The 128,918-nt window shown below is 35.2% G+C and overlaps 1 long non-coding RNA gene and 1 pseudogene across 2 annotated transcripts; both read left to right on the top strand.

The window, feature by feature from the left end:
* The first annotated feature begins 12,394 nt into the window (after positions 1–12,394).
* LOC140603141 (uncharacterized) lies at positions 12,395–69,742 on the top strand. 2 transcript variants are annotated; one of them, XR_012006189.1, is made up of 6 exons: positions 12,395–12,500; positions 18,786–18,924; positions 25,692–25,843; positions 27,109–27,167; positions 56,177–56,408; positions 68,346–69,742. It is a non-coding gene; the product is annotated as an uncharacterized lncRNA (long non-coding RNA). The 2 variants fall into 2 exon arrangements; XR_012006188.1 differs by lacking the exons at positions 12,395–12,500; positions 18,786–18,924; positions 25,692–25,843; positions 27,109–27,167 and adding an exon at positions 54,432–54,836.
* Positions 69,743–76,686: 6,944 nt separating this feature from the next.
* Positions 76,687–105,457, top strand: LOC140602299 (cell cycle progression protein 1-like; annotated as a pseudogene).
* The last annotated feature ends 23,461 nt before the right edge of the window (positions 105,458–128,918 follow it).

The following is a 128,918-nucleotide window of genomic DNA, read 5'->3' as shown; positions in this document are numbered from 1 at the left end:
CAGGAGTGATAGACAGCTTGGAGTTGGGGGATCAGGAGAAAGGAACTATCTTCAGGTTGCCTGTATCTGAGAACCCTCACCTCTTTTACCGGTTTTTAATGGGTGTTCCTGGGTCCTCACTTATCTGTGTTTCAAAGGCAATGATTAATAATGCCACAAGGAAAAATGTATATGATTAATAACTTTAATAATTTTTGACCCATCTTTATTGTAAATGAAAATGGAATCAGTTGTGAGACCAATGAACTTGCAAATGGAACATGGAGCTTGAAGACATCTTAAGGGATTACAGGGTCAGATTCAATGCCCAGATGTATTTATGCATCTTGAGTAAAAATCAAGAAGTCATCATTTAAACATACGTTGCTTTGTTTCCATTTTTAGCTTTCATTGGCAGGCCTTTTTAAATTTATTTTCTCTTTTGTAGACCTATATTTTTCCTTCTACTTCTTAAAAGATAGGTCATGCAGATTTGATCACTGAGAAAAACCACTTCAATAAGTTACTTCTTTTCTTTTCTTTTTTTTTTTAAGTTACTTATTTTCAGAAACAATCTGCTTTTAAAAACTTATTTTCAGAAACAGGTTTTTATTATCCATGAGAGTTATCTAACAAAGACTCTATATCAACTAATGCCTATTTATTTTATTTTTATTCACATATATTTTGGAAACTTAAAAAAATATTCAATATTTCCAGTAAATCAAACTCTATATCAGACTCCTTTTGTAACTTTGACATAAAAAAACTAACCAAAGACTCAAGATTTCCAAAACTACATTTCTAAGCGCCTTCAAAGCAAAATTTAAATAGAATTCAGTTTTCTGACATCCATAACTTTCTTTGGCCTCACTACATCTTATCGCCTCTTTCAGACTGCAAATTTAGTGGAGGCAGGTTCCATCATTTTTTATAATTTTTTAGAGTCATACAGAAGGACAGGTTTTTGATATCTGTCTTTATGATGTTAGAGTTGTGCCCTCTGCCCTGTCAACTAGGGCAAGGAATGTAACCTTTTGAAGTGCAGGACACGGATAAGAATAAGTGGATTGTACAATTGCTGTGAAAATCAAAGAAAATATACAATATTTGGCGTTAATATGGTCTATTATTACTTATATCAACTCACATGTTAAGTACTGCCAATGATAGAATGAATTAATACTTGCCTGGCATCTAAAGTGCTATGAATATTTGAAGCTTTATTGTTCCTTGTCTTCAGTTCTCATTAGAGTAACTCAGAGGCACATCAGCTTGAAATCATTTCAAGTACAAAGCACTTGTGACTAGTCATCTGGGTCAATATAAATGACACACTGTTGCTTATGAGTAGTTTAGACATTTATGCCACTACACTGATTGGGCTCCACAATTTTAAAGCCTTATTTATGATTAAATAATCTACAACATTGTATCTCCATGTGATTACAAAACTGAGAAAATCAACAATTTCTAGGTTATTGATTGAAATAATCTTTCTTATGCAATTTTAAATGTCCCATATGAAATTTCTTTTGGAAACATTAAGACTTCATTTGGCTTATATAGTCTACACTACCAGTCACATACTCAATCTCCTTTGCCCCTACTTTTTAACAGAAACCAGATTTACTCTGTGTAGTAATATACAGAATTTAAAAAGGTAAGAAAGTCACTTTCACTAAATATCAGTAATCTGTCACTAAAACAAAACATTCTGTGTAAAATGTACTACATTTTAAAACCCAACCAGTATCTTAACTGTAATCAAGACACAGGGGGCAGCCCTGGTGGCTCAGCGGTTTAGCCTGCCTTCAGCCCAGGTGTGATCCTGGAGACCCAGGATCAAGTCCCACGTCGGGTTCCCTGCATGGAGCCTGCTTCTCCCTCTGCCTGGGTCTCTGCCTTTCCCGCTCTCTCTCTCTCTCTGTGTGTGTCTCTCATGAATAAATAAATAAAATCTTTTTTTAAAAAAAGACACAAGAAAATGCCTATATATATATATGTATGTATATATGACTATGTCAGTGCACATCACAAACTACTATGTTAGGATGTAAAAATATTGGAACATCACATCCTATTTAAAAGTGCTGCTAAGAAACAGCTTTTTAAAAAATGCATTAACATGGGATCTTTAGGATCAACAATATATGAGTTACATCTTTTAAATTATGGGTTCCATTTATTAATTTTCAGAGTGTTTATTATAATGTCTGCACATGATCTCCATAATTCCCAAATTGTGTTTGGATTCTAATTCAAAATTACTTCCATATTTACACATTATCACCTATACATTTTTGGTATATAAATTTTAAAAAATATATACTTTAGTTTAAAGAATATTTGGAGAGATGCATATATTCAATAGAGCTTGTGTATTAAAGTCCTTCTTTTTAAGAACTTTGGGATGTAAGTGATACACGTGAAAATGCTAACAAAGCTAATATTCTCTAGAACATCACTGTCATTGTTTCTGTAGTCTCTTTTGCAGCTAGAAGTAGGTTGGTGACTCAGTCCTACCTAATATGATTTAAGCAGAAGTTTACCAGGTAAATTTCCAGGAGAGTTATTGTTGTCATCATAATAAAGCCATAAAGTCAGCGGGGATATATCTTTTGGCTCTCACCTTTGTTCTTCTTTTTCTTCGGAATGCCCTGGTATCTGTCTGTGGGACAATCATACGACAATCTCAAGACAAAGCTGGCAAAGCAGATGGAGAGAAGTTCTTTGGCCTATGGTGACTTCCTTGAAAAACTATACTATTTTGACATATAGCTCTGAATGTCTTTATACATGAGATCACAATAATTGTCTTTGTTTATGGTACGATTTTTAGACTATTAACATAGCCAAATGAAGTTCCAGGTAAAAGGATTGCTTTCTCCCATTCCATACCATTATTTCACGTGCTTTATAGCCTTGGAAGTTCTAACGGGGGATCTTAATTCTTTCTATATTCTTCACCAACTGTTTTCGCTTATAGGGAAACATTTTCAACAAAATAAGTGTATAGAGGGAAGTTTGGAGTAGTCAGCACACAGAGAGAGATTTCCACATCTGAAGACAGAACAGTCAAATCAATTCTGGTGACAAATGTTAGAACCAGGTTAATCTCTGGAAATTGGTTGAATTCTGGAAATGAGCTGGTGACAAGTGTTAGAGCCAGGTTGATCTCTCATTCCATTGAAAATCTTCCTGCAGACTATCTCTTTTGCCTAAAAGACAGCAAATTGACATCGCGCTTCAATGTCTTCAACTATGAAAATGATTAGGACTGTTATTATTTGGGGTAAGTCTAGTTGCTGTAACAAATAGCTTGAGACTATAATAAGAATAGTGCTTCCTGATCTTAACAATAAAGAAATTTATTTATTGCTTATCCAGTTGTCTCAAACAGAGATTCCTGGTTAAGGGGATTTGCCTCCATTTAGTGATTTATACATATACTTCTTTCATCTCATGGCTTGACTTTTCCATACACCCTTGATGTCACTTGATGTCATTTGTCTCCAGAGCCAAACAAAAACAAAAACAAAAACAAAAACAAAAACAAAACAAAACAAAAAACAAAACAAAGAAAGAAAGAAAGAAGAAGAAGAAAGAAAGAAAGAGAAAGAAAGAAAGAAAGAAAGAAAGAAAGAAAGAAAAGAAAGAAAAAGAAAGAAGAAAGAAGAAAAAGAGTATGAAGAAAGAACACTTGTTTCAAGCTTGGGAAAGGAAGTGATAATATCATTTCCATTCATATTGCATTGCAAACAATAAGTCACATGTGAGAACACATAGAAGTAGGGGTGCTGAGAAGTGTAGTTCCTAGTTTGATAGCTAATTTTCAAGCAAAACTTCTTTTTGTTTCTTTAAAGATTCATTTATTTATTGAGAGAGAGAGAGAGAGCAAGTGAATGCAAGCAGGAGGAAAGGCAGCAGGGCAGGGATAGACAATCTCAAGCAGAGTCTCCATTGAGCACAGAGCCAGATGCCAGTCTCAAACTCACAAATATGGAGTCTCAGGTCGACCTGACCCGAAATCAAGAGTCAAATGCTTAGGTGACAGAGCCACCCAGGCTCCCTTCCCAACAAAACTTCTGTACCACAGAAGGGAGGAGTAAGTGGTAGTAGACAGCTAGATTATAATACAGCCAAAATTAATTGTTGTCAACAATTTTATTTTTATTTTTATTTTTTAAAAGATTTTATTTGTTTACTCATGAGAGACAGAAAGAGAAAGAGGTGGAGACATAGGCAGAGGGAGAAGCAGGCCACATGGGGAGCCAGATGAGGGACTGATCCTGGACTCCGGGATTATGCCCTGAGCTGAAGACAGACGCTCAACCACTGAGCCACCCAGGCATCCCATGATTAATAATTTTAGACTAAAATTTCCCTTATAGTGGTCCTTTAAATTATGGTTATCCAATTTTCAGGTAAAAATAAGTGCCAACAATGAGAAAGGCTTCCATGTATATGACATAAGTTTCTACTCTAAGTTCATAACACATGACTGATCTCCAGAATGATTTTTTCATTTCTCAATACATGATGTTTTCCTCATAATTTTATGCAACAAAAACACAAAGGTTCACTGTCAAACTGGTAAATAAATGATAGAAATCATGCCATTTCCTAACTAATTTTATATATAAGCAACTTTGGTTTTATTCCGTGGGTGGCTGAGTATATGGATCTAAAAACAGAATCAAACCTCAGATTCATTTTCTAAAAGTGAGCTTTTTACGTAGGGGTCAAGGAGACCCTAGAAGTGGAAATATTCAATGTTTGTTGGTTTCTATTGATGGTAATTTTCATGGGCAGTTATTATGATTTTAACAAATTTCTCAATATTGCATGTAAAGCACCATGCGTTAATTCTTGGCAATTTTTATGTAAATAAAATTTTGATTTTGTTAGTCTACATAATTCTTATTTAATGAATAGCTCTTTTCAGGATCACAAAAGATATGTCTTTTTAAGATGTCAATTCTTCTAGCCTTGATGGAATTGTAAAATGCTGTGGAAATTGAAACATTGTATTTGGAACAAGTGCATCCATTTAAAACTCTAAAACACAGATAAGAACACATTTCTTTTTTCACTCTATGATCCTTTTTCTTTAAATGCTTTAAATCTATTATTAAATTCTACTTTGTGTTCTTATAAATTTTATGATAATATTGTCTTTAGATACTCAACTTCTTATCTTCTATTGTGTCAATCAATTAATTGCAAGAATTCGATAGGGAAATGCATTATTTTATACATAAGAAATGAAGAGCAATGTTGATTTTTAACAGAGTTTTAAATCTCCCTTAATATGCTAATCTTCCTGTCCATCTCTAATAACAGAGGAATTTTTGTCCAGCAGAGATGTTTTGTTGTTCTAGTAAAGGACATGCTTATGTTGTGATTATTGAACTTGTGTCAAACAGTAAACTGAAAAATATATGCAATTGAGATTTTAAAACAGTTGGGGATTTGTAGCAGGCTATCCTTTGAGCACTGCTGAATTTAAGGACCTTAAATTTATACGTAAAGAAGGATGACAACAGAATAATCCTCAAAATATGTTGTTCTCAGTGAAATCCGTACATGAGGAAATATAAAACAACAACATGAAGGTTGTATGAATGCTTTTGAGGCCCTTGATATTTTGCCAAATACCAAGAGGATCAAGAACATTAGAACAAATGCTGCTCTTGTTTTGGGAGTTTAACAATATAATTGAAGAAACAGAGTGACTCGGAAGTTGAGACTACAGACCATTTTTTTTTTCCCAAGTAAACTCTTCATTAACAGAAATCTACCAGATAGGGCCATGAATTTTGCGAGAAGTTCCCTTCAATCTGAAGTCACAAATACTACCTTGGATCTCTTAGGACCTACAAAAAATATATATGCCCTTGAATTAATGGTACTTTAAAGTAGCATTTTGGGGGGTGTAGTACAGTAAAGGGAATATATTGACAAAGTATATGAAACATCAGTTTCACTGTGTGCTCTGTGAGGTATCAGGCTTTTGCAATATTTCTGATCACTTGAAATATGCATACAGTTTCAGCCCAGATTTTTCTTCATGTGAGGATACTCGGCCTCTTAGAATCCTGTGTAGTATTAGTTTAAGAAGTGTGTTGAAGGTATAGATGAACAGTTTTTTTGTTTTGTTTTGTTTTGTTTTATACTTATCCTCTAAAAGAGAAAGCCTTCATTAGTCTATGTTTTACAAATGAAAGAATTAGGGAGGTTTTTGTAAATTGCTAGTCGGTGATAGATCTTTAGATGAGTCTACCTAAAGCCCAAATCCTAATCTGCCTCTTTGAGGTGAGGCTACATGTTTCACTACCTGGAAGATAAATTCAGGGACTATAGGAACTGATCAATACTCTCTTTTCCACCTATCATGCCAAATAAACATTTTTTTAAATTGATACCTTGTAAAAATTCAGATCACCTGTTCTCAAGTTATATTAGTGCTTCAATTGGATATTAGTGCATCAAATGTGTGTGATTTGAATACATAATTATAGAATCTTAGAGATTAATCTTCATCCAATATATTTTATTTAGTATAACACTACTGTCTATTACTTCCTTGATTATTCTAGTCCTTCTAGAAACTTCCAGAAATGTTGACCATATTCAGTAGTCCTTCTTGGTCTCGTTTTAGAAAACAATTTATTTACCCAGAGACAGTTCTGCTTTTTTTTTTTTTTTTAATAAATTTTCCCTCTTGTTTTTAGGTAAATCAATTAAATGAGTAATTTAAAGAACAAAACTTTTGGGTCAGATGGCCATGGACTCCCTTTCTAACTTACAAACTACTTGCAGAAAATTAAAATGAATATTTGTGGAAACAAATTATCCAAATGGTTTTCCTTCAAGGAATCCAGACGGAGGAAAACTAATCATATTTTTCCTGCATGGCATATCTAATACCACTCTGAGGGTTATCATTCTTCCTGTCAGCCAGAAATTAAGAAAATCATGTTTATAAAAGAGCATGTGTGGGACATTTTTACTGGCCATGACCAGGATTAAGATGTAAAACTTTCAGTAAAAGTTCATTGGCTAGAACTTCATCATACAACTATTCTAATAACAGAAGAAGCTGGGAAATAGCTGGGAAATATCTAAGTATTTGAACAGAAAAGAAGAGAAAACTATAGAGTTTGGCAGTCAGTTAGCAATATCTACCTAAGGAAATATTGTTGCTTTTTTAAAAAGCATTTCTAGTTGTACATTTAACAAAAAAATTTAGCCTTCTTGTGAATAATCAAAGCATTACAGATAAATGTTGAAGTTCTCTGTGATCATTACCACAATTTCTTCTAGTTGTCCCTCAGGCATAACTGCAGTATGAAGTTTATTGTCAATTCTTGCAGATTCAATTCTCTTTAATATGAGAGACAATCATTTTGGGAATCTAGGTCAAAGGATGTATGGAGTAGCTTGTGTAATAAAAGTGATTACATAAGTGCTTACTACATGCATCTGCTCTTCTAAAAGCTTGGCACATATGGACTCATTTAATCATAGCAATGAATCATGAGGTAGACACCATTATTACCATCCTTATTTTACAGATGAACAAATTGAGGTACAGAAAATTTAATAAATTGGTCATGCTCACATAATTAATACCATATAGATCTGTTATTGAACTATGTGCCATTTTCTTCCAGAATCTATGTGTTTTACCAGTATACCCCACTACCTCTAACTGAAGTGATTCAGGATGAACTCCAGTCAGGAAGTAGTAAAGACTGGACTGATCCTTGTGTTGTCAACAAACAGAAAACTGGAGAAATGTGGAATAATGGTTTTCAGACATGGGACAATAGGTGTTGTACACCTGTGACCCTTAGGAGAAGGGAAATGATTGAGCTATTTTTTAAAAAAAGATTTTATTTATTTATTTGAGACAGAGAAAGAGGGAACAAGCCGGGGGGTGGGTTGGGGGGCAAAAGGGAGAGGCAGAAGCAGACCAAAGCAGGGCAACAATTGAGTTAGTAAATCTTATAATTGCCTTAGCTTACCAGCTGGAAGAAAATTTTTTTTTATTGTGACACAGAGAAAGGAACCCAGATGGAGCCCACCTTTATCATGAATTGTATGAGACATAGATCAGAGTTCTAGGAGGTTGAAACAGCTAGAATTTGTGGAAACAGAGTACCAAGAAAAGTAATCTTTCAACAAAAGTGTTCCAAAAATCTCCATAGAAATTTCTGTTGAGTCTTTGAATATCATTCTACATGTATATACAGTACAGCTTCAAAAAGTTGTTCCAGGTAAAGAACAATTACCACAGACCACTGAAGAGAAAATTATCCAGAGCTCTCACAGGAACAAGAATCATTCCTGTTTTCACCAGCCAGAGTAAAAGACATTGCTGGTGACAAAAGCCTTTCAGCATAGACCTCAAAAAGAACCTGCAGTAGTGGGGCTTAACAAACCAAAAAGAATACTGAAGATCTGCCCTTTGAAAACCTTAAAAAATTGATTCAAAGAGAAAATGAAAAGTAACATATTGAATATAAACTCAATGACAGAAGATCTTACATTAAATCTGAATAAATACTCCAATAAAAGAACAAAAGAAATCTGACAAAAAAAAGCAAACCTCCAAAAAAATAAAAACAAATCTGTAAGCTACTTTATCACCTGCTAGAGCAAATCCAAAATGCTTTAAAAGAATAAGCCAGATCTAGCACTCAGTAATATAAATTTATGAGGTCAAACATGCAATCTGAAAATTACTGGACATGTAAAGAAGAAAGAAATGTGACCCATAATTATAAGAAAATATCCAGTTTGGAGAAACAGACACAGAATTGACAGAGATGATGTATTTATAAATAATAACATCATAACTGGTGTTTTCAGTATACTTAATATGCTCAAAGAAAAAAATGAACAGTGGGAAGAAAAATGAAAAAATCAAAAAGAAACAAGTAGAATTTTTGAGTTAAAATCAGTATCTGAAATAAAAATTTGGATTAAATTAACAGCTAATTGAATACTGCAGAAGAGATGATTCTTGAACTTGAAGGCATAGCAGTGGAAACTATCCAAAGTGAAGAGATCAGAAATAAATACAGACTGATAGTAAATTGATAGAGTCTTAGAACTTTCTGGGAAAATATAAAAAAGGTAATATAAATATAATGTGAATCCCAGAAGGAAAAGGGGTAGGAAAAATTACTTGAATAAATTGATAACAAATGATACCCAAAGGTTATGAAAATTATAAACTTACTGATACAAAAGCTTATTGAATTATAAGCAGGATAAATACAAATAAAACAATACCAAAGAATAAAAAATCAACTTGCTAAATACAAATGACAAAAAAAACCTTAAAAGTGGCCAGAGAAAAAATGTTATTCTACTGTAAAAGAGTAAAATAGGAACCCACTAGAAACAATGCAACCCAGAAAACAAGAGAGGTGGATTTTTAAAGTCCTCATATACCCCCATCAATTTAGAGCAAAAACATCTTCCAGAAAATTATAAAGGAATAAAGGTTTTTTCAGAGAAATTTGTCAGAGAAATAAAAGCTAAAAGTATTCTTTATTAGCACATCCTCACTACAAGAAATGCTAAGGCAAGTACTTCTGTCATAAAGAATATTATACCAGACAGAAATTTTGATCTGTATAGAGAAACGCAGAGCTCCAAAAATAGTTAAATTACAGATGAATATCAAATACATTTTTATTATTTTTATATGCTTATAAAGATAATTGAATGCCAAAAGCAAAAATAGTACCCATGAATTTTCAAGTTATAATGGACATAAAGTAAAATCTATAACACAAAATAACATAAAATGTAAGTTAAAACCACATTATTATGCTATTTCACACCCACTCGAATGGCTAACTTTAAGAATGCTACTTGAGAATACATCAAAGATGATAGCATGTATAGGATTATCTTTACAGAGTTACATGATTATATTATACAAAATTGTAGAGCCCAAAGACCAGTCTAAACCATGCTTGGACTCCTAACTCCCAGAAAGAAAGAAAATAAAGGTGTGCTGTGTTAAAGATGCTAAATTTGTAGACGTATTGTTACATGGCAATGGGGAGTTAATACAAACCTGTGACCAAGAAGCAAGTGACAGATCATGTCCACACTCAACTGGAATTCTCACACATTGTTTGTGAGGATATAAAGTGATACAGCTTGGGAAATTTTTAGTCTTTTCTCAAGAGGAATGAAAGAAAAATATCCATACAGAGTCATATACATAATCAAACATCCATTAACAAAAAGTTGCATGTTGGGTAAACAAACTATGGCATATCCTGTGGAATACTGCCCAGCCTTGAAATGGAATAAACTACTGATGAATGATGTAAAGGCATTATCCTGAGTGAAAGAAGCCAGTCACAAAACAGCACATAGTGAATCATTCCACTTACATAAAGCTCTAGAAAAAAAATTAATCTTTTAAACCAGAAAATAGGTCAGTGGCTGCCTAGAGCCCGGAGTGGAGAGCGTAGACTAGAAAGGAACAACAACAACAATCTGAGGTAATAAAATATTCTATAATCTCCATAGGCTATGGTGACTAAACCATATAACCATTTGTTAAAATTTATCATACCACACCCTAAAAGTAGATTCCTTTCATATGTCTAACTAACAGTAGTTGCCCTCTCTCCATGATTTCACTCCATGTGGTTTCAAGTTATCCAAGGTCAACCATGGGCCCATCCAAAAGGAATAATCCTCCTTGTGATGTATGGTCAGAAGGTCAATGGTAGCCTCACTCTATGTCACAATGTCTATGTCATTCTCACTTCATCTAATCATGTGGGCATTTTATCATCTTACATCATCACAAGAAGAAGGGTGAGCACAACAGTACAATAGTACAATAAGACATTTTGAAGGAGAGAGGCCACATTTACACAACTTTTATTACAGTATACTATTATAGGTGTTCTATTTTATTATTAATTATTGTATCTTTTACTGTGCCTAATGTTATAAGTCAAATTTCATCATATGTATGAATGTACAGGAAAAAACACAGTATATATAGGGGTTGGTACTATCCACGGTTTCAGGCATCCACTGGGCATTTTGGAACATATTCCCTGTGAATAAAGGAAGACTACTGTGTACATAAATAAATTTTGTAATAAAAAGAAAGAAAGATGAGGAGTCAGAAGGCTTCTGTGATAATTTTTTGTGTTGCAAAATTACAAAGAGAATAACTTCGGGAAATATCTTGGCTAAACCACAGGTTCCTTGTCGATAGAATGAGAGTAATAAGAGCTTTCTTTCCCAGCACATAGAATTAATTAATATGAATTATCTAAGTAATTTAAATTATAAATCTTGTGAAAATATAATTTTTTAAAAATATTTTATTTATGTATTCATGAGAGAGAGACAGAGAGAGAGAGAGAGAGGAGCAGAGATGCAGGCAGAGAGACAAGCAGGCTCCATGCAGGGACCCTGACGTGGGACTCCATCCTGGGTCTCCAGGATCAGGCCCTGGGCCAAAGGTGGCACTAAACCACTAAGCCCCCTGGGCTGCCCGAAAATATAGTTTTTAAAATTATTTCTTCTATTTTCCTGGCCCAAAAGCCATTCTAACAACCGAGTCAAGAATGCATTCTATGAGAAGAAAAACAAATTTGGTATCTCTATACTTAGCAGCATCCTCCAAAACCAATTTTACTATACAAACTGGTGGAATTTGAGATTTATAAAAGTCAAATATATGTCTTGAGAATCAGAAACATGGACTTTAAGGTCAGTCGATTCGTTCAACTTTTGAACTCTAACATTTATATGCTGCAGTGATTTACAATGGATTTAGCAGAAAGAGAATGTTTAACATTATACCTGAGTATTTCTTTTCTCTTTTATTATGTAATACAAGTTAAGAATTGCTAATCATTTTTTTTTAAAAGATATAAATATCATGTTCAGAGGTGCTAAAGGAAAAAAAGTGAACATAAAGCCATAGCTGACAAAATATAAAATGCAATCAGAGGCAAATGTGAAACTATTTCTATTGCTTTGTTTTGTTTTAAATTTATTCAAGTGGTACGCAATGTGCTTTTCATTATCTGAAACTTGAGGGAGGAAGTAGCAGCCAGATATGTGCCTCTCTATAGAAATGAGTGAGGTTCCTTCACAGCAGTCCTAACATTTTATTGCCAAAGGTCAGCTAATATATCATTTAGAAAGGGTCAGGATAGCCTTTTTATAGTTAAAAAAGGTAACATTTGGTCAAAGACCTCTGGAACGTCTATTAAGTTTCCAGATGTCTTGGCAATAACTTTCAAATAACCACATTTTTTTTGCTAACCATAACCTAATTTTATTAGTCTAGACATTGAGATAAAATAGTATTCATAGACTCTTCTAAACCGGTTCCTCTGTTCTATCAGGTGTGAGCACACTGTCTCTTCTTTGCCAGTTTTTGCATGTGATGGTTTCCAGGAACTGCTCTCCAAGAGTGAGATCATGCCTGGAACAGCAACTGCCAGAGGAAGGTGAGAGACAGATGGTGGCCTGACAGTTATTCCTTCCAATTCTATATTAGGAAATTGCATAGAATAAGTCTGCATTTCTAAATATATGTCTAGTAAAATGAAGTTCGTGAACCTCTTTTATTCTCTCAGATGACCCATAATTAGGATTTTGTCAGAAGATCAATAAATCTAAAAATAAATATGGAACTCTTAACTAATTGCATCCTTTAATATTACAAGAAAATTAGCAAGAAATTGTGAGTTATAGAGACAAAAAAAGTAGAATTTCTTGTATAGGATTCAAAATCATGGATATTTCACAGCCTTTCCTATGACCAAAAGGCAGGACTTAAAGAGTTCAGGCATCTCTGGGGTTGAATATCTTTAATCTGTGTTCTTCCTGCATTTTATCCATTTCTTCTCTTAATCTTTCACACCTTTTGTCTTCTGAATAAAAAAGCCATGAGTGAGGACAATTAGAAGTTCTATTATGGAGGAAGCAAATGAGAAAAATGTGTGAAATAAATTAGTTTGCAAGTTAATAGAAGCAAAAACCCATGGTAGAAGGGAAAACATCTGGTTTCTAATTTTAAATGTACACTAACTAGCTCATTGGCTTTTGGTTTGGGTTGACTTCTACCCCCCAGAGTAAGTAAGGATGATACAGCTTTGAAACCTGTATCATAAGGGTTTGTTAGCGACAAGTCCCCTGTCTTTAGATCTATCTTGAAGAGATAGGAGGTACATATAATTTATATCAGGGAACTGCCAATGGTTCCTCAAAGCAAATATTTTTAAAAATCTTGTCAAATATATGCCTTTATTGCCTCTTTGGTGAATGAGTCTATCATCCATCTAGTCATCCATGTTAAAAATATGAAAATCCTACTCAATTCCCCACCCATTTTTTAAATCCACGTTAATAATATTTTAACAGGGTCACATAATCTGATAGGCCAGCATGTGAAGTTAGGCAACATTGCCTTTTTTAGAGGTTCTCAAGCTATTCTGGACCAATCCGTCTTTTATTATTTTGTAGCTTATGAACTTACATGACATGAAAAGTAAAACATAAACTCAGTCCATTCATTAATGTATTTGGGACTCAGAGCCTAATGAAAATAATTTGAACATGGTATGCTTTGGATTTTGGACCTGTTTGATAAATTGGGTTCTAATGGAAGCTGGATTGAAGGGAGAAACAAGATCTCTTAAAAAACAAACAAACATGAATAAGCTAAAATCTTGGTAATGTCTGCTGTAGGAAGAGGCTCAACCAGAATATTGCCAGGAAAGGTAGTCTCAGGTATAATGTGAAATATGCTTAATATACTTCCTGGTCACTCAACCTTCTTACTTCTTATAGGAGCCAGGATGTAAACTGGGTTTAATAACATGTTTAATAATGCTGAAGGAAGTGACAACAAAAGACAGAAGCTTTGGTTTAAATGAGATGCTGTTCTCTTTATATCTCAACAGGAAAAGTAGCTTCTACCTAAGGCTCTAAAATTAACAGTTACACTTAATTTACATATTTAATCACCATATGCGCTTCTCATAAATCTTTGGATTTGAGTACAGTCAATTTGGGAACACTACTGCGGGTAAGCCAAAAGAATCCCACATATTGGTACTTACTAGGATACAGCAATCATATTTAAGTAACTCTTGAATACTGGCTATTTTTTTTTTATCTCTACTGGCATTGCTGTAGTTTAGACACTTATCTCAAATGGATTCTTTTCAAGACTTGTAACTGATAGAACGTCCTTCAGTCTTATCCATTCCAAGACATTCTCTACTCTGCTACCAGAGTAATCTTTATAACTTAAAAATCTGATCATGCTGCTCTAGTGCTTTAATGATTACTTCAATGGTGGTCCCAGACTTATAAAATAAAATGAGGTTCCTTTCCAAAAGCCATAAAAACATGTCTAGCTGTGATTTCTGCATTTTTTTCTCATAAATTGAACGTGTATGTATAACATATACAAGTGGGTGTATACAGTATATACACATACTTACATAGATACATACAGTCATCATTTTTCAAATACTTTGAGTACCCATTATTTGCATTTTTTGTTAAAGGAGCTTACATTTCCATAGGCAGAGATGAGTAATAAACAAACCCTCCCCTAAAAAGCAAACCATAAAATAAGTAAAGATAGTGATATGTTCTGAGAAAAAAAGAGGGCATGAGATACAGTGACTAAACCGGGGAGAGGGAATGAGGGCTACTCCAGGTAGGATGGTGAGGAGAGAGCCACCAGTGGAAGTGATGCCTGAGTTAAGACTTGAAATAATCCATTTATACAAATAGCTGGAGTAGGAAACATCAGGAAAGAACAACTATAAAGAGCCCCTGCAAAACTGCAAAGGCCAAAGTAGATGGCATATAGTTGAGAGGGGCTGGAGAAGATAGGTTTAAAGTTACATTGAAAAAGTCAGCAGGTCCAAATGGAGTCTAATAATTATTCGATTAACAAGAAGAGGAGTAATGATAATAATCCCATGTAACGCACATAATATGCCAAATATTATCTCAGAGAAACATTAACTCATCATCTAATGAGATTTTAATCCAAACAATATCTCATTGGAAAGGCACTGTTATTAATCTCTACTTTGCTAATAAGGAAACTGAGCAAAAAGTAAACAAATGGCTTGCCCCAGATAACTTAGAAAAAGTCATAGCTAGTGAGTGGTGGAATCTGTTACATAAGCAGTCAAGCTTTAAAATCTAATCACCATTCTATAGCATATGTTGGCATTTGTCAGAGCAAATAAGTATTTTAATTGCAGTTTAACATTAAATTAAATTGTTAAGTTGTACTTTAACTTCTAAGTGCAATGAGAAGCTAATGAAAAATATTAAGCGAGGAAGATAAGAGTTACCCTTTAAAAAGCTTCCTCTGGCCACATCGGTGTTTGTTTAGGAGGGGGTATTTGCAAAAATGGAAGCAGAAAATATCAGCTAAAGAACAAATACAGTCAGTCATTCAGCCAACAGAGGACCATGTTTTGTACTAACTGGTAGCAAGAGAGCTCATGAGAATTCATCAAATTCCAATGTATCTTGCAGGTGGAAGTAAAAGATTTGCTGATCGATGAGAAGTAGAGATTCTGAAATAAGACTCTCTGGGAAGACTCTTAATTTTGGCTCATTGAATGTGTAGATGGTGAGCCAATTAACACGGGAGGAGTGGGAAGTAAATTGGAAAGAATAGGAACTAGAGGATTTTTGCTTTGGAAATGCTACGTGTGGCATGGCTATTGGATATCCAAGTGAAGACTTTAAGGAGAGAGTTGTAAATAAGTCTATGGTGCTCAGATGAAGGTTGAGACTGAAGATACAGATTTGGTATCATTAGTGTATGGATAAAATGCAAAGCTAAGAGGCCAAATGAGTTTGTCACCTGGAAAGAAAATGCACTTGTCATTCTTATTTATTTGCTATATCTCAAACATCCCATGATCTCTCATACCTTTGGATCTTTGCAGGCAAGTAGGTAATAATTTTCTCTGAAAAATATATCTAATGTTACATATCTTACCTTAGGATTTCCCTTTCCAGTAAAATTTTTCCTGATTACTTATGAAGAATTAGGGACTGATGAAAACATTTATTTTATCCATCCGTCCATCCATTCATCCCTCCCCCCACCCACCCATCCATGCATTAATCCATCTATCCATCCACCCAACAGGCTTATGCTGGGTTATGTTAGCTAACGTATGCCTGAGAATTCGCTCATCATTTGGGGATGCCATAGTGAATGCAAAGTACTAAGTCCCCAGCTTTTGGATTTTTAAAAATCTATATATATTACTAGAACCACATTTTTTAAAACTTTGAATTGTAACATGGTGGATCACTAAAAAAATTAATAGGTCTTGATCAGCATGAAAAATAAGAAATAGAACAAACAAAATAAAAACTATCAGAATGTATCATGCACAACAATAATATTGCTTTGTGAATCATCCCTCCCACCTCAACATATGTATCTACTAGATTGAAACAGAGTGTTTATTTCTTTTATTATGGATGATGTTTTAAAAAGCTTGAAAGACATTGTCTTAGACTACTCATCACCTTGCTTACATATCTTTGCCTCATTTGACTGGACTCTGTGAGGAAGGGACCAGATCATTTTATAAAACCTTTCTACATTTGAATTATCAGAACCTAGCTTCTGATGTAGAACAGGTGGGTAATAATGTCTGTGGAAAGATGATTGGATGGAGATAAGTCAGAGAAAATGGGGTGTTTGAAGAAGCAGCACAAAATCATCAGTGAAAGTCAGCTTCTGCAGTCCTGAGTGCTTAGCTAAACCCTGAGAGTTCCTGCATTATGATGGGATGGTAAGTACAGAGTAACTCCGGAAATAGATATATCAAGTAACTGTACCACAGAATGAAAGAGCACCAGGGTATGTCTAATAAAATGAGTCTTTTAAGTGTTTTGTCCTGTATTGGCTGTTATAAAAGACTGAGTTTTTGTCCTATAATGCCAATTCCATTTCTGTTCTGAAAAATAAATAAACATTAAATAGTTGTTGCTTGCTTGGTCCCTAAATAATTGATTGAAATGTTATCTTTGGGGCCAGTGTGCATCTATGATTTGTAGAGAACTTCTACATCCTTAGTAATAATTAACATTCTTAGGAGAAAGAAGTCTACTTTAAATAGAATGTATGAACTCAAAAAAAATAGAAAAGAATTCAATCTATGGTTACTTTATGACAAAGACATTCCATTGCCAGGAAGAATGGTAACAGTTTTTATCTTGATTTAGTTCTTGTTTTCAATTCTTTCATTAAATCCAAATTTCAAGTGATAGGCCATAAATATGCATTTTTAAAATTTAATCTTTTCCTGCATAAAATATTTATTTCTTATGTCTTTTGGACTGGAACACTATTTGTTCGTGTGCGTTTATATTTGAAACACCGTCTTGACCACAGTATGAAGGTATAGGAAAATATTTGTAGGCCACTTTATTTTGCCAAGTGACTATTTTCTTGAGAGTTTTTTTATAACAAAACTTACTTGTTATTTTCATAGTATTCCTAGAAAAGAAAGCTAGTGTAAAAAAAAAAAAAAAAGCTCTGAATACATGAGGGGCTTGATAATGGGAAGAAGGAAAGAAGGGGAGGGAGAAAAAGAGGATGAGATAGAAAGAAAACCAAAGAAGTAGAAGTTCTGGGAGGGAGCAGTGAAAAGCATGTTTAATATCTACATCTTGCCTCTTCCCACTTCTTCCAAGACAGTAGCAATAGCAATAAAGTTTTATCTAGAAACAAAAATAGGAAACATCCTTAAAAAATTATCATCCTGCTTTAACGCAGTTCATTCCTAAGAAAGTATTCATATGAAATTGCAGCATGTTAAGACTTTTTCTGATTATAGAGCAAAATAATTATTCTTTAAAGATTGAATCATAGAAGGTGACTCAGTTAAGGATTTACCTTTGGCTCAGGTCATGTTCTCAGGGTCCTGGGATACAGCCCCGTGCTCAGCTCTATGCTCAGTGAGGAGTCTGCTTCTCCTTCTCTTGCTGTGCTCTGCTCTCTCTCTCTCTCTCTTTCTCTCTCTCTCAAGCAAATAAATAAAATCTTTAGAAAAATAAAATTAAAAATAAGATTGGATTTAGGTATCAGCAAGCACAGCAACGGTGACAATGAAGCATATACACACAATGGGGGTATGGATGGGCTGGGGAAAGAAAATTATGTTCCTATGTGTTCTTTTTACCAGAAGAGTACGATTTTCTTTTGGCTAAAAGTCCATAGGGCTGGGAAGGAAACTAAGTGAACTGCATACTTGAGATGAAGCAGGAGTGGGGGTTTTCAGGTATACAAAGCTAAAGTGACTGTCCCCTTCCCTATTCCCGACCCACATATATTTGTTTACATAGTTACATAACATGTTTGGCACATTGATTGGTATATAGGTAGCACTCAATGAATGTTAAATATTCCATTAAATGGATTAAAATTGAGGGACTTGATGCAACTCCCTAGAAGGTGGAGAGAGGTACAAGAGTAGGGTAGGCAGAGTCATGGGCTCCTAAAGATGTCCACACCCTAATACCCAGGACCTGAGATGTGTTTTGTTATACAGCAAAGGGGAATTAAGGTTGCATTCGGAGTTATGGTTGCTAATTAGTTTATTTTAAAATATAGAGATTATTCTAGATTAACTGGTGGGCCCAATGTAATCAGAAGGATCTTTAAAGCGGAAGAAGGAGAGTCAGACTAATGTGCTTAGAGACTCAACGGACTTTTACTTGTTTTGCAGATCTACGAAGGCGAGAGGATTCAAGGAATGGGGGTAGCTTCTAGAAGCTGGAAAAGCAAGCAGATGGATTTTCCCTTAGAGACCCCAAAAGGGAACACAGCTCTGCCGACATCTGGATGTTAGCCCAGTGAGACTTGTGGTAGGCTTTTGACTGGCAGAACTAGAAGATAAGACATTTTTTGTAGATCTAAGCCACCAAATCTCTGTGTTAAATTATCACAGAAATAGTAGAAAACTATACAATGAGTAAGTAAGCTTATAGAGATCTGCAGAAATGATTTTGCTAGTGATGTTCAGGTAAAGTGCAAACAGATCTCGGAGGGGATGGTTGACCTCTCATTTAAAGTTTTATATTCATTTAAAAAAATTCATTCGAGTATAGTTGATGTACAGTGTCATATTGTTTTAGGTGTATAATATAGTGATTCAACAGTTTTGACATTACTCAGTGCTGATCACGACACAGGTACTCTTAATCCCTTCCGTCTAGTTCGCTCATCACCCCACCTCCCTCCCCTCTGGTAGCCATCCTTTGTTCTCTATAGTTAGGAGTCTGTTTTTTGGGATCCCTGGACGGCTCAGTGGTTGAGCATCCACCTTCGGCCCAGGGTGTGATCCTGAAGACCCGAGATCGAGTCCCACAACAGGTTTCCTGCACGGAGTCTGCTTCTCCCTCTGTCTGTGTCTCTGCTTCTCTCTGTCTCTGTCTCTGTCTCTCATGAGTAAATAAATAAAATCTTTTAAAAAAAAGTCTGTTTCATGATTTATTTTTCTTTTTATTTGTTCATTTTTTTGTTTCTTAAATTCCACATATGACTGAAATCAAATGGTATTAATCTTTTTCTGACAACTTATTTTGCTGAACACTAAACTCTAGATCCATCCATGTTGCTGCAAATGGCAATATTTCATTCTTTTTTATGACTGAGTGAAATTCTATTGTGTGTGTGTGTGTGTGTGTGTGTGTGTATCACGTCCTCTTTATCCATTCATCTATCAATGGATACTTGGGCTGCTTCCATAATTTGAATATTGTAAACAATGCTGCAATAAGCATAGCGGTGCATATATCTTTTTGAATTACTGTTTTTGTGTTTTGAGGGTAAATACCCAGTGGTGGGGTTCCTGGATCATATGGCAATTTTATTTTTTAATTTTTTCTCTCATTTCTCCTTCTGGGATCCCTATAATGAAAATATTACTTCAATTGATGGTGTCACTGAGTTCCCTAAATTTATTTTCATTTATTATTTTTTCTCTTCTATTCAATTTGGTTGTTTTCCATTACTCTGTTCTTCAGGATGCTGATCCATTTTTCTGCTTCTTCACGTCTATTATTTATTCCATCCATATTTTTAATTTCAGTTATTAAGCTCTTCATCTCTGATTGCTTATTATTATTATTGTTTCTATCTCTTTGTTAAGGATTAAACTGAGGTCCTCCACCCTTTTCCTAAATCCAATGAGTATCTTTATGGTCAGTGCTTAAAATTCTCCATCAGACACAACTTATCTCCATTTATTCAGTTCTCTTGATGCGATTTTGTCTTGTTCTTTCATATGGGGCATTTTCTTCTATCGCCTCATTTTGTCCAGCTCTGTATATCTGTTTCCATGTGTTAGGAAAGTCAATTATGGCTCCTGCTCTTGAAAGCAGTGGCCTTATAAAGTTTTATATTCCTAAAGGTATGGTAAAATTTTAAAATATTTAATTCATTTGTATTCTATCTGTTGTAAGGGTTAAAAATTGCATTTAAACTTATTGCAATCTGTCATCAACTCCTACTCTGCCCCCTCCTTCACTATTTCTGCCCTCACTACCAGCACCATAGCTATGTATACATATGCACATATATACATATTCACCCCCGACACATATACACTTTACTTTTTTTCATATTTGATGACACTTATATGTTTCTTTTCCTCTTTCCCCACTCCTTATTTATTAGTTTATCTTTCTTAATATTTTTATTGTTCCCAGGAACAGAGACTCACTCACAGTAATTCAAACACTATGGGCAGAGTGTACTTTAAGTATGTAGGAGGCAATAAGAGAGATAGGAAATCATAAAAACTCTAGAGCAGCAAATGTAGGAACTCCAGGTCTAATGGACACTGAAACTAAATGATCTAGAACCTCAGAAGTAGATATGTGAATCTTTATTTTAAAATTTCACCATTTACAAAGCAGATACTCCCCGTCTCTAATTCTTTTGGTATATCTTCTAACTTCTCTCATGACCAGTTTTTTTTTTAATAGACTTTATTTTTTAAAGCAGTTTTTAGATCTTAGCAACATTGAGCTGAACATACAGATTTCCCATAGACCTTCTGCCTCCACATATGCATAGTCTTCCCACTGTCAACAGCCCCCACCATGGTGTTACATTTGTCACAACTAATGAACTTACATACATTATTATTTTTACCCAGACATTGAGGTTTGCAACTGGTGTTCTACATTCTATGGATTTGGACAAATGTATAATGACATATATCCACCAGTATAACATCATATTGTGCTTTTTGTAGAAAAGAAAATTTTAATTTTAATGAAGTCTAGCAAGAAGTTACTGTGGCCGAGTTCAAAAAGGGTGTTGCCTGTGTTCTTCTCTAGGACTTTGATGGAATCTTGTCTCACATTTAGATCTTTCATCCATTTTGAGTTTATCTTTGTGTATGGTGCAAGAGAGTGGTCTAGTTTCATTCTTCTGCATGTGGATGTCCAATTTTCCCAGCACCATTTATTGAAGAGACTGTCTTTCTTCCAATGGATAGTCTTTCCTCCTTTATCGAATATTAGTTGACCATAAAGTTCAGGGTCCACTTCTGGGTTCTCTGTTCCATTGATCTATGTGTCTGTTTTTGTGCCAGTACCACACTGTCTTGATGACCACAGCTTTGTAGTACAACCTGAAATCTGGCATTGTGATGCCCCCAGATATGGTTTTCTTTTTTAAAATTCCCCTGGCTATTCGGGGTCTTTTCTGATTCCACACAAATCTTAATATAATTTGTTCTAACTCTCTGAAGAAAGTCCATGGTATTTTGATAGGGATTGCATTAAACGTCTATATTGCCCTGGGTAATATTGACATTTTCACAATATTAATTCTGCCAATCCATGAGCATGGAATATTTTTCCATCTCTTTGTGTCTTCCTCAATTTCTTTCAAAAGTGTTCTATAGTTTCGAGGGTATAGATCCTTTACATCTTTGGTTAGGTTTATTCCTAGGTATCTTATGCTTTTGGGTGCAATTGTAAATGGGATTGACTCCTTAATTTCTCTTTCTTCAGTCTCATTGTTAGTGTATAGAAATGCCACTGATTTCTGGGCATTGATTTTGTATCCTGCCACGCTACCGAATTGCTGTATGAGTTCTAACTTCTTGCAAGATACATCCACGAAGGCAAAAGAAACAAAAGCAAAAATGAACTATTGGGACTTCATCAAGATAAGAAGCTTTTGCACAGCAAAGGATACAGTCAACAAAACTAAAAGACAACCTACAGAATGGGAGAAGATATTTGCAAATGACATATCAGATAAAGGGCTAGTTTCCAAGATTTATAAAGAACTTATTAAACTCAACACCAAAGAAACAAACAATCCAATCATGAAATGGGCAAAAGACATGAACAGAAATCTCACAGAGGAAGACATAGACATGGCCAACATGCACATGAGAAAATGCTCTGCATCACTTGCCATCAGGGAAATACAAATCAAAACCACAATGAGATACCACCTCACACCAGTGAGAATGGGGCAAATTAACAAGGCAGGAAACCACAAAAGTTGGAGAGATTGCGGAGAAAATTACACTGTTGGTGGGAATGTGAACTGGTGCAGCCACTCTGGAAAACTGTGTGGAGGTTCCTCAAAGAGTTAAAAATAGACCTGCCCTACGACCCAGCAATTGCACTGTTGGGGATTTACCCCAAAGATACAGATGCAATGAAACGCCGGGACACCTGCACCCCGATGTTTATAGCAGCAATGTCCACAATAGCCAAACTGTGGAAGGAGCCTCGGTGTCCATCGAAAGATGAGTGGATAAAGAAGATGTGGTCTATGTATACAATGGAATATTCCTCAGCCATTAGAAACGACAAATACCCACCATTTGCTTCAACGTGGATGGAACTGGAGGGTATTATGCTGAGTGAAGTAAGTCAGTCGGAGAAGGACAAACATTATATGTTCTCATTCATGTGGGGAATATAAATAATAGTGAAAGGAAATATAAGGGAAGGGAGAAGAAATGTGTGGGAAATATCAGAAAGGGAGACAGAACGTAAAGACTGCTAACTCTGGGAAACGAACTAGGGGTGGTGGAAGGGGAGGAGGATGGGGGGTGGGAGTGATTGGGTGACGGGCACGGGGGGTTATTCTGTATGTTGGTAAATTGAACACCAATAAAAAAAATTTTTAATCAAGTCTAGCTTATCAATTCTTTCTTTCATGAATTGTGCTTTTGCTATTATGTCTCAAAAGTTATCCCAAACCTAAGGTCATCTAGGCTGTTTTCTCTGTAACTTTCCAGTTTTATAGTTTTGCATTTTACATTTATATCTGCAATCTATTTGCGTTAACTTTTGTGAATGGTGTACAGTCTGAGTCCAGGTTCCTTCCTTCCTTCTTTCCTTCCTTCCTCTTTCTCTCTCTCTTTCGCTTTTTTTTTTTTTAATATGTCTATTCAATTGTTCCAGCACCATTTGTTAAAAAGACTGTCTTTGCTCCATTGTCTTGCCATTGCTCCTTTGTCAAAGTAGGTTAACTATATAGGTGTATTTCTGGGCTCTCTTTCGTTCTATTCATTTATTGATCTATTCTTTCACCAGTACCGTACTATATTGGTTACTGTGGCTTTATAGTAAGTCACCAAGTCCAGTTGTCTTCAGTCTTCCAACTTTGCTCTTCTCTTTCAATATTATTGTCTCTTCTGGAACTTTCCAATTTTAGGATCAGTTTGTCAATATCTACAAAATAGCTTACTATAACTTTGATTGGGATTGCACTGAATCTATAGATCAATTTGGGAAGAACTGGTATCTTAACAGTATTGAGTCTTCCTACCCAAGAACATGGAATTTCTCTCCATGTATTTTGGGTTTTGTTTTTGTTCATCAGAGCTTGTTTTCCTTATATAGATCTTATACATATAGTTTTCCTTATATAGATCTTATAGATATTTTGTTAGATTTACACCTAAATATCTCATTTTGGAGGGTACTGATATAAATAATACCATTTTTTTAAATTTCAATATCCATATGTGTATTTCCAGTATATAGGAAAATAATTGACTTTTGTGTATCAACATTGGATCCTGTCATCCTGCTATAACCACTTTTTAGTTCCAGAAGATCTTTTGTCTATTTTTTTCAGTTTTCTACATAGATGATTATGCCATTTGCAGACAGTTTTATTTCTTCCTCTTCAATGTATGTGCCTTTGTATATATCCTTTTATTAGCTAGGAGCATGAGCATTGCTTTCATTGCATCACACAAATTTTGATAAGTTGTGTTTTCCTTTCCATTTAGCACAAGTATTTAAAAATTTCTGAGTGCTTCTTTCACTCATGTGTTATTTAGAAACATACTGCTTAATTTCCAGCTATTTTGGGATTTTTCAGCTATTGCTCTGTTATTGATTTCTATTTTAATTCTACTGAGGACTGACAGTAGACATTGCATAATTTCTATCTTTTTAGGTTAGTTTATGCCCCAGAAAGTGGTCTAGTTTGATAAATGTTCCATGTGAGCTAGGGAAAAATGTGTATTCTGCTATTGTCGGATAGGTAGTCTATACTTGCCCATTATATCCAGTTGATTGATTGTGTTATTGGGTTCAACTATATCCTTACTGATTTTCTGCTTGTTGGCTGTATCCACTTCTGATAGAGGTGTTGAAGTCTCCAACTATAATAATGGATTTATTGATTTCAACTTGCATTTCTATCAGTTTTGTCTCATCTTTTTATCCTTTGTTAAGTGAATACATGTCAAATATTATTGTGTCTTCTCACAGAATTGACCCCTTTATCATCATGAGATGCCACTCTTTATCCCCAATAACTTTCTTTGGTGTGAATTCGGCTATGTCTGAAATTAATATAGCTACTCCTTCTTTCTTATGATTGACGTTAATATGGTTTATCATTCTCCACCCATTGACTTTTAATATTTATATGTCTTTATATTTAAGATAAGTTTCTTGCAGACAATCAAATGGGTCTTGCTTTTTGATCCACTCTGACAATCTCTTTTAATGGGTGTATTTAGACTATTGAGCTCCTAATGATTATTGATATATTGGATTAATACCAGTCAGATTTGCTACTCTTTTCTATTTGTTGTCCTTGTGCTTTGATTCTGTTCTTGCCTTCCATTCTTCTGCTTTTATTGGAAGTTTTAATTGAATATTTTATATGATTTTATTTTCTCCCCTTCCTTAGGGTATCACTTGCAGGTTTTTTTTAACTATTTTAGTAGCTACCCTAGAATTTGCAATATACATTTACAACTAATACAAATCCACTTTCAAATAACATTATGCTATTTCATGAGTTATATGTGAGTATCTTAAAATAACAAAATAATGTTAATTCTTCCCTCCTATCCCTTATACCATTGCTGTCATTCATTTCATATAAGTATACATATATACATAAGCATATATAATTGAATATATAATTAAATGTATACTATATTGTTCTTTAATCATTTTGAACACATTGTTATCTATTAGATCAATTAATAATAAAAAAGATAAAAGTTTTTATTTTACCTTCACCTATTCCTTCTTGGATGCTTGTCCTACTTTTTGTAGATGTGAGTTTCTTATCCATATCATTTTCTTTCTCTCTAAAGACCTTCTTTTTTTTTTTTTTAAAGATTTTATGTATTTATTCATGAGAGACACAGAAAGAGAGGCAGAGACATAGGCTACAGGACTCCATCCCAGGACCTCTGGATCATGACCTGAGCCAAAGGCAGATGCTCAGCTACTCAGGTGTCCTTAAAGACCTTTTAACATGACTTATAAGGTGAGTTTACTGGCAACAAATCTTTTCAATTTTTGTTTGTCTGAGAAAGTCTTTATTTCTCCTTCCCTTTTAAAGGATAATTACATTGGATTCCAAATTCTGTGTTGCTGGGCTTTTTCTCCCAATACTTTAAATATTTCACTCCACCCTCTCCTTGCTTGATGGTTCCTGATAAAAAGTTGAATGTAATTGGTATCTTTGCTTCTCTACAAGTAAAGTATTTCCTCCCTCCCAGACATCTTCTATTTTTCTCTATGTTTGTTTTTTTGTAGTTTAAAATGATACATATTTTTGGGAGAGTGGTGGTGCTATTTTCCTGCTTGTTATTCTCTGAGTTTTCTAGATCTGTGGTTTGGTGTCTGATTTCATTATGGGGAAATTCTCAGTTATTATTGTTTCAAATATTTATTCTCTACCTTTCTCTTTCTTCTTCTGGAATTGCCATTATGTATATATTACATCTTTTGTAGTTGTCCCACCATTCTTGGATATTCAAGGGTTTTTCTTTTTTTTTTTTTTTCAGTCTTTTTTGTCTTTATTAGTTTTATCAGCTTTTACTAAGAGATCATCAAATCAGAGTTTCTTTTCACAGTTGTGTCCAGTGTCCAAATGAACTCATTAAAGGCATTCTTCTTTCCTATTACCGTGGTTTTGGTCTCTCGCATTTGTTTTTTGTTCTTTCTTAGGAATTTCATCCCTCTTCTTACATTGTCCATCTGTTGTTTTGTTTTGTTTTGTGATTTTGTTTGTTTGCTTTTTTGCATGTTGTCTGCTCTTTGCATCCTAAAAATAGTTGCTTTAATTCCTGGTCTGATATTGCCAACATCTCTGCCTTATCCAGGTCTGGTTCTGATAGTTGCTTTGTCTTTTCAAATTGTGTTTTTTTTTTTCCCTTTTACTTTGTCTTTGATTTCCAGACTTGAAATACTGGAAAAAGGAACTGGTATAAACAGTCCTTTAGTAATGTGGTGGTAAGATATAGGGGAGAAAAAATGCTCTCTAGTCCTATGATTGGGTCTGTCTTTTACTGGGTCTGCACCTCTGGGCTGTAAACCTCACACATTAGTATTCCTTGGTCTCACTTAGATCAGGCTGGATAGCTAGAGCCACATTGAGCTTGGATCCTCCCCTCCCCATCAGGTCAGTTATGTTCTGATAAAACCCTAGCAGGTTAGGATCTGGTTAGTTTCTCCTGAGGGCTGATTTTAGGAGGAACAAGTACTCTGGCATACTTCAAAATGGTTCTTTTTCTCTTCCCCCTGCAGGAAGCCCAAGAAGGTTTTTCTCTAATATATACTGTGAGGATCTGGTTCAGCTCCTGAAGGTAAAATTCACTGAAGTATGGAGACCTTTCCTCCTACCATGAATAGGTATCCCTGGAGTTTTTATCTCTTAGACTTGTCCATGTTGATCCTTCCAGTATTTTATCAGTTATATTTCAGGTTTCCCTACTTTAAGCACTGGTTCCCATGGAGATTTTTGCTCAACGGTTTCTACTCTACTAAGTTGCAATACTCTCTATTCTCTTGTTGATATCTGCAATTTTACAGGCAGCAAATTGCCTGTGACCTCACTTCTCTGATAGATCTAAGAAGAGTTGTTGACCTTTCAGTTTGTTTAACTTTTTAATTGTTAGGACAGAAGAGTGACTTCTTCCAATAGTGATGAATGAGAAACTAGAAATCCTCATGAGCACTTTGTCTAGTCTACTTTCTATTGTCTAGCTTCTTATTACTGATAAGTTTGACCCATTCTACTCATAAGATCAGTCATGGCCTCTTATTAATTTGAGTTATTTATCTACCATCTACTTTGTGCCAAGCATATTAGGAGCTGAGGTAAAATGATTATTAATAAGACAGAAAACATATCAAGCCTCTTAGAACTTAATTTTTTGAAAGGATAATTCCAAAATAAAAACTAGGTATGCATATTTAATGGCAATGATTTTGTTGATGGTTCCATTTGCTGAGCTAACAGAGATTATTGGAGTAAGAAGTTTGAGGAGATGAAGAGTTTCATTTTTGACACATTACTTCTGAAATACCTATTTGTTGCAAGAGGCCAGATCAAATAGGGTGTTGGATGCATGGATACTACTGCTTATGTACTCCATATTTCTCAATTCAAATTTCCAAGCAAGAAATTTTTTTAAAAAATTTCTTAACAGTGCCCTTATCAGTGTATAACCTAGCTTCCTTTGGGTCATTTCCACAACCATGACTAACATTGTCCTCGCATTTCTTGATTTCATGACCCAAGGTATAATATAACCTTTATAAGCAGACATATTTGGGTTCCAGTGCTGCTACCCTCAGGAATTTAAAAGTATTTTTGATCTCTACTCTCAGTTTTCTCACCTTCAAATATGCCTAGTAATACCCATTAGATTTTGTGGGCATTAATGTGGTGAGTATATGGAACTATCTAACCCAAATAGAATTTGGCTCACATTAGAATATTAATTCAATCATACACATTATCATTTTCATTTTTCTAATCTTTATATCTGTAATAAGAATCTCTTATTCTAGCTGTAAGATTTTTGGACTTTGCTTAGCTAGAATGTATATGAATTTGGGGCATTAAATGGGTTCTAAAAGCCTAAAAGAACTGTATTTCTAACACAGAAGAAACAGTTCACTGACATGATTTTAAGATCGTATTATATGAGCTAAAATTTTACTTTATTCTCTTGTATCTGTTAGGTAAAGCTAGATATTTCTTTCATGCTGGTTTATCTATAGATATATTCTCTCTCCCCTACGCCTTTATCCTTGGAGATTCTTTGCTTAAAGACAAGTTGATTTTACTTGTTCTTTATCTTATGACAATCCTACCTTCCCTTTGCCCCAAGGTATATATTTTGAGTTTTTATGCATATTTCACTTCATTTTAATTGATGTTATAGTGCTTTTCAAAGCATGACCCCAGTTATCAGTGGTACTTAGTTACAACTGTATTATTTCAATATCTAGCTATAATGTTTTTGACCAAAGAATATTTCCTTTTTAATACTAAAAATTTTTCTTTACCACATTTATAAGGTAAATAGGGTATAATAGAGTGCCATGACAATGTATGTTTAGTTTCAAAGAAACTTTCAATTAAATTTTAAGAGTTACTATTTAGGTTTTTTTTTCCTTTCCCTCCCTGAAGATGTGTTTTATTTATTTATGAGACTGGGGGACTGATAGACCTTCTCCATAATGTAGGTGGTATAAAAATTTACAGTAAAGTTTAAGGTTATTTTTCTTCTGGGACATTTGAAAATAAATATGGTTCTTTCTGAGAACTTCTAGACAGTTTGATATTAATAGCATATTTTATGATATTTTGCACTGTACAATACAAGACTCTAAAGCTTAACAAATGGCACCAGGATCCATTTCCTTCATACTTAGCAAGGAGAGTTTTCCAAATTTCTCCTCACATTCACTGGCAGCAAATAAAACAGAATGTTAGCTATGATCGTGTATTGCCAGACACCCTAAGTCTATATGCAATTTAACTACAAATGCGTATATTTGGCATAAAATCTCTTTTTTTGAATATAACAGGATCTAGAAAAATCCAGCATTTAATGTAATTATGCATATGGATTTTTGAATGCTATTCTTTCAAAAAAGAATTATATAAATGGAAACTGACACAGGAACTCTTAAAAATCTATGTTAGCTGCTACAATTCCATATAGAGCTTTCTGAAGCCTGTATTGCACCTCTTTTTTTTTTTTTATAATACATAAGTAAATTTAAGCCACTTGGAGCTTATAGAGATTATATCAGAAGTCATCTGCAGAGTGTCAGCAGTTTTGAAATAGGTAGGATATGAATTGTATTTAGAAAGAAAAGCTTGATAGAGATCTTTTGCACTGCTGTATAGGATTGTTTCAGAGAACTATCATCTTGTTTGCTATTAGGTTTTGTCAGACTTGAATCCAAAAAGCATATTGATTTGTTGTCAGTAAGTTGCATACGCTGGATGGATCTGTTTATCCCACTATTGTATAAAGCTTATTTCATTGCACTTGCTTGAGGGCAGATAGTACTAGAGAAGAAGCTGAAATCCACCTCCACCCCACCTCTACCAAGCAATTCTTTCATTCATTTTGAATTTGGTTCATAAATAAAGGACAGAAGAAATAATCTCATAAATCTGGGTACTGGCTTGCACAATTCTGTTGTGATAAATCCTGAAAATTACTTTTTTCCTTCACTTTCACTATTAATGCTAAGCTGTTAGTATATATATCATTGGTCTGTCTTAAGACATGAGGTATTAATTATGTTTAATTTATTAGCTGCTAATTTTACTTCTTTTACTCCATATTTGATTACCTTAAGAACTCAGAATGGAAGCAGACATATGGTATCTCTGCAGTACTGATTGAACATCTGCCACTCATGCAATATTTCAAATATATCGAGTAAATTGCATACATAAGAAAGATAATGTTTTATCTCTGTTCCATCAGGTTGAGTTAAATATTTATTCTTTTATAGTATAAGATGCACAGTATGTTCTGTTGTATGTGAAACAAGAACCAGTCAGCAAAGCAAAAAAAAAATTTTCTTTAGTTTTGAGCTCAGATGGAAATACTTATAGTGAAATCATGGTTCTAATTACAATACTACAGAAGGAAAGAAATATTCCAGTGGAGAGATAAAAAAAATGAGGAACAGATTCAGTGTTGCAACCCTGGGTTCACTAAAAATATGCCTACTAGCAGAGCAGCAACAGTGTTCTCCCCTTTTCTCTCTCTGTCTCTCCCTGTCCTCCTCCTTCTCTCACTCTCTCCTCAAGTTTTCCTTACCCTATCTTCTTTCCTCACCCTCTTCTAGGCAGCGCAGAAAGTGTCTTTGACCATCTTTACTGGGTACCTAATAAGACATGTACAAGGATGCCTATTTAATTCAGTAATTGTATGTAGGTATAAATAGCAAGAAAAGTTTACCTGGAATTGTATGACTTTCCTCTATGTCACACATTGTGAGCTTCTCCAGGGATTTGGGTTCTTCATTTAGATCTCTCCTTTGCAAAAATACATTTGACTCTGATTCTCCTCATTGACAGTCTGAAATTCTTCATGTTTTGAATATTTCTAATTGTTTTTCCTCATCACAGTTTTCCTATGATTACCTTTACAGATACAGTGAGTTCTAACAAGTGATACACTTGAATAAAATTCTAGACTATTGTGCTCATGCTTGAGAGTTTTGGGGCTTCAAAATAGCCATCTACAAAAATGATGGCACTATTATCCCAGTTCTTCTGAGTTATGCCACACGAAACATCTTTTATTCTACTTACTTCTTACTCTCTTGCAAGTAATAAATACTGAAGTTCTTTTCTTGGAAATGGATGTTAAATTTGTTGTTTTTTTTCTTTTGACTTAAAAACTTGTTTCAGATTTACATTTTATTAATAAAGCACCTACCAATGTTCTAGATATTGTTCTAGGCCCTGAACTTTTGAACTTGCTCTCTTAAAGCTTATGTATGCATGCATGCAGGAAAAGGAAACAAATAAAACAAGATAGTTTCCAATAGTGGTAAGTGTTAAGAAGGAAATTGGGCACTTTTTCTGAATGTGAGTAGGTTGGAGGAAGGCTATTTGAATTGGATAATCCAGGAAGACTTGTTTGAAGAGTTATCTGAGCTAAGACCCGACTGATTTGAAAAAAACTGAGTGTGTGAAAATTTGTGGGTAGACAGTTATCTAGAAGGAAGGTGAATGCTGGAACCTTATAGAAGGAATATATCCTTTATGTCTGAGGCATACAAAGAAGGCCATTCTGGATGGTATATAAGAAACAAAAGGCTGAGTGGCAAGAAGTAGGTTATAGGTAAAATCCCATTTGATCTTATAGACCCTCTATGTTTCATTTGAGAAGCTATCATTGTTTCTAAGTGAGATGGAATTCCATTGGTTGATTGAAGTCAGGGAATGACAAGATCAGATTTAATACAGGCATTTGGATTCTCTATGAAGAATGGATACAACTTACAGAGCTTTATTCAAAGAATTCCTGGTTGCAAGCAAAACAAAACAAAACAAAACAAACAGCTTTGGCTGGTTTAAACAGAAAGTGATTTTTTTTTTCCTGGTCAGCATATTGTTAACATAGAGAATCATCCAGAAGGTTGAAGATATAGACAGAAACACAACCAGAATCCCATCTCATATCTGGTTGATAGGGCTGCAGTTACAGCTTCACTGAACACCTGGAAGCTCTGTAGTATTCAGACTCTACATATTGACTCCTGTTAATGTTCTAATTGCTCCACTTCTGTGGGTCACGGGCTTCAGACTCAAGGTCCTGGGAAGTTGTCTGTGGTTTGCTGAAGTTCTGCAAGAACAAAATCTGGGGAAATACATGCCTTGTGATTTCAATTTATCAGCAGGAAGCAACTTTTGCATGACCCATTCTTTAAATGTAAGAAAGGATTCATATGCCTGGCGGATAATAAAGTGACATTCACCATAGAGGCTAGTTCAGTGATCCAAGTGAGAGACCACTTTGGTTTGGACTAGCGTGGTGGCAATATAGAAAGAAATCCTCAGACTTAATTATTTAAAGGGAGAGTTCTTTTGGCATGAATATGGGGGATGGAGAGAAAAAGAAGAATCAAGTGTAATTTCTAGGTTTGAGGACCTAGATGGATAGTTGTAACGTTTTAATATTTAAGATAGCCATTAGACATTTAAACGGTGATGCTAAGTTTAATTAATTCTAAAGCTTAGAGGCAAAATCAAAGGTGGAGATACACATAGTTTCATAGGCTCTTTAGCCTTTTTCTGAAAAGGCATTATGTTTATTGCAGCCATTTTAGACTTTTAAAAATTTCCGTTAATAGTGCCAATTATCTCTTTACTTAATAACTTAAAATCGCTCTGCAAAATTGCACACAATATAAAGTGAAAACTCACCTGCTGAGCTTTCATGGCACCCTATAGTATGACTGAGCTTGGCATATTCTTGCTCGTCTTTATTTTTCATTGCTTCCCAGCTCACAGATAACCACTCTTATGATTGAGCTGGATATCCCATATGCATTGTGAAGTTCTGTTTCCTATTTTTTTAATTGTTGTTATTCTCCCCAATTGGAAACATTATAGTAGAATGTTTAAGAGAACTTTTGAGTATGACAGACCAGAAGTGACTCCTGGACCACCCCAGTTATTAGCTGTATGACCTAGGGATTCATTAAACTTCTCTACTTCTCATCTGTAAAATGAAGACCTATTCCATTGGGATAAGATGATTATACCTCTTCCATGGGGATGAGGTAAGAATTAAATGAGAAAATTTTTATAAATACTTGACACAAATTGCAAGTAGTCAGTAGATGATAACTTTATTATTGTTAGTCCTCTCCTCTTTCTAAATGCAAAAAATTCATCAAGAAAGAAAGAAAGAAAGAAAGAAAGAAAGAAAGAAAGAAAGAAAGAAAAAGAAAGAAATTAGCCTTCAAATCCAGGCTTCTGAAGCTTCTGCAGTGTTCCTCAGCCTAGTCAAGGCTATAACTGAAAGCAACAGCAACCAAACAAACAAGATCATGACTGTCTAAGGACGAAACACAAAGAACAATCAGTCCTCTGAGGCTGAGGCTGGAGGCAGAGTCTAAGTATATTCCTTTACAGCTTCATAGGCTGAAATCAAGAAGGCTTATCGATGCTCCTGTGTGTCTATGCCACCTGCCTAACTTCTCTATGCTCACTCAGTTTCTGTGCTCATAAAGGACTTCTCTGCTCCCCATAACTTATAATCGCACATGTCTCTAGCTAGTTCTGATTTATTCCCACATTAGGTCCACAGGAGTTTATAGGTCACATAAATTGTGGCCTCTAATTTGTATTTCTCAATCTTAATTTAAAATTTCTAGAGATAGAGTATTTGGCCTAACTTCCATGATTTCTCTTGAGCCAGATGTCCAGGGGTGGCCTGGGTGCAAAATTAGGGTTATACCTTTTTAGAAGCTTATACCTTTCTGGAAGTTGTAGGCAGGCTTATCCCTTTTTAGAAGCTGTAGACAGGATGAGTTAAACTAGAAGGGTTTGGGGATATAGCAAGCAATTTGTTGTCAGGGGTAATTTGTTGATAAGGAGGAGAAGACCACTCAAACTAACTCAGATAATAAGAGATTTAGCTGAAAGGATATAAAGGAACCATAAAAGCGTAGGGCATAAAATACAGCTGAGTTAAGTAAGAATTGAAAAATTGCCAAGCAAATTGCATCTCTCTATCTTAACCTGATTTTGTTCATCTCTATTTTACTCTCTGCAGACTGGTTTTATTTGCTTATTCAATAATTTTAATTGCTGATTCAATGTAGGCAAATAACTCATGCACTCACTATTCTAGGTTTTCTCTGCTTATTCATGGGATTAAATCTTCATAATTTTGTCTTACCTTGATTCTATCTCCATTGATTTAGTGATAGTCACACTGAATTTTCCAAGCACAGTCCCACATCTCTTCTTTGCTTTGTCTATACTTATTCCCTTAGTGATCTCATCTGGTCTCACAGCTATAAATCCTGTATATATTCCGACAACTTCAGATTTATGTCTTTGAACTCCAGACTCATATATTCAGCTGCCCACTTTATATCTCAACTTGGGATTTCTAATTGGCAACTCAAACTTAACATGTCCAAGGTACTATTCCTCATTTCACCTCGCTTTCCAAACTTGTCCTCATAGCAGTCTATCTCACCTTAGTTGATAGGAACTCCATTTGTCCAGTCGCTCAGTCCAAAAACCTTGGTGCTATCTTTAACTACTTTCTTAGTTTCATTCCCCATATGAAGTCAGCAAGTCCTTTTGGCTCTACATTTTTTTAAAGATTTTCTTTTTATTTGTTCTTGACAGAGAGAGAGAGAGAGAGGCAGGGACACAGGCAGAGGGAGAAGCAGGCTCCATGCAGGGAGCCCGACGTGGGACTTGATCCTGGGTCTCCAGGATCATGCCCTGGGCTGAAGGTGGCGCTAAACCGCTGAGCCACCCAGGCTGCCCTGATTCTACCTTTTTAAATGTATGCAGGATCCAACTACTCCCCATGACCTCCATGGTCACTTCATTTCTCATCTGAATTATTGCAGTTGACTGCTAACTAAAATTTTCCTGCTTCACCTCTGTATTTGTGTATAGTCTCTTCTAATAGATTTCCCAGAGTGATCCTCATAACAAAAAGCTCCGATTATCAACTCCTTTGCTCAAAACCCTCTTTTGTTGTCCCTTCTCATGGAGAATGAAAGCCAATGTTTTTACCTTCCTCTCTAAGGCCCACAAGAGCTATTCCTCTCTCACTTCTGACTTTATCTCTTACTATTCACCCTTGTTCATTCTTGTTCTCTCTGCTGTCCCTTAATGAGCTAGACAAGACCATGCCCCAGGGCATTTGCATTTACTTTTCTTTCTGCCTTAAAATTACTTTCCCAAGATATTTACATTCTCTATGCTCCAAGCTTTTACTTAAATGTTACCCTCACCACCTTATTTAAATGCAGCCTCTTCACCCTGCACTCCCTATCCCTGCTCCCTATTGTTTTTCACTCCAAAGAACTTAGCAGGATTTGCAATACTATGGATCTTGCTTATTGACTGGTTCTCTCCTCCTCCAGTGGAAGGTAAATGCACAAAGGCAGAGTCTGACTGATTCATTCATTGCTGTGTCCTCAATATCTAGAAAAATTCTGGCACTAAGTATATATGCTGGATCAACGAGTGAATTTATGAATAAGCGAGGAAATGGCCGTCATGTTTTTGTCTGGTTGCTATATGGGGTATTTATGGAGGAGACATCATCTTTTTTATACATCCAAAACATGTGACACATTTTGAATTTTCTGATTGTTCCATATAATCTACTTTATGTAGTCCATGGTATCCTTCCCGTTTTACCAATAAGGATACTGAAATTTAGGCAGTAAAAGCAACATTCCCAAAGTAGAGCTGGGATGTGAACCCTGTTATCTCCCTGTCAGTAATCTGTGTTCCTTCTAATAATACATGCTGCTAGAATTATGATTTCTATCTTTATCCCTATATATAACATTTCTGTTTCTCAAATGAGAATCAGCACTACCCTTTTCTTTTCCTTGCAAAAATAGCATTAGAGAAATACCTATAAGAATGCCTGGATGGCTCAGTCCATTAATCATCTGCCTTGTGGCTCAGGTCATGATCCCAGGGCCCTGGGCCCCTGCATGAGGCTCCCTGCTCGGTGGGGAGCCCGCTTCTCCCTCTCCCTCTGCCACTCTCCCTGCTTGTGCACTCTCTTCCTCTACCGCTCTACCTTAAAAAAAAAAAAAAAAAAAAAAAAGAAAGAAAGAAAGAAAGAAAGAAAGAAAAACCTATAGATTTTACATCCTTTTGGGGTCAACAAGTAGAAGAAGATCAATATTCTCACAAAATATGCTACACTTTGGAGTAGAGATTCTCTTAATGGTCTATCATGCTTTTTCTGACAGTCATTAGTGGCCCTTCACCCTTTACTCAGACATTTATCCTAGCGCTCTGCCCGCTCTGCCCGTTTCCTTTCTCCACAGCCTGCTTCTCTTCCCAGCTGAGCTATTTCCTGCTTTAAATCTCAGTCTATTCTTAGGGTCTGGTGTCATGAAAACAATATTTTCCTCTAATGTTTCTGAGAAAATTAATTGTAGGTTTTCTGCAAATTTCATCTGTTTCCTACCCCACATTGTGTCCCTTTCCTTTGAGATCGTTCCGCTTTCTTTTTCTCTTAAAATTTTTTTTCCCCAACTTTGTTTCTATCTTTAGTGTTATGAAGATTTCTCAGTTCTTGCCTGGTTGTACATTCATATTAAAGAGTAAATGGAAGCTCTGGGTGCACAAATGGGGCTTAACCATTAAGGCATACTAGAGGGCAATCTGCTGCCAACTAACTGTGAACATGTGTCTTATTTTCTTGATCTCTCCATTTTCTTTATCTAGTCTTCTGCCTGGATGTTGCCTCTGTAAGCTAGTGTTTGAAGAGAGCTAAGAATCTCATCATTCAGTTTGTAGACATCTCTTAATTCCTAGTGTTGGGACAGTACATCGGCTTGGCTCTCCTTGAGCTGTGCTTAGAGGCCTGCAGGATTAATTGCTTCCTGTAGAGAGGGGCAGTGGTCTTAACCAATCCTCTCACTTTCAGCTCACCCCCACCTCCTATGGACTCCTACACTCCCCACCCCTTTCAAAAGTACATGTTTTCAATTTCTAAGTCTCTCTGAGATTCTGTAACTCAAAGCAGATTAATTCTTCCAGTTTTCTTCTTAGGCAAGCACATAGGGTAAAACTTTCTATATTCTTCTATGTCATTTACTACCCACAGCAACAGAGCAAATAGCATTTAGGTGTCCAGACTCTGGAGATAAACTGCCTTGCTTCAAACTCTTACGCTGCTACTTATTAAGTGTATGATCTGAGTAAATTCTTCAACCTTTCAGGGCCTTCCTCACCTGCAAATTGTGAATACTAATAGTACCTGTCCCAGAGAGCTAGGACAACGATGCAAGCACTTATAAACGTGCCTGACACACCTAATAGATGCTAGATAGATGTTTGGACTTATACATTTTGAATCTTTCTAAAATCTGCTGATTTCTACCAGCTACTGTTGTTTCTCCTCCCATTATTTTGTCCTTATAGATTAAGTTGTCCTATTCCCTTATTATCAATTAATAATGTTTTCGGGACAAGTCAATATAAATACTTTAATATTTTATAATTAACATTATCTCAATAATGGAACTCTCCCAAATCTATTCCCTTCCGAAGGTATCAGCAGGGTGAGTCAATACCTGTTTTGGTAATCTACCCAGTACTTGTGAGCCTCTAGGAAATGGCTTGCTTTCCGGTCCTCTTCTTAGAGACCAGAGTCCTATTACTGAACCCCAGTCAGCCTACCAGTGCACAAGCGTCTCTGATTACAACTACTTGCTTGCTTAGGTTTCCCTAAATTCCCTGTGCCTGGAGTCATCTTCACCATGCCCAACATAAGGAGATGCTTCTACTTTTATATGTGAAATTTCGATTGCCTGTGGTTTGCCCTTAGATCTACTCATCACTATTTTTTTTTTTTTATTGGCTGGAATCAAATTCCTTGTTTTTGAACCCTTTAGAGCCTCTCCAGTATTTAACTGGCCCATGCCTAGGTGTTGACCAAAATATGACACAACTTCTTTCTTTCTGTTTTTAAATTCTCACTTCCCATTTTCATTTTTCTCTTTTTTTCTCCTATTCTACCCTTCTCTGCAATTTGAAGGAATACTCTCAATAAGTTTTTAAGGTAGGGCTTTTTAGCGATAGGATGACGGATATATTATATCCATTAGAAATGTGTTTGAGGAGTTGTATACACAGGAAATAGTCAGCAATACATTATTGTTTAGGGAGATGCAGTTGTCTTTCTCATTACTATGATAAGGGACATTTTTATTTTTTATTGTACATTAGCAAAACATTCCAATTTCACTCTAGTTGCACATTAGGCTTCATATTCCAAAATGAGAAACTGTAATAGGTTTTTATTCATAGTTTACTACAGTGAAATGACATTTTCATAATCACTCTCCCCCACCACTACTGTCGTTACTATCAAATTAAGAAATATACAAATATTTATTTAGAAATTTCTGTGAACATAAAGGGTTTAAGATTGTATTATATTTACTCTTCCCTCCCATGGGTTTTTATGGCCATTTTGAAGTGGACAAAAATGACCTCGAATTTACCAAATGCATCTAAAATATTTAGTAACTGAAACTACTGAGTGCTAGAGAGGGATTGAAATTAGAGTGTGTACTAATGTTAACAATTCAGAAGTACCATAACAATGGAAGTGAGGCACTAGGTCTGGAGCGGGAAATGCAGCTTGCTACATTTTATATACTAATTAAAATACAGCTGCATTTTTATTTGATTATTCACTCTTGCTTACAGTTCATACCATTGTGCCATTGTGGATACCAGTGTGTAAACCATTCTGTGTGTGAGGGGCCAGGCACCTTATTCACTGTGCAGAGATCAGCAGGCTTTCCTTTGTAGAGCTCCGGTAAAGTGGAATCCAATGTTGGAGAACAAATCTCACTGAAGAAAGGAGGGAGGAAGGAAGGTAGGGAAAGAAACTTGCCAGACTAGTTCTCACTCCAAAGTCCCCTGCCTCAAGCATTGATTCACTGTGGATTATAGACAGTCAGTTTGCTAATATCGTGTGTACTCATTTAACCTACAGTGTTAAAAAGATCACCTTCTAAATATGGGAATCATGTAAAAAGTCAAATAGTCAAGGATTGCTTCTAGTTTGAGTTTATGCTCATTATTGGCTTTGTAAATCCTTAGTCAACCTTACAGTAACAGTGTGTAGAAATTTAGCATTTCATAATAATTTAAATGTAAAAATAGGTATGTTAAAATAAAGATAGGGGTCCACCATGTTTAATTTTATTATATGTCTGATACTGGAGAGACATATATTATATCACGTCTCACCCAGTTATCTTTCTGAATTCATCTATTATTCTCCATTCTATAGCAACTCAACAGCTCTCTAATTTTATTATTAGAGTAATCATTTTTTAGAAATTTAAGAGCGCAAAAGTAGAGAATAGGAGCATTCTTATTTTTCTCCTGTATATTTTTGTTTGCTTATTCAGGAGCTCTTCTTCTTTAGTGCTAGAGAAAAACATAACTTCTTTAATAAATAATTCTCTGCAAACAATTTGATAGGAAACCATTTTGAGTTAGTGAACCCTGTAAAATTATGGGCTTCTGCCCGTTTTTCATTCTGTTAATAAACTTCAAGGTTTGTTGAAAAACGACACGGTTCAGAATTAAATAAAGACACCTTACATCAAAAAATTATATCAGCTTCTCCCTTTCAAACATGCCAGGCTCGGGAATTCTATAGCTCCAAGGTAAAGACGTCTTCTCTCTGAGCATTGTTGGTCTACTGAGCCAGTTACAAATTATATTGGAGGGAGTTAGTTCCTGCATTTTGTCAAAATGACTACAGCTTCCCTGCAAATTTGTAAAGTGTGGTCGATGGAAGAAGACACCTTTAATTTGTTTTTATCTCCAACACTCAGAAAAGACAAGCCAAAGAGCCATAAATGTTTTTCTTATTTTGAAGATTGATTTGAATGCTGTAAAATATGTAGAGTTGAGAGTTGTATAGAGCCTGTGACTTTGGAGGCAAACAAGGCTGTGAGTTCCACCCCTGTATGAGTTTTAAAGCTGCACTCTTAGAGACCGTGTGCCCAACGGTATCCCTAACTGTATAACTCCGTTTGCTAATTCGTGGCCCTCAGGTAAGGTTGGGATTTCTGATGTGACTCCTTAGAACCTCATTTCTAAGTGTTAACTAATGCTAATACACAACAGAAAAATCTCGATGTCTAAATTGTCTTAAAAGAACAGAAGTTCTGTGGTGCCTGGCTCGCTCCATCCATAGATCCAAATCTTGATCTTGGGGTAGTGAGTTCGAGTTCCATGTTGGGTATAGAAACTACTTTAAAAAAAAATAAAGCAGAAACTCTATCTGAGCTTAGATGCGTAGGCCCCACATGAGACCAACTGGCTGGAGCTGGGGAGCTGCTGCTTCCTTGGGATGCCTCTGTGTGCCACCCATCCCCCTTCCTCCAAGCATTTTGTTTCTGTTTCTGTTTACCTGCCTGGGCCCATACCCATTATGGGTTGCAAACCTTGCTTCAGATTTAGGGCAGCTGCTAATTCATTAGCAACCATTTGGTTTTGAAAAGGTGACTCTTTCTGACCCATGAAGAACAGAAACTGGATCTCAGTCACCTCTACGCCCTGGCCTGAGTGACCTTATGTAGCAGACAAGCTGCCCAAGCTTATACAGAACATACAACAAGAGCCAACTGTACCTGGATAAAATGGGAGTTCTTCATGAATCTGGAGTTTGAATGAGAGAGCATTTTTGTATCAGCACAAATCAATCATCATTGCTTATAGGAAAAGGCAAAAAACTAAAAACTGGAAGTCTACTGCTTTGTTTAAACAGGATGGCAAGGTTATTGGACCATACAAGGCACATCTAATTTATGTGATACAAGTAAAGCGAGCATAAAGATTTTCCACAATGTTACCTTTTTCAAGAAGTTCAAATCCGGTTCCTTATGTGATAAATGTGGATTTCTTCACAAATGACTAAACCTCAGGAGTACTGTGGAGGGATTCATGCTGATAGATCATTGCTTCGTTTTTAAAGCAAGCACTCTCCGGAGACATTTGAAAACCAAATTCATAAAACAAAGTTTATTTTGCCATGTGTGGGCATCTGCAAATATCAGCTGAGAAAAGAGAGAAGGGGAATTACCTTTTTCAACCTTTCCTCCCCATGCAGTGGCGTTGTGACGAAGCCCTGCCAAGACCTTCATGGCTCTACGGCCAGGCTGCTTTAATAAGGAGGTCTGAGACAGGCCTGAGGAGAGTGGTCTGCCTGGGTTTTGCTTGCTGATGGCTCCACACAAAAGCCTGATATTGATTTGGCATCTGAAGGGGCATCTGTAAATGCCTAAGGTGATGTTCTGTGAAGGACAAATTGGTAGAGTTATTTTGGAAGAAAATAATTAAGTTCAGTTTTCTATGGTGACTAATCCATAAATGCTTTTAGAGGGAAGAGCTTCGTATTCAGGTGCCTGCAGAGGCACTGGGCAAAGTTCCTCGTGTACTAGAGGCAGGGGATCTAGACCAGGTATTTACAAGATCCTTTAGCTTGTCAGCTGCACAGCATGAGAAATATTTGCAAGCCAGGGTTATTCCTGCAGCAAACATTCAAGACTGCTGAGAAGAAGCAGTCTGTGTTTTGTTGAGTGTGTAGTATTCTGGGTGACCCTGGACTAGGTTTGCCTGAGATCATATGCAAGAAGAAGTGGGGGAATGCAGGCAGAAGAAAATCCGTCAGGTCTGTGGTGGTTCTATATTGAACCCAGGGTCAGACAATCAGATGTATGGATGTTGTTCAAAGTTTTGAGTTATTTGTTTTTCCTAGTCTTGCTATCTTAGACTACTCAGAAATAAACCCAACAAATTGACAGTCCAACCACTGGGGTCAACCTTCTAGTGAGGCTTGCAGTGACTCTCTGAGCTTTTAAGAAGTAGGATGAAGCCTGGGGAAGGTATACTTCTTAGTTTTCCATTTTAACACACCTCCCACATTCCCAACTCAATATTTCATAGATTGGGGTTGACAAGCAAAGTTGTCTGAAGAACGGAGCCTGATAGTCACATATTACCTGTCAAGGCAATAACTCCCTTAGGGTTTTTGGGAAAAGAATCCTTCCAACCTGACATTTAAAAACCCTGCAGGTTTCAGCCTGTCTACTACCCCCCGTTGCAGAGACTGGTATCCAAATGCTATACCATATGCTAACATCCCACAAATACGAGCTAGAATGGAGAGCATCTGACACCGTTGGAGCCCCCTTTCTTCAAACAGTCCTGGATGTCACAAACAGGAAAAAAAGAGAACTAATTTTCTGTTAAATCAAGCATCCTCATTGACCCTGCCTGACTCACACTGCATCCACACATCAGTAGTGATAGAATTTTCTATAATAGTTAAGAGGGAAAAATCACTACTTATTGTTTCTCATCGTAAATATTCCCATTGTAAATCTTTCCTGAGTTTGACTAACTGTATTTGGATGATATCTTAGAATATACATTTTAAGAACATATTTTTCCCCAAGTGAAAATAATGATTATCCTTGGAAAATAAATGATTGCAACATTCCAATAAGCAGCAAAGCTATGAATTAAATTCATTGTTTGCTTCCCATTCATCCTTTGTGTGTCTCATCCTTGGTTTGGATCATAATCTTTCTCAGTGTCCACGTCATCTCAAAATGAAAATTCTGAAGAGCAGCATCAATAAAATAGGTGGATATCTCGGGGTCTCCATCTACGTCCTCTTTTTTTGCTCATTCATGCAATTATAACACCATCCTTGTTAGGATTTCCCCAATCCATTTTTGCCTACTGTACAGCAGTCTTCATTTTCCAACAACACACTCTGTAACTTTTCCAGCATGCTTTTCTCATGTTCTTCTCTTTTATAAAATTAAATGTGAATTCCTGTTAGCTCATGATTGGATTATTACAGTTTTAGATGCATTCCTTACTTACAGGGTTTACATCTTTGATACTCTAATCTTACTACAGCCTAGGGTGTACAGCCAGTGTAGTGATTCAAGGTATCACAGCACTTGGCTATTGGACATCTAGTATTGAACAGATCAAATATAAATACCTGTATTTGAATTTCAAGTCATTTTAACTTACTGTTTTGCCTCTTATCTACAATTGTTTGCTTTTGTATTGGTCGCCATGACTTGGTCATGGAGGTAAGATAACATTTCTCTTTTTTCACGTGCCACTCCTGTTGACTCTATATTCAAGTTTTCTCCTATGCCTCAGAAAGCCTATAAACTATTATTGTTCTTCCATTTTTCTATCTTTCCTTCCTTCCTTCCTTCCTTCCTTCCTTCCTTCCTTCCTTCCTTCCTTCCTTCCTCCTTGCAAATCTGTCTCCTCAGCTATCTCAATGAATATTTAATGGTACTGCTTTATGGAGAGAACATTAAGAACAAGCTTGCAATAGGTGAATAAAGAAAGGGAACAAGAAGTTTATAAACCGAAATACTTTCAGGCCACCTCCTATTACAAACAGCATATGAGCCTACACTCCATTCGCCCCATACCATCTGCCACAATTAGAGTCCCAGTTTGCTAATTTGAGATTTCACTCTTGTAGTTTCTCTTAAGAATCAATGGCCACAACAATGTTCTCAATTCAAAATCATGCTTTTACTACAGTGAATGACATATTTTAAGGAGCTGGTACTGCATCACTGATAATTTTTAGTTCAAAGAGGATTAAAGGAAGATTGTATTTTAGGGCACAAGAGGAAAACATGGTATTTCCTATGTTTTCCCTAGCTTGGTGAACACAGGGAGATTGACAGAGCAGAGAGCTACTGCTATGAGAATGGGAATAACTTCTGGCCAGAGGATGCATGCATATTTGGAGATGGAGTTAGAGTTCAGTTAATATTCAGAGTGGTTACCCAGCCACAATTTTGAAAAATGGATGCGTCCATTTGCAAAGGATGCGCAAAAACCCCAGGAGGGAAAACCTGCCTCCAGGGCCCGGGACAGGGCATTACAGGGGAGGCTTGTACTAGGCTTATAAGAGGAGCATAGACTCCAGTCAGAGGGGTGGTGGGCATTGCAGGAAAGGGATGTGTACTGAAGCAAGGTGGCAGGGATGAGTGCAAGTGCAGGCCATTTAGGGAACACCAAGTTCTAAGACCTGAGGCCTCAGGATTTTAAGGAGAAAAGTCACTTGTTCAGATTAGAGTTTTAGAAAGATCAATGTGTGGCAGCAAAGTAGACTGGATTAATGAGTCTCCATCTATATGCCTGAAGAATATTGGCATAGTCAGAGCTGCTCACATCAAGTAGCAGTGGTTTTAATTAGCGGGAAAACTGGTAGATTCCTCAACTGTAAGAGTTTTGCCCGTATTTTCATTAAAAAATCTTTTATTTGTCTACAAGTACCACTAATAACAAAAACAAATATAGTAAGTGTTACTGATTTGACAAAAATGAATAACTATAATAACTGAAACAGCCATCTATGCTTCTTTTTAACTTTAGTTTTGCAAGCATACTCCCTGTGGATGTGTTTTTATACTTTATGATATAAAATATTGTATTTTCTGTGATGAAAAATTCCCGTTTCTGTGCTGAAATAAGTCTCTAAATGTTTCACGATATCCACAGAATAAAAATAGCATTCAAAGTCCCCCTGCCCAGTTCAACTGCTGGTTTGTCTCACACCCTCTTGGCTTCACCCCTGTGTTCAGCCTGGGTCACAACGAGCAGTTTCATGAAGGATTTCAGTCACTTCATGCTGACAGTGTCTCAGCTCAAGGCTCCCATGCCTCTGTTTTCTGTTGTGTGGAGGAGCTAACATTCTTGAGGGCAGTTCTCAAGAAGAAGAGTGAAGGGATTCACTTGTCTTTCCACCGAAGCTGAGGAGGTCGATTCTGAACATTGTGTAGCGTCTGCGGTAGTTCCAGACAGATCCAGCTCCCTGTGGCCAGTGACCTGCTTAATAATGACTCTGCATTAGTTTTTTTCTCCTTTCTTCACTCCTGCCCTCTAGGGATTTCCTCCCAAATAAACAATTTAAACACAAATTTTGTCTCAGGCTTCCCTTCCGAGGATAAACCTTTCTCCCTTAATGATCCTGTCTCCTTCTCATTGAGTTTGAGGACTACTAAGGGACAGAAATAGTTCTAGAGGGACAAAAAGACTTTTGTGGAGGCCGTTGTTATGATCAAGGCAAACATAATCAAGGTACTGGCCCTACCAGACACAGTGCCAGCTGGGATGGAGCACATGCACCAGTTATTACAATAAAAATGCCTTATACTTGTATAGTGCTTCATCATATTCAAAACTTACTTATAAATATTTTAGTTAATTTTTTTTTGCAAGTCCCCCCTTCTTAAATTTTTAAAAATTCACATCTCTGTCTCTCATGGGTGCGTAGCTGGCTTAGCCAATAAAGAATGTTACTCTTGATCTTGGTATTGTGAGTTTGACCCCATGTTGGGTATAGAGATTACTTAAAAAGAAATTTAAAAATCCTAACAAAACAAAAAAAACCCAACCTGGTTCTAATCAAATCTCTCTCTCTCTCTCTCCCTCTCTCTCTCTCTCTCTTTCTCTGTTATTCCATTTATATAAAGTCCATTTATATGTCAAACTAAGTTCCAGCGTTGGTAGTCTGGTTAATGATGACCTTTTGGAAGAAGGAGATAGTATAATGATTGGGAGGGGGCATATGTCAAACCTCACATTAATGTGTCCATCACTAAAGTGAAGTGCATAGGGGAAGGATTATTTTCATATTAGAAATGAGGAAACTAAATTATACAAAGTATAACTGATTTTTTAAGGTCAGGTAGTAAGTGAGGGACAGACCTGCCTATCAAAGACTTTATTTCAGATCCTCATTAAGAAATAAATATTTCTCTACGAACCCACTAAAACTAAGCTGCTCTATAATTACTTTGCTGAACTATGTATGTGACAGACTGTGAAAGATGTTGGTAAATAACACCAGCTTCCTCATTCAAGTTCTGAAGCAAATGAGAAATAGGATAAAGAATTGGCAAATGTAGATAAAAATATTTGTTTTACCTCTGATAAAGCTGAAATTCGTGAATAGGGATTTATTTGTTTAGCTGCAGGGCTAAAAATACCTGACGAGTTACTGAAGCTAGTTGCTATGGGAAAGGAATAAGAAGGGGTTGGACATCACATGCTAGGTTTGTCCTTCAAAACTATTTATTTATTTTTTAAAAAAGATTTTATTTATTTATTCATGAGTGAGAGAGAGAGAGAGGCAGAAACAGGCAGAGGGAGGAGCAGGCTCCATGCAGGGAGCCCAATGTGGGCCTCGATCCCGGGTCTTCAGGATCAGGCCCTGGGCTGAATGCGGCACTAAACCACTGAGCCACCTGGGCTGCCCCTCAAAACTCTTTAATAAGATTAAGACACTCTTCCTCCAGAAAGGGAAGAGCAAAAGAGAGGAGAGACGCCGTGGGTCTTGTGCTAAATGGGAATGGGAAATAAGCAATCCCCCTCAGTAATGTGATCCCGCATGAATTCATTCATTAACAACGTGTTCAGAGTGACCTCTACATTTCAGGTATATAATGATATAGTGATGGGCAAGACACAATGTTCCCTGCCTCCTGCTGCTGGTTAAAATCTAAAAAAGTAATCCCCAGCATAAAGTCAAGAATTTATTAGTTTTTGATAAATCATAAAAAATGATGGTAAAGTGTGAAACATCTAACAGAAATGAATTTAAAACTTCAAACTATGAGTCGCATGAAAATATATATGTACTGCTTTTTATTGCATTATGCTATTAGAAAAGATAATGTAATACCTTTCTGAAAAATCAGATAATCTAAGATCTGATCATCCAATATCTGAGTGATTCTTTTTTAGCTACAGAGAAATATTTACCACCAACCTTCCAACCTCTGCATACACACCATTCCTACCCTAACCCGAATCGCATTCTCTCTGAATGGTAGAAGCATTATTCATCAATTCACCCTCTCACCCTTTTGACAAAGAGAAACATTTAAACTTTTCCCATCTAAAATAAATAAGCAAAATACACACACACACACACACACACACACACACACACAATTACTGCCTACTGAGTCATCTTCTTGTTCTGTTAGCAGAAAGCTTCCAAAAGAGAGGTCAGTCTAAAATCACACATTCCGACTTCATCTGGCTTGTTTCACTACCCAACAGGTACAGGATTTACTTCCTAATCTAGGTTCTGCTTCTTTTCTTTACTGTCTCTTATCATTGCTTCACAGCTGCCTTGAGTAATGACTGGCTTCCTGAATGTTCCATGCTGTCATGCTTCTGTACTTTTACACATACAATTTCCTCTCCATGAAAAGTCTCCATCATCTTCTCTATCTTGTGAAGTCCTTACCTTTTTAAAAATGACTCAGATAAGTAGAGGATACAACTCTTGATCTTGGGGTGATGAGTTGATGCCCTACATTGGGAGTAAGTAAATCTTACTAAAAAAAAAGAATAAAATAAAATAAAATAAAAAGACTCAGTCTAAGGCTTCATTTCCAGGTTATGTTTCCTTCTTGACTGAGTGACTGACTTATATTTGTGCTTCTTTAGAATTCTCTAGATATTTATATTCCTTTAAATCTCATAAGTTGTGTGTTATGGTCCAGAATGTGGTCTATCTTGGTGAATGTTCTACATGAGTTTTAGAAGAATGTATTCTGCTGCCATTGGATGAAGTAGTCTATACATATCTATTATATTCAGTTAATTGATGGTCTTGTTGAGTTCAACTATGTCCTTCCTGATTTTCTACCTGCTGGGTCTATACCTTTCTGAGAGGGGTATTGAATACTTCAGTTATGACAGTGGATTCATCTATTTCAACTTACAGTTTTATCAGTTCTTGCCTCACGTAGTTTGATGCTCCATTGTGAAGTGCATTCATGTTAAGGTTTGTTATGTAGAATTGAGCTCTTTATCATTATGTAATGCCCTCCTTTTCCCCTAATGACTTCCCTTGCCTTGAAGTCTCCTCTGTCTGAAATTTATATAGCTACTCTTGCTTTCTTTTGACTAATGTTGACATGGCACATTTTCCTCTATTCACTTACTTTTAGTCCATATGTCTCTTTATATTTAAAATGGATTTCTTATAGTAAACACATAGTTAGGTCTTGCTTTTTAATCCAGTGTGATAATCCTTGTCTTTTAACTGGTGTATTTAGAACATTGTTATTCAAAGTAATTACTGATATGGTTGGATTAACATCCACTATATTTGCTACTGTATTTGCTATTTGTTGCCTTTGTTCTTTGATTCTATTTTTGTCTTCCACTCTTTTCCTGATTTTTTTTTGTGGTTTTAATTGAGCATTTTGTATGATTCTATTTTCTTTCCTTTCTTAGCATATCACTTACAGTTCTCTACAGTGGTTGCCTTTGAGTTTATAATACACATTTACAAGGATTCCAAGTCCACTTTCAAGTAACCCCATATCAAGTGTTACCGTAAATAACATTACACTAAGCATAATTACTTGATGAAAATAATTCTGATTCCTCTCTCCCATCTTGTATCTTTGGTGCCATTTATTTTCACTTATACATATATACACATACATATATACAAAAACATATGTCATAATATATATCATACAGAGACATATCATTGAATATATTGTTGATATTACTACTTTGAACAAACTATTGTCTGTTAGATCCATTAAGTGTAGGAAAATAAAAGTTTGTATTTTAACTTCACTCATTCTTTCTCAGATGCTCTTTATTTATGTAGATAGGAGTTTCCAACCTATATTATTTTCCTTCTCTCTAAAGAACTTAACACTGTTTGCAAAGCAGATCTACTGGCAACCAGTTCTCTCAATTTCTGTTTGTCTGGAAAAGTCCTTATTTCTTCTTCATTTTTTTTTAAGATTTTAAAATTTATTTATTTATTTTAGCGGGGTGGGGAAAGAGAGCAGCCAGAGGGGCAGAGGAAGAGGGAGAGAGAATCCCAAGCAGACTCTCTGCTGGGCCCAGAGCCTTGTGTGGGGCTCAATTCCATGACCTGTGATCATGACCTGAGCCAAAATCAAGAGTCCAATGCTGAATTGACTAAGCCATCCAGGCCCCCCTGCCCTTCCTGGTTAAAGGATAATTACACTGGATACAGAATTCTGGGTTGGTGGGTTTTTTTATCTCAACATCCAAGTCATTCTTGTTTGCACTGTCCACGAGGAAAAGCTAACTGTGATTGTTATCTTTGCTCCTCCATAAGCAAGGTGGTTTTTGTCTTTGATTTCTTTCAGTAACGTTTTTATCTTTAATTTTCTGCAGTTTGAAAGTGATATGTCTAGGTGTAGTCTTGACTTTAGCCTTGCTCAATATTCTCTGGGCTTCCTGGGTCTGTGGTTTGGTTTGGAGACTTTATTTTGGAGAAATTCTGTTATTAATTGTCCAATATTTCTTCTCTACTTTCCTCTTTATTTTTCTGGAACTACCATCATGCCTATGCTATGCTTTTTGTACTTGTCTTACAGTTCCCAGTTATTTTGCTGTTGTTTTTCTCAAGACTTTATTTCCTTCCTTTTCAGTTTCAGGAGTTTCTATTGAGACGTTTTCAGACTCAGCCAAATTCAGTGTCCTAATAAGCCCATCAAAGCCACTCTTCATTTTTATTACAGTGTTTTTCATCACTAGCATTTCTTTTTAGTTCCTTCTTAGGATTTCTATCTTTCTGTATACATTGGCCATCTCTTCTTCCATGTTGCCTACTTTATCCATTATAGCTTTCGGCATACTATTATTTTAAATTCCTGTTCTGATAATTTAACATCCCTGCTATATTTGCTTTGTCTCCCTAAATTGCTGGGGCTTTTGCTTTCTGGTATGCCTTGCAATCTTTTCTTGATGTACTTGATAAGAGAATTGCTATAAGTAGGCCTTCAGGGAATTTTTCTCTCATATTTACTCTGAAACTTGGTTAAGCTCCTAGAGGTAAAATTCACAAAATTGTTGAGACACTCCCTATGATTGAATCCCCCTGGAGTTTTCTATTTTAAAAAAAAAATTAAAAAAAAAAATTTGTTTCAAGTTTTTCTTGTTAGTTAACGTATTCTAGTTAGTTAACATATAGTGTAATATTGGTTTCAGGAGTAGAATTCAGTGATTCATCATTTACATATAACACCCAGTTCTCATCACAACAAGTCCCCTCTTAATACCCATCATTCACTTAGCTCATCTCTCCCCTCTAGCAACACTCAGTGTGTTCTCTATAGTTAAGAGTCTCTTATGGTTTGCCCTTTTTCTTTTTATCTTTTTCCTTCTTTCCCTATGTTCATCTGTTTTGTTCCTTAAATTCCACATATAAATGAAATCATGTGATATTTGTGTTTTTCTGACTGAGTTGTTTTGCTTAGCATAATATACTCTAACTCCACCCACATAGTTACAAATGGCAAGATTTCATTCTTTTTGATGCCCAAGTAATAAGTCATTATATAAATAAATATATACATACATACATACCACATCTTCTTAATCCATTCGTCTATTGATGGATATTTTGACTCTTTCCATAATTTGGCTATTGATGATAATGATGCTATAAACATCAGAGTGCATGTGGCCCTTCAAATCAGCATTTTTGTATCCTTTGTGCAAATACCTAGTAATATGATTGCTGGATCTTAGGGAAGTTCTATTTCTAACTTTTAGAGGAACCTCAATACTGTTTTCCAGCATGGCAGCACCACTTTGCATTCCCATCAATAGTTCAAAAGGATTCCCCTTTCTCCACATCCTTGCCAACATCTATTGTTTCCTGTGTTGTTAATTGTAGCCATTCTGACAAATGTGAGGTGGTCTGGCATCGTGGTATTGATTTGTGTTTCCCTGATGATCAGTGATATGGAGCATTTCTTCCTGTGTCTGTTGGCCATCTGCATGTCTTCTTTGGAAAAATGTCTATTCATGTCTTCTGCCCATTTCGTAACTGGATTATTTGTTTTTTTTGGGTGTTGAGTTTGATAAGTTCTTTATAAACTTTGGGTGCTAACTCTTTATCAGTTAACTCTCTGACTTGTCCATACTGAGCCTCCAGCAGTTTATCAGCTACAGTTAAAGTTTCCTACCCTGACACTGGTTTCAGTGGCTATTTCTACTCTAGGAACATCATGACTCTCTGTATTCTTCTGTCTGTCTCTCTAATCTTGGGGGCTTTGGTTTGTCCTGTGTCCACCACTCTATCATATATTCTAGAAAAGTCATTGATTTTTTTTTTTTAGTCTATTTAGCTTTTTACTTACTGTTATGGTGGAATAGGGGTTTCTAAGCTCTGCAGAATCAGAAACAAGAAGTCTTGGCTATCTCTATAATGGCATTTATAATCCACTATAAGTGCTAGCTATTTATTTCCTTGTCTTCCCGGAATGTAAGCTCCTTAATAGCACAGACTTGTGTCACTACCCCTTATACCCAAGGCCTAGCTCAGGACACTTCTCATAATAGACTCAAAAAAATGTTTGTGGAATGAATGAAAGAATGATTACAAAAAATATATTGCAAGATGGTTGCATGTGATTTTGTATCAAATACAATATACAGAAATGGCTGTTGTAGAAAATATATTTGATTAAAAAGTTTATCAATCTGTTAAACTAGGCACAATAGAAACCATACCTTTTAAGTGAAGTAAAAAAGAGATTCTACATCAGTCAAAAGAAACTGTTCATGATTAATGCACAGTACATTCTGCCCATTTTCAATGCTCACAAGTGATATGAAACAAATGATAGATGATAGATAGGTGATCAATCAGAGGTATACAAAGGAAAAAAGAACAGAAACAAAGATGGAGACAGAACAAATGTATTCAATGTTAAAATAAAGCTGTTGTTTCCTGCAGAAATAGCATTATGAAAAAGCTGGGAAGATTGGATGTATATGAACAAATATGACTTAAGAGATGACGATTATGAAGAAAGAAAAAGCCTTAGGATCCATTGAAATTGATGAAACTATAGAATGTAATGGTTATCTTGCAGAAAATGAAGAAAGATAAAAACATAGCTTCCAAAATAATAATCAATTTGGTAGGCAAAACATCCTTTCTACAATACGCTAAAATATTTTGAAGTTTTTTGAGCTATGTTGCGCTATAGAGAAATGAACACGTCTTTTAAAAAAATACTTATTTGAATTTATTAATTAGCATATAATGTATCATTGCTTTCAGAGGTAGAGGTCAGTGATTCATCTGTCTTATATAACACCCGGCGCTCATTGCCTCACGTGCCCTCTTTAATGTCCATCACCCAGTTATCCCATCGCCCCACCATAAGACCTGTATTCATGTACAAGATCCATTACTTACTAATCGAAAAATTGTATCACTTTGGCATATTATTTTTTTTTCTCCTTAGACTTCAGTTATCTGTTCAATGAAGATAGTTCCTACCTTGAAAACTGATTTTCAGTTGTAGCAATATATGTGCTAACTGGGAATCAGTAAATTGCAGTTACATTTAGAATGATATTAGAACATCATATATTGCTTTATATCACAGCATACACACACATACACATTTGTGAATAACTGCTATTTGTGTCTCTAACATTGTTCTTACTCTGAGGTCCAAGTCCATATTCCCGACTACCTAATGATTACACAGTCTTCAGGAAGTGAGCATGCCTAGAAGTAAACTCCTGTTTTTCTCTGCAATTTGAAGCATCAAGGTCATAGCTGGATACATTTTATCAGTGAGTCAGATCTGAGCATATTTGTGAGTGCGAGACCAAAAACCAGAGTGAAAGTAGAGGACAAGCATTGTGTGAACAATTAATAATTGAGGTGTAACCTCAGTCGGAGAATGAAGGTGTAGGATTTGGGCTGTGAAAGAGGTGGGGGTGACTGGGTTACACAGGATACGTGCATTGGCAAGTTAACCAAAGCACAGGCATGAGAAAAGCCATTAGCTAGAGCAATGGCTTTTTACTAACCCACGTTGCTATTTAAGCAAATTACTGTTTGCAGTGTTCTTTATTTAAGAACATCTTAATATCAAGTATTAAGTGTTTTGAGTGTTAATATAAAAGGAACATCTGATAACCTTTTGCTAACCAGTCTTGCTTGTGTTAGTTGGCTGGCTCAGGTCTTAGTGCAATGCTGAGGGGGTGATAATAGCAGCATTCTTGTCCTACTTCTAACTCAAAAGGGAATACTTTTAATATCACTGCATTTAGAAAATATTTATTGCAGTGATTTTTTTATGTGTTTATAACCTTTATCCTGTCAACCATTATCTTTTGAGATGCCACTTATTTATCATAACTTCACCTGTCTACACGGAAACAAGGTAGCAGGGAAAGCTGTCTTGTTTTGTTTTGTTTTGTTTTGTTTTTAATAATGCAAGTGTTTTCAATAACACAAAGTGGAATGAACATTTTGTGTTATTGAAATACTTATGTAATCATTGCCTAAGAGACTAAAATGAGATGAATTCATGATTCATCTGCAACATACAAACTGGTAGGAAAAACGGCTTTGGTTTAAAAAGGCTGAACATTTTTGATGAGGAAAGGCATAAGCCCCTGAAATGAAATATTTTGCAATTCTAATTAGAGACCTATCACAGTAAATCCTTTAGTTGCCATTTTCATATTTGCATATATATTTCAGACTTACAAATATATTCAGAATAATCCCTCAAGAAATCCTTCTCTCTTCACTCCAAATAAGGCTCTCACATTTACAACCCTAAATTACTTAAATATTAATTAGTTCTAAGATTAAACGTACTAATAATATCACAGGGTCATTTTTGAGATGAGTCACTCTATTTTTATTTGGTTCAGTTAAATTCAAGTTTGTATTGTCAATTCTTGTCTGAAGTTTATGCACACTCTTGGAAAGACTAGATATTAAACATAATTTATTTAAATAAAAAATAAAGTAATTTAAAGTAGTTTAAATTTAAATTGAGATTTAATATTAATATAAGAAAACAAAAACTAATTTGTCAAGCAATTAAGAAATGCTAACATAAGGTAGTTAAGAGCATGGACTTCACAAGTTTGGTTCTTTGCTATGGCACTTCTTTGATGTGTGACCTTGGATAAATAGATTAACCTCTGTGCTTCAGTTTCCTTTTCTGTACAATGAAGATATTAATAATATCTCACACAAAGAGAGGTATTTTGAGAATTTTAATGTGAGAATGTAACTATCTTAGAGTATTCTAGACATGGCAGTCTATAAATTTTGACTATTTGTTATTATCATCATTGCCGTAATGTCATGAAATAGGTGACAAATTATGATTCTTATGGTATCTTTTTAAAAAGATTTATTTATTTATTTTTGAGAGAGAGATAGAGAGTAAGAATGAGCAGGGGGAGGGACAGAGGGAGAGAAGGAAAGAATCTCAAGTAGACTCCCTGCAGAACGTGGAGCTGGATGGGGCGAGGGAGGGTGTTCCATCTCATGCTGCAAAGATCATGACCTGAGCTGAAATCAAGAGGCAGATGCTTAACTGACTGAGCCACCCAGGTATCCTTGATTCTTCTAGTATCTTTAGTATAGTTCATATTAATGTTTTTCTTGTTCATACTAATGTTTTAATGAGACAGCATATACGGTTGCTATAGAAACCATGATGTGAATTTGTTGTCTTCAATGAACAGAATTTCAAGGATAATATGACATTATTATTATTTGTTACAATTAAAAATGAAGTAATGGAGGCACATGGAACAAGAGATTCCCTAACAAGACTAAAATGGTGTCTACTATCTTTACCAGCTAGAATTTCTATAAGCTAAGGTAAGTACACTCATATTTCTCTGTGCTTCATAATTGGCAACCCTATTATCTATCCTGTGTTAGTCTTCTTTTGGGAAAAATGCTCAAGTTCAGTTCCCATTGCCATAACAACAGACTACTCTCCCTAAAACAAGATATGCTCTGACTCAAAGTAAAATTGTTTCCATGGAAACTGCTACATATTTAAGTACAGCAGCCTGGTTTTTAATCAGTAAAATTGTCTTTTGTCAAAAAGCAATCACGTATTGCTGCTAATATAACTACATGTATTGTGGGGAGTATGGTAAATAAATAAAGTAAAATCGGTTCTCACAAAAATAAAAACAAGATTGATTAGCCCTTTTTAATAGTCACAGTTTTCCTGTTCATGAAATAAAAATCTCCATCATATATACATGTGCCAGTACATAACACATCTCTGTACTGAATATATTGAGTATAAAATATTCCTATTTCTTATATTTGGACCACATTTAAATAAAATCCTCATCATTGAAAATGAAACCGTCCCATGGTCCAAATCTGTTTCCTGGGTATTCCCTTCATTCCCATTTACTTGCTTTACTGATGGCTCTTTCTAATGTGGAAGGTAAAAGGGTGTAACTATGGTTAACATTTGAAATTGGAAGTGGTTGGCTTGTTGACATGGTCTCTCAAGTAGAAAAAGGTGGAGGACAGTTTCTCTTAAGTAATGTTCTGGTGAATTCTAATTTCCTATTTACCACCGTGATCGGTATTTAGGTGGAATTATGTTTGATTCCTGATCTGTGGTTTTTCTAGCCATGTGACTTTGGGCTTAATTTTTTCATTCGCAAAGTGGAGTTAATAAGCCTACCCCGTGGATTATTGAGAGAATTAGATGAGACAAGGCATGCAGGAGGCTTAATACGTGTGTTATCTCACCTACCAATGCCTAGCGCATAGAGTGCGCTTAGTGGCTAAGAGCAGCTCTCATTATTCCCATTATCATGAATCTGACTTGAATCCTAACAGAAAAGGAAGTTATAAGTTACTGGTATTGCATATATACAGCTCCTCAACAATAATTTTTTTCATTCTTTCATCTTATTTTTATAGCATAAAGATGTCTATAAAATCTAAATACATAATATAGATTATGTGGTAATATAATAAAATAGTTTTTCAGCGAGATTGAAGTTAAAATACTTGATATAAGTTTATTTTAATCACTTTTTTTTTTAAGATGAATGAATCCATCTTTTACTTTTCTCTCACAATTCCAATTGCATCCAGCAGATCAGATAACTTTAGGCTGAAATATATCTCAGATTTTCTAGGACAGTCTTGAATTTAAATATCCTGTTTCATTGTTCCCATAGGTATAGCTGTACCTGTCAGGCACTGTGTCCTGATTTTGGGGTAAAAAATATTGTCACTGTAAACGCAAGACGTGTACCGTCCCTGACTTTGGCACTGGCAGGTAATTGTAGTCAGGATTCCAGGTCTCGGAGTGCAGATGGCACCTCAGCAGGGTCATTGTGCTGCCGCAAAACACACTGGCAAAGTCCCATGACACCAGCCTACCCGACGACAAGCTTCAGAGGACAGCAGGTGACTCGTATTTATCTTTTTATTTGTTTCCATGGAAAAGACACAAAGGGCAGGTTGTCAACACCTAAATAATTGACAGCCAAATCTCTGCTGTATGGTTCAGTTTTAACAATGTTATTAGGTCTGGTACTGGCGAATTATTTCACTGATAGTGGACTAAAATAACACTAAGGATGACCCTCTCCCTGCTATATGCTCCCTGTTCGGAGAGAAGAACAAAGAATCAGAACAATCGCTTCTGAGAGATCATCTAGATGAAATTCAAATCCTTCTTTTGATTGGCCAGAGAAAGAGAGAGGTCATACAAGGTTGAGACCACATTCCTCATTCTCCTGGGACACTGAGCCCCTAACTTTAAAGCAGTCTTCAGTTCCTCTCTTCCAATTCTTCTGATTATGGGCAACTATTTGAGATTTCATGAAAAAATGATCTATGCATCGATATTTTCAAAAGGTTTGAGGCAAAGAGCAGACAAGATCAAGGGTGCTGGAAATTCTCTCACAGGAAGGGAAGGATTTAGACTAGAATAGAAGGGAGAATGACTGTGTAATAGAAGGAAAATTATGGTTCTTGGGTAGGCATAAATAAAAAGCAGGCTAGATTAAAGAAGGATGTATGGAATAAGTCTCTCAGTCGGTAAAGCTGGTGTATTAGTTGCCTAGGGCTGCATAACAAATTACCCCAAACTCTAAGGCTTATAGCAATAGGAATTTATTGTTTCACTGTCCTGGGAGCTAGAAGTCTGAAATTGAGGTGTCGGCAGGGCCATGTTCTCTCTGAAGTTTCTATGGGAGGATCTTTCCTTGTCTCTTTCTAGCTTCTGGTGATGGATGTCAATCCTGGGTGTTCCTTGACTTGTAGGAGCATCACGCTAATCTCCATCTCTGTCTTCACATGGTTTTCACCTTCTGGGTCTATTTCTGTGCTTCTTTTCTTATAAAGACACCAGTCATATTGGATTAGAAACATGCTAATCCTGTCCGATCTTATTACATTTCCAATGACCATATTTCCAAATGATCACATTCTGGGTTTCCGGCAGGGTCAAGAGTTTGGAGGGAGACTGTTCAATCTAGGACCTCTGATGTTCTTTTTACTCCCCACATCTTATCCCCTATGGTAAAAGATTGGGAAGAGCTGGAGATATTTTCAGAGTACAAGCCAAAGGCCAGTACTCAGGATTGCATCAAAGAGTACCCTGGAGGGAGAAGGATGCCATGAAAATATATAACCACAATTTGATTGTGTAATTGTGGACTGGCCGGCAGACTTGGAAGATAAACAGTAATAAATAGTTAACTCTCCAACAAGCTTGATTTTATTTCACAAAACACATGATCAATGGAAGCAACACATACTTAGACTTAATTTAGTGTTCTGGTCAACGAGTTGCTTTTCTAAGAATTTTTGTGAATACATAAGGTTAAATTTGCCTCATTTCATTACCACAAATGTCAAGTGAGATAACATTAATGCATGGCACCTAACCAAATAATTCCCATTAGTTCTTTTCTCTTTCTCTTTGTATGACTATATTCATGCCTTGGTGTGGTCCAATACCAGGGGTCTCTGCCTCTTGTGGTAAAGGTTTTACATTTATTTAATACAGGTCAGAAATAAGACAATTTTATTTCTTTGAAACAAAAGTCAAATAATTCCTAGAATTCTCTGAGATAGAATTCAGTTCTGTTGAATTCTAGCCACATAGTGAAATTGAAAGAGAACCTGTTGAATTTATTTTTCATTCTCTTTTTCTTCATACAAATGTCTCTTCATTTAGAAAAGAAACACTTATAAACTACTCTATTAGATTGATTTGACTAAAAATGTTTGATAGAGCCTGTTCTATCATCTATCTATCTATCTATCTATCTATCTATCTATCTATCATCTATCTATCTATCTATCTATCTATCTATCTATCTATCTATCATCTATCTCTATCATCTATTTATCTCTATCATCTATCATCTATCTATTATCCATCTATATCTATCTATCTATCATCTATCTATCTATCTATCTATCTATCTATCTATCATCATCTATCTATCATCATCATCATCATCATCTATCTATATCATGTATCTATCTATTATCTACCTATCATCTATCTATCTATCTATCTATCTATCTATCTATCTATCTATCATCTACCATCTGTATTACATAAGCCAAATAGTTCACTGCCTTGTGAGGATATAAATAGCTGGTATCCAGTTTAAGCTTATAGTCTCCCATGTATCTGCTTGCCTCTGAGCAGGTGTTTATAACTGAGGGTCTGCCCTAAACCTTAGAATTTAGCTGCATTGATGTGCAGCTTCTTCATCTATTCTTTGTATCCTATTCCTCCCACTGAATTCTAGAAACCAAGGATTCGTGCTGCACGGAACTGCTCTGCTATTATCAAACTGCTGAGTGGGAGGCTAGAGCAGTGCATATAAGTAAATCTGGTAAACAGTGTTTAAAATTAGTATGTGACAAGTACAATTTTTTTTCTTTTTCATGGCTTCCCTTGGGCATTAATTAAATACAGCATTTTCAAGCATTTTCTCATACAGAATCATTTCCTCCTATGTATTAAAATATTCAGACTGTGAATGCAACAGACAGCAATATTAAATTCTAATGACTATTTCTGAAATAGCAAGGAGTTGGGTCATACCCAGTCTGTAACAGACACCGGTAAAATTGAAATATTTTTCCATTAACATGCAGATGAGTCAAGTTTGAGGATTACTTCATTTGTGGAAGAGTTTCTTTTTTTCATAATGGGGAGTTAAAATTAGGGCAGGTTGCTACTACCCTTGGAAAAAAAATTTTGTTTCTCTCTGTCTCCTTCCTGCCCCCTCCCTCTTTCTCATTTCTTCCTCTCTCTCTTTCTTACCTTCCCTCTTCCCTCCTTCCTTCCTTTTTTCTTCCTGTTTTCTTCTCTCCATCCACCTCCTCTCTCCCTCTCTCTTTCTTGAATACAGATACTTGAATTCTGCAGTTATATTGATCAATGTGCCTTATCTTTCTATCACATATGAGAATGAATAGCAATTACTAAAAATAATATAAAATTGAATATTAGAATTGAAAAGAAAAACCTGCTTCATTTTTCTTGCTATGAAAATCATTTATGTTTTATAAAAACACATTGCTATTAATAGTAACGTAATTATTTCTATATATTGACTTTAAATCTTTCCACAGACATACAATTTAATTAATGTTTATTTCACACACAACATATGTTTATGAAAGTAAATTTCTGACAATCAGTCCTTGACTTAAAATCATGTTGTTGTTGTTATTTTTCAAAAACAGTATTTTGAAATTTCATACTTAAAAGCACGTACACACACACAAGATTCATTTTGATGAGTGCTGAAAATCTTTCAGATACACTCTTGTATCTAGAAATAAATACTAAGTGGCTGGTTTTATCTGTACATTGAGTTATTCTATCTGAAAAAATGTCCTATCTGCCATGTGCCAAACACTGACACACTGCTTTGTGTTATAGAGGCTGCAAAAAAGGCAGTTTCCTGTTTTCATGGATTTTAAACCTGCTACTATATGTAATATACCAGCATATATTATCTATAATTCAAGTATGAAAGTGTCCATGGGCAGAGGATGTAAACACATAAACAGCTGCAAAACAGAGGAGGTTTCTAGAATCTATTTGGCATGAATATGAGGAAAGAGAATTTCTGGAAAAAAAAAAAAAAACAACTATGAGGCAAATGATAGATTTGTACCAATGAAAAAGAACCATAAATCAGCATGACCTAAAAATACAGAAAAAAATTAGAAGATTGAGTTTCAATTAGTGGCTGGCTGAGTGTGTTTTGATGAGCACTTCCTATGGTCTCTGCATTGTTCTTGGGGAATGGAAACAGGTGCTAGATTATTGAGGTATGCTCTCTTACACTGATTATGAACATATTTTTTGAAAAGCAATGAAGTAGGGTAAAACTGAAATAACGTTTATTCTGTCATAGTAGTTTACTCTGCCAATCAAATAAAAAAGTCTTATTCACAGGATAATACATTCCGCTGAAGAATCCATTTAACTCAAAAAGTAACAGACTTTTTCTGGTATCATTCTTACGTCTATAGAAAATTGGTTCTGATAACAAGAGATAGCTCGTATAGAAAATGTTCCAAAAACAAGGAAAATACTCTGATTATCTCTAATGAGACCAAGTGGATTGAGATTAAATGACACCTTTTCTGAAAAATTAACACAAACACACAACTCTTAGAGTCACCAACAAACAAGAATAGGCTATTCTCTACGCCAAGACAATCAGATGAAAAAATATTTATAATCTTTTTATCTCTTTTTTGTTACCATCCTCACCTGCCCACTTCTCAAAGCATATTTGTCCACCATGGATGAGATAATCACATGTGCACATTTTTAAAAAGATTTTATCTATTTATTCACGAGAAACACAGAGGCAGAGAGGCAGAGACATAGGCAGAGGGAGAAGCAGGCTCCATGCAGGAGCCCGATGTGGGACTAGATGTGGGGACTCCAGGATCATGCCCTGAGCCAAAGGCAGATGCTCAACCACTGAGCGACCCCGGAGCCCCATATGTTGCCTATAATATAAGCAATTTCCACAGTTAGAATAAATCCATGGTTAAGGCATAACTGGGCCCGTGTTACCTTTAGTTACTATCCATAAGTAATGATATATGGTGATGATCATGGCAATTTAAGTTTCAGGAAAGAATTACTACTTATAGATATTTTCTAATTGGATTCTCTCAGCCATGAGACATAGATGAGGCAGAAATTTTGTATATTATGTCTGTAAAGATAAAAAAAAAAGAGTTATCTTCAATTTGCTGCCCATGCTCAATCATCAAATCAGTTAACAGAGCCGAGTTTAAAGGAAGAGCTTATTTCTCCAAGCACTGGACTTTCTCTTTGACATCACACTGTTATATATGCTTATCCTCTAATCATAGCATATTGTAATTATATTATCTGTCAATAAATCTTTTTAAATGCTATCAGTCAAAATAAAGAATTAAGCCAAGGTAGAGAAATAAATGGTAACCTAGAGCTAAAATTATCTCATTGGAAAAATTATCATCATTCTTTTGGTTACAAAATAATGATATTTCTGTCTTTGATGAAAATAATATGATTGTTTTATTTTGCATAGTCTCAGAGTTTATTTCAAACCATAATGGCCAGCCTTAACGCCTGCTTATACACACATAGTTAAAGCAAGTTTCCCATTTTCCAGCTATGTTCTAATAACTGAACTTGGGGAATTAACTAGTATCAAGAGACTAGTCCAAGGTCATTCTGTAGGTAAATTGAGATTTTAAAAAATCCCAGAGCTCCTATTACATTGCCTAAGTCCTTGAATCATGACATTTCCCTACTGCTACATTACTTAACTGGGCAAAGAGCTGTGCTTTTTGAATGAAAGATCATGCTGTTTTGTGATGCTCAGCATTCGTAATTAATGCACAAATCACTGCCAGTGTATCTTTCAATAAAGATTATTTTAATTAGACCAGTGAAATAATTAAACCTTGATTTTACTAAGTCTAGTCTATACATTGGCTGTTTGAAAATTAATGTAAAAAAGAATCACCAGTACTTGAGTTTCCAATTTTCCACATGCATAGTTATAACATTTTGAACTAAGCTACTTGGCAAAATATTTCATTGGAAACATTTCTTCTTCTTAATGAAGATAGGAAGGCAGATTATGTTTTTAATGAGAAGCAGTTAGGTTGATGTGTTTGGATGGCATTTACTAAACTAGCCTATTTAGACAATCTTACCTTATATGATCTACTTACGCATTAGAAGAAATTATAAGCTATGTTTTAGGACCCAAGTAATAAAAAGATTCAAGATGCCTGTTACTTGAAGCATACTGTGAATATGTTGGAATCATTAAATATAAATATTTTTGCTTTTGGATTTATTTTAATTAAGAGGACATCTTTCTTTATTTCCTTTTATGTTTCAAAAGAAAAAAATATATTAGGAGAAGGGTAACGTTTCAGGAATACAATTATTATTTCATATGTTCTGTGCCAAATAAAATGGATGAATTTTTTCATCTGCCATATGAAAGCTATAATATTTGATCAATCTTTCCTTTTCTAAATATTAGAAAAATTTCTCAGATAAATCCAAGAGATAATTAATTCACACGATCTCATTCTTAGTGAATAATCAACAAATAAAAAGAGCATTTTAAGTGAAATCGTGGTTACATATGCATGTTAACTACGATGGTTATTACTTCTTTTTTTAAAATTTTTATTTATTTATTCATGAGAGACAGAGAGAGAGGCAGAGACATAGGCAGAGGGAGAAGCAGGCTCCCTGTGAGGAGCCTGATGCGGAACTTTGTCCCAGGACTCCCCGGGAATCATGACCTGAGCCAATGGCAGACACTCAACCACTGAGCCACCCAGGTGTCCCTGGTTATTATTTCCTTAATTGACATTTGAAATATGAGAGAACAGTAACATAATTTGTTATATATCAGATCTTCATGACTTACATTCCTAGCTCCCTACAATTGAGAGCAATCATTATTTTTTATTTCAAGTTTTTACTTAAGTTTTAGTTAGGTAATATATAGTGTAATATTAGTTTCAGGAATAGAATTTAGTGATTCATCACTTACATATAACACCCAGTGCTCATCACAAGTGCGCATCACACATTTAACTCATCCCACTCCCCCAAACACTTCCCCTCCAGCAACCCTCAGTTTATTCTCTATTCTTAAGGGTTGCTTAGGGGTGCTTGGGTGGTTCAGTCAGTTAAGTGTTCAACTCTTGATCTCAGCTTGGGTCTTGATCTCAGGGTTGTGAGTTCAAGCCCCATGTTGGATATGGAGCCTTTAAAAAAATTGAGAAGAATTTCTTATAGCTTGCTTCCCTCTCTTTTTTTCCCCTTCCCTTGTGTTAATCCATTTGTTTCTTAAGTTCTACATATGAATGAAATCATATGGTATTTATCATTCTCTAACTTGTTTTGCTTAGCATAATACACTCAAGCTCCATCCACGTCATAAGAGCAATAATTTAATTACAAATATTTCCTTTAAATCATATTTTTCTAGTAGTCCTCAAGCAATTCTTATCCAGTCAGAATTTCTCTTTAAGTTTTTGAAAGTGTAACTGAAAACTTTAACAACAAGCCAAATAAATATATAGTGATATGGCAAGCAGGGAAGAAATAAATCCAAGTCACTTTCACCCATCCAATCACCCGCTAGAAGATGAATTATAGGTATGAAAGCAAAAGAAATATGTGTTGCACCACTGGGTGATAAAAAAGAAATATGAAAGTAACAGAATAACTGGTCTTAGGACTATTTTATAACGGCCACTTTTTCCTTACCAATTTCCCCCCTTTGTTCTCTCTGTCAATTCTGCTGGGCAACTGCATCGCAGTCACAAATAAATATGTAACCAAAGGCCATCTAGAATTGTAGGTTAAAATAAGGAGTAATCCATTATATAAGGTCCTGAATGTCAGCATTCTCTCTATTATCTCAGTGGTAAATTGTTTTCATTTAGAATAATTATAAGTTAGCAGTGCATTGTGCTCACTGTTTTCCTGCTGAACACTAACTGCTGAATGCTGAGCTGAACCTTGTCTCCATGGAACAGGAGAGGTATCAGAATGTAAATGAAGCAAAAAGAGGGCACCTTGGGGATGTAAAAGCCATGGGGATTAACGCTGAACACAAATCATAGCTCCTCAGTGAAGAAGCTCTATGGTTTTAATTTGGCACACTTATCACTGGGGAGCCTCAAACACTGGAGAAGTGATAGTATTTAGGAGTGATAAGACTAAGGCAATGGCTGGAATCTATGTTTTGTGTTTATTCCGTGTGACTTTTTTTTCTCCAGAAAGACAATCCCCTAAAGAATCTTCAAGGATAGACCCTGTAAATTCTTTTTGATTTTTAGTCTGTTGTTTTAAAATAAAAGCAAATTAGATGTGAGTGGACAAAGTACATTGGAAAACAGTATTTTTTTTTTTCACTAAGGTAGGGTGACAGGTCTGGGACAAGTTGCTAAATGTGAGACCAAGAAATTGTATTATTTATAAGTGTATTGGAAAAGTGTATTGGCTTGGGTATTAGAAGTAAAGGTATTATGCTTACCCGTCCACAGTAAGCAGCTGTGAAACTTGATAAAAAATATGAAGTGGGACACCTGGGTGGCTTGGTGGTTGAGCATCTGCCTTCAGCTCAGGTTGTGATCTCGGGGCCCTGGGATTGAGTCCTGCAATAGGCTCCCTGTAAGGAGCCTGTTTCTCCCTCTGCCTATGTCTCTGCCTCTCTCTGTGTGTCTCTCATGAATAAATAAATAAAATCTTAAAAAATATATATGAGGCAACTGCTTTTAGGCATTAGCAAACATGCTGTGATCTTTTAGAGAAGATGTAACACAAGGTGAGCTACACAGTTATCTCAATTTTCACCCAGAGCACTTTTCAAACTTTATGCAGAGGACTGGATCGTAAGCAGAGAGTGACGGAATTTCTGGGAAGAGGAAGCAGAAATCAGGTATCAGGGTTGCTGAGGTGTCTGAATATGTGGAGCAAGGTACCAAAGATGAGTTAGCTCTGCAAAAAAAATGAGCACAGAAATCTGAAAAGGTGTTTCCTTGAGTTTTTGGCCAAATACTAAGCTGTATGTACCCAGGGTAAGACTCCATGAGGCCCACCAGAAAACAAACAAACCATTCCAGAGGGCTCTGAGCTGAATAGAGATCTTAGAAGTCAAACAGTGCAGAAAAATACCAGTCAGAATGGAGAGATCTTGGGTAACATTTCAAATACTCAAAGAAGCTCCTAGAAGACAGGAGGGCTACCCTAGCCCCAAGGTAAGGGCTACTCTAGACGTGTCCTTACAAAATTTAAGAGTTATGTCTATTTTTTCTAATCTATGTATTTTATTTTTAACACACACAAAATTTATTAATAGCTTAATTAGATATATGTCTTATTAGTTAAAACATAATTCATTCTATGGTTAATTAACTTATTTACAAATTTAGTTCTTATATGATTTCTTTTTAAAAAATGCAAAGCAAATACTTTAATAGTTAAAAGAGCAATTTACATATGGTCAAGGACAGTAATTTTAGTAAAAATGAAAATCAATCACTGTACCTTTTCTTGAGCTCTTCAGAGAATTATCTTTTGATTTGTCTGTGTGATTGATTAATACATGTGTTTTTTTCAGATTTGACATAAACATCAGTAAAAAATCATCCATAAATTCACTCACTGCTAAATTAAGCTTAATATTCTCTAACAGGGAGAAAAACCAGACTCTAAACAGAGTAGCACCAGGTAGAGCATAGGAAATGCAGTTGATGGTATTATAATAGCAGTGTACGGTGACAGATGGTAGCTATGCTTGTGGTGAGCACAGCATAACTTATAGACTTGTGGAATCATGTTGTACACTTGAAACTAATGAAATATAGTGTGTTAACTATACTACAATTAAAATAAACAGCGTAATATCCACGAGTCCACCATACAATAAAAAAATGCAATACAAAGAAACAAGAAAATGTGATCTGTAACTTGGACAAAAATGCAATGAATAGAGGGGCTCCTGGAGGGGCTCAGTTGGTTAAACAGCTGACTCTTGATTTGGGCTCAGGTCATGATCTCAGGATCCTGGGTTTGAGCCTGATGTTAGGCTACGTGCTCAACACAGGGTCCACTTGGGATTCTCTTTCCCTTTCTCTCTGTTCCTCCCTATGCTCATGTTCTCTCTATATCTCTTTCTAAAATAAAGATGTAAAAACATTTTTTAAATGCAGTTAATAGAAACAAACCTATAGATGACAAAAATGTAAAAACAGCTACTGTAAAAATGTCATTATTTTAAAGGAAAAGATTAACATAATGGACAAAGAAATGGGGGGTGTCATTAGAAAAATAGACACAGTAAGAAAAAAACAAATATAAATTCTAAAACCACAAAACCGCAATAGAAGAATTTTTAAAATATCACTAGGTAAGCTTAAAAGAAGTTTGGGTACTGCAGGAGAAAAGATCAAGTAACTTAAAGACTGACTGACCAGTAGAAATTACTGAAACTATAACACCAAGAGAGAAAAAAAGAAGGAACCACAGTAATGTGTAGCATAATATTAAGTGGTCTACCATTAAGTAATTGGAGTCTGGGAAGAAAACGGAAGAGAAATTGAGAAATAAAAATTATTTGAGGATGTGAGTGTCAAATGTTCCAGATTTGATGGCAAATATGCTCAATATCCTCCAGACAAGATTTAAGAAAAATAAAGAACACTCAGTTATATTATAGCCAAATCATTGGAAATCAGAAATAAAGAGAATTGTATCAAAAAGATTAAAATGCCTAGGAATAAGTTTAACCAAGGAGGTGAAAGACCTGTACATTTAAAACTATATAACATTAATGAAATAAATTGAAGAGAACACAAATAACATTAATTATTCCAATTATTAACATAATTCATATTATTAAAATGTCTATGCTACTGAATGTAACCTACAGATTCAATGCAATCCTCATCAAAATACTAATTACATTTTTCACAGAAATAGAAAAATCCTAAAATTCATATGGGATCACAAAAGACACAAAAAACTAAATTAATCCTGAATAAGAAGAACACAGCTGGGGACATTATGCTTTCTGATTTCAAATTATATTACAAAGCCATAGTAATCAAAATGTATGGTATTGGCATAGAAACAGACACAGAGATCAATGGAACAAAATAGGGAGCCCAGAAACAAACCCATGCATATATAGTCAATTAATTTACAACAAAGGAGCTAAGAATATACAATGAGGAATGGATGGTCTCTTTATTATTGGGAAAACTGGACACTTAAATGCTAAAGAATGAAACTAGACAACTACTTTACACTGGACACAGAAATCAACTCAAAATGGATTAAGACTTAAGTGTAACACCTCAAACCATAAAATTCCTAGAAGGAAACAGGAAAAAAGCTACTTGGTATCAGTCTTAGTGATAATTTTTTGGCTGTGACAGCAAAGGCAACTAAAGTGGGACTATGCTAAAGTAAAAAGCTTTGCATAGTGAAAGAAATCAATAATATGAAAAGGCAACCTACCGAATAGGAGACTGTATTTGTAAAACATATATCTGATATGGGGTCAACAACCAAAATAAGGAACTTCTACAACTCAATAGCAAAATATATAATTCCATTAGCAGATGGGTAGACGATCTGAATAGATATTTTTTCCAAAGAAGACATACTAATGGCCACTAGGTACATGAAAAAGTGCTCAACACTACTCAACATCAAGTAAATGTAAGTCAAAACCACAAGGAGTTGTTTGTTACCTTATAACTGTTATGATGGATTTATTTTGGTGTCAATAGATAAAAAGTGTTGGCAGAGATGTGGAGAAAAGGGAAGCCTTACATTATTGGTATAAATTGGTAAATTAGTGTAGCCATTGTGAGAAACAGTATGGAGGTATATATATATATATACATATATAGGCACTCATAGAATAGAAATGAAAGAATAGAAAATTTATATACCATTCACCTTAATCATAAGACACCTGAGGTAGCTATATTAATACCAGATAAAATAGATTTCAAAAGAAGAGCTTTACCAGGTATAAAATGACATTTCATAGTGGTAAAATTTCATCATGAGGACATAAGTGCTTTGAAGAAAGGCTAAGAATTACTTTAGTAATACAAGAGAAATAACAGGATATTTTATTTCTTTTGTTATTCTCATACTCAGACGTTTCTCAGACCACCTGTACTTATAATTGTATATCAGTTTTAGTAATTTCCATGGTTTTCTTTAATGATTTTTATGATTATGGCAGACCTCTCAGTCTGCATACTAGTCATTTCCCCTGTCTTCCTTGCTCTCAGAATCCTAATTTTGTTCCGATGGTGATATGGCCCATTCCAGAGGTGAGTCATGATTAGTTTATCAATCAGAACAATCCATTTCCATTCCATAATGATGGAAATAGATATAGGCCTTTGTTTCTCATCTGGCAAAGAGAATATAAAAAGATTCTGCTTCTGTGAAAATTTGTCGTTACATATAAGGGAGTCCTGTATAGAGAAAAAAAAATTTTGTCCTGTGCTTTTCATTCCTATTTGGGGGCACTTTTGTAAAGACATGTTTAGAATTGCAGCAGATATTCTGAGACATTGGTGAAGGCACTCCCAAATCTTTGAGTGGAGCAAAAAAAAGTTGTAGTTTTTAGTCAATGAACTAAACTTTAAATGACCTATCTCCAGACATTTTGTGATATGAGATTATTAAATGGCTTCCTTGTTTATGTAACTAGTTCTTGAGAATTCTGGATCCACTTATATTTTAGGCTATTAGTCAACATGAAGAACCAAGGGAAATAATATATCTAGATATCTTATATTCCATCCAAAGTTGAAAAGGTTGTTAAATAAAAATGAGGGTTTTTTTTCCTATTTTAATAATATGCTTCATGTATAATAATCTAATCCACTAAATATTTTTACTAATATTTTTTAAAGATTTTATTTATTTATTTGAGATACAGAGAGAGAGTGAGAGAGCATGAGCAGGGGAAGGGCAGAAGGAGAAGGAGAGGGGCAAGCAGACTCCTCACTGATCAACGGAGCTGTAGTCAGGGCTTGATCCCAGGACTCTGAGGTTATGACCTGAGATGAGGTCAGATGCTTAATGGACAGAGCAACCCATGAACCTGAACTAATGTATTTTTCAAACAATGCCATATATTAATTGAAGTAGTTACAAAAACTTTCCTATTATTTATGCCTTTTATACTATTTTCAGAATGATTTTGATTTTTTAATATTTACTACTTTTATATTATGTTATTTTATGTTATAATATATTAAGATTTTTATTACAGATTAAATAAAACAGATTATTTGAATCAACTAGACTAAGATGTGACTTGTTAGAGATTGATGGTATAATATGTGTCTAATATCCCTCTCTTTTTTTTTTTATAAATTTTTTTTTATTTATGATAGTCACAGAGAGAGAGAGAGAGAGAGAGAGAGAGAGGCAGAGACACAGGCAGAGAGAGAAGCAGGCTCCATGCACCGGGAGCCCGACGTGGGATTCGATTCCGGGTCTCCAGGATTGCGCCCTGGGCCAAAGGCAGGCACCAAACTGCTGCGCCACCCAGGGATCCCTAATATCCCTCTCTTTTTAATTGATCATCAAATGGTGGATCTCTGATTGTATGCTCAACTGCCTTTTCTTAGGACCTTTTCTCTGTTCTTTTAAATAAATAATATTTCAACTACTTTCTGCATTTTGTACCGTTATAAACTCCATGCTTATTTTCAATGAATTTTCAAAAAACTAAAAATAAACTTTCATTTTTCTTTTCTTCCTAAATTTTATTATATTATGTAATTTTTTGATATATTATTTTATATCTTTTTATACTGATAAAAATATACCATCAAGGAAGAAGTCCCAAAGTCCATATTAATTCATTCCTTCTTTCATATATTCGTGGATTTTTTTTAATTTTATTTGGCAAATATTTCTTGAATGCCTACTATATTTAGTGTACAGTGAAAACATTATAGATACCAAGGTGATTTCACATACATCATAGTTTATTTTTATGAAATAAACACAGAAAATGAATTAAAACAATTATAACATAAATAAGTTAAGTTAGTTATTTAATAAGTTAGTTAAGTTAGTAATTTAAGTGCTGTAAGAGTAGTTTGTCTATGACATTATGGTAACATTAAAGAGAGACATATGATTTAGTATTTCTGAGGTTAAGAGTAGGAAAGATATAAAATATTGCTTCCAATGACATTTTCCCTTTATTTTGTAGAGAATTTGTGAAAAAATAGCCAAAGTTTGTATTAGATCATCACCATCTCATAGAATAGTGTCTGTGATGGTGAAAATGTTCTAATAAAGCATACACTAGCCACATGCGGCTAATTAGCCTTTTAATTGTAGCTAGTGTGACTGAAGAGCTGAATTTTAAATTTTGAGTTAAACTTATACAGCCACATATGGCTAGTAACTATCATGGTGGACTATGAAGCTCTAGAACAGGAAAATGCGAAGAAAGGGGCATATAAGTTTGAATTCTATTGATTTAGATATGGTGTGATAAGTCATTTTGAGAAAACAGGGTCACTCTTCAAGGTATAGAGGTTTGTAAAACTGCAAGAGAGTTTGAAATTTTAAGTTCTAAAGGCAATAGACTCATTAAAGTCTTTATGGTAAAGACCAATTTACATTTCAAAACACCATTATGACAGTAGAGGAGGGAAGGAATGAAGTCCAAACACTGGATTCAGACACCACTAAAATTAATCCACATGCTACATTATGAGGGCAGGAACTAAAACAGAAGCAGTAAAACAGGTCGGGGAGAGGACAGGAGAGTGGAACTGAATATATTCACTTGATATTTGGGAGGTAAAACTGGAAAGAGTAAGGGTTATATTAAATGTAAATTGTCAGGGGAGAGAACATTATTAAGGATGACCCAGGTTTGGCTCAGAGGAAGGTGTGTTTATTTTACTTAGACTGGGGTTGAAAAATGGATCTGAACTTCAAAACAGGGTTGACCTCTTACAATATTAATTAACAATTACACCTCTGTCTTTCTGACTGGTTCTGAAAATTGATAGAGTGCTCCAGGACTCAGTGCTACTCTTCTCCCCATGCTTTTCAATTTGTGATCATCTCTATCACTCAACCTTATAAGCTGATAGCTCTTCAATATGTACTTTTTCCTCGATAACTCCACTGACCTCCAAGCTCTTATGTTTGCTGTCTACTTGATATTCTAACTAGATGTCTCATACGCATTTCATATTTAACATGGGCAAAATGAAATTCACGATGACCACCACCTCAACATATTTCTCCAGGCAACATCATTTCACTCAGATGCTCAAACTCAAAACCTAGAACCCATCCTCAATTCCTTACATCCCTTACCCCACTGTATCCAAGCCAGTAGGAAGACATTTTAGCTCTGTTAAAAACAGACCTGGCATCTGTCCACTTTTCTGTATCTTCACTGATGCTTCCCAATTCCAAGCAAACCTCAGTTCTTAAACTGAATTATCATATCCTCCTACCTGGACTTCTAGCACCTTCTCCCACCTTTATACATTCTGTTCTTCAGCAAGCAGGCAAGTGTTATGTCAAAACAAATCTAATCATTAACATTTACATGAACTAAACCTTCCTTCTGTTTCCCATTACATACTGAGAATGAATTCCAATCTCTACATATTTTGTCTACCACTCTCCCTCATTATCTATAACCTTGCTTAGCTTTTTTAGATTTCTCTGTTTTTCCACCTACCAAGTTCATTGTTCCATTAAGGCCTTTCTTTACACTTGCTGATTCCATTACTTGGAATGCTTTGCCTCTCATTATTGTCTTGATCAGTAACTCCTTAGTATCATGAACGTTATCAGCTCAATTCTGCCTTTTTGACAGAGTGACTAGTCTGCTTTAGTCACTGGGACATGACAATGTGTTGCTTTACTTATGCCACAGCACTTAAAATTATTATATACATCTATTTATTTATTTATTTATTCTTTCCTCCTCCTAGCAGGTAATAACTGTGAACGTATACATATTGCCCAATTTGTGGGTTCATTTTCCTATAAATACAGAGTTAGAACAGATAAGATACAGGGTCTTCAGTGTCATTTCATACAGATCATATGATGTACATTAAGACATTTCATCTCATAAGAGAAAACATAATTCCATTAACTAAGTATACTTGTGTGTCAAAATTCTGATTCTCTTTTCACTGATCATGACCAACATGACAATTGTACTTCTCCGAACTGTGCTTCTATATATTTTCCAGCTTCCATTCTTCATCTTTTTTTAAAATATCATTAAATTAGGTAGTGGTGGTCATTCAAATATCTACTTTCCTTTTCCAGGAAATAACAGATCTGGTCCCAATATAAATTGATGCAATTATTGTAGTCCTCCAAGGGCCATCTTACGTCCTTGTCTTCAATTCTTGAGGGATGCTTTATTATCAACTCCATGAACTATAAATATCAACCTAAAGGGCAATTGAGGGGTGCCTGCCTGGCTCAGTTGGCTAAGCACCTGCCTTCAGCTCCTGTCACAATCCCAGGATCTTGGGATGGAGCCCCACATCAGGCTCCCTGCTCAGGGGAGAGCCTGCCTCTCCCTCTGCCTGCCACTGCTCCCACTACTTGTGCTCTCTCTCCCTCTCTCTGTCAAATAAATAAATAAATAAATAAATAAATAAATAAATAAATAAATTCTTAAAAAAATAGAATCTTAAAAAATAAAGGGCAATTGAATATATAGATTTCGAGTTCAGGAGGGAGAAGTACTGAAAAGGAGATTTGGGGAATCACTGATATACCTGTCCATTGTTCCTAAACCTGTGCCATTGCCAGAATCATCTGAGCATCTTTTAAAACATAGGGACAACTGGGTGGCTCAGTGATTGAGCATCTGCCTTTGGTTCAGGGTGTTATCCCAGGGTCCTGGGATCGAGTCCCGTATCAGGCTCCCTGCAGAGAGCCTGCTTCTCCCTCTGCCTGTGTCTCTGTGTCTCTCTCTCTGTCTCTCATGAATAAATAAATAAACTCTTTAAAACATGGATTCCAGGAGTTTGTCATCAGATATTGTAGTTCAGTGGATCTGGACCAGGACCTGAGAATTTATATTTTTATATAATCAATAGGTATTTCTAGTAAAATAATATCAGTGTGGAAACCACTTTTAGAGATGGTATTGTAGCTCATGCATGTGTACTGAGTGACGATACGACTGAAGACAGAACCCTGTGGAATCCTGATAGCTGTCAGGAGATGGATTAATGTTGTCCGATGTGTAGACTTGGTTATGAACGCAGGGAGGCAAAATGGACAGCAGACAAAATGATAAGCCAGATCAAGGGATGGCTGCCTATTGTTGTTTAAGGTTGGAAGGGGACATATTTACATATTAAGGAGATTTAGAGCCTCATGAGAGAGAGATTCACTGTAGGAGAATGAATGATTTATTCAAAAAAGATTTAGGAGGTGATTGGAGAGAGGAGGTTAGCTGAGGGCTGATTGTCATTTAGTGACTATCATCTATCAGCGACTGTAGATGTTAACTATTTATCCTCACAGAAACCTTACAAGGTAAGTGTTAATATTCCCTCTAGCTAATAAGAAAACAGATGTTCAAAATCCTTAAATAAATTGCTCTTGTTCAAACAAATACATAGAATATATAGATAGGAATTAGATGTGGATTTCCCTGACTCTTCCCTGTTCTTTCATTTCTGAACAATGTTTAGAATTGAGGAGTATGAGGGAAGGGAATGCATATTTGAGAAGAGGAAAATTTCTTTTTTAAAACTCATGGTAAGAAGAAGAATGCATGTGAATGAGGAGAAATAGAAGTTGAGGAGGCAGTGTCAGGATTTAAGAAGCTGCAAAACTTTAGAATAGCCATTGAGGGAAATTAGGCAAGATACTTGACCGCGTATAAATGAAGGTATAACTTGTCAATATTCTGAACCACATCTTTAGGAAAAAAAAGTCTACATTTTGAATGATTTCTCAAGTGCTTCTGGAGCTAAATATGAGTACACATTCCTAACAGCAATTAGTCACAGATTTTCCATTATTTTGTTATATCTATACTTGAACAGTAAGCCCCAAGAAATGTACATCATTTTAAAAAGTAGATTCTTGCCTTAAAATGGAATAAATTAAATTTAAATAAGCCAAATAATATTTTACATTCATTGGAGAAGCTTATTATGTAGGAATATTTTCTTGAGCATCATTTTGTAAAGCAAAAAATCTTATAATCTAAATAATCACCATTTAATACATTTTTATAAATATGGATTTTTCTACAGTGAGCATATATTTTTTAAGTAGGTCATACTTGCCATGAAAAATGTTAACTAAAAGTAGGCACAGTTTTGTGTATGTGTTTGCATACTCATTTATCATTCACATTTCTAGTATACAGAAGCACAGAAAAACATATAAAATTGCATATATGTATTTGGTCTTGTCTAAAATGTCAAGAAAATAGCATTTTTGATAGAAAAGTTATAGGACATATTTTTAGATATAATTTGCATTCAACCCACATGAAAGCTGTAGAAATCCGTTCTGTTTGAAAATTAATTATTCCTGTCCTCAATATTGCCTTTGACAAGGTAAGAAACAGTTGGATTCATTCTAATTTGCTTCAAGGAGTGGTAATTAGAGAGGGTGTGAAGAACAGCTCTCCACTCAATTCTCTCTAATTATTATAAGATACGTAATAAACCTCTTAGAAAAGCAAATGCTTTGAGTCCATTATCCCCACCTCTCTAGAAATATAAAGTAACATGTTCTTTCTCTCTTTTGGTTTCATTTAAAGAGAAATATGTTGAGAACCTTTGCACATTTTCATGGGAAACCTTTTTGGAAGGTTTTTAAAGTTAAGATATGAAGTAAACTAAAATTCTCTGAAAATTTTCACAAGTTTTGCTATCACATTCTATTCTCACATCTTGTGTTATTAGAGTGACCTTATGTTTCATTCCTCATGAATTTAATTTGATTTCTGTCCTGCAGCTGAGACTATTGAGATATGCTTGAATCCAGATTGTTTTTATTATTTTCATGCCTAATTTTCAGTCATTTGCAGGTATCTTAAACATCTTCATTCTTTTTTCACTGCAACAGCACATAAAAAGTCCAAGCTCTATGACACTTTACTAGACTTCCCTTTATGTTGACCAGGTGTCAGTAGCCAATTTTTACTGGTGTCAGTTGCACAATATGGTTCAGTCTCACCTAATCACAGTGTGATTGTTCCCTATTTTAGTGAAACTTATGTTCTAGAAGAGTCACAACGTTTCCATAGTTTCTTGTGACTAATGTCTAGAATTGGCAAAGTCCACAAGCAAGAACTGAAAAGGCAGAGCATGAATAAGGAAAGACTGGGAACTAGGCTTTAGATTCCAATATATACATGATTTTACATAACAATGGAGTTTTGGAAGCACCAGTACTTTTTGTCCTAGAATTAGGCAAATGTGGTAAGCCAAATAGTGGTCCTCCAAAGATGGTGCACTAATCTCTGTTGCCTGTGAATATGTTAACTTACATAGCAAAAGGATCTTTGAAGATATAAATGAGGTTGTATATATTAAAGTAAGGAAATTATCCTGGATCATCTAATTTCATGAGCCTGTAGAAGCAGAGAAAAATCTTTAGTTGGAAGAAGGTAGAAGAGAGATACATCAAAAGAGGGTATCAGGGAGATTCTGAGCATAAAAAGAATTTGGCATGCTATTTCAGGTTCTGAGATGTCAGGGCTCACTTGCAAGAATAGGGGAGAGGCTTCTGGGAACAAAGGGGGGAGTCCCTAATGGATAGCTAGTGGGGAAATGGGGGCCTCAGTCCTGCAACCAAAAGGAATCAGATTTTCCTAACAACCTGAATGAGCTACAGAACAGATTCTTCTATAAAGCCTCTTGATAAGAACCAAACAAGGTGACACTTTGATTCTGGCCTTGGAATCCAACCCAAAGCAGAAGAAACAATTGAGCCAATACAGACTATGGTGTACAGAGCTGTGAAAAAATAAATGTGCAGTTTAAAGCCACTCAATTTGTGTTATCTATGTAGCAATGATAGAAAATTAATACAACACTTAATATCTTTAACAATAATTTGGATGTGAAGTTTAGTTGACTTTATGTAAGCAAAATGACAATAGTGATTTCTTAAAAAAGCGTTTACTTAATCACATCAAAATTTATTGATTGCCGTTTTTATGTTACATTTTTACTAACCTAAAAGTTTACTTGTGATCAATATTAAATATGGGCAATATTTTCTAGGCTTCAGTTTCATGGGAAAATGTTTTCATTTATGTTTTATCAAATTGTTACAGAAATTGAAGAATAAGAATGGATTACTTTGGTTTTATAATGATCAGAACAGTTTTATAAATAAATAACCAGTTGCAGTTAAAAGGGTTCTTCATTTGGGGCACCTGGGTGACTCAGTTGGTTAAGTGTCCAACTTTTGAATTGAGTTCGGGTCAGGAAAAAGTGTTATTCATTGAATATCAGGACATCTGAGTTCTTTGATGACTGTGACTCACATCAACTAGTGTCCTTGAGCAACTCTCTGATCTCTCAGGATGCCAGCTGCATTGTCTGTAAAACAGGAGAATTTGTAAAAATGATCTGCAAGACCCTTGCCAGCGCTGAGAGCCTGTGGTTCTGGGAACGTGCAATCAGGGACAGGTGGAGACTGACAAGTAAGAAATGGAAAAGGGGAAACTGTTCCTACTTTATCTTTCTTAGAGAGTAGCTGTGAGGATAAAAATAATAACAAAAATATTGTCCCTTTCTACCTTCAGGTGTTTTCCATCTGGGATTAGATTTTAATTCATTTGGGCTAGCCAGGTGTTCACTTACTATCCCATTGTCTTTCCCGGGCCTCACATCCCTCCATATGTTGTTTACTTCACCTTTATGATTTGAAAAATGTTTAACATTCGCTTAAAAGAACTGAAGCAAACACAAGTTTTGATATTTTCCTTCTGTCGGTCATCAATTAACATTTACTTTTTTCCCAAATCTGTGAAATCTGTCCTTGAATTTTTCTATCTCCACATTGTTTTTAAAGTCTTTTAAAACATTTTATTACATTTCTAAAAAGAGAGAGAGAGAGTCTTTGTTTTATTCCGGAGATAACATATCTGAACCAGGGATAAGAGTCAATAATATTTTGTTAGAGAGATATTTACTGCCTATTTTTAAAATATGCCCAGTTGTGCCTTATCATCAAATGCACGTAGCTACAAATGGGGCTGGCATTGTATTAATGCAATGAAAAAATGACCAATGCGTTAAGTAAAACAAATGGAAATAGAATTATCTCAAATGCCTGAATCACTTCAAATTTTGAAAACTCAACTATTATAAAATTCTCTTCTAAATTAATGTATTTTGTACAACATAATAGATTGCCTACAGGGGTCTGGAAAATATTGTTAGACTTATTTTATTATATAGCTGCTTAAGGTTGAGATTTTGTGTTGCAGGAAGTATTTTAGGATAAATATAGACCTAAGGGATTGGAATTTTTTCTTAATCTGGATTATAGAGGCCATACTTGTAAGGAGTTATTTTTTCTCAGGATATTGTTTCTTATAAGTATGTGTATGTGAAATTCAGGCTAAATGTTGAGTTTAGTCCTCCCATAGCCTGCTTGCTTTTTGACACATAGGAAAGACCCTCCCTGATACTGCTTAGCACAGCAGCAAATGGTATTAAGCAGGGTCTTTCCCATGTTTCAGAAGGAGCAGCCTAGAGCACACTAGACTACGGTCAGGTTCCTATAGCTGCATACACCACCCCTTCATTCATTCCTAGCAGTTGACTTGGGCTTTTATTCAACATAAATTTTCCTGTACTCCCTGTTAGAAAACCTTAACATGAACCCTAACAACTTCTATGTGTGTATGTGGTAAAGCATCCCTTCCACATGTAGCACCCCCTACCACCGCCACTAACCTGTGCTTCATAATATCCCTTCCTACCTCTCACTAATGACCTCTCCTCTCCCTAAGTTTTCCTTTTCTACCTCTTATTTGGATTTTTTCTGAGATATTTAAACATGATTTTCTCATATCTTCAAAAATCCTTTCATTTCAGCTACTTCTTAGTTCTCTCCTAATATCCCCAATACCCCAATTTGGTGTGTAGTTTTTGTTTTTTCTATTTCCCACTTCCTCCTCAGTCCACTTCATTATGACTTTTAATAGCACTAGTCCCTTCTAAGTGGTTAAATGCACTGGAAATTTTTCCAGAACTCATTTTATTTGATCTCTCAGTGGTGTGGGACCTTGTTGGTAGCTCATTCCTTATTGAAACTCTCTTCCCTTTTCCCAAAGCTATATCCCCTGATTTTCTTCTGTCTAACTGGCTGTTTTGTCTCCTTTGATGGTGAATGCTCTTCTCGTACTCAGGTCATGAAATTTCTCAAAGCTGTGTTCTGCACTCTCTATACTTTTCTTCCTCTGTACTCTCCCTAACTCAGACTTCAGTCACATGTGCAGCATTTCCACGTTGTTTCTCTATTGCCTTTTCCCCCCTCTCACCCCCATACGTAACTCCTACTTGCCCTTTAGCTCTGACGTCAAAATATCTTCTTCACTGTGCTTTCAGAGATTCATATTTTTTTGTGCTTTTGTGTTTTTTTACTCTTCATTTTGTGTGGCAGTTAATCTCAGCTTGTACCTACACATTGATTAATATGACACTGGAGTAATTTCCTCATCCCATTAGATTGTTAAGCCCATGAAAGTTGAAAATATATTAACTTTTGCTTATAACTGAATCTTTTGTTTCTAGGTACTCAAGAAAAGTTTTTATATTGATTGAATGATTCTTGTCATCCTTAAGCTATACCCAAATTGCAAGTTTCTCCATACCTCTGCAGGGCCCCCAATTATATTTTTAAGCTTTCTTACCCTCATCCTCCCAGCACTAACTCCTCACTCCTTGTCAATACTTCTCATTAGCTTACATTTCTAATAAACATCCCTATACTCTTTACCCCTTCAAAAAATGTCTTCTACCTATTTGTCTTATGGCTACTTCTCATGCATCTAGGGGCTGGAATCTGCTATGGATAATTTTAATGGAATGAAGATAGTCAGGTCTAAAACATTGATTTTGTAGGCCTCATAAGATTATCTGCCCTTTTGGTTAAAGATAACCAGCTACATCACCTTCCAGTCTTTCCTCCCTTTGTTGTCATCTGTTGCCATTCTGGTCATTCCCCAACATTTTCCAAAAACTCTGAGTTCCAATAATTTATACATTCATGTGAAATAACTGATGAGTTCTTCTTGTGCTTGGGTTGAACTATTAAACAATACATAGAAGGTCCAGCTGTTAAATGGCAATGAAGTGTGGGAGAGAGAACACATAGTCAACAGACAAGAAAATTGATTAATGGGTTATTTTCAGTTAGTCAAGAAACTAAGAAGGAAAATAATGCAAAGTGGTTCAAAAAAGACTGAGGGAGCCATGTAATTTAGATTATTTGGATGGTCTAGGAAAGCCTGTGAAGAGGTGCAAGGAAACCTAATACCCTTGAGGCTAACAACTTCCATAGTTGCACTATGGAAGTGGTAAACTTTAAAAGTGTGAGCCCTGGTGTTAGAGGTGTAGAGATAGGGTACCCCTCTGAGCATAGAGCTTCTGTTGTTAACAATTTTGCCATGTATTTCCTATTTGTCTTCTTTCTTGCTCCATAACCAGTATACACACAGAGATATGCAAACTAGATGATTTCACCCTTCCTTCTGTTTTTGCCTCTTTGAAATGATCTAATCCACAGGGGAAGGAGAAGAACCAGAGGAAAGCTCAGATATGGTTCAGTCTAAGCCCACTGGTTCACACAGACAGTGATCTGAGTGGAACAATGTGGAATGCTACAAATCCTTCCCTATCTATTCCTATTCCACAGTGCTTGCCCTTTTTTCTGCTTCCAGCACCCCATCTTTGCCCCATACACAAGAGGAATATCTCCACCTTCTGGCTCCTCAAGAAAGTTTCTTATAAGCTCATCATGCATGTGTGCATGCACACACACATGCATGTGTTAGGGATGTGGCTGAGAGTTTTATGATTCATTACTTCCCTTTTGTTTCTCTGACATCTCTACCACCACCTTGTAGTTCACTCCGTACTTAAAAAAAAAAAAAAAAAAAGTAAGACTACCAGTTATCTAATTGCACATGAAAAACACAAAGCAAAACAAAACAAAACAACAAAAAGAAACTTTTCTTGGTCCTAATTTTTACTTGACCTCAATCTCTGTAAGATTTGAGTCTGTTAACCACCCTACCACTTCTTAGAACTCCCCTTCTTAAAGATTCCACTACACCATTCTCCTCTGATCAGTGATCCATCCTATGTGTTTCTAGATAAAACTCAGTGTCTTTGGTTGAGGGGAGGAAGAGGGAGGGAGGCAGGAGGAGGGGCAGGAGCTCCGCAGACATCCCTGAAATCCTGCTGCAAGAGCAAACAGGGCTGAGACTCCGAGAGGGTGGTCTTGGAGCAAATATGAACACACAATTTTTGAGATTACTAGAGAAACTTTTTTTTAAACCATCATGATGTAACCCAGATACAAGATACCTTTAGCAACAGTTTGGGGAAATAATTATTTATTTTAAAGATCTCAGAAGCTTTGTGTTAATGGACCACGCGACCCTCAATTTTCATTAACATTAAACGTTTACCAGTCTCAAGACACGCATAATGACGTATAATTTAGGTTTACAATGTTTTAATCATTCTTCTTCCATATGCATTTTTAGATCCTATAACATCAATTTAGATGGAAGCAAAACAATAAAAACTGAAAAACTGAAAAAAAAAAAGCCTCAGTGTCTTAAATATAGCACATGCACCCCTTTTATTCCTCTCCACCATGGCAGACACATTCACCACCATACTGGTACCCATCCTGTTACTCAACCCTGCTTGAGTCATTAGTCACCAATATGTGCCTTGTGTCAGTCTCTTTTCTTGATTATCTTGTTTATCACATGCTGTTCTGCTTGGATTATCCCTCTTCTCCACCCTTCTCTCTCCCATCTCCTCAGCAAACTCTTTTCCGGGGGGGGGGGGGGGGGACAAAAAATAGCATTGGTACTGCCTGCATCATCTAGCATGCCAGAACTCTTTCCTCTGTTCCCATATTTTGACTTCATCATTTTTTCCATGTTGCTCTAGTGTTCATAGTTTACATCTTGTCTTATGACTCTATAACTAAACTGTGAGCTCCTGCATGGCTCCTGCATGGCTTTACTATAACAAACAATAAACATTTGTTATAGTAAAATTTGAAGAACAATAAATATTTGCCATGGGCAAGATTCTTGTAAAAATAACCAATTAGTATATTGATAAAGTAATTTTCATAGAAAAAATGCAGTTTCTTTTTGTTGCTGTTAAACTTCCACTTTGCAGGCAATAATATTGCCAACTTGCAAATAGGTTAGAGCCAAAATTTTTGGATTTTTCAGAAGCATAGATAATGTTAGAACAAAAAAATTAGATATCATTGTAGGGCACTTGTTTATTTTTATGAAAAATCTTTGCTATACACATGGATTTTATATTGGTATATTAGAGATACTATTTAACCATGTTCCTTGGTTTACAGTGGACTAAAGTCTTGATAAACCCATTATAAATTGAAATATCATAAGTCAAAAGTACATTTAATATGCCTAATCTGCCAAACATCATGGCTTAGCCTAACCTACCTTAAATACGCTCAGAACACTTACATTAGCCCCAGTTAAGTTTTAGTTGGGCAAAGTCATCTATCACAAACCCTACTAAATAGGGTTAAAGTGTTGAATATCTTATGTAATTGATTAAATACTGTACCGAAGGTGAGAAACAATGGTTGTGTGGGTGCAGAATGGTTGTAAGTGTATGATCACGTGATTGACTGGGAGCTGCCATTGCCCAGCATCATAAGACAGTATTGTACTGCATATCACAAGCCTGGAAAATATCAAAATTCAAAATTCGAAGCACAGTTTCTACTGAAGGCATCTTGCTTTTTGCACCCTCGTAAAGTCAAAAAATTATAAGTAGAGCCACAGTAAGTCGGAAACTCTAGTTTCCATTAGCTGAATTTTGAACATATTTGTATCATAGAACAACAAAGAAGAATCTACTAAAAATAAATATACCTAACTTTCAGCTACCTCTTCCCCCTTTAAAAATCTCAAATGCAATTTAGAGGAAGATAAAGTGCTGATAATACCGCAAAGGAGGCCATTCATTCCTACACAATTAAACTATTTTTCTATTTTTCAAGTGCCTTTGTGTTTGAAAAATAAAGTTGTTTAAAAGAAAGTCTTTCCTGGAGGCAAATTAACCAGAACATTCCTTCTCTCTCTACCAAGGTGGATGATATACTACTACTAACGGGATTGCTAAGGAAGTTTAAAGTCCAAACAAACAAAAAGATCACTTACAATTACGTTAAACCCGTTCCCTCTATCTACTTGATGTAATATATTTTTTTGTTATTTTCTTAAGCTTTATGAGATATTCATGCTTGCCAGTATTATTCTAAGAGGCTCTGCATACATTTTTTTTTTCAAATAAGAGGGAATTTCCCTTTCATTAATGCCAACAAGATCTATCTACTTTTTGTAATTAATCAGTCATATTTTCTAAGAGATATTTATTTTGATTAAAAGGTAAAAAAAAATAACCTGGAATAATTCCCTCTTCATCTGATAGGCACTCTTATCATGTCAGTGAACTTCTTTTGAATCCATAAAACTACTCCCACTTCAGTTTCTATTAGTTTTCTGCATATTTGGCAATTAATACTTTATTTCCTACTGCTACCTACGGCTGCACTAATTTTCTTGCAGATGAGGTTTGTCAGTCTCGTTCTATATTTATCCCACTGGAGAGGGACTTATTGGTCTTTTGGTTGACAAGCTTCCTGATCCTCAGTGTGGTCCCAAGGTGGTTTACATGAAGACAGAAACAAAAGCAAACTCACTTTAAATCTGTATCCTGTTGCCAAGCAATGATTATTGCTAGAATTTTAAGGGTTCATTTTCAAATTTTTGCCCCAGATGGATATGAAATCTATGTTGTTATGCTGATTTTAAAGGACTGGGCATATTAACTGAATGATAATGTAGTTTTTGCATCAGAAATGAAGTCTCATAAATCCTATTTGTCTAATTTATCTGTGCAGCTTTTCTGCTCAGCTTCAGTTAATATCATTAAATTCTTATCTAATTATAATGCAAGCAATCTGACTGCCAGAACCAAGACTGTGTCAGCATTTTCTTTGCAAACTTCTAATCTCAAAGGCTTGGAATAAACCAACCCAAAAAATGATGTTGGCTGATACACCTTGGAATGCTAATTCTCATAGCCAAGTGAGTTGTGTGCTTCTCGTTTCAAGATAAGCTTATGTATGAGAAATACAATTATTTTAATGGCAAATATTTCTCATGAGAGGCTGTTTTCTTTTTTTATATCTGAAAGACATCATCAGTTATTGCTATAATCGTAATATACAACATTCCCCTTCTTGGTACTCTCTGTCTCATTCAGGACTCTCATTTTTTTTTTTTTTTAACTTTCATGTCTTTTGGATAGAAGTCCTTTGTAAATTTCCGGGGGGCATTTCTAACTGCAATGTATGATAAAAGTACAAGTAAAATTGCAATAACCCAAAAGTGCAGGTTTGTTTTGTTAGTTGGTTTAATGCCATCCACGAAGATTTTGAACATATTGTGAGCTATATAAATTGTGCCATTTAAACATCACATGAAATATTTAAAATTCTCTGATTATTTTTGTTGAGATGTATCTAACAAAACAACGCACAAATCTTAACTGATCAGTACGGGAGTTTGACAATAGCATATACCCTATACCTACCACTTATAGCGAGATTAAGAACTTCTTTCTTTCCTTTTCAGAATGTTCCTTGATGTCCCTTACTAATTATTCCACAATGCTCCTTCAACTATTATCCAATTTCTGTCCCTTTAGAATAATTTGTTTTATAAGTTTTATGTAAATAAAATCATATTGCAAGTATTATTTTGTGTCTGCTTTTTTGTGTGTAGTAAGTCATTGTGCTTATCATTCTTTTTATTACCAATAATATCCTGTTGTACATATATAACCCTTCCCTTGGATGTCTGGCTCACAGAGCAGATACAAGGTTAACTTTATAGATATATATCATACCGTTGTCTAAAAACATTGAACCATTTTATACTCCCAACAATAATATATGAAAGTACCAGTTGCGGTACATTCTGATCAATTGTTGGTTTTGTCAGTCTTTTGGATTCTTGTTTTTCTACGTGGTCTGTAGTTGTATCTGATTGTGGTTACAATTTATATTTTTCTAGGAACTAATGACATTAAAAACCTTTTCATATATTTATTATCCATTCATAGCTTTTCATATATTTATTATCCATTCATAGATCTTCTCTTAAAAAGTGTTTATTCAAGTATTTTGCTTACTTTTTGTCAAGCTGTCATTTTTAAATTATTAATTTGTGCTTTTTATATGTTTTTGAAACAAGTGCTTTGTTAGACATATGTACTATAAATACTTTTACCAGGTTGTGGTTTGCATATTATTTTCTTACTGGTGTCATTTCATGAGCAGGGCAGAAATTTTTACATTTCAAAATTTGTTATCTATCAGTTTTTTTTCTCCTGGAATTTGTGTTTTGTTGTTGTCAGTCTCAGGACTCTATTTTCTTTTAGGTTGTGAAAATGATCTGTTTTCTTCTAGGATCTTTACAGTTTTATGCTTAGGTCCAAGATCTATTTTGGTTTAATTTTTGTGTATGGAATAAGGTGAGAATGAAAGTTCATCCTCCCTGCCCCCACCAATATCCAGTTGTTCTAAGAACATCCATGGAAAAGATTCCTTTACCTGATGAATGGACTTAAATCAATTGTCCGGGGTATATTTCTGGACTCCTTATTCCTTTACAATTCTACTTATCTGTCTTTTTACTAATAAAACCCTCTGTCTTTATTATTTGGGTTGTAATAAGTCTTAAAATCAGGTATTGCAAATTATTTAAATTTGATCTTTGTTTTTCTTGTCAAACTTGTTTCAGCTATTCAAATTGTTTTGGGTGTTCAATGCCCTTTTCTTTCCATAAAAATAATAATAATAATAAAAGTTTTAGAATAGGCACATCAATTCTGACAAAAAAAATACTTGTTAGAGTTTTTGTTGAGATTGGTACTAATCTGTAGATCATTTGGGGAAGATTTGACAACAGCAATAGTTAATTCTACATGTCAACTTGGCTAGGCTATACTGCCCAGTTATTTGGTCAAACACTGGTCGAGATATTGTTGAGAAAGTATTTGTGGATGTGATTGGCATTTAAAACCAGTTACCTTTGAGGGATCCCTGGGTGGCTCAGTGGTTTAGTGCCGCCTTCCACCCAGGGCGTGATCCTGGAGTCCTGGGATCGAGTCCCACTCAGGATACCTGCATAGAGCCTGCTTCTCCCTCTGCCTGTGTCTCTGCCTCTCTCTCTCTCTGTCTCTCTGTGTCTCTCATGAATAAATAAATAAAATCTTAAAAAAAATAAAATCAGTTAACTTTGAAAGTAAGGCAGAGTACTCTCATCGGGCCTTATCCAATTTTTTTTGAGAGTCTAAAAGACAAAGTCTGAGATTTTCCAAAGAAGAAGGAATTTGCCTTGATATTGCAGCATAGAAATCTGCTTGACTTTCTAGACTGCTGGCTTGCCCCATGGATTCTAGACTTAACAGCCCTCACATTATGTGAGTCAGTTCCTCAAAATCTCTCCCTCAGACACACACATACATACACAGATATATATACACACATATACATGCATGTATATATATATTTGTGTGTGTATTTGTTATGTGTGTATATATATATGGTTGGTTCTGTTTCTCTGAAGAACCCTGAAAAAACTGTGTTTTGAATTTCATTTTGTTCATTTTATTTTATTTTTTTTAGAGAGAGAGAGAAGGGGGAGGGGCAGAGATAGAGGGAGAGAATCCCAAGAAGGCTCCACTACAGCACGGAGCCTGATGTGGGTTTCAATTTCATGACCCTGAGATCATGACCTGAGCCAAAATCAAGAATCAGACACTTAACCAACTGAACCACCCAGATGTCCCTTGAATTTTATTTTTCAGTTGTGGGTTAAACTAAAGAGAAACTCAAATGGTTTTATGTAATGATATTTTTTCTTTGGTCATACTATTTTCAATTAGTTCTAATAATTTGTAGATTTGTAGATTTGTACCCTATTTATTGTTTGCAAACTCTAAGAGTTTTACCCCCCAACAAAGTTTTGCTTTTCATTATTTTGCTTTATTTTACTCATTAGTTTTTCCATTTATGTTCATGAGTTATTTAGTTGATTGGTTGTTTGTTTTTAAACAATGCTTTTCTTTGATTTTAGGATTGGAATAATGAGTGCTAATAAAAGTACTTCTCTCTTCATCTATTTAAAGAGAATGGACACTATTTCTCCTTACGTATTTGTATAATTCACTGATATAGTCATTAGTGTCTGTATTGCTCTTTGTTGGAAAGCATTACAGTTTATATTGACAAATTATAATAAATGTGGATTTATTTCAATTTTTAAAATTTTGGGCAGTTTTTTAAAGCGATGTTTTTCAAGAAAATTGTCCATTTTATTTAAGTTGCTAATTTTATTACCATAAAATTGTATTATATTACCATATTGTTCAAAATATCTCTTTATTAACTTTTTAATGTCTGTCTCACTCTTACTATTGACTTGTCATGCTAAGAGTTTATCAGTATTTTTTTTATCTTTTCAAAGAACCAGATTTTGTCTTTTTTAGTTTTCTCTATTTTTGTCTATTTTCTATTTCATTCATTTCACATTTATTTTTATGATCTTATTTATTCTGCTTTATCTTCTTAAGACAGAACCTTAAGTCACTGATTTAACTATTTTAAAATACATTTTCTAATATGGACAATATAAAACTGTAAAAATAGCATTAGCTTATATTCTACAATATTATGCTGTTCCTTCATTATCATCTAGTTCAAAATATTTTCAAATTTTACTTGCAATTTTTTTCTTTTTTTAACCTTTGTATTTAAAGTGTGTTATTAATTTCCAATTTTGTGGGAATTTCTTTTAGATATCTTATTGCTATAGATTTCTGATTTAATTCTCTTATGGGCAGAAAACATTATCTGTGTGAGTTCAGTGCATTTTAATTTTATTGAGATCTATTTTATGCTATAATACCTGATTTATATTGGTAAATATTGTATGTAAACTTGAATAAAATTAATTTCTCAGATTTTCAGTTGTAATATTCCATAGATGTAAGTTAGGTCAACTTGGATAATACTATTCATTTTTTTTTTAACTTTACTGAATTTTTTTTTTCTGATTTTTCTACTAATTTCTGAGGGAGAAATTTCTGAGGGAGATAATATCCTATTATCATTGTGGGTTCTTTTGAATTTATCCCTAAAGTCTTCTCAATTTTTGCTTCGTGTAACTTGAAGCTCTTTTGGTTGGCATGCACATATTTAATTTTGTTATGTATTCTTAATGAATTCTTTTTTATCATTATGACTTGCCTCCCTTTATTTCTTTGTCTTGGAGTCTATTTTGAGTTTTATTAATACAACATTCATTTTCTTAAACTAAGAATTTGCATTTGTTTGTCTTTTCCCATACTTTATTTTCAGTGTGTATGTGCTCAATCCCAAGATCATGACCAGAGCTAAAGACAGACACACCTAACTGGTTGAATCTGTACCCCTATACATATCTTTTTAATTAAAAAAAAAAAATAGGATTCTTGCAAATTGCATATACTGGAATCTTGCTTTTTCTATAATCCAATTTGACAATCTTTTGCTTTTAAATGGGGTGTCAGTCCATTTATTTTTAATGTAGTTTTTGACATGGTTGAGTTTAAATATTCCATCATGACAAGTATTTTATACTTGTTATTTTTCTTATGTTTCTCAATTTCTGCTTTATTTCAGTAAATTTTTAGAAATTAAAAATATTCTATTTTATCTTCTGCATTAGAGTTTTTGACTATGACACTTTGTGTTAGTTTTTATTGGTTTCTCTAGAGTACAATGTAAAAACCTTATTATATTTACCATTCAACCACCATCTTGTTTTTGTTGACATGTATTTTACTACAGCATATGCTAAAATCTCACAATAAATTGTTTTCATTTTTTCTAGAATGCTTAACAATCTCAACGATCTTTAATGATAAGTAAGGAAAAAATGCAGATATATGTCATATGCTATATATGTATATGTAACATTATATTTACATATATATTTATATGTATATATAAAACCTTTTACCCTTACTCTGATTATTATTGCGCATAATTTGGTTATATTTTGTTAATTTTCAACAGCCTTAATGGACTTTTAATACTTTAATTATTAAAATAATAAATACATATTTTATGCAAAAGGTTTTTTTTTTAAGATTTTTTGTATTTATTCATTAGAGACACACAGAGAGAGGCAGAGACATAGGCAGAGGGAGAAGCAGGCTCCATGCAGGGAGCTTCCATGCATACTCGATCACGGTACCCCCAAGATCATGCCCTTAGCGGAAGGCAGACGCTCAACCGCTGAGCCACCCAGGGATTCCCAAAAGCTTTTTAAAAAAGTGTTATTCAATAGCAATTTACTTATTGTACAAGATTAAAAATCATAGTATTCTTATTTATAAATAAATATATTTGCCAGTATTCCCATTTTTCTTTTTACTGTGTAATTATTTGTGACTCCGTGTGAGATTTTGCCATTCTTTGCTTGTGAGTCCATCGTTGTTGGTTTGGTTTTCCAATATGCATTCCAAACCCCTTCTATCTTCCAGACTCCTTTCCTACAGATACTAGGAAGCTTTTTTTTTTTTTCTTCAGATTTTGTTTATTTATTCATGAGAGACACAGAGAGAGAGGCAGAGACACAGGCAGAGGGAGAAGCAGGCTCCATGTGGGGAGCCCAACATGGGACTCGATCCTGTGACCCCAGGGTCATGCCCTAAATGAAGGCCAACGCTCAACGGCTGAGCCACCCAGGTGCTCCCAGATACTAGGAAGCTTAAAACTACATTTCTGAGGCCCTCTTGTAGCTAGAGTTCTTTCTGAGACTGATTCTACTACTCTGATGTATGCTCAATAGACTTGGATTTGGAACTGAGTCATATGAGGAAAGACATAGAATTTGGAGATCTATTTTGCTGCTGTGAAACACAGTGGAAATATCATCCTCCAGGAGGCGGCAGGTATACAGCCAACTTCCAAATTTAGCAGCATCTTCCTAATCCAGTGGCCTTTGGATCAGGGCAGGAGCGTGTAGATCTGAAGCCAATAGCTTCTTAATTCAATAGCTGTCACAAGTAGCTGCTTTCTTGGCAGGAGAGTTTGACATTGCAGGGTATCCCTGATAACTCATTTTAGAGTCAGTATCTGGAGTCCTTCTAAAGAATCTATAACTATTTACTATTTCCTTCATGTAACTAGAATGGACTCTCCTATTTAGCAAAATTCTGACCGTTACTTGCAACTGGGAATTTCTTCTATAAGCAACCAGTTAGGAGCTAAATAGTACTAACAAAATTATACTAAACCTAAATACTTTGGAGACATTTTAAAAATGCCATGAGGGGCCTAAAACTAAAAAAGAAAATAAGAAATTTTAAATTTGGTGGAAGTGTCATGAATTAGACACACATTACTTTGTATAGTAACAGATTTATATAGCATTCTGTATCATAGGTAGCAAAAACTAAGAAAAATTAGGGAAGTCAAAATGCTTTCATTTGTTTTCATTGATGAAACATCTTCCTTTAACTAAGCATATCAAATAGCTTCCTTTAACTGAGTTATCAAATTGTGATCCTGAGAGATTGAATAAAATATTTTAACTGCTAAGTTGATAAGGAATTTAAAAAAAAGAGAAAGGGAGGTATTAAATGATAAAGCACTCAAATGCAGTTAAAATTAGACAACTCTGAAGTTTGGACCTGATAAGTGATTCCCCTTGGGTGCTGACAGTCCCTTCATGCAGTATCACAGTAAACACCAGAAATGTGCATGGTTACTTTTTACTGATTATTTGCTTGGTAGGATCCAAATCACTAAGAGATATGTAGGTTGTTAGAAATTTGTGGAGGGCAGCCCGGGTGGCTCAGTGGTTTAGCGCTGCCTTCATCCTGGGGACCCAGGATGGAGTCCCACGTCAGGCTCCCTGCATGGAGCCTGCTTCTCCCTCTGCCTGTGTCTCTGCCTCTCTCTCTCTGTGTCTCTCATGAATAAATAAATAAATAAAATATTAAAAAAAAAGAAATTTGTGGAAACGTGGGAAGCCATTCCTCTTTCTGTGTTTTCTCTTGCTTTATATAAAACTCTTTATAAATTTGCATTGAACTATATATATTGGTATCTTTCTACCATTCATATTACTGTCTGTGTCAGTCCAGCAGGTTAATATATTTCTTATTTATTTATTTATTTATTTATTTATTTATTTATTTATTATAGTCACAGAGAGAGAGAGAGAGAGAGGCAGAGACACAGGCAGAGGGAGAAGCAGGCTCCATGCACCGGGAGCCCAACGTGGGACTCGATCTGGGGTCTCTGGGATCGTGCCCTGGGCCAAAGGCAGGTGCTAAACCGCTGCGCCACCCAGGGATCCCCCGGTTAATATATTTCAAATGGGTAAACTATTAAAGTTATTTTCTAGTTATAAGCTAACAAATTTGGATTTCAGATTTCTCAAAGTTTATCAATTTTCTATATATTTCTTGTATTTTCTACACTATTATTTTCTATTGCACATCAGCATTCTGTTTGTTTTTTTCTGCTTCCTTCATTGAATAAATTTGTACTCAACTCAAATTGTGTTTCATTGGGGTCAGTAACATGAATATGCTAGTGTTCTATATTTCTTCAGTTATGTATTTCTTCAGTCATAATAAACATTGTATTATATATTAGAGACTACTTTCCCTTTATATTCAGTTATCTATCATCTATCTATCTATCATCTATCTATCTATCACCTATCTATCATCTATCTATCTAAAACTATATTCAGTTATATATATAACTTTATGTTCAGTTATATATATATAATTGTATGTATATGTGTGCATATATATACATATATGTATATTTATCTTTTATTCAACCTTAAAATAGGTTGAATAAAAGTCATAGGTCAACCTTAAAAGTTATTCCTGTATTCACATTGATTTTTATTACACTTCTTTAAAATTGTTTATAGATTTATTGCTCTTCTTTTAGGTTTTAGATAGGATTAAAGATGGATAACAATTTTTGACTTTGCCGGGAGAGCTGCACCAGCTATATCTGGACTTTAAATTATTTATGTCTTCCTCTATGCTGAATGACTTAGAGTGTTTTCCCCAAATTCATATATTGAAATGTACGGTTCAATGTAATGACATTAGGAAGCGGGGCCTTTGAGAGCTGGATAAGTCACAATAGTGGATAGCACCATTTATATTAGAGGACCTACAGAACTCCTTAGCCCCTTTTCCCATGTGGGGCTACAGTGGTAAGATGATCATCCAGGAAGTGAGTCTTCATCAGACACCAAACCTGTGGTTTCCATTAACTTAGACTTCTTGAACTCCAGAGTTAAATGTGTGAGAATTAAATGGCTGTTGTGTATAAGCTATTCAGATTGTGGCATTTTGTTACAGCAGCCTGAACAGATTGATACTAATCAACCTAAAGTCCTTGAGGGATATGGTAAAGACTGAGTCAGACTAATTCTTAAGACATACCTCTTTAGGTCTACTACAATTTATAAAAATTTTTATGTTGAGTAATGTTGGTGTTCATTTTAATGGTTATACATTATTCCATGTTGAATACTTAAGAAGAGATTTTCCTATCAATATTGGTGTTTAAATTTCTTACTTTTACAAACAAAGCTTCAATAAACTTTTTTGTACCTGTCTTACAGACAACACGAACAGGATTTTTTTCTCTAGGGTGTACACATTGAAGTAGAATTGCTAGGTTGTAAAGTAGGTGAATCTTCAGTGTTACTAGGTTGTGACAACTTCTCTTTGAAATCTTATACTGCTTTATATTTTCATATGCAATGTGTGTTCCCACTAGTACTTGGTATCAGAATTAAAACTTTGAAAGGCTTTTCTCAATCACACTTTTGTTTTCATTTGTATTTTTCCAATGCAATGGCTAATATTTTATATTTATTGGCCTAGTTTTTCTATAAAATATATACTCAAGTGTTTTGCCTTTTTTTTTTCAATTGTTCTTTCTTTCAGATTGATTTGAAGGAATTCCTTATATTCTGGATATTATTCTTTTGTTAGTTTTTTTTTTTTTTTTTGCAAATATCTCCTCCAAATCTGTGGCTTAACATTATACTTTTTGTTTTAGATATCTTCTGTAATACAGATATTTTTATTGCAAAATAATGTAGTTTATAATTTGTAGATTATATGTTTTAATAAGGAAATAATTCTCTGTCCTAAATTCACATAGACATATTTTTTATTCCAAGTATTTTTTTAAAAATATTTTTATTTATTTATTCATGAGAGACACAGAGAGAGAGAGCCAGAGACACAGGCAGAGGGAGAAGCAGGGTCCATGCAAGGAGCCCAACGCGGGACTAAATTCCAGGGCTCCGGGATCACACCCTGAATCAAAGGCAGACGTTCAACCACTGAGCCCCCCAGGCCTCCCTATTCGAAGCATTTTAAAGTTTAGCTTTACAAACTTTAATCTACATGGAAATTACTATTTTCATATAAGGTAATGTAAAAATGATCTGGTTTCACCTGTTTTAAAAACAGATAACCATTTGGCCTTGACCATTTATTGCATAATACCTCCTTATCCACTGATAAAGTGCCACTTTTGCTATATATCAAGTGTGGATATTCTCTATATGTATAGATATTTCCCTTTTCAAGTTTTTAATAGTTTAATTTAGGATATATATATTTAATTTCGTAAATAAGATTGGCATGTAATTTTCTTTATAAAACTGTCTTTGTTTTGCTGTGATGGCCAGACATGGCCAGACATCCAGACATGATATTAGATCACAGAGATGCGGACTAAATATTAGAAATGATAGAGAAGTGATCTGGAACATGGCTACTCTACAGCCCTGAACTGCTTGAACTTTTACATTAGAGAGCAGTAGAGTTCAATCTTACTTGAGCTCTATTTGGGGGATCCAATCATTTTTTTGTCTGAAAATCTAATCTCAAATGATCTTATATATATTCTGTATTTTCTTGAGCTGTCTTAACATTTTAAGTAAAACATATTCATTTTTAAAGCTTCCGATTCATTGTGATGAGGTTGTTCATAATAATCTCTTATGATCTATAAAATGCTCTACAATTACATGATATTTTGCATATCGTATGTTATTTGCGAATCTGTCTTTTTTTCCTTAGTGAGTTTTATTTTGTTTTTGTTTTTCTAGGATTTTATTTATTTTAGGGGGGAGAGAGAAAGAGCAAGTGGGGAGAGGAGCAAAGGGAGGGTACAAGCAGAGCCTGACATAGGACCTGATCCCACCACCCTGAGATGGTGACCTAAGGTGAAATCAAGAGTCACATGCTTAACCTACTGAGCCACCCAGGTGCCTCTGGTATTCATCTTTTTTTTTTTTTTTTAAAGAATTCAATTTTATTCTTTCCTAAGATTTTATTTATTTATTCCTGAGAGAGAGAGAGAGAGAGAGAGGCAGAGACACAGGCAGAGGGAGAAGCAGACTCCACGCAGGGAGCCCAATGTGGGACTTGATCCAGGTCTCCAGGATCATGCCTGGGCTGAAGGCGGCGCTAGACTGCGGAGTCACCGGAGCTGCCCTGTATTCATCTTTTTAATAATCTTTATTGACCATTGTTATTGATTCTTTGTGACATAAGAGATCATTGCTAATTTCTCTTCTCAGGAATAGATTCTATAGCAGTAAGCTTTATTACTTTAGGTATAAAAACCACATAACCTAGAATTCTTTTAAGGATGCAAGTCATTACAAACTTGTTCTGTTTTTTTTGTGTAGCTGTTAGGCTTTAGTTTTCCACAGCTTTGGCTTGGGTAATTGATACATTTAAAATATATATGTATATATATAATTTCATATTTATTAATTGTAATTATAAACATTAGTCTCGTAAAAATCTTCTATGTTGTTGCAGTCCCATTCTTATTTCCAAATCTGTTTTTATTTTGTTTATATTTTCACTATGTGTCCTAGAGATTAGTCTGTTTCTCTGGTTTTGGAAGTTGTTCTAGCTTTTATTTACATAATGTATTATTTGTTGAATATATTTATTTGTTGAATACTACCTCACTGTTTTTTTTAATTTATAATCTTTTACTTCTATTTTGTTCTGTTTGTTACTATTATTGTTATTATTATATAATCCTTCCAAATATTCTTTGAATCATATTCCTAAGTGCTTGGGATATCAGAGGAATGTAAACCTTAGGGGAAGAAAGGGACTCCTTCTAATAGATTTTCCTGGGGAGCTAAGTTTTCATCATGTCCTTTATTTAGTAACTATTTAAATGGCTTTTTCAAAATGTTTGGGTCCTAGTTCTGTAAAAACTCTTCCCCTGTAGTTCTTTGATAAGATGAAAATCATGCAATTTTACTAAGAGATCTGCTTGGGGACAGACTGCAATAATATTCAAGTCCTGATGAATGCATTAGATGTATTGGCTCTCTGAACCCTTGAGAGATAATAATGAATAAGAATCTTGCAGTGGAACCCCAAGTCTTTATTTTAGCACATTTCCCCAGGTCATTTTGATACACAGCCAGTATATCTTTCCCACTGTCTCTAAACAGTAAAGTGTTTTGCTTGAAATAGGTAGAAATTTGTGTGGAATGAATGGACTTTAACTATTTCCCAATCATATGCAAAATGAAGCTGAAAAAAAGTTTTATCTTAAAATCTAAGGCATTAAATGAAGTGCTAAAGGATTCAGTTTTGCTTCATTGTGTTATCTGGTCACAAGTATCTGGTATCCCTTGTCTAGTCACAGAAGCAAAGATGGTTTCTGAACATGAGCTAATTGGCAAATATGATGCATTTTAAATGTACAAGGAGAAAACCTTTTTTAGTATATTTGATGGAGTTTAAACGTCTCAATTTTCAGGTTCCTTTATAAAAATGATTTTGGCTTTGTTAGCAGTGTGGTAGTGTCACTCTAGGAGTGTAAGATTTGAATGACATTTGTGAAAATCATGCATTTTCTGCCAAACTCTTCATAGTTCATGCTCATTTTCAGTGGTCAATTATCTCCACCTCAGAGTCCTACACAAGTGATGTACTTATTCCCAAGGGATAGGTGTCACTTCCATTTGATCATACTAATAAGATTCCGCATAGGGGCGAGCAGCTCTTATGCATGTTGGCAGAGCTGGTCCTGCTGATTAAATGTCCTTCAGAGGCACTCTATAAATTAAGGCACAGATCGGTGCTCCTGATCACCACAGCTCTTGTGCTCTCACACTAATTCTGTGATGTTGGGGAGCTCAGACATATTTCATATTTTTCAATTTCTTTATTTCCATGATGCAGAATTTGGAGAATATGAAAATGCATAAAACACACTTGAAATCATATTAACATTTTAAACTCCAAGCTTTTCTCTGTGAGATAGTGGGCATTTATCAGCTGTTTGATGAACTGCCATCTTTCGAACACCCTCCCAATGTCACATGATCAGTCCTTTGTTCTCAAGTTAGAAGCTAGAGCAGCATCTCTCAGTATTCCTATTGTCTACATGGTTCTGTTACTGAAAGTTAGAGTTTGGGGACCCAATCTGCAACCTTAAACCAACCTTCTTAGTTAACCTCCTTATATCCTTTAATAATGTACTAAATGTTACTTAGAATGGATTCTCAACTCTGCAACAAAGAACTCTGAACTTGTACTTTCTGTCACACTTGCTAACCACATTTTGATTTTCTTTTTGTCTTTCAAAAAATGCCATTTATCCCCAGCATGGGGCTCCTCATTTGATGTTCCTTCTGCCCCAAATACAGATATACTCAGAATTGGCACTTTTCATCTTTAGACTTCTGCTCTAACACCACCCATTCAAAGAAGCCATCCTGGCCATTCTTCACCTACCTAGTGGTCTCTACTATGTTCCTCATTTAGTTGGTTTATGTATGTTCATGTCTCCCTTAAAACACGAGGAGAGAATTCTAGTTTGTTTTGTTTACTGAAGTGTTGTCAGAATCTGAAATAAAGCCTGGCAAATAGTTAATATTCACTTTATATGAATGAATGGATGAATGAAAGAATATGCTTAACATATTGTTTAATTTTTTTAAAAGATTATTTATTTATTCATGAGCAAAAAAGAGGGAGAGAGAGACAGAGAGAGAAGCATGCTCCCCGTGGAGCAGGGAGTCTGGCGTGAGGCTAGATCCCAGGACCATGGAATCATGACTGAGGGGAAGGCAGACACTTAACCGACTGAGCCACCCAGGCATCCTGTATTGTTTTATTTTAAAGAGTTTTTTAAGGACAGTATTAAGAATCATAGGTTTGGGGATGCCTGGGTGGCTCAGTGGTTTGGCTCCACCTTCGGCCCTGGGCATGGTCCTGGAGACTTGGGATCCAGTCCCACATCAGGCTCCCTGCAGGGAGCCTGCTTCTTCCTCTGCCTGTGTCTCTGCCTCTCTTGGTGTCTCTCATGAATAAATAAATAAAATCTTAAAAATAAAAGTATAGGTTTATATTTTGGCCTAGTAGGAGAAAGAATTGAGAAATTCAAGGTAGAATTGAGCTAGAGGCGGAGAGGATATCAAGAAAAGTGAGACTTTTTCAAAGGGAAAATGGTGAAGCCAAAGATAAACCCAAAGTATAGTAATTTGAGATTATCACATGTACATGCCTAGCAGGCATGTACTCAGAACCTCATGAGAAACTGCAATGTATAAAAGAAAATCTGAGAAGGCTAAGATGTCCCTGCCATTTTAATGCTTGGAATACTTAAGGAAAAAGAAGGACAGTTTAGGGAGCCTGTATGGCTCAGTGGTTGAGCATCTGCCTTCAGCTCAGGGTGTGATCCCTTGTGCAGGGATTGAGTCCCACATTGACCTCCCTGCAGGGAGCCTACTTCCCATCTGCCTGTGTCTCTGCCTCTCTCTCTCTCTCTCTCTCTCTCTCTGTGTGTCTCTCATGAATAAATAAATAAAATCTAAAAAAAAAAAAAGAGCAGTATATAGAAATGGAAAAGGGAAATACAGTAAAACGTGTGAAGCAGTCCTGCCATTGTTGAAAATAAGTTTCCCTAAGAGTTTACATTGCTCTGAATGAAAAGTCTGAAACCATGATTTGGGGATAGGTTCTCCATTATCAAAAATAATTGTTTAAGATTTGTGTTCTAAAATCCATTCCTATGAAATAGGGGATGAAGCACTAATAATTTTTGAGAGAAAATTAATCTCTAAACTTTAATATGTAATAGTGGAATACTAGTTAAATCCTAATACTGACAAACTTGCAAATTATACCTTGTTAATCATTTTTCTAATTAGTGGATAGACATCTTGAAGCACCGTGATCGTTTAGATTTTAATTGTCAAATAGTGTTATCTACAGTTACTCCTTATGTCCTAAACAAAATAAAAAGAACAATTATGTCAAGACAGCAACTATAGTTTTGATGATTGTAGATCATGGCTAATTGGGTAATGGGCATGATTCAGCTCCATTGCTTCTCTGGTCAAAACAATTATGACCATAATTTCCCCTATGCCATGAGCACATATATGTTTTTCTCTCCAAAAAAAATCTTGGTGTATAATGTAAATAAGTATATAAAGTTTCTCTCTCAAAAGGAATTACAGATTACACTTCAATTCACTTAAAAGATATTCAGAAATTATTACAACATGCCAATTAATACATACTTACTAATATCCATAATAACATTTACATAGTGTATTAATAACAATGAGCATTTATTGAGCTCATATTATGTATAGGGAGCTCTTACCAGGGCTTTACATAAATTAATATGTTTAATCCTCAGGGTTATCTTATTAGACAGGTTCTTTTTTATTCCCATGTTATATGTGAGAAATATAGCTTTTAGGAAGATCAAATGACTTAGTCAAGTTGGCACAATGAATGAATGGCAGGGTCAGGATTTTCACTCAGGGATCCTGTCACCAAGTCTGTGTCCTTAACCAGAGAATGATACCGCTGTGGTAGTGGGAAAAATAGGTGTTTTGAGTTAGCCCAGCTCAAATTTGGGCTCGAATATCAGTGCTGACTGTGACTTGAGAGCTATTCCTCAATCTCTCTCAAATTTAAAATCTTCATTTGCAATAAATAAGCAAAAATTAGTAAACAAATAAAAGTCACGAAGCCATAAAAATACCTCCTGCATATGTCTGGAACTAGCATAGTGTTTGAAGATAAGGTAGTGTGTAAAAGCACCTAGCACGCGGATCAGAATATGCTATGTCCTCAGGTGTCAGTAGTACTTTCCTTCCTGTGTTAGAAAATTGTCAAAATAAACCAGAAATCCTTTCTCTTGCTATCTTCTCCATTCTGCAATTTGAATGGGAGTGGGCTACTGTTGGGAGGCCTCCCCCAACTCCTGGCCCTGACACACACACTAAAACAGATGTGATTGTCAGGCTCGTGCATGCTGGAGACTGTTATTTCCTACTATTCCAGAAGCCTGAACAGTATCACTTCCAATATTGTGATTTGCCTCGGTCATTGTGTTTATTTCTTGGCTAATTTTTAAATGTAATATTTAAGAAGAAGAACCCCTCCTAACTGGTATATCTGCTTCTTTTATTTCAATTAATTAATTAATTAATTAATTAATTTTAGAGAGTAAGAGAGAGAGTGCACTCCAGTAAGCGTGGGGAGGGGAAGGGCAAGGTGGAGTGAGGGAGGAGAGAATTTCAATGAGACTCTAAGCTGTATGAGGGGGCTCAAGTTGGGATCAAGGTGAGGTTCAATCTCAGGACTCTGAGATCATGACCCTGAGATCATGACTTGAGTGGAAACCAAGAGGCAGAAGCTTAACTGACTGAGCTACTCAGGCAACTCTGCCCTCTATATATGCTCTTTAACATTAATGCTATTGGATATAATTATCTGTCTGAAAAACTAACAAATTGGGTCCTTTCCTTTATCTTTTTTTTTTATTTGGGTACAATTTTCTTTTAATTTATTGATTTCAGGTTTCTGGATGATTGTGATAAATTTTCAAATATAAAAACAGACTTCTTATAGAACTATCATTTTATAATTTTCAGAAATGCACAAAAAGCTTTCATTTGGGGATTCCTTTAACAAATAAAATCATTTTAAAACCCCCAGTAGTGATGCTTTCTCTTTGATTCATGTTATTGGAAGTAATCTGTAGAACTGAAAATATTTCCCCAAATCAAAATTTATAATACTTCTGAAAATAAAAGACTGTGAAGCATTAGATTTAAGAACTTTATAGTCTCGGATTATCATTCTCTCCCTGTTGCTGATTACTATGGCTTACTTCCATTTTTAACATTCAATTGTGGATCATGTAATTAAAAATACCATTAATAGCTGACCACACCACATCACTGAAGAGATCAGAACTGAGTCTATTTAAATAAATCTCACATTAAAAATAGACTGGCCTATAGGGGTTCTAGTTTGAGATAAAGAGCAGGCTTTTTATATACAGGTGTGGCATCAGGGTCTCCTATATAGTGTGACATAAGGAGAGCCATGAGACACTTTTCTCTTATTAACCTTACATTCTTGCAATGTTTGTCTCAACTTTAGCACATTTCCTTAACCAACCAAGAGAAATATATTTGTAATAACAAATAAGTTGTGGATCTACAAATAACATTAGGTAAATAACATTAGGTAAGTTACCAGTCAATTATGGCATATGATGTTCTTTTGTTGAGAAAACAATATTTCTTACTATGTGGTTAATATCATATGCTCTAGTGAAAAAAAAAAGACAGAAGCAAATGGAAATTCAGAAGTGATTTTCTGACATTATGAGAGGAAGTCATAGAAGTGAAAGAACAATGAGAACACTGGAGTGTTAAAGAGATAATAGGGTAGCAAGCGTCAGCAGAATAATTGAAAAGGGGAATTAATTAAATATATATCTGTTTCTTCCTGGGCTATCGGTCTGTTTCATACATTTATTTTTTGTATCCTTTTACCAATATCACACTATGAGAATACTCTAGGGTAGAATAAGTCCTGAAATTAGGTGATACAAGTCCTCTAGTGAGTATTTGTATGGTCAATTGTCTGATGAAATGTTTTGCCCCCTTTTCCCGGCCTTTTGTCTTTTTACTATTGATTTGTATTAGTTGTATAGATTTTCTGGACAAAAATCCTTTGTTGGTTTTACAAATTGCAAATATTTTATTCTTACTCCTGGGCTTGCCTATTCATTGTTTTTTAATGACATCTTCAGATACAGAGAATATTTCTTTTGACAAAGTCCAATTTATCAATTCTGTTCTTTTCCAGTTAGTGCTTTATGTGTCTATCAAAGAAATCTTTGCTTCTCTGAATGGCTTGGAGATATTCTCTTATCACTTCTTTTAGATGATTTATAGTTTTAGCTTTTGCATTAAAGCCTACAATATATCTTGCATCAGATACTTACTGAAAAGAAATGAAAACATTTGCCAATATAATATCTTTGACAAGAATATGTACAGCAACCTTATCCATAATAACCCTATGACAGAAAGCAAATTGCTATGAAGAAGAAATAGATAAACAAATCCTATTGTACTCGTACAATGGAATACTACTGAGCAATAAAAAAGAACATGCTACTGATACACTCACAACTCTGATGAATCTCAGACATGTTATGCTGCACAAGAGGAACCAGACACCAAGGAATACATCTCTATGATTCTATGTGTATGATGCCCAAGAACAAACAGAATAATTTTAAGGTCATAAAAATCAGAAAGCGGTTAACTTTGTTACCAAGGTGGTGATAAGGTAGGTTCTTATTGTCTAATAATGAGCAGAAATAACTTTATGGGATTACAGAACAGTTCTATATCTTGTTTTGGATGGTGGTTATATGGTGTATACAGCTGTCAAAATCTATCAAAATGAACACTTGAAATCTCTACATTTTATTGTATGTCCCTTATACATCAATAATAAAAAGAAATAGAAGGACATTAAAAGGAGTAATGGCATTTTATTAATGGCAGTTATAATGTGAACGGTCATTTCATAAATAGTATGCCCCTTGGAGTTGTACTGTCTGCGAACTATGGCTGTGTCCAGTGGCCATAGCAATCTACACACAGATACCAGGAGCAGCATTACTCTGACTTGATGTAATAATATACAAGCAGCCATTTAGCAACAGCCATTATTTTGTACTTGCTTACTTAGTTTTAAGCACTTTGCAGCTATTATTTCAATTAATTGATCATTAGAGGCCGCAGTAATTTTTATTATCAACTGACTATGCAGCTTTTCTTTGCCCCTTGCTAATGAGGTCAGTAACGTGAGTCTATGACTTTAAAATGGTGAAAATTCATCAAAAGCCAATGTGTATGAAGAGATGATAAAGAAGAAAAATATTCCTAAACTAGCAAAGTGTGACTGTCAGTTTGTTTTAATGCCCAGGACTAGCCCTAGGCAAATGTTTTAATAGGGAAGTTTATCTTCAGTGTCTCATGAACCCTTCCTCTAATAAAATCACATCACTTTAATAAAAAGCACATCCCTTTTACTGCTGCCCCCAAACACTCCATTTCACTTCATGGAGCTTACCTAGGGTTTCTGTATGTGTCCTGTACATATTTGCTATGTTTCTATGTGTGTCGCTCATACTGAATCACTCATTCCTCATAGTAAGCTTGCTTGGTAGGGACATTTATTTCTTCACTTACTTCACATAAGTACTTTTATTATAAAAGTATTATAAGGACATTTATTTCTTACTCACTTCACATAAGTTGGAACTGACACACAAATATTAAGTAACTTCCCAGAAACAACATGGTTCAAACATAAGAGATTCAGTATTGGAGTCAATGCAATTCGATGCCAGAGCTTTGCATCCTCTATCACCATACTTTGTGTCTCTCTCAAATGTCCCTTCATTGTTATACTATTTACCTCTAAAACATATGGGTTTACTCTCTCATTTCTTCAAAAGTGCACTCTGCCTTTCCTCACAGGCATACAAGGTGACACTCAGACACCAACAGCTAATAGAGGAGATAATATTATTCATCAAGTCCCTTTAGTACAAATTATTCATAGGCAACCATCTTCTCTATCGATTCAACCAACATGTATTTACTAAACACTCTGTATGAGAAACTTGTTGACTCTGAGGGTTCAGATCCTAAGAAGGACTCTCTTGGAATATAGTCTCAAATTTCAGACATTTCAGGAGGGATGATATTCTAATGCTGGAGTTACTGCTCTCCTGGAAACAACTCAGTGTTGTCATCTTAAAAACTGATGCCACCAATCCTATCTTTCACTGATTAAAATTCCAAGCCCTGAAGACTACAAAAGAGAAACAGCTAGGGCTTAGAACAGGATCTGAAACATAAAGGTTAGAGTAATTTTTACAGGCTGTGGCCACCACCACCATGACAGCCAAAACACTCGGGTAGAGATGGTGTGGCCCGTTTAGACCTGAAAAGTATCTGAAAATTCCAGTGACAGTGACTCATCTCATGGTTGGACTGTCACCAATCATGAGGGTTCTGATCTAGAGATAGTGAATTCTGAACATGGTATAGCCAGTGACAGTTGTGGGCTCACTCTAGAATATATATCTTTAGAGCAAGAGAGGCTCTAAGTATTGCAGTCAGAGCAGGGAGAGAGTAGCCAAAATGGCACAGGGTAAATAGAAGAAACAGCTTATCCAGCGTTGATGGAAACGAAACCAGCAATTGAGAGAGAAGAAGTGTCTATTTTGGAAATGTCAGCGATGATTCTGATATTATCAACCTTAAGGCACCTAAGTTAGAAGAAATTAGAAATCAAGAAGCTATAGTTGTTGAAGGAGCATAGAGTTCAGAAGATTTCAACATGGGCTAGGGGTGCTGGGTGTCTCAGTCAGCTGAGCCACCAACTCTTGGTTTCGGTTCAGGTCATGACCTCAGGGTCCTGGGATTAAGCCCAAGTGGGACTCCCTGCTGAGTGTGAAGTCTGCTGGAGATTCTCTCCCTCTCCCCCCTCCCTCTGCTCTCTCTTTCTCTCTCAAATAAATAAATAAATAAATAAATAAATAAATAAATAAGATCTTAAAAAAAGAACAAAACAAAAAACAAGGGTTTTTCTTCCAGTAGCCAGTATACATTCTGTCAGCCAGAAACTGTATTTTCATCCCAGCCTAGTGATGATAAATCAAGTAGTGATGAAACAAGTCATCAGCCTAGTCCTGCCTTTAGATGATGCCATGCTAGGAAGAGGACGTTCTAGTTCAGAATCTGAGAAATGGCTATTCCCTGAATAAGAAATGGAACCCTCTAAGGAGTTGTGTGAATGCCAGTTCAGCAGTGGTCTCAATAAGTGTGTTATACTCGCCTTGGTTATTGCAACTGGCGTGGGGTTTGGACATTTCTATGGCACAATTCAGATTCAGAAGCATCAACAGTCAGAAAGATATGTGAAGATGAATCAAATGATAAGAAGGATTCTCTTTCCCTATGTCAACAGGAACAAGAATATTTTATAGATTATAAGTCATTGAAGGGAAGTCTTGTAAGATGTTGGGCCCTTATTGAAGAAGAGATGTCCTTTGACACTCAGAAAAAGAATCTCGATACAGAGAAGCAGTATTAAACATATCTCTGGAAAGGGAAGAAAAAGCCTTATCTTCATTACAGGAAGAGTTAAGGAAACTAAGAGAACAGATTAGGATATTGGAAGATAAAGGGACAGGGACTGAATTACTTACAGAAAATCAGAAATTCAAGCAGCATCTGGAAGAAGAAAAGCTGAAGACACAGCTTCTTTAATCAAACGGAGACTCTGCAGAAGCAAAGATGCTAAGGGAGGAGCTAGAGAGAGAATGACTAATAACCATGGCTCTAAAAGTGGAGCTCCAGCAGCAGGGCTCTAGTGAGTCATACTGCAACCCAGACTCTCCCAATGTAGTGACTGAAAAAAAGAAAAAGGAAATAGAAATCTTACAGGAAAGACTCACTGAGCTGGAACAGAAGCTAAAGCTCAAACAGCAGCATTCCGATTTGTGGAAAAGTCTGTATAGTGAGGCAAAAGATCAAAATGTAAAACAAAAAAATGATGGAAAATAGAAAGGAAGCAGAGAAAACTACAGGATTAAAAAGAAGTTGAAGGAGATTATTTTTTGGTTCAGTTAAGAAAATATTTGATGCCATGAAGAATTCCACCAAGGAGTTTGTGAGGCATCATAAAGAAAAAATTAACCAGGCTAAAGAAGCTACATAGAAAATCTAAAAAAGTGTTTGAATTCAGTTAAATCTATTTCCAGGCATCTCAAAGAGACACCAAGAATATCTTTGATGAAGAGGGCAATCAAAGATTTGGTGCCACAAAAGTAGAAACAGCTAGAAAACCAACCATAGTCTTTAGTGAATATTTACACCCACAGTAAAAGGCAAATACACAAAACCAGACTAATAAGGGCCCTACTGTGCAAAGAGAGGAAAGGAGAGAAATGCCAACTCACTGAAGAATTTAGAAAAATACAAACTGATAGAAATGCAGTGCTGTGTATGGCTGTAGTGAAAACTATGATTCTTTCAGAATGTCTTGTTCTGGTATATTAGAATGTGTTCAACAGGAATCCAATAGCCTTTTTAATATGAAAGCATTGAATGCTGTAAGGGTAGATGAATTCAGACAGTTAAGAAGCATTTATTAGAAAAACTAGATAGCTTTCATCATTGGAGAGAACTCAATCAATACATCAATGAGTTTTTCCCAAATGGTGTCTTTATACATGATCAGAAGCTCTTTACGGGACTTTGATAATGATGTTAAGGGCTATCTTAAAGACATGAAGGAATATCAAGTAGATAATGATGGGGTGTTTGAGAAGCTGGATGGATACACATATATGGACATTTCTTTGGTCACACTCTTTCCCCTTCATATGGATTCAGTCAACCAGATAAAAAGCAATGTATGGTAAATATTGAAAACTCCAGGCATCAAAAACAAGACCAGAGCCCCCTCAACCACAATCTTATAAAAGGGAAGGTAAATGACATAAATATGGTCTCACTAGTGGAAGGCACATGGCAAATCTTGAAATGGAATTGGGGTAGTTACCTTTTGAGCCTAAATTTTGATCATCATGATTAAGTTAGATGAGAAAATGGCAACAGAAACATGGATGCTTTCTGCCATGTTTGGTGTTGAAACTAAAATGAAATTATCAAGATAATATCTTTCTATCGTTTCTAAGTATCAATTCGATGACTTCACATTATTACTCAGAAGCATCAAGCAAAATCTTACTAACTTACATTTTCCTGTAGTTTAGCTTTGTTGAATTTTTTTTTGGCACTCGGAATGTTCAACTGTAGGTTTAAGGAAGCCAGGCATGCAACGGATTTTGTGCAGGAAATGAATCTTCCTTTCCGTGCATGAGCCTAAAGCAAGCTCAAATCATATGACAAAGTGTAATTAACATTGATAGTCGTATTAAATTTGCAGTAGAGCTTGAAAAAAGTACATTGTGATGGAATTTCATCTTTAACATTTTATAATCTTGTACTTGCTTCTTGTCCCTTTATGGATTCAAGAGCCCATTGACTTGTGAAGAATTCTCTGCCTTCTTAGGAGCTTGCTGACTTGTTCTCTTGTGAAATTTCTTGCACATCTGAATATTGTGGAAGAAACAATAAAACTATATCATGAGGAAAACTAAAGGTCTTCATTTAAAATCTGGCATTTGTATTAATGTATGATTTTATACTTTGTGATATTTTTTATACATTTCCTCGGTTAGTGATATTTGGTAAAACCACTGGGCTTATTTGCTAGTTCCATGAATCTTACTCAGTGTTCACAGGAGTATTTATGCAACCTCTGAATATTTCTACCCAGCAACGTCTACTTCTCAAAGAAAGATTTAAACACAGTTCAGAATTCCATCTTTTGTTGAGTTTCCCTTTTAATTTCCATTTATAGTCATATATGTGACTTCCAGGTCCACCTTCTGGCAAGTGAGTGTAGAAGAACACAGCAATTCTATCATAGTGCTTGAAATTAGGAAAGCACTTATTTCCTAGAAGTAAACAAATGTTCAATTAAAAAAGTCTATGTTTTTCTGGAAAAAAAAAATACCATCTATTCTTATGTCTGCTTCCTATCGCTGCTGTAACAAACTACTACATATTTGCTAGCTAAAACAAAACAAAACAAAACAAAAAAAACCCACAAATTTATTATCTTACAGTTCTGGAGTGCCAAAATCTGAAGTGGGTTTCACTAGGTCAAAATTAAGGTGTTGGCAGAGCTGGAGGTTCTAGGGGAGAATCTATTCCCTTGAATTTTCCAGAGGCTGCCTGCACTCTTAGCCTCTTCTGCATTCAAAAGTCAGCTGAATCACTATATTGTGCAATTGAAACTATTATAATACTGTATGTTACCTACCCTGGAATTAAAATAAAAGCAAATGAACAGACGAATTCCCCAAAGCCAGCAGTGCCTAGCACCTTTACATTTCCCTCTGACCTCCTGCTTCCCTTTCAACTTGTAAGGACCTCTGAGACTTCTTCAGGCCCTCCTGGATAATCCTGGATTATCTCTTCATCTAAAGATTCTTAATTTAATCACAACTCCAAAGTCCCTTTTTGCCATGTAAAGTAACATATTCCTAGGTTTTAGGGATTAGGACGTGGACATCTTGGAGCAGGGGACATTTTCTACCTATCACATTATAGGAACACTTTCTTACAGTTGTATATTCCATAATAACTCTCTGTATTGGAAACACAGCTATCCATAAATCATATAATTAATACTCAGGATATATGTTATGCCTGAAGTAAATTTCTTTTGAGACTTCCTCAAAAGTGTCCCAGAAGGAAAAAAAAAAAGCATTCTGTAAACATTCTTAATTGGCACAGAAATCACTCCACAGAATATCTAGACGATAGACACATGTATTTTAATAGACTCTTGTCCCTCCTTCCTCCCTCCTTTTCCCTCTCCTCCAATCCTGTCTCTCTTGCACACACACATACATGCACACACATCTACATCATCTCTACTTACTGCTAACAGCAAATGCACAGTGATAAAGAAAATATCTGGGATCCCTGGGTGGCGCAGCGGTTTGGCGCCTGCCTTTGGCCCAGGGTGCGATCCTGGAGACCCCGGATCGAATCCCACGTCAGGTTCCCGGTGCATGGAGCCTGCTTCTCCCTCTGCCTATGTCTCTGCCTCTCTCTCTCTCTCTATGTGACTATCATAAATAAATAAAATTAAAAAAAAAAAAATTTAAAAAAAAAAAAAAAAAAAAAAAAGAAAATATCTAGTTCAGAAGTATATCATGCTTGGTCTTAAATAAAAAGCACTCATATAAGGAGAAAAATATTTAAAATGTCCAGGGGATTGCTTGAAAGGTGTGAAACATCCTTCCCAGGAGAAATAATCTCATAGTTTAAGCTAAATTTATGGCAAGAATTTGACGGGTTGGCTCAGTCCTCTGGTCCCTCTGGGGCAAAATGCAATGTGCTGGACTTGGCAGATGAGTCAGAAAGCAAGAATCCACATTGAACTTGCTTCTGAGAAGGAAAAAATTCTCTTTAATGAATGCTTTGGAAAGGTTTCTTGAGCACTAGCCTTGGTAGATGTTGGATTCAAGATCATTAACCACCCAAGATAAACAGTCCATGGGAGGTAGTGTTCTCCCCATACGTGGGTTGCAAATGGACTAGTTGTTTACAATAGCTGCAGTAAAATGAGAACAAAGTTAAGTAGTGATGAGTCAACTATGCAAGCCTCTTTCTCTAAAAGTGCAAGGACAAATAGCATCAATTTCCAAATTTGAAAATTACTCAAAAATATACAATTTATTCAATTCAAAAAATTTGCCAATGAATTATTTAGAAGGATCAGCAGAATGATAGGATTAGATTTCCAAATCTTCTTCTTAGTAGCTGAGGGACTTTGCTTAATAAATTACTTAGCTTCAACATATTTCAGGTTTTTTACCTTTAAAATGAGGGGGACAATACATTTGCCCAGCCTACATTGCAGTGTTGTGAGGATTATGATGACCTGAAAGAATAGTCGGGAGTCACTCGGCAATATACTGTCAAGCAATGAAATTTCACACCAGCTTTATTAAATATTCATACTTGTAAAGCATTTATAACAATGCCTGACACGAGTTTGTAAATTATTACCAAATGTTAATTCAAGATATGAAATGTAGTAACAAATGAAGCTGCAGATTTTTAGTCTTTCTTTGTCAACTTTAGAATAATCAGTATCCAGTTACAGTGTGCAATTCAGTGAGTTAAGACACATGTGTACACTCGTTAAACACTCTCCTGATCAAGATAAATAACATTTGCATCACCTTCAAAAGTTCCCTCATACCTGTTCATGGTGTGAGTATAGATTATTTTGAACTTTATAGAATTTCATATAAATGGAATCATGAAGTATAGACTCTCTGGTGTCTAGCGCCTTTTCCTCAGCATAATATTTCTGACTTCTTCTAGCACAATGTTACTTACTGCATGTTTCCTTGGTTCCATTTTATAGCTGCATAGTATTCCATTGTGCTGCATATAATAATATCCATTTCCTTGCTAATCAACATTTGAATTGCTTTCAGTTTTTAACTGTTATAAATAAAATTACTGTGAGCATTTTTTTTTTAAGAGAGAGAGAGAGAGAGAACATGTGCATGAGCCAGGGGGATGGGGGTTGGGCAGAGGGAGAGGGAAAGAGAGAATCTTAAGCAGGCTCTACACTCAGCACAGAGCCAGTCACAGAGCTTGAGTGCACAAACCTGAGATCATGACCTGAGCCAAAATCGAGAGTTAGACATTTAACTGACTGAGCCACCCAGGGCTACCACTCTGAGCATTTTTACCTGTCTTTGTGAGGACATAAGTTTTTATTTCTCTTGGACAAATCTCAAGGAATGAAATTTCTGGGTCATATGTAAATGTATGTCTTCAAGAGCAACTGCCCAATTGTTTTTGCAAAATGGTTCTGTCATTATACTTCCCCATCAATGATGTAGTTTTCTCCAAATAACTGACAACAATCATTTTCACCAGTTTTTATTGTAGCCATTTGCATGTGTATAGCAGCATTTCATTGAAGTTTTACTTTACTGTTTCAACTAATGATGTTTATTAATATTTCATATATCTTAAGAATTATTCTCGAAACAAATTTTACATTGTATGATAACTAATTTGAATTTAAATAAAACTTTAAAAAAAAAGTAATAAATAAATAAATAAAAACTTTAAAAAAAGAATTATTCTTAAATTTTTACTAAATTTTAAAATGGTATTACTCATTGAGTTTTAAAAATTCTTTTTTCATTCTAGAAACAAGTGTATCTGTACATATATGTGTGTGTATATATATTATATATATGTGTGTATATATATATTATATATATTCTCTCTTAATTTGTGATTTGCATTTTTCACTTCATTAAGCTTGTCTTTAGAAGGGTAATTTTTTATTTTGATAGAGTTCAATTCATTATTATTTTTCTTTTTTGTTTCATGCTTCTGACAACCATCTAAGAAATTTTTGGTTATCTATTACATTAAAAATGTTCTCATACTTTTCCCTAGAAATTTTACAATTTTAACTTTTACATTTAGTTCTATGGTTTATTTCATAATAATTTTCAAGCATGATGTGAATGAATTTAAGTTGTTTTTTTCTTTTATGGTGCAGATGTCCTGTTGTTGAAGGCTCATTTCTTTTTTTTTTTTTTTTCTTTTTATTTGCTTGGAAAAATAATTTCTTTTTAAATTTTCTGTTTTTGGGAGGGGGCTTTTTTAAGCCTTTATTTTGATTCCAGTTAGTTAAGGTGCACTATTACATTAGTTCAGGTATATAACTAGTAGTTCAACAATTCTATATATCACCCAGTGTTCATTATGACAAGTGCTGTCCTCAATCCCTGTCACCTATTTCACCCATCCCACCACTCACCTTTCTCTAGTAGCATCAGATTTTTCTATAGTTAAGAGTCCGTTTCCTTGGATAAAAAAAAAAGATGTGGTATATATACACAATGGAATATCACTCAGACATAAAAAAAAAAAAATCTTGCCATTTGCAACAACGTGGATGAAACTAGAGGGTATTATGCTAAGTGAAAGAAGTCAACCAGTGAAAGACACTTACCATATAAACCCACTCATATGTGGAATGTAAGGAACAAAACAGAAGATCATAGGGGAAGAGAAGCGAAAAATAAGACAAGATGAAATCAGAGAGTGAGACAAATCATAAGAGGTTCTTACTCATAGGAAACAAACTGAGGCTTGCTGGAGGGGACCAGGATGGGAGGACAAGGTAACTGGGTGATGAGCATTAAGGAGGGCACGTGATGTAATGAGCATTGGGTATTATATGAGACTGATGAATCACTGACCTCTACCTCTGAAACTAATACTGTTATATGTTAATTGAGTTTATTTTTTTTAAAGATTTTATTTATTTATTTTTATTTATTTTTAATTTTTATTTATTTATGATAGCCACACAGAGAGAGAGAGAGAGGCAGAGACATAGGCAGAGGGAGAAGCAGGCTCCATGCACCGGGAGCCCAAAGTGGGATTCGATCCTGGGTCTCCAGGATCACGCCCTGGGCCAAAGGCAGGCTCTAAACTACTGCGCCACCCAGGGATCCCAATTAACTGAGTTTAAATTAAATAAATATATAAATATATATAACACATATAACATATATAACACATATAAAATAACACATATATAAATAAATAACATTTTATATATATTTTTTTCAAGATTTTTTATATATTCATTCATGAGAGACACAAAGAGACAGAGACACAGGCAGACGGAAAAGCAGGCTCCATGCAGGGAGCCTGATGGGGGACTCAAACCCAGGTCTCCAGGATCATGACCTGGGCTGAAGGCGGCGCTAAACCGCTGAGCCACCCAGGGATCCCCTGGATACACAATTTAATGCCTTTATCAGACATGTTGTTTGCAAATATCTTCTCCCATTCTATAAATTGCGCTTTAATTTTCTTCATTTTTCCTTCACTATGCAGAAACTTTTTATTTTGATGTAGCCCCAACAGTTTATTTTTGCTTTTGTTTCCCTATTCCCAGGAGACATATGTACAAATGTTGCTATGACTGATATCAGAGAAGTTACTACCCGTGTTCTCTTCTAAGATTTTAATGGTTTCAGGTCTTATATTTAGGTATTTAATCCATTTTGAGTTTATTTTTGTTTATGGTATAGGAAAATGGTCCAGTTTATGTTGTTTGCATGTAGCTGTAAGTTTTCCCAAAATCATTTGTTTAAGAGACTTTTTCCCATTGGATATTCTTTTCTGCTTTGTCAAAGATTAATTGACCTTATGATTTTGGATTTATTTCTGGGTTTTCTATTCTGTTTTACTGACCTATAGGTCTATTTTTTTTTTTTTTTGTGCCAGTACCATACTGTTTTGACTTCTACAGCTATGTAATATAACCTTTTTTTTTTTTTTTGTAATATAACTTGAAGTCTGGAATTGTGATGCCTCCACCTTTGTTTTTCTTTTTTCAAGATCACTGTCTTTTCAGAGTCTTTTGCAATTCCATAGAAATTTTAGAATTATTTGTTCTAGCTCTGTGAAAAATGCTGGTGGTATTTTGGTAGGGGCTGCCTTCAATCTGTATATTGCTTTGAATAGTGTAGATATTTTAACAGTATTTGTTCTTCTAATCAATGAGTATGGAACATCTTTACATTTCATTGTGTCATCTTCAATTTTTTTCATCAATGTTTTATAGTTTTCAGAGTTCAAGTCTTTCACTGCTTTAGTCAAGTTTATTCCTAGGTATCTCACAATTTGGCTGCAAATATAAATGCATTGTTTTCATGATTTTTCTACTGATTGATTATTGGTGTATATGAATGCAAGAGATTTCTATACATCAATTTTGTATTCTGCAACTTTCCTAAATTAGTTTATCAGTTCTGGAGGGTTTTTGATGGGGTCTATTGGGTTTTCTATATACAGTATCATGTAAGAATAGACATTCCTGTCTTGTTCCTAACTTTAGGAGAAATGCTCCCAGTTTTTCCACATTAAGGATGATGCTAGCTGTGGGTTTTTCATAAAAGACCTTTATCCTGTTGAGAAATGTTCCCTCTAAACTTACTTTGTTGAGGGTTTTTATCATAAATGGATATTGTAGTTTGTCAAATGTTTTTTCTGTATATCTTTTTGTCTGCATCTTTCTCTTACTAGTGTGATGTATTACTTTGATTTGTGAATATTGGGATATATTTGCAATATAGGGATAAAGTTCGCTTGGATCTTTGTGAATGATTTTTAAAATGTATTTTTGGAATCAGTTTGCTAGTATTTTGTTGATAATTTTTGCATGTGTGTTCTTCAGGGATATTGACCTGTAGTTCTCTTTTTTAGTGGTGTCTTTATCTGGTTTTGGTATCAGCGTAATGCTGGCCTCATATAATGTATTTGGAAGCTTTCTTTCCTTTTCTGTTTTGGAATAGTTTCAGATGAATATGTGTTAACCCTTCTTTAAATGTTTTGTAGAATTCACCTGTGAAACCATCTGTCCTGGATGGCTTATTGGGAGTTTTTTGATTACTGATTCAATGTCTTTGCTAGTAATTGTTCAAATTTTCTATTTCTTCCTGTTTAAATTTTGGTAGTTTAAATGTTTCTAGGAATTTATCCATTTCTCATAGGTTGTCAATTTGTGGGCACATATATTTTCATAATATTCTCTTATAACTATTTATATTTCTGTGGTTTTGGTTGTTATCTCTCCTCTCATATTTGTAGTCTTAAGTATTTGGGTCTTTTTTCTCTTTTTTTTTTCTTGAAAATATTGAATGAAGTTTATAAATTCTACTGATTTTTTTCAAAGAATCAGCTCCTTATGTCATTTGATCTGTTCTCTTGTTTTTTTTTCTTTAAAGTTTATATATCATTTATTACTTCCTTTTATTTCTGCTTTAAGATTTTTTCTTTACATTATATTTTTCAAATTTAATTGAAATATATTTTGGTGTGGATCTGTTTTTTTAAATTTTGATGGGAGTTCTCTGTGCCTCCCAGATCTGAATATCTGTTTTCTTCCCCAGATTAGGGAAGTTTTCAGCTATAATTTCTTTAAATAGATTTTAAGCCCTCTTTTCTCTTTTTTTCTGGGACTCCTATAATATGAATGCTATTATATTTGATGGAGTCACTGAGTTTCCTATGTCTACTCCTGTTTTGAATAATTCTTTATTCCTTTCTTTTGTTCAGCTTGATTACATTCCATTACTCTGTCTTTTAGGTCAATAATCCATTCCTCTGCTTCTTCTAGCCTGCTGTTCATTCCATCAAATGTGTTTCTCATTTCATTTATCGAGACCTTTATCTCTGCTATGTTTTTCCTTATTTCTATGTTAAGAGTGTCACTCAGTCTCCCAGTCTTTCCTAAAGTCCATTTAGTATCCTATGATCATTACTTTCAATTCTCTACCAGCTACGGTACTTATATTGGTTTTGCCTAAATCCCCAGTTGTGGCCTTGTCCTATTGTTTCATTTGGGATAAATTTCTCTGTCTTCTCGTTTTGTCTAAGCCTCTGTGTATGTTTCTGTTTTAGGAAAGGCAGCAATGTCTCTTGTTCCTAAGAGTAATGGCCTCATGAACAAGAGCTCCTGTAGTGTCCTGCCATAAAGAGTCCCGTCTTCCCCAGGGCCTAGTACATCCAGGAGTGTCTCCAGTGTGTGCTGCATATGCTCTGCTGTTCTGTGCTGCCTATTTTATCCTTCAGGTCTGTCACTTGCAGAGGCTTTCTTTGCCCGTTGTGGGCAGAGTTTCGTCCTTGGACTGAATGTGGTGTTTTAACTAGGTGTTAAACTGTTTGAACTATAGTGTGTAGTGGGGGTGAGGGATGGGGACTAGAGGTGAGAGGCCTTGTAAGCAGGTTAGGTAGCCAGTGTCTAGCGAGTGCTGGTGCTATGTTGATTGCTGCAGGGGTTGCTGTGCTTATGCTGAGGGGCTGGCCAGTTCCTTTGTTTTCCCTTTAGGGGAATGGTGTCTGTGAATGGTGTCTCTCTGGATGCAGTCTGAGATGAGCAAATAACCTCTGCACCGCATGCTCCAGTTGCAATTCAGATTACTCTTTCTATACTTTATGTCCATGGGTTGTTTGCCTGCCTTCTCTCCAAGAGCAGCACAGTGTCCTCTCCAGGCTGTATCCCAGACAAGCCCACTGGTCTTTAAAACTCCAGGTTTTAAGTCCCACTGGTTGCAAGAAATCAAGAAATTCATCCTCTCTCACTTTCCAAGCAAGATGCTATGGGAATTCATTTCCTTTTGCACTCCCCTGTGTGCTAGTCCATTTCTCACCTTTTCTCTGACACCAGGGCTCCCTACCCACTGCAGTGACCACAATCTGTTTTTCTCCCACCACTGGATATCTGCACCTTCTAGCTTCCTCAATGTGGCCTCTTCCCTACCTTTTGTTACATAGTTTGTTCTATCAGTCTTTAAGTCAATTTCTGGGCATATTTAGAATGGCTTGATAGTTATCTAGTTGTATTTGTAAGACAAGGTCAGCTTAGGGTCCTCCTACCCTGCCACCATCTCCCAACCTCCTCTTTAATTTTTTTATATTTTTTTATTTATTTATTTTTTCCAACCTCCTCTTTAAGACTCATTTCTTGAAATGATTTCTTCTTCCTCTTTAAGACTCATTTCTTGAAATGATTTCCTCTTATCTCAGAATTACCTCGACCCATTTCTCAAAATTCAATAGGCCATAATGTGTGTGTGCTTATTTCTGGACTTTAAGTTCTGCTCTATTGAGCTATATGTCTGTCTCTTTGTCTAATTTTTACTACCTTGATTATGATAACTTTATATAGTAAGATTTAAAATAAAGGTAATGCAATTTTTCCATCTTTTTTTTTCTTTTTCAAGATTGTTTTGGCTACTCATCATTTGCAGCTCCATGTGAGTTTTATAAGTAGATTGTTAAAATTTAGAAAGGTATTTGTTATACTGATTGCATCTGCAGATCAACAGATAAATTGGTATCTTAATATTGAATTTTTTCTGGTTCATGGTTTCATGAACATGAACCAGAAATGATCATGGTTTATATCATGGTTTATATATCCATTTACTTAAGATGCTTTTTTATTTCTTTCAGCATAACTTTGTAGTTTTGTACTTATTTTATTAAAATATACCTAAGCATTTCATATTTTTGGCTGCTATTTTTAATTGAATTGGATTTTAAAATTTTATTTAGAACTTTCATTGCTCTCATATAGAAATTTCTATATATTAATTTTTATGTTATGGTCTTGCTAAATACATTTATTATTTATTACTTTTTCGTAGATGTTTTAGGATTATGCATATATCATACATTTATGAAAAAATACCATGTTGCTTTTTCTTTCCATTCTGTAAAGTTTTTTATGTCTTTTTGCTTGTCTCATTGCACTGGCTAAGACCTTTAGTATATGATCAACTTTGGTGGCAAGGATGGACATCTTAGCCTTGTTTCCAGTCTTAGGGTGAAAGTATTCAGTCTTCTATCATTAAGTACCTTGGTAGCTGTAATTTTCCTCATTATTCATCTTAAGGAAATGCTTCTCTGTCTAGTTTGTTCTGGGTTTTTATCACGAGTAATAGCTTTTATAAAACAATTTTTTTACATGTATTTACATTATCATGTGTTTTTCTCCTGCTCTACTTGGTTATTAAAGTAAATGACATTGATTAATTTTTCTGAATATGTTAAATCAACCTGGCATATCTGAGGTAAATCTGGCATCATAAGTGTACATTACCCTTTCTGTATATGGCTATAGCCTACTTGTGAATAATTTTTAAAGAATCTATGTGTGTATATTCAAGAAGGATATTGGCCTGTAGTTTTTGGTTTTTATTTTTTTTCATAATATCACATTGATATTATTTTTTATGAGACAGAGAAGGAAAGAAGGAATATTCATACACATAGAAACAATCCAGGATCATGTAATATATTATAAAATTCCCACAATGCAGAAAACTTTTATGTATCTTTCTCATTAGATTTAACAAACCTCAAGAATAAAATTCTCTTACTCACCTGACAGCTTAGTTGAAGGCTTTGTTACTAATTTGGTAGATGTGATTGTTGTTTGGTAAATATAAGCTTTTACCTCCTCTATGAAAAGGATATATCTTCCTACCCATTGATATTGAAGCTGGTCATGTGATTTGCCTTGATCAATAGAATATGGAGGGATTGATCAGGCTAAGGGTCATTTTTAAATCTAGGCCTTAAGAAGCAGTGCATTTTTTTTTTTTTGCTTGCTCATTTGAATGTTTCCAACCTTGGCACTGGGAGAAGAACATACCTTAGACAGATGCTACTCCTACAGCCTATGCCCAGAATGAAACACTAGGAACAGACCTGAGTCTGACTTTTATTCCAAAAGCAGAACTATTCCAGATAACATGAAGCCTAGTGAATAAGCAGTAAGAGTTTACTGCTGTATGCCCCTGGTATTTTTGTGGTTGCTTGTGCAGATAAGCTGACATATATACACTTAAAAATGAATGAATATGGATATGGAATTTTGCTTATAGTTATGGCTGAGTAGCTTCCACTGGGACACCTCTCCCACAAATCACATTAGGCGGTGAACAATATAGACAAAGGATAATTGCTTGAAGTACTAAAGAGCAACCAAAAGCAGCTAGATACTGGAAAGTGGGGATGGTAGTTAAAATTTGGAATAAAGGAATGAAACATTGTGAGGTTTTTTGTTTTTTTTTTTTTGGTGGGGGGTGGATTGTGTCTTGAGACTGAATAGCAGTCAGGGCCATGAAGAGCGATTAGAACCCAGATAGGGAAAAAGCCAGAGTTGAGAGTGAAAGGCAGCCATTAAAGCTGGAGAGTGAAGACGAATATCTCAGGAAAGGGCTGGAAGAGAGACTTCAAGTTTCTGTCAATACGTTAGACAAATGCTGACTCTACATGTACAGTGCATCTAGTAAGAAGATCGCCTAGGGGTAAAAGGAATTGAACTATGAAGATAGTTTGAGATTTGAGAACTGTTAAGTTAATTACTTGCTAATACTAAAAAAATATTGCTTTTCAGAAGGACATAAAATAATCCAGGACCTCTAAACATATCATCCATAAGGTCTTAGATAGAATAAAAATCAATAAACATATAAAGAAACTGGCAAATATGACTCAGTATCAAGAGAAAAGGTGATCATTGGAGACTGACTCAGATGTTAGAACTAGCAGACAAGAATGTTAAAGCAGCTGTCATAACTAACTATATTCAAGGACATAAAGTAAAATATGCTTATAACAAATGAGAAAATAAGAATCTCAGCAAAAAATTAAAATCTTTTAAAAAGACCAAAAAGAACATTCTAGAACTAAGAGTATATAAAACCTGAACATATGTATATATACACACACATACACATATTAGCTGAGTTTATCAAAAATTTGGAAATGAGAAAAATAATCATAGTGAAGTTAAAGATAGGTGACTAGAAATAGTGAATAGAAAAGAAGAAAAAATTTATGATACAATATGAATGATATAAGTGAATTATGATATGAATTTGTGTTTTATATGAAAACAACCTGAGAGATTGGTGTGACAATACCATAATCTCTGTTATATGTGTAATTAGGATTCCAGAAAAAGGACAGAGACTGAAAAGAAAAAAATGGTTGAAAATATAATGGTTGAAAAGCTCCCTAATTTGATAAAAGACACAAATATTTATATTAAAGAATTTCAGCAAGTTACAAGTGTGGTAATAACAAAAGAATACATCATTTTAAGTTATTGAAAACCAAAGATAAAGAGAAAATTGTCATAATGACCATAGAAATGACAAACAACATTCAGAGGAACAGTTATTTGAAATAACTTTGACTTTGCATCAGAAACAATGGAGGCCAGAAAATAGTAGTAAAAACTTTAAAATATTAAAATAAAAGAACTATTTACTCAGAATTCTATATCCAACAAAGAATATCTATCAATAATGAAGGTATAGCAGCACTTTCAGGTAGAAGAAAACTCAGAAATTTGTTACCAGTAGACCTCCATTAAAGAAATGCAGAGCAAATTACTTTAGACTGAAGAATGATCATAAAGGATGAAAACATGAAACTTAGAATAATAATGATGAACATTGGAAATGATGATTTGAGAGGCAAAATAGAACACAGCAACCATGAATAACTGAAATTAAAAGAGGTCAGTTGTGGGGACCTTGGGTGGCTTAGCCAGTTGAGTGTCAGATTCTTGATCTTGGCTCAGGTCATGATCTTGAGGTCATGAGATGGAGCCCCACGTCCAGCTGGATGCTCAGTCTGCTTAAGATTCTCTCCCTCTCCTTCTGCACCACTTCCTACTCACACACATTCTCTCTCTCTAAAAAAAATTATGAAAATTTTAAAAAATAAAGAAAAAGAGGCCAGTTGAGGATTTAACCTTGGCAGTAATTATGAATGATACACTCTGAAATAGGAAAATATGAAGATAGGAGAAAAAACATGTAAAAATAAAAACAGAATTACACATCCTAATCTAAAGTAAAAATGTAGCTATCAAGACAGATATGGTCAACAGTCATTATTTGTGGCAATTATGTTCTCTAAGTTCATCTCAAAACACTGAATTAGGTAATACAGAGCCTTTGCTCCTAGGGGAAATGCTGAGTTAGGTTCCTGCAAGCCTCTGGTCACAACATTTTCATCAATCAATACCTAACCTGGCTTTATCTTAGTTTTTGTTTAAAGAAACCTTATTTAATATATATTTCTCATCACTAGTTTACTATATGGCTTGTGAATGATGTAAAGCCAAGGACTGACTGTGGAGACTATTGCATTAAATAGGTTCATTTGCCAATGTCCTTGTAAAACAAGTCAGTCTCCAGTTTCATCACTATTGAAAACTTACTCCTCCACATAACCCTTTTATACTTAGCAAGTAACTTAAACATTTTTCCCAAAGACTCCTGACCTGTAGAATTCTCCAATGAAACATGTGAGCCAGCCAGCAGTAGCCAAGAAGTGTTCAACATTTTCTTGAGCATGGTTCAGCTTTTGTGCTTCACAATAATGCTATATACTATACTTAAAAAAAAATCTGTTTTTTATCTCATGAATCCACCTATTGAACCTCTTTTCCACCCTCTCTATAACTTTATTACACACTATAGATATTACTTTAGTGCTTTCTTGAATGGGCTCTATAACTTTATTACACACTATAGATATTACTTTAGTGCTTTCTTGAATGGGCTCATGGACAGACTGGCAAATTTCCACATTCTTTTTCTGGTTATGGCATACTGTTGATTCATTAACATTGAACTTGCAGTCAACAGCACAGTAACTCATGCCTGAGTGAAGCTTATCTAACACATTTTCTCCATAAGGCACATCATAGTCTTTTTTGTACTCAGGAACACTAGACAGCGCTTCAGCACTATGCTTGGGGGCCATTTTATACAGCTCAATCACCAACAAAAAGCATGAAAATGAGAAAAACATCGTAATAAATAGACCATGAAAAGAACACTTGCTTATATGTGAGAGCTGAAACAAGAAGGCAGAGCATTGCCATGAGATCTCAGTTGAAAATGCTAGTGACTCACAATTTTTGCCCCTCTGCACATGTCCACAAATGACTGTGAAAGCACCATTGTATAAATGTTGGCAGTTACAAATTAATTTTGGCAAGTAAATGATTCACAATTATGGAATCCTAAATAATGAAGATTGATTGTTCTTGTATTTGCTTCTCAGGAACCTCTCTCTCTGTTGACAAATTTATATTAGAAAATAACTTAAGATCCAAATTGGTGAGGAAAAACAAAGTGAATTATTTAGATAAATTCATGGTTAGTGGTATAATTAATAGATTCTGGGATATTGTTTATATTCATGCAGTTTGAAATAAAAGAAGGAAAGAGGTAATAGCAAATTCTTATTGAGTATATACCATTTGTGAAACTGTTTAAAGTGCTTTATCCTTAAATTATACAGGAGCTCCAGGAGGTACTGGTGTACACTTGTCTTATAGACCAGAAATCTGAAGCACAGGAAGTTTTAGTAATGTTATATTTTTAAAAAATTGTGTTAGGCTATTTTTTCCCTTGTCAGGGTACAGATAGCTCTTACTATGTGTTGTTCCACTTCTTCATTTTAAATTAAAAGTAACTATCACCTTTTTGAATATATGGCTATTATTCCAAAATAAGAAAAAAGGATAAAAGATATATTTTATACTCACATACACGTGTAGTATTCACCAATGCATATAAACAGGACTTTTAAAATTCACATTTGTTAATTTTGTGGTGTGGTATTGTAATACCCTCTCTTTTTCAGAAATTTTAACTAAATCTCCTTGTGTGAAGACTGCTTGGGAGCAATCAAGAAAGCAAGATGTGCTGCAGTTCTGATTCAGTGTGGAGAGGGATGATGCCTGAGTAGCTCTGAGTATTCGGTAAGGATGGGATCTTAGAGCAAGAGAAAAGCCTGACAAGTAAAGTCTTTGAAATGTTGTGATGAAGTGGGTTTCTGGTCAAAGAATGGACTGGTTTTCATTAATAAATATCATTAATAGCATTAATATATATCATTAATAAATATTCCATCTAGACATACTCTTTTTTAAAAGTGCATTTTCAGTTTAGTGATATCTTTCTGAACCTTGAAACACACTAAACATAATCATTTCCATCCTATTTTTGTAAGTTTTATCAGTGAAAACAAAATGACTTGTTTCAGTTCACATTAATTGGTACTTGTAAAGTGGAGTGATTTTTTTTAATTTAAATATGTTCGTCAGCTACTTATGGGAAAAAATTCTAAACAAGTCAGGCCTACACACAGATAAACTAAAATGTTAAGATGGGAAAAATATTAGTTAAATTCTCAAATGTAAGACTAATATAAACGACAAGTTTTACACTTTTGATTCTGTTAGGAACAAAAAGATACATACCTAGGATTAAGTAAAATAAGGATTCTCAGTCTAAACCGATTGTTCTCAAACCAGAATGTATATCACAACCACTTGGAGGACTTTTAATAAATATAGTCTCCAGGTTCCCACATTTAGAAAATCTAGTGTGTGACCTAGCAATTTGCATTAAAACCTTCTCAGGTACTTTTAATGTTCCATGAAAGGTGAAAACATCTATTCCAGACTGTATTGGTAACCAACATATACAAATTCTGTTTATTGACATCACCTAGAACTTTATTGTACAATTTTCTTTAGTTTGGTGACAGGTCTATCACTGTTATTGTAATTAATTACCATATTAAATTACATCTTTGACTGACATTTTAGGCATATTATCTCTACTTTTTAAGACAAAGAGACATACTTAGAAGTACAACATTTGACCAAATCTCATGGTTGGGCTCTTAAAGAGCATGTAGACCTTTCTAAAGCATTAAGGAGTAAAGGGTAGTAAAAATGAGTTGACCATTTTCCAGTAGTGTTCAATGTCAAGGGCTCAGGGAAAGGAGGTAGTGTGGATGTTCTTTTTCTATGTACTGAGCACCTAAAAAGTAATTTTTATCTAAGTGTAGTCTATTATCTCATTCCATATCCAAGTACAATGCTATTTTTTTTTAATTTCAGGACTTTTGATTATACTTATATTTTTAGTGGCATGAATAATTGTCAAGTGGCTGCCTCGAATAACTTCCTAGCTTTAAGACCAGTCTCTTAGACTATATGAAAAGTGGAGCACTATACTTTACAATCCATTGGTGTAACTTCTCAAGGGAAAATAAAATACTGCAGTAAAAATGGCCATTATATTTCTGTTTCTTAATCCATTATTTGTCTTCAGTGCTGTCACCTAGATTCTAAATAGGTCTTTGTGCAGGTCTCTGAGCATTGGAGACAGATTGTTATATTTTTCTCTGGCCTGTTAAGTATCACCAAACAGGCATGAAGGATGATTCTGTCCTTCTCTCAGACCTACTTTCCTTTCACATCTTCAGGAAATAATATTTTTGTTTCTGTCATTTATAATCTACTGGGTCTGCTGGTAGTTTTGCACTTTGGGATGTTTGTATTATTAATGGGTGTGGTTCACTCTGGTTTTCCACTGTATGCTGTTAATGTTACAAATTATTCCTTAAAAATGAGAAACAATTTTTCCTGTTATGTGGTTTTCTAAGAGTGTCTGGTACAAGTTTATAATAACAAAAAAGAAAAATGAACATACATTAACATAATAGTGTGGGTATGTTTGACAAAATAAAATTGTACGTTGAGGCAATCTCATAAATGCGTAAATTATATTCTCAGAGACTACAATATGTGAATATAACAGTGTTGACATTTTTTCTAGTTCAAACAACTTGATTTTCAAGAGTAACTTAAGAGCTATTTATATAGCTTTATGCAACTATATTAAATATAAAAATACCTAAGTTGGAGAGTAATACTAAGTTTAATTTTCATACTCAAAGTATTATAAATCAAGAAGAAAATGTAAAAATTGTGACATAAACAAAAAATTTCAATTGGCGAATTTTATCTGGACCAGTAAACAATACTGTCTACTAAGAAAAAGCTAGGTTTATATTACTTATCTACCTTCCCTTTCCACTACCACTACACCTATTACCAAACTGGAAAACAAAGAACTAATATTACACTCCAAATTTTTATGACATTTTTTAGGTCATAAAAGGTAAAGCATACGTTCAATTTGGGAAATTGCAATGAGAGAAGATTATGACTTTCTTTCATATTAATATTTATCAAACTTATTTTTAGGAATTATATATGTTCCTTAAGAAATAATCATCTCGGTGGGTTTCTGAGGTTTTCACTTGCTTTGTTCTATTTAGACCACGCCTCCCTTCCCAGACTCCCTTTACATTAAGCAACATGGAATTGGTAGCCATAATTAAAATTTATTTTGTGTTCAACCTCATGTGGAGGGCCAGAGAAGTGGATATTGCTGTAGTCACCTGCTGATATTCCTTCTGCCTCTAGAACTTCTAATTCCCAATGTTTTATCATGTCAATGCAGAATGTTGTGTTTCAAAGATAATAAAGACAACAAAGGAAAAGCATTTTTACTTATGCTTTTTTTCCAGCTTACCATTCATCATTGAGAGCTCTTCTGCAAACTATTTTTATAACCTTCCATCTTTCAAATCTGTGCGGTCGAAATTTTGGAAACCTGGAGTGATAATTTCTACAATATTCAGGAACCACTGGAAAATTCCCTGGGAAATATATCACTTGCCCAATCCTGAAACAAATCTCATCGTAGAACAAGCATTTTGTTATAGGATTTTGAAAATAAAAAGGACTCAGTCCCCTTAAACTACTTGTGTTTCTTCTTTCTTACCAAAATGCCTCAAAAATATTAAAATCTTAAAAATATATAAAAAGTGGACCTTTCATAAATATGATTTAGTAAACTGAAGGAGCTTATGTATCAGTCATATTATAATGCATTTTCTCAATAGGAATCTGAATAATTTTTAAAACATTAACTGGCTTACATCTTTTTTAACACACACACACACACACATACACACACACACACACATTCAAATCAATTTGTTGAGTGCTGTTTCACCTTAATGAGCCAGAATCCTATGACTCACAGGTATTTCATTCTCTTCCTCTGAATGTTAAATATATCATTATTCTATATTGGAATGAGATGCTTCCAGTTTATCCGTTTCTATGATTTGAGTGAAAGCAGGGAACATTTCTGCTAAGATGACTGCCAGTTTGCTCCCACATGCTTCAAAAATTCCACAACTAGCACTCAATTACAGAAAATTTCCAGTGAAAAGTAAAATACATACACTATATCTTCTGGGGTAAAAAATATTCTTGGTCCCTGATTCTTTCTTTAAACTTAAACTTAAAGCTAAAATAACACTGAGTTGCACAGAAAAGATTGGAAATTATAAAATTCACTGAGGCCAAAAAAAAAAAAAAAGGAACAAGCATTCAGTTTCATACAAAACAGAAATATCTTGCCGATTCATCTTCAGATAGCACCTATCCCAGCAAAACGTTTAAGTTGCTGACTATTAATATTGGCAGTGATATTCTAACATTTAACCTTTTTCATTGGCTCAAAATGTTTGCTTTTTTTTTTTTCTTAAGAAAATGCTATTGCATATGGCAGTAATAGAAGTAGGGGAACGTTGGCTATTGTTAGAAATAGCTATGTTCCCATTTAGCTACAAAATTTTAGTTCAAGTACCTAAGAAATAAAAGAATGATTCCAACAAACCAATAAACCTGGGCAGTCTGTAACTTAGGCAGTCTCTAAGATTTTATCCTTTTAGAAGAACATTTCTCAAGACTGGGACATTTTTTAAAACATTTTATTTATTTATTCATGAGAAATCCAGAGAGAAAGAGGCAGAGACACAGGCAGAGGGAGAAGCAGGCTCCATGCAGGGAGCCCGATGCAGGACCCGATCCTGGGTCTCCAGGATCATGCCCTGGGCTGAAGGCAAGCACTAAGCTGCTGAGCTGCCCAAGACTGGGACATTTTAATGACACCATAAAGCTAGGTAATTCTCTAACATGAACCAGGAAATCACTAATATTGAAACACTAATATTTTATTGTAATATTCCAAATCCAATATTACTCCTGGACATATTGGCATGAACGAACCATGCTGTCTACTTCTATGTCCATTTCTTCCCATTTTTCCTTTTTTCTTTTTTTTCAAGATTTTATTTAGAAAGCCTGAGTGGAAGGAGAAGGAAAAAGAATCTCAAGCAGACTCTGTGCTCAGTGTGGAGCCTTATGTGGGGCTCAATCCCACAACCCTGAGATCATGACCTGAGTCAAAATCAAGAGTTGGACACTTAACCTACCTAGGTGCCCCTCCCCATTTTTCTTAAGAACAAGTGGATTGTGATACTGAGTGCTGAGATTTTTTCAATGACTCTATCACTGGATAATAATAATAACTGACCATAGTAATAACCATCTACAAGGTGCCAGTTACTATGGTAAGTTTTACATGTATTGTCATTATTTAATGCTAAAAACAATCCTATGTATCCCCAGTGCCTAGACCAGTGCCTACTACTAAGCAGGCATTCAATAAACATTTAGTAACAAATGCACAACCTGTGATGGAGATATTATAACCCTACATTACAGATGAGAATACTGAGAATTACTCCATTTTAATCTACCACCAAGAAGCAGTGGAAGGATTTGAAGACAGACCCACCTAATTGACTCCAAAGTTTATGCTTCGATTCTCCATACACAAACCTTTCATGTCAATTCTCTGAGCCAAGTTTATTATTAAGAAAACAAATTGTATATCAAATAATTTCTAAGGTCCTTTCCAAATTAAATATATTTAAGAAATCCATGACCAATCTTTTTTTTTAATTTATTTTTTATTGGTGTTCAATTTACCAACATACAGAATAACCCCCAGTGCCCATCACCCATTCACTCCCACCCCCCGCCCTCCTCCCCTTCCACCACCCCTAGTTCGTTTCCCAGAGTTAGCAGTCTTTACGTTCTGTCTCCCTTTCTGATATTTCCCACACATTTCTTCCCCCTTCCCTTATATTCCCTTTCACTATTATTTATATTCCCCAAATGAATGAGAACATATAATGTTTGTCCTTCTCTGACTGACTTACTTCACTCAGCATAATACCCTCCAGCCATGACCAATCTTGACATTAACAACAAACTAACATCAAATACAAATTTGGGAGGTGGATATGGAAACTGAGAGTTGATCTATTTTTTTTCCACCTTGGAAAAGATGGCGATTTTTCTGGATTTGAGGCTAAGTGTAAAAAGCAGCCTCAGGTCTTTCCTTCTATAGATCTATATACTCTCTCATTTGCAGTTCTAATATCCAAGAAGTTTTAAAACTTCTTAAGCTTAGTTGGCTGCAACATCTGGCCTGACTTACTTACTTGGCTGCAAATACTAACTTGAACTGATGTAGACCATTTCCAGTCTTTATTTATCAGATTTATGAATATTCATTTGTTTTCCGGCCAAAATATTAGTGTACTTGGCTGTGAGGTGCTATTTTCACTCCTTGAGGTAAAGCGGTAGAATGTTAACACATTACACAATTAATACAATATTATCTGCCTATAAACCTAAAATAATCTTATTTTATATTTTACAATTATAATAGTAATTATAAAGCATATCTAGTCGAAAAGTTTTGAGATAAGGGACAGTGGATTTGCTCATGCTCTAATGATTAAAGCTGCAGTCATTGGAGGAAGAGAGAGCTAGGGACAAACTTTAAGTTTTAAGAGTTCTAATTTCAAGATACCAAGGCATCCACTCAAGAGTTGGGTTTTCTTACTTGTGTAAAGGAGGCCCACTAGAGACTGCAAAATTATTCAGACAGAAATACTATTAACCAAGATAGAGTGTCCTTCATGAAACAGTTTGGCATTTTTGAAGGCAGAAATACAAGATAGAGTTTCTAGGAATGTCATGTTTATTCTAACAACTGTTAAAACAGTAAAACTAAAGTAAACTCAAATAATTCTATACATATCCAGTTGGCTGTCACATATCTTCATTCTGTTTCTTTTACTCATCCTTGTCCTAGTTGGAGAGCAATCAGAGCATTTCAAGGTAACATAATAAGAGAGAAAGAAAGAGAGAAAAACACTTTCCACCTGTGTACTATTTCCTGGTTTTAAATACTTTGTTACTAACATTATCCTACTGAGTATTTACATAAATCAAGTAGAGAAGGAAGTAAAGGGGTTACTATGGCTCCATTTAACAGATGGCAAAACTTATGGTCTAGAGATTAAGTGATCATCTTCACACAGCTGAGGAATTAGGATCTAGAATCTAGATTCTTAGCTGAGTGAATTTTGCACTATGTGACAGTGACTCTGCAAAGTAACTGTCATCATTTGACTAGGGCTACCCCTAGGATATTATCCTTTTAAATAGATGTTATATAAAAACCATGCCTATTATTCCACAAATATGTCAACAAGTAAGAAAAAAAATTATATAAAATGATAGTGCAGTATGACTCACAAGATTTCTTGATTGCTCTCCAAAGTGCTTTTCCTTGTCTATTCAAGACACAGGACAAAGTTCCTAAAATGGCACTGTTAAAACTCCTCTATATCTTCTTTGAGAATCTGGAGATTGGCCAAGCATTCGTTTTGACACTGCTGGAACTAATGCTGCACTTTATAAAGTGGGTCACAGCATGCTCCGGAGATGGCTTAAAGATGCTGCGGGCTTTGACTTGGGTGAGCAGAACTGCTCTCGTACACTGGCTGACTTCAGTGGTCCCTTGTCAAACTTCCCATGGGGATTCACACAAGTCAGATTCTGAAGTAAGTAGAAGTCTAGGCTTGAGGTGAACCTAGTATTTAACTGCCTTTAATTTTCCTTTGCAAATAATTAGTCTCCTCCCTTCCTTATTTTTACTGACAATACAGAAATGCAGCAATTTTGATATCTTTTATGGCTAGGCTATACTTTGAATTATGCCCTCTTCAAATTTATATGTTGAGGCCCCAATCCCTGCTGTGATGACATTTGAAGACAGGATCTTTGGGGGATAACTAGATTTAGATGAGGTCATGAGGGTGGGGCCTTTATGATGGGATTAGTGCCCTTATAAAAAAGATGCACCAGGACACTTGCTGTCTCTCTTTCTCTGCACCATGTGAAGACATAGCAAGAAAGTGGATTTCTGCAGGCCACAAAGAGGGTTGTTACCGGAGAACGGTTACACTATTACCCTGAATTTGGACTTCCCAACCTTCAAAACTGCGATAAAAGAAATTTCTGTTGTTTAAGCCACACAGTCTATGGTATATTATTATGTCACCTCAAGCTGACGAAGGCAAGGTAATATGACACTGTAACTGCCATCTCACTGGACTCATTGACAATAATGCTTCTATCTACTCTTTTAAATTGGCATAAGCACTTCTGTCTACTTTTATAGTATGTATATACTGGATATAATTCAAATTCATGTTTCATAACATGTAGTGGGTTGAAAATGAATGTGTTGGATGTGTAAGAAACTTGGCTGAGAATCCAGCTTCTCGTTAGTGTTGGGTTATCACAGAACAGGTTAAAGTTTTGTACAGAAAATGTTTTGGATTCTTCCAAAATATAGAATCTCTTTTTGGATAAATATTTAGTAAATTAAAAATCAAGCTCCATCTCGAGTTGTTTTCCTCCTATTGTACTTTCCAAGATGACATCTGGATTTGGGTAACTCACTGCATCCTCATTGGTGTTGAGGAGGGACCCTTCAATCTACCTTTAAGCAGATGGATGCCCTTGATATTTCTTGTCACTGGGTGTCTCCTGTACATTTGCTGTTAATGTCATGGCAGGTGGACTTGTGCGTCTACTCTCAATATGGTCAGGGTCAGGTGGGAACTCCTTGCTGACTTGGACTCCATTGATTTTTCCTGATTCTGCCACACCCAACCACATTCCAAGCACCACCATCACACAACAATCCCATTGTAGCATTTG

Source organism: Canis lupus, chromosome 13 (genome assembly GCF_048164855.1).
Source record: "Canis lupus baileyi chromosome 13, mCanLup2.hap1, whole genome shotgun sequence".
Classification (NCBI taxonomy): Eukaryota; Metazoa; Chordata; class Mammalia; order Carnivora; family Canidae; genus Canis; species Canis lupus.
Note: the sequence above shows the minus strand (reverse complement) of the source record. Positions and strands in the feature narration are given on the sequence as shown.